Genomic DNA, 144179 nt, shown 5'->3' with positions numbered 1-144179 from the left:
TGTGTGTTCGGGTTTAACGTCTTTTTCAACAATTTTTCAGTCATACAAACGACGGTGTCTACGTGTAGCAGTGAGCACAATGCCCAACTTTATAGTGCTGCCTCACTGGAATATCACGCCGTAGACACGTGGCATTATACCCCACCAAGTCACACTATACTGACACCGGGCTGACCAGTCCTAGCACTATCCCCTTAATGCTGAGCGCCAAGCGTGGAAGCTGCTAGTACCATTTTTTTACGTCTTTGGTATGACGCGGCCGGGGATCGAACCCACGACCTTCCGCACTAGAAGCGGACGCTCTACCACTAGGCTGCCGAGGCGGTTACATCTTAGAAGATAGTTAAGGTACTGGAGAAACAAATAAGCCCTCAAATGCTATTGCCCGCTAGGATCAATTAAAAGTGATACTAATCAATGTTGCTTTCGTTTAAACCCTAATTCTTGCCCAAAGAATGTATCTTTTAAACTGAATAATTCGGAATTGATATACATGTTCTTATTTTTCACATTCAAGTCGTTACGTTATTGTTTTGTCAATGGATACTTGAAATGTCTTTGCACATTTCCACGCATTCTAATTACTTTGCAAATGAAACAGTTCCCAAGTCATAGAAGGAACTTCAAACTTCACCAATTAAACAGATATAATGACTAACAAAAGACAAACCAAACGCAAAGAATGAAAGTCTGAAAAATTATTACCGGTTTAAACATGACCCTCATAGACAGGAATTAATCAGAACTTCAGGAGTTATTTTTATATTCAGTTTAGTTGGATATCGAAGATTGCTTTTAAGTTTTCACTAAACAATATTTTCCGGATATTCTGTTTATTACTTTGACCTATAAGCAGTAAAAATTCAAAACAAAGATGTTTGTAACTTTTTATGTAACAGAAATGTTAAAAAAATCTTTGTGGTGCATCTGGGAAGTACTAATATAGGACACTGATTTTTATAAGTAAAAAATATCTCAGATGTTGACTGCATTTCTGCAGTACATCTGATAAGTACCAATTTAGGACACAACATGTATGCGAATATAAGAATTCCATAATTCATACGGCAATAATTACCACCCATTAATGCAAACCGGGATTGTGTACGCATACATTTGCCTTGTCATTTCACAATCTTCCGAATGACAGTTACCCTTTACAGAAAAACAAAAATAAAGTTCTACAACTTTAAGACCTCTATGGGAAATATGATTTACGCTTTTGGTGTGAAAGATTAATGTATTGCAGATTTGACATTCACAAGAGACGACTTCCAGTATGTCATTGTCGTATATATTAAAAAATGCAACCTCCAATGTTAATTGCCAATTATCATACAGTTGCCATTTATATCTGTACCTAACACAGTGTAATAATAACAGATATATTGCAAAGTTTATGTACGTAGTTTCAGCTTCACCTTTAGTTAGCAATATTTCATCATTTGCTTCATATATTAAAACTTAGTCTAATGCCCAATTTGAGATACATTCTTTAATTTTAGCCTCATATAAAGATACAACCAAGACGTTTGTATTTGAAAAACTTATTAAGCGGCTAGGTAATAATAGTTTCGAGACTTGAAATGAAATCTAAAACGGACATAGAACGCATCCAATCACAGGAATTAAAGGATCGAGCTGACTGAGTGTGTTCATGAGGAGTAATAGTGTGCAACTGTTTGTTGTTTAATCCCATAGCTCCGATTTAAGCGGAATTCTATTATGCAGATATATCAAATGGATTCCAAAAACAACTATATAGATTACCTAGCAGATGCCTTTCACTTCCTATAAATAAGAGGGCCATGATGACCCTGGATCGCTTAATATGAGCCACATGTTTCAAATGTCAAACTGATGCTACTATAGAACATATGTCAGTAGGTCACATTCATGGTCACTGAAACTAAGATTTAAGATAGATGTGTAAAACTGTATATGTCAAATTTCAAGGCTGCATCTAAAAGAAACAAGAAAGTAGGTCAAGGTCACAGCACAGTCAAGTGATCTCTAATTACTTAGGGTCATCAGGTAATTACAATTAAACAGACTAAGAAATATGATCGAATAATTTTTGAAGTATTATTCCCTCTATAACTCATATAAAAACTTAGTTACCCTAGGTCGGGGCTTTAAACGGATCCTTGGTCATGACTTGAACAATCTTAGAAAAGGACCACAATGCCACATGTAAAATATCTAAGCTCTGTGCCTCTCGGTTTCAGAGAAGAACATTTTTTTTATGTTATCCTTTAAATTCAAGGGACCACGGAGCGGGACCAGTATTGAACATAACTTGACCAATATTGGTAAAAGTCCATTAAACAATGCCACATACCAAATATCTAAGCTGTATGTCTTCAGGCTTCAGAGAACGAAATTTTTGAAATTTACAGCATACCCGTATAGGAAAAATAAGCCCCGCCCCTGGCGGCCATGTTTTTTGACGAAATGAATGGCTTAATTAAGGGTATATACCATTAAAAGAAATTGTTCTTTAGTTCATATAAATTTCAGCTACTTCAGAACAATTTTGTTACAGTTTCTAGATATTCACTCCGTCGTAGACCTATTTTCCACAAGATATCCATACATTTGCTTCAAGAAAACGAAATAAAAAGGGGTGTTGAATAGTATGCAGGTAATGCAAGTCAACTGAAGTCAGGTACCCTCATATTGCCGTATTTCAGAAAGCGGTACGCAGAATAAACACCCTACTTCCGTTTTAAAGTAAACAACTCGAAAACATGCGAATATTAGCATGAAAAGTGTCTTATTTTATGTTTAAATTCATTCCATGAGTGAAATAATGCCCACTTGGTCCCCGATGTACGCGCAAATGCGCGAAAAATGTAAAAAATAGGATCTATTTATTAGGGACTTCTTTCGACCACACCTCGGAAGCTCATTTTTGACCGAATTACTACAATATAACCTTTAGCAGTTTTGGTAGAAAGTCACCTAAAGATCTTTTTTTTTGCAAAATACTTTTGAAATCCGGCTAACAGTTTCTAAGAAGATTTTTAAAAATTTTCCTTTCGGTTGCCATGACAACCACAGTTCTGGATGAATTTTATTTCTTTGGGCAATTTTGAAAGGAAGTAAACCAAGGATTATTTCTGTGAAGTTTGGTGTAAATCTACCCTGTGGTTTTGAAGAAGATTTTTTAAATTTACAATATAGCCATATAGAGAAAATAAGCCCCGCCCCTTGGCAGCCACATTTTTTACCGAAATAGAATGGTTTAAGCAAATTTTGTAGAAGGTCACCTAGAGATCATTTCTTCAGATAAACAATTGAAATCAGACTAACAGTTTCTGAGGAGAAGATTTTTAAAGATTTTCCTTTTGGTTGCCATGGCAACCACAGTTCTGAATGGATTTAATTCTTTGGACAATTTTGAAAGGAGGCTACTCAATGATTATTCTTGTATAGTTTGGTGCAAATCCGCGTAGTCGTTTTGAAGAAGAGGGTCTTTTTACAAATTGTTGGCGGACGCACGACGGCCGACAGACATCAAGCGGTCACAAAAGGCTCAGGTGAGCTAAAAAGTAATACTCATACTGTGTGTCATACAAAGGCTTATTATATTTGATGTTACAGAAATGTAAATCAATTTCGATACAAAATGCTAGTATGACTTTGTTTCCTTTTTGCGCATGTATTCGCCTGATAATCTAGTGACAGCAGGTTCGAGTTGAATGTTTAATTTTTTTCTCATGTTTATCGTTTTAGTTTTGCTTTTAGTTCTAGACACCGTTCTTTGAGATACTCGATATATTACAGCAGTTATCCTTTTTTACCATGATTCCGTAATAGCCGACTATTTCTCTGACTCCTCACCTAGACAGACTTCATGCATATAGGAACTGATATTTCTTTCTGGCTGAGTAAGTAATTATTTAATTGTTAAGGAGTGAGAAGAATTGCTTGGCTATAAGAGTTATTATTTTATTGGTCGGGACATCACTCAACATCAGTTAAAATAATTTTATGTACATTCTTTTTAGAACAACAAAAAAACAAAAACAAAAAACAACCAGCATTTTAATCAATAAAATGCAAAACACAGGAAATAACCAATTTATCTGTAGGTAATAAAATTTATGATTCTGTGACAATAATTAGGCTACATATCAAGTCTACAGGGGTTTTATGGACCCTTATCAGACTGAACCAGACAAGATTTTGTATATTGGGGATTAAAAAGTCTGGTATTTTTTTTTTTTGGGGGGGGGGGGGGGGGGGGGGGGGCGAGGTCACTTATATAGGAGATTTTCTTTGCCTTTAAGAAATGTTTACAAAGCGCTATTATGATCTGTGTGCTAACTAAGGAGTGGTGCATAATACAACGTTTTGTCTTAGGATCATGGCCTTATCATATTACTGATATATGTTTGACGGCATTTTATTATAATGTAGGCCATGAAGTTTTATGACTATATACTTAATATGTTCTTATGTTTTCGGAATCAATCCAATAAACGCCGTTGTCTAGAACTAATTGAGTTATCTCTACTTGCAATTTGCTTTTACGGAAAGGAACACTAATAAGTAACTTAGTCAATTACTGTTTTATTTCTATATAATAGTAAAAGATGTAATGAGTATCACAGACAGTCCTGTTATTATTCTAAAGGCGCAGTATACTGTTAATGATTGTCTTCCAGATATTGACAGACATAAACCTTTATGTTAGAAGAACCTTAAAGAACACAGCTACCAGATATTCCTCAGATGTATCTTTTGATGGATTTGTCACACTGGCAGACATCGTGAAATACTTGCATACGGGATGACTGCAACAGTATGAAGCTCAAAAGTCCAGATTATTTTCATATTTTTTAATGAAAATGAAAATCAGTATCATTTATAATTAATGGTATTAATGTTTTAGATAGTCTGGATGCAGACAAAACACATACACTATCATAGACTTGCGTTGTCTAATTGTACATGTTTTTGACATAATAAAAAAAGACCAGTCCGCATGCCAAATCCATTGACACTACCTATAACAGACGGTAACTGTTCCAAAATAAGAGGCCTTGCTACCGACTCCATATTTCTTTTATTTTCTTTAAAGGCAGTTTTCGTATTTAATTGTATTTGTTTGCTTTTATTTTCTCAGGAAGTTTCCTCTTAGGGACACGAATATGCAATTATTGAATATCCGTAGGAGTTATATTTCCTAAGAACAAAATATAGGCCTAAAACAGACTACTTTTTTCATAAGAATGTTATAGAATTTGCAAATACTTCTTAAGATACAAGAAATAAGTCAACGAAATGGCTTACTGTCCGGACATACCACTTTATACATAACTGTATATCACAGACTATTTCATTTATAACGTAAATCGTGAATAATTATATCCTTTGGTCACTCCGGGATCAGGTTTATGCTCCGCTAAATAGCTGTTTGTTACAAAGGTCGACAAGCACTTTCTCTATGTTCAGACATTAAGTAAATTAAATGACTTCTTGTCCAGACATATTTGTTTTATACACTGAGATAGAGTAACAAAACCTGTACACACTATAATAAAGAAACCTATTTGTGCGTTGAACTTTGTCAAATACAATACATTTGACAAAACAGCAGTTTAATTATACTGTTATTGATAAAACTAGTAACCCTATCAAATGAATATTTCTTATTTATGTGAGAGCATAGGATAAAAAAAAGTAAAAAAGTAAAAGTGAGTGTTCCTCTTGTCATTGTCATGGACAGGGACAGGACGGGTTTTTTTCACAAAAAATGAAATGCGTGGTGAATTGTATCGTTCTCTCAGCTTATCAAGAGATAGTGGAAGATTTTTACTGAGAAATTGGTGAAAAAACTTCGGCATATCAAGTTCATGTTCATTTATCATTGCCCGTATGAATGTGGGGCGATCAATTAACTGTTTATGAAAAATTGTGCGTGTCAGTTTCATTTTTTTTTCCTTTCTTTTTCAGGCGATTAGAAATAATGTAGCAAATTTATATGAAATTCTGAGGGGCTGCTTAATGCTGTTGTTGTTTAAATTACCTTGTGTTAGACTTTCGTCTGAAATGTCAAGAAAAACAATTTCAGTATCCATATAAATGTAATATTACTGTCTAATTTATTAACAGTAGAGTCATAGAACTTGACAACAAACAAGTTATTATATCTTTAAGTATTGGAATGAACGTTTGCGCTTTAATCCTACTGGCTTCTTCAAGTTAACCAGAAATTATTACGAGACACTTTTGTAAATGTACAAATACCTGCATTATCAAATTCAGAAAAAGCAGCAACTATTTTGGCTATGAAAACTAAACCCAATTTCACTGAAATGTAAGGCAAACAACCACCCAGGACGACATTACTGTAACGTTTGTAACGCTCTTCAGTTGTTCTCTTATGTTCTAAAAATAATCAAACATAATCAAATTGATAAACGTTTTGGAACAAAACATTGTACAGCTTTACAAACCAATAGAGGGAAAAGCTGAAGAAGGAATGATGTTTTGTTTATCTTATTCGTTGGAAAGTTTCCCCTATCACACAAATTAAAGTAATTATTAATCCGTTCTCGTACTTATCACCGAACATTGGAAAAATGCTTTGTTAAGTTTTGTGGATTAACGCAATTTCGTTTAATTAGAATTAGACAAATCTCACAATAATAGTTTGAAAAATTTAGACATTTTTATAGGTAACACAATTACAAATTGAATGCAGACGAGAACATTTAATTGTGTCACAGAATTGTCTTATATGGTTTTAGACACTTTCCTTCGGACCTGTGTCCTTCACAAGAATTTTCAATTCGAATGAACGATATTAAAACGATTAAAGATGACGATTCTTGTAATTGTGATAATAACCATTCAAATAAAACCATAGGATATCTATAACTGTTTTATCAAGAATATTGTTATCTATCTGATATATATTATTGTTATAAACTTGCAGAATATATCAAATTGTATCTTCAAAAACGATATTTGTGTCATGACATTATGTTGAAATTAGACATAGGATAGTCGTTAAGAAGTTTTATACCCTATTTACTTTCATTCCTATGCAAAATAATCCTGCACGAAGTATCATTAGAAAATTCCTGGCAACCATTTTTTATAAATCTAGACGAAAATATGATCCCTTGATTATATCGAACTGGATGCTCATATATACACTTAAATGTTGGACACAATTCATTTTAGTTTCATTAAACACACACAAATCACAAATAAATATTGTACTTAGCATGACAAGACGTTTTCGTTATTTCTATATTTGAATAGAACATATAATAATTACAGCTATCAATCATCTTAAATACCAACCAGACGAAGTGTGCCTTCCTTTCATATGTCATTAGTGTTTTCAAACATATTCTTTACAGTATTCATATATTTGCAAAAAACAATTTCATAATTGCATACCTCAGTGGTAATGAACTTAGTGAAGTATACTGAAGTAGTGGGTTCTTTATAATGTAAATGTCATAGGAAAGTTTACGATCATATTGATATGATTCTGATACATTGTATTCTCAACTGCCATAATATATACTCCTACATATACTACAAAAAGATAAGTGTATGTGTGTGTATATGTATGTGTGTGTGTATGTGCGTGTTCGTGTGCATGTGTGCGTGTGTGTGTGTTTGGATTTAACGTCTTTTTCAACAATTTTTCAGTCATATAAACGACAGTACAAAAAGATGAAACAGGCTCATTGTTGAATTATAATACATTTTTGTTAACATTTGATCTAGTTGAACTCGATGTCATAATAATGCAAGTATTTGGTGAAACGTAAACGTTCGGTAAAGCATGAGCTTATAAATACACAGAGTATTGTGGGTTCAGAAACCAATAAACACATTGGGATATTTTTAACCAATGGCTGTTACCAGTTATATAATGGCATTTAATTGTGACTGCAGCTCATATAAACGCAATTATAAATGTAATCAGGTTTAACATATCTGATGATTTAAATTGATATCTAATGATATATTTGTGTGGCTGATCAAAATACAACTTTAAGAAAATAATTCTACGTGTTTCAGTGTTTAAAGTTTAGCATCGCATTACATGTATCTTTTGATGAAAATGATCGACAGAAATTGTGCTCAGATCTATTTGTGTGCACCTACCCTTCTTTTTTCATTTTCTTTCTTTCGACACTTTTCTTGATTGTGGTGTGTGTTGGTGGCTGGGGCTGTTGGTATCTGTAGGACGTATTAAGATTAATCCTTGTCTGTCCGGCCGTCTGCATTGTTGGATATCCTTTCAACCGTCCATCCAAATTTGTATTGAGCAAATCTAAAAACTATTTGACCTCGAGTCATGAAACATTAAAGGACTATTAGCACAAAGAGGTCTGTTATTTTTAAATATGGGCTGATTGAGCTTTATTACTTACCTTTGAGACAAAAGTATATAGTATATATAAAAACACACATACTACTATGACTACTCCTGGAAAACGGTTTGTACGTCACATATTCTATGTTTACAAACACACTGTTTATTTGTTTAGGAAAACATATCATCAACAATTTTCTCATTCAAACATGAACACTTGAACTGTTTTTATATGACGGCAACTTTACCATTATGAAAATACATTCCTCAGTGGCAGTGTTCATAATTAAAGTTTGAAATAACTTAAAAAATTATTTTAAAAATACCCTGATTATAGGTTACTCTGAAATAGTAACACATTTATATAATAGTAAAATAATGGATCGTGGATGGGCTCAATATAATAATCTTTTAGAAAATAATTTACAGCATCTGTAAAAATTGATAAAGAGAACTTGGCATTAGGTAGAATAATTAATTGCTTTACAATTGTTACGGTTCTCAGTATTAAACTGTTTATTAGAATATAACCATATTGAACTTCTATCAGAAATGTATGTATTATTGGCTTTTATGAATTTTGTAATTAGCCCGACCCATTTCTTTAGATTAATATGATTTTAGGTTTGTATTTGATAGATATTGCGATATTTCAACCATCTAAACGTAAAGGAGGAAATGTCAAAAACTGTGTAAAGCTTCTGAAGTTTTTAATTTCAATCCATCATCATTGCATAATGGAGACAAGCAAAAGAGGTAATAATCTGTTTTCAAACTTTTATTTCCAAAAAGTGTCAGCTAAATATATAGTAGTTATGAAAATATTCATTTAATACAATTGGTCTTGAATTTACACAATTCCTTTGGCAAAGTATGTTTACCAACTTTATACTCCTGCTAAAATAACTATGTTTTGATTAGGTGACCACGATAAGAAACTCAAATCATAAAAATACCACAGGACAGAATGGCAGTAATGTGTAAGGCGTATATTAAGCGTTTATGTCCATTTCGAACATTTTCGGACAATCAATGTATTTACTAGATTGTTGGATAATGTGGTAAATTTGTTTCACATATTAAGATTTCAAAACTGTGTAAGTTTATTAATTTCAGCGTAATTCATATTATCAAGCGCGAATTCCTTCTTTTAACATATTTTATGTGGTATATAAACTGTTACAGTGCTTCTTCATTTTATATGTCTGTCTACAAATTACGGACATATCACAATTTCAGCAATAAAAGCATTTTCAATTTTTCATTTTGATTGTGAGCTTCCATTAACATGATGATTATCTCAATAAGTCGAGCAAATATCTTCGGACCGTTGCGTTGTGTGTCTGATTCCCAACCTACGTAATATGTATGACCTACGTGATGATTTTATAAAATACATCCCGATTCATAAGGAAAATTTGACAAATAGTTGCGGAGAACATGTTAAAACTGGTAAAGAATCGAAGAACGCTGGTTAATTTGACAGCCTTCCATTACAGAACTGAAACGGCGCTTAACACACAATGAAAAACAACACATTAATCAAAACCAATCGCAACTGATCAAACTGTCATGAATTTATATCAAACCAGACAGATCAACCGCAGTGAATCTATTTAGGATGAAAATTTCAGACATTTTACCTTTGTTACTTGAGTTCTGTTTGATACTACCAATCTTGACTGACACATCACCCACTCATTACTTTAAAAGCTCGTGAATACCTCGCATCAACTCAAAAGGAAATTTTACTGCTTAGTAAAATGCTTTATAGGTCAATATTCTTTGTCCGTTTACGGTATGTCTTGTTTTTTTAGCATGCTGAATTATTGTTCGATTTTAGTTTTTAATATTTAATTTATTTGTTTATACGATAATACTGAATGTGTTTACATAAGATTCATTGTAAAATTAACTGCGCATAAGTATTTCATTTCTTTCTTATTTTATTCACACCGTGTTTGATGGCAAAGGGGAAGCAACATCTACTTTCGATTTGATCTTCCCTAATGGATTTATTATCCTTTATTATTATTTTTCAAAAGGCACGTTTACAAATAAAATAAAAGTGAATACAGCTTTTAACTCAGTATTTTCAACTAACTCTTTGGTCCATCTCATCAGTAAATATGAGTTTTTTTTTTGTGAATGCTCCAGATGTTAAATAAACATCATTCGAAAGGTCTTCTATGGTGGAAGGATCATTTGAATTTTTTAAATATCTCAAATAATATAAAATTTATGATTCAGTTGTAACAATTTTCAAAATCACAGTTTTGTAATTAAAATCTTACAAACAAAATGCATGGACATGTTACTTTCATGCTAAATACGATATCCAGACAATTGTATTTCAATCAATGCACAAATAAGGAAAAAGTGTATTTCTTTTTTGTGTGTTAAATTTTATGTCAAAACTGGCTGATTTTAGCAAGAGCAAAAAGTGAAATCAGGAGAACCTTGTTACAAAAAAATGTCTATTTACCCTTACCCAGCTAAATTTCTATAATGAACTTGTCGATTTTTCAATTTAGACAGTAGAATTAACTGTTACCATGATTAAAAGGGGTGCATACCAAAAAGATACTGACTGAATGGCGAACAGTGCAGTTCATGATCAGACTGAAAGGATGTGCAGGCTGATCATGATCTGCTGTTCGCAAAGGCATAATCAGTCGTGCCCAGCATGATAAAGGTTAAACGGTAAATGTCAACCCCAAGGTATTTTAGAAATGCATTTAGATATACGCATGTGTGAGTTAGAGTCACGTTGTGTGTATATCTTCTTCCTTACAGAAGCCATTTCGGGAAAGTACTTTCTTCAGATAAATGTTTGTTTCTATATTATATATTCCTTAAAAGACAGAGTTTAAGCCATATTACATAAACTTAAGAACTTAATTCATTTTGGGATGAACAGCACTGTATTTGTTTAAAATCTATAAGAAGATCCTCTGGAAGCACAGAATGCATTCAAGCAAAATAATAGCAGACTCGGTTTGATTGAATCTGTTCATGAGAGGTAATGGAAAGTGCAACACCCCTCACACCCCCTAGCACTGGCTTAAGCGGAACTGTATTACAAAGATATTGAATGGACTCCGTGATCCCAAAGGACCAGAAAATATGACAACACACAAGTTCGTTTGCATGTTTCATTTTTGCAAAGTTGTCCAAATAAACCATAATAAACAAATATTCATCCTACAAGCTTATACTTGATCTTGATTATTTTATATAACTCATCTTGTCTTTAATGTCACTTGTAAATTGTTAATTCAAAATTACATGTATTTACGAATTTACAATTATGAAAGAGTTAAAAAACTTGTCTAATAATTGTTTTTGACGTATTTCCCTGGAATTATGATTATAACTTTTGTTAAACGCTGATTATCTCTGGAAATCCCTATCAAAACAAATGTATTCGTAATCAAACAATACATTTATCAAACTTTCCAATTCTTCAGGGAATAATAATGTTCACCAAATAGTCACTAGTCGGGAATCTCAAATCACTTACTTAATACAAGGTCTACCCGTCTTCTGCCTAACAATTAAGCTTTTGAGTTGACCAAGAGCAATGTCTCTTAGGGACAAATTTGAGCTATATTTAGAATGAACGTTAGAGAGAACATGTTCAATTCCTATCACAAACATGAATATCCGGGAAATGATATTTTAATGCAATTATTATACGTTATTTTCTAAATGATATACAAATGTAGTAAACCCGTCTCAAAATTCTTAAAATGCACAAGCGTTCGAGTCTTAATAATCTATTTAAACGTTTTGAAATAGCAAGATGATGAGTTACCCTCAGGCTGTCAATTCGTTACTAGCGATATGCAAATATACAATCATTTTGTTAGAATAATCATCGTCATAAAAACACATGTCAGTTAAACAAGCGCTTGGACCTCAATGTTTGAAAGCAACAAAGAATACGCTGTAAGTCATTAGGTGATAACTTTTTGCTGATTTGATCTGTACGTCAGAGTACTAATCATAACTAACTTTTTGTCATTTTAATTTGTAGTGCCTAGCCTTAAAAGAAAACAGTTTTGCGAATAGGCACTGCTTCTTAACAATAGTTTCATAAATGTTCTCGGAAAAGGTTAAATCATAAGCTAGCTTATTCAGAGTTAAGTTCTTGTAATTCTTGCAAGTTAAGATTGTTTCAATACATGATATGTATACATTCGACATACTTGATTTGGTAAGCTACGATGGGTTATGTGTTAGTTGATAGACTTATCATTTGTGTCAACTGTCATCTCTTTCATATAAGCTATCAAAGTGGGCATTTGAATACTTTTTAAGTAAAATGTGCCAGTTAGATTATTGTATCGTGTTCTACCTGTATCTCCCATTAGAACTAACGGATTTGGGTCAAATCCTGTTCTTGCTGGAGTAACTAGCATGTTAAATACATCTTTAGTCTGTTTGTCTCTAAATTTCATTCAGCAGTGGGGGTATGTGTAGGAAGAAAAATTGTAAAAAAATGGATCGGTTAAGCCTAGTACATATTTTGTTTCGGTGCCTGACATATCATTTTATTAAAAGAATGACATTTTAAATTTGCATGGCCATCTCTTAATATTTAGCTATGTGTAAATTCTTACAATGCAAGCCTATGGAGAAAGCAATAACAGTGTCCAACCTAAGTAATGATTACACAGTAAGAGGGATAGTAAAAGAAATATGTCTGCTTTATAATGTTAATAGCAAAGATTTATTTTTGATATGTACAATAAATTCGATCCCTTTAGCGCACTGTGTTTAATCCCGTTGACACACTTCAGATTATCTGAAAGGACAGAAACTTTAAACCCAGACACAAATTCACAGAATGAATTTATCTGACTTTTTCATTAAAACCAGGTACATGTAAACCACACAGAAGTGAAAATATAGAAATAAGAAGAGAGAGTTTAGAAATAAGAAGTGAAAATTAAAGAAACATCGTCCTACCTATACCTGCATGTATGTACTTTGTCGACGTCAAATAATAAAATGAACTATTGACATTTGCCTGTAGTAAAATGTGTGAACTTAGGTAAAACTATAAAATATCAAATAGACTTTTCGTCTGCTGCAATTGTAAATTTACACGTTTGAAGACAAATTCTTCATGTAGGCGAGGCAAACTCACACATTCAAGCTCGGTTTAATCTGTGAGTTGTGATTGTCTGGGCTTCAGGTGCCAACTGATTTATCATGAAAAATAAACGTTATTCGCAATCAACATTTTATGGCATTTTCCACTTTCCATATATTCTGTTGAAGTCTTATATAAAGAGACCTACTTCAAATACATGATTTTTTTCTGATTTTTACAAAAGTTTGAAATTAACCTTTTAAAATGAAATACTTTAAAAAGCTGAGTATTTCCTTTGATATTTCATTCTATTTTCATTTTTGCATTTTATAGATTTAGGGATACTTAAACAGTCTGAGTGACAATTGTGTCCAGCTTCAGAATTCTGTAATCGTTTTATCTGACCGGACTCTAAATATTGTCAACCTAAGCTGATCCTGTAGGATGCACTTAAATAGCAACCCTCAAGTTCACTTAAGTTTCATGCAGCATGAACCTTTCCAGTCATGCTATAGCTAAAAGAGACAGTTATTTCCCTAGGGTACGTACACTGGGTATATCAAGTACACAGTGTATAGACTCTCTGTACGCCCAAACGGAAGTCGCCAAAAACTAGGCGTTCAAAAATCAAGACACAAATTTTTGCTGTCGCGAATGGCTTGGATTGTCTTTGTTTATTTCGTTAATATCGCATAAATTTAGTGTATTTTTTAATTTACGTATTGTCTATGAGCTATTGTTTACGTAGATACCAAACATGCCTGATAAAACTCATTATATACTTAATTTCAAGTCATATCACGTGTTGATATTTGTTCGATTTTGTAATGAAATTACCAATTCGTTGAAATACATGTATCTTGAGCTTTTTTAAAGAATTGAAACCTTTGCTACGTCGTAGATAAATATCTTACGCATCGATAAATACTAGCATGGCACTATGGTAACGAATACGTTTTCAGGAAAATGTGTTTTTCTCAGACATGTATGCCGATAACACTGTCCCATTATTCGATTCATTACTGGCCCACTAATCGCAATTTTTAAAATCCAGACTGTACGCGTAGTCGAAAAACTGTATGCCTATTCAAAACTTCTTTCCATTCTTATATTTCAATGATTTAACTTTGTTTTATGATAACCAACAGTTAAATATAATAGTTATAATTTCTTTAGTTTTCAGAACGAACAGTCGTGGACAAGTTTAGATGCCATTACTGCAGTTTCGATTCCACTTGTCGTATAGGTTTATTAGTAAGCATTTATCAAATTGAATTGAGCCGCGCGACCAACTGAATTTGATACATGCGTACTACTAAACTCTAACTTTCATAGTGTTTGAAATTATTTTTTATAATAATGACTTGATTCTTTTACACAGTTAGGAACATTAATCACTAACGCATCATTCATGTAATCGTTACGTGGCACAACTCTATGTTTGATCCATTTCCGGCATCTCAGAGACTTGTTCGGACTTTACGACGGGGACTTTATCACCATTCACAGAAGAAACCGTTGCCGTCGGCGTGGTAACTGGTAATTTCAGTTTATTTTAATATCCAGCTCTAGAGCACCGCTGATATCATTCAAAATCAAGCAGCTCGAAGCTAACAGGTCTTTCTCGTTTTCATTCATAATTATTGCAGTATTCGCTACAAAACAAACAAAAAATGACCTGCAGCAGATGTTCTACATGAATAACTAATTTGAATAAAGCTACCATCGCCTTTGAAGATATGCGGGTCTCGTTGTAATCGCACATTGACTCGTAGACAGCACGTGTGTCTGTAGGCGGAGCTTAAAGGCACTGATTCTGGTATGAGAGGTATGTGTCCTATGGTCTGCGTATTGGCGGTAAGGGCCAATATACAAGACTGGACCATTGATAGACAAGCTTCTGTTTATCATAATTAAACAAAAATAATTTCAAGTACTAAGTAGAACACCTTTGGGTGACCTTGACCTTGGGTATAATGGACACAGCCAATGCATAAAAAGGTTTGCCTGTATGCTGCTCAATGTTTATGTGAAGTTATAGTAATATATTCAAAAGTAATGAAAGATGTAACAGAAAAAAAACAAAGGTTGCGGAAAAACTTTTAACCAAGAAAGCCAACGCTGAAGCCGGTGCGAGTAGAATAGCACCCCTATTCTCTAAATCGTGGAGCTAGAAATACGAAGAAAAAAAAGAAAAGAAAAACAGTGTCTTGTCAAACTGGGCGGAATAAATATATATATATTCTCGTATGTTAGCGGAAACACGCATACAGATTCTATTTCTTGTCCAAGACAAAGACATCGTTGGTGAAATAGACCAATAAATCTAAATACTCTTTGACTGTCGCAAATAAAATACAATACAAAACTGATAATTATTAATTCAAGTGTATGGCGCTTATAAGCCCAAACACTTCATCATTTCTTTATTGAATAGTCGTACAATGTATTGGCGAACAGTGGAACAGTTTTATATATCAGTTTTGCGACTAGGCGGCCAGTGCGTAATTCATAAGCACGTTGGATTAAACAATATTTCAACTATTCAGGATTGTTATTATTATTATTATTATTATACCAAATTTATATAGCGCCCTTTTCATGATAAACATGTTCAATGGCGCTTTACAGCAACTGCAGCCACAGAGGGCGCGAAATCATCCTCTACTAGTACAGACACAGAGCGATCTGACCAGAGGGACAGAGTGAGATAAAACCCCTAGAACAGACAGAGAGAACTTTTCAGATAAAGACGTGTCCGGCTAACTTAGCCTAGCTCTTTTCGAATAGACAGACTGGTTCTTTAACGTGCCCGGTGTATAGCACCGATACACGCGAAGCCGTCTTTCCTGGGAAGAACCAGTACAGGCCTCTGGTTAAGTTGGAGACACTCAAGAGCATCTCAAACATTTCTAGTGCCAGGACCGGGATTCGAACCCCGGGCCTCTGGGTTGACAATCAAACGTGTTACCACTAGACCACCGGCCCACCTATAATGTAATGCATACTTGTAGCTATAAACTCCTGTACCTGGATTGATAATGAAACATTCAGTAGCGGTTCTGACACAAACGTTCTTCGCAATTCCAAAATAATAGGCATTTAACGACTGTGTGTTGCAGAGACATTTATCATACACTGAAAAATATATACAACAAGAATATTTATTTCAAATAGCCAGAGAAAAACATAAAAAAAACTATTGCCGACAGCTTCGAAAAATTTGAAAAACGAAAGTGAACGCCTAGTATTTGGCGACCTCCGCTTGAGCGTACAGAGAGTCTATACACTGTGAAGTAAAGACCAAGCCGAATAACGGTTTTCAAATTTATTTATCTATATACAAAGCCCTTAACAATAATAATCAGCCAATCTATAATAGGAGAATATCATCATAAAATAAAAATGTGACAACAAGTAAAAACCATGAATACTGTAGTCAGTTAAATAAATCTAAAGATTGGTGTCCACTAGGGAACGCACGAGTTGTGACGGAAGAGGGCCGTCTGTAACCATATTTGTGTCAGATCCTGATTTAGGGTTATGACAGAACGTAGCTGTCTGTACCCTTATAGAGATAGTAAACTAAGTACAAAATGTGTCTAATCACAGGGATCCACTTGGGAACCTCCTTTAGGGTTATGACAGAAAATGGCTGCCACAAAAACCCCGATTTGTGACAAACAAATATACTAGACGTAGGGTCAGACTTGCTGACCCAGTCTAGTCTAAATAATTTCCAAAGTATTTAAGTAAACTTTCAATAACAGCATATTAACAGATGTATAGACAATAAATGTTTCTCTAATATCAAAAATACTAATCTCTTTTATCTTAAAGATACATTAAATTGCTTTCTTAATTAATGTATAATTTCAACAAATTTTAGATTTGCTGTGAAAAAAAATGTAATTTAAATGTTCAGAATAAAAGCGAATTAATTCATGCAATTACCTAATTAATCTAGAGTTACTGTGCTTCCAATAAGTATATATGAAAGTCAAAACCGTTTCATTCCTTTCCTCTATGTACAAAAACAGTCATGACAAAGGAATGTTTTTTTAAGATAAAATTATGAATGATGAATAATACATGCAGCAAGGTAATGAACATGGTACCTATGTTTCATAAAAATGCTAACATGGCCAATAATGTGGTTACAACATGAATTTTCAATAATAAAAATTGATTGTAACTAGTAACTATTTGATAAGTATTGCATCAAAAATTAAACCTAGATATAAAGAAATATAAAACAGAAACAAATTCAACAAGGATTTACTCCCATAACCCAAGATAAGTTGGTGTATACTTCACACCTATACATCAACATTCCAAGATAACTTTAGCAAACGCTTACACTCTCCGGGCAAAGTATCTTTCGTCAGGTTTCATTACCGAAACCCCAGAAAACTTGCTCAAAACTTCACACGCACAACCAAAAGATAAACTGAAAAATAAAAGCTGCATTCAATTTGATGTTTAAAATGTTTAACGCACGCAGCCCCAGATATTTTAGTAAATACTTCACACCAGCAACACTAAGATAACTGGACAAAAGGTCTAAGTCTTAGTTTCTTCCATATGAATATATAAACAAGTTTAGCATAACATTGCGTTTGAGCCATAATCGCCCCGAGGCAGCATTATTCTGCAAACATCGTACCGACATAGCTGTGTTAACTCTTGTTACTAAAGTAAGACCGTCTTAAGCCCACGTGCGTACATGCAAATGTTTAAAAAGAATGCTGTTTCATGACTAGTATATATTGATAAAGTTCACGAAATAAAATAGTATTGTATGTATATATAAATTGCTTATATACGATGTCTACGTTTCAGGTACAAAAAGCCATAACTGTCCCGAGTATTTTTTTTATTGAATTCTGAATGTCAAATTACCTCTAATTCATATTATTCGGTATTAATGTGCAGTTCTGTACTAGTGAACTGCTAAGCATTTTCAAATAGTGAATTTATCGGGAAGTAGTAGCCTAAAGATAGTTCTGCAAATAAGTTTCATTTGAAAAACTGATATCGATACATCTGAAACTCAACATAAATAAGCTTGAAAACTTGCTTTTTGTGATATTAAGTAACTGAATAGGTTTTGAAAAAATACACTGATTTTGATGACTTACATATGCAAGGGGTCAAACAAGTCCGTCCCTCAGGGGAGTTCTTTTTTTTCAATGAGACAGTTAACGATTTCAATGAAACAGTTAATGCTCTACAGTCTCATTATGAAGTATGAGGTAAAAGCAAATAGACATTTAAACCAAACGTCTAGAGAATAACAGATTTCATACGAATAAGTTGAAACAGATCCAGACCTTGCTTTTTGTGCAAGAAAGTAGGTTTCCACACAAACTTCTTTAAACTCAACATTTGTATCTTTTGCTTGCAATAAAATTTCTTGGGAGTTTTCCGAGACGTTATGAATGCCTAATATATAAGCCTCATCTTTTGTCAACTTTATTCTAGGGCAATACTGAAGAATAGATTCATCTATAATGTTGATACCAGAGCAATATGAATAAAACTTGTCGACCATAAATTCCAATATGCCGCTTTTCCAAATATCACTGAATATCAGTCTCATTTCTAGAAGGAACTGCTGACCTTGATACTGATATTTCATGTCCAGTTTTTGTCTGGAAGCTATCTTTTGTATCCCCTTTAGCAAGGTATCATCAGTGCAGTCTTTCGTCGAAAATACATCCATCCGGAAAAAAAGTGCTGATGAATTGTTGGCATCAAATAAGGCTGACTCGCATTTACCGCACGCCATGTCATTTCCCAATTGCCGAAAGATACGATTTTCAAGAATTTGTAGAAGTGCACCGTTTGCAGCCATATTTCCATTGAGAAATATTACTTCAAAATTTATAGCAACTGCGTATCCTTCTACGTAACTAAACGTTCCTTTGCAACTTCCGTATACAGGTTGTTTGCCAGTTGGGCATATGAGAGGTCTGCACACTTCCTGAAAAATGTTTTAAAATATACTTAAATGAAAAAAGTAAATCCGGATGGTATTTTAAACTATGTGGATGAGGTCACTGATATATTTTCATTTAAATTACAGTACCTCTGAAAGTTCGGTTCGTACGAGGGAATGAATGTGCTCTCGGAAGCTTGGGAGTTTTACTTTAGCCAAACTGATTGGTTTGGCCCCATTTTGTTTGTTTTTATACATTTTTAAGCTATCTTGTAAATGCAAATGTTCAGCCGGAACAGCTCTGTATTTATAGACTCTACAGTCAAAATTTCTATTTTTGTGACCAAATTTAACGAAAAACCATCATTATGTATTTCACAAATTATAGATAATTTTATTTACTATCATAACAAGTACAAGAATAGTTTGGCTGTTAACTTTTGACGAAACATCTGTCTCATTTGCCTCTCTCAATTTTAAAGCGTTTCAGTCAGGAAGCGTGGCATTTTTGAATCCTCTTTTGTTTACATTTGTTATTCGTATCACTGACCATAATGTTTCTACAACCTTCAATAAGGATTAACTGCAGACAAAAGATGACTAAAGAGTTGAACAAGACGCATAAATTAATTGGTACTGTTTTGAATTTACAGTAATATTTTATGTCAAACAAGGTATTGACTAATTATGATCTCTCAATATTTATGTAATTTACAAAATGTACCATGTAATGGTATAAAATATAAAGTTCATGTCATTAAAAAGGATTTATCAACTGATTTTAAGCATGTTATGATAACTTAGTTTCGCTGTTTCTTTGAGATTGCTACATTTAATCATTTTGCCATGCAATAAAGTTCTTTTAACACTTCTAAAGTATATCTTTACCTTTACGGTTTCGACAACGGTCTGTTGTCTTCCTCCGAAGTTTTTGCCATGCACATGAAAAAGAAAGGTTTCCCTAATGCTTTGGCGATTAGTTTCCTAAGTGAGTTTGAGGAGTTATTGTCTATCAATTCTTTGTTGAGAAAATTAAAATAAAACCAATGTTTATCAGTTGTAAAAAGTCTACACTAGCTGACATTCATATACCTATATAAACTTGTATTAACCTTTTGCCTGCTGGTGGCAAGAGATTCTGCCTTTGCGACCAGTGCAGTTAATTTTCAGTGATCATCCCTTTGAATAATAAATGATATTGCCCTAATTGAATAATAGACCAATCTATTTTAGAAATTTAGCAGGGTAAGGCTGAAGGAAACCATCAGTTTTTGTCATACAGACGGAGTACAGAATATATCGTAACCAATGAATTAACTTACCTGGTATGGATCCCATATATCTGTTAATTTGCAACGGGATTCTTGAATCGCTGTATCAGCTTCCAACATTTTGGCGTCAAGAATGGCAAAAAAAGAAACTGAGTTAACAGCCCTTCTTGTTGACTCTCCTTTCCTTGGACAGACAGCATCTTCCCCCGAATTCTTTGCGACGTTGCAGAGATAGCAGTTTACACTAGCAAAGATCATATACTTATCTATGTTCTCTATCTTCTTAGTGAATAATGCATTTTGGTCCTCTCGGTTTTCCATACAAGCTTCTTCTATTCTCTTGTCATAAATGTCCCAGTTTCCTGACATATTACATGTTTTTATAACATCTGAATCTCGGACACAAAGTGACATATCAGCCATGCGTTCCTCTGGGGGAAGTGGAAATAAAGAACAGTTCTGAAGAAGAAACATTTCTCTCTCTTCGAAAGTTTCAAGGTAAATTGAAGGTGATTTATATTGGCAATCCACATGTAGCCTCCCGGATATGTAGTTCGTGACGTCATTACATTCTGCGCAATGCTTATTCCTATATACCTTACCATTTTCTGGATCAGACACAATAACAAAATCTTGAACCGCACTCGGTTGATAGCATTTTGGGTATTCCAATGCCCTTGCAGTGTCGGAGCAATCAGTTATAACATGATATCTGAAGTTCAATTTTGTGAGCAAAGATATATCAATGTTTAACTTGTTGTTTCCTAAATCCGTCAAATGTATGCAAGGGTATTTTGGTTTTTCAGTACCAGCTAAAGGCATATCTGGACAGCAACTTCCAGTCTCATGGCAGTCATAATTGCAAGAACATTTCTCGCAACAAGGCTCAAGATCAGCTCTTGGAATATTCTGAAATTGAATGTTTGTCATTAGAAGATAGATAAATTAACTTGTTCAGAGATATCATATACGCTTGAATATCTTCAAAAGAAGTAAGGCCATGAAGAATTGAAGTTTGCAAAAAAAGCAGCTAAATTTTAAGATTTTCCAAAAATATCCACATTTACTACTATATATACTTAAATCTGTGTATCAGTATATCTGTTTTTGTGTGAAAAGTACGAAGAATAGTTTTGTACTGAAACGTTATATATATATGTATTCACCGTTTGCTCCACATTTCACCCCCACCAATTTGACCACAAAATTTCAAATATCTTTGAAATATCGATTATTTTTCTTCCGTACTGATAATTTGCGGTCGAGGCTTGTGAAATTCTTCCGTCACCTGGTGTGTCGCAAGAACAGTGCCTTTATTCAAGAGTTACTTCCAATTTTAAGGTGAATTTGAGAAGTTAAAGAAATAACTTGGTGGAGTTGTATTAAATTTGACAGAAAAAGCTAAAACTTAAGTTATCGCTGACATTTTGTTTATCTACAGATAAGCTCACGCGGAAAACCCACTTTCCGTATTTCTTCGAAGGAAAAGTATCACAAAGCGAGGGATTCCTTTGAGTACTGCAAAATTATTACTTAGAATCCAGACTATTGTAGTTTTATTACTAAAACGGAATTTCACCATGCCACTTCGAGCTATTGCTTGACAGAACTCTGAGTTTAAATTTTAGAGGTAACATTATGAAATAAACCTGTATTTTATGGCTACTCCGCGCATTCAAGAGTCTGTAATAGACAATTTTAAAACAGGTCTTTTTGAGTGCCGCGAGATGATTTCACGAAACTTTTAGACAAGATTTCCTTACCTGCCTGGAAGTTATAATTATATAATTTGCTTGTTATTTTTTCTTTCTTTTTTTGAAATAGTTTCTTACTGTCTGAATTAAAAATAGAAAGAAAATATATATAAAAGTTAACTAAACTTTAAAATAACGACCGTTAAAGCATGGTGCTTTTTATATGAAATCATAGGAAAAATGTATTGATTTGATGTTATTGGTTTACAGATGACCATTTACTAAGAAGAAAAAAGGGCACGCAGTTTGTTAAGCGTTTAATTTGTTAGTAAAAATATTAAATCTAAATGGTCTTTTTGCGTCTGAAATCTATTTTTACGTTTTTGAAGTTAATTTGCTTAATAACACAAGACTTGGAATCAATACCTTAAAAATGCACTTTTGCACTTTTCTAACTACGAAATTTTAAAATACTGTTCATATATTAATCTTGATAATACTTATAAAACAGGACATTGAACTGTGATGCACCGATCCGCGTCAAGGAGACATTTTGATATTTAAAACGTACCTGGACGTTACTGTCCTCTGACATCTTAAAGGGGCTATTCTAAACATTTTAGGCGAAAGTAATTTCCCTAAAAATCCATTAAAAGTGAGTATTCTGACATTGACTAATTGTACAAACTTATTGACATATTAAGATATTTGCAAGATATTCTTATAAATAACCAAAGATATTGGTCAGAAGGTACATTCTTCTTGCATTTGTACCAACATGTAAGATCAATTTTCAGCCATTTTATCATTTTTCAGTGTCATGTATACATTCTATGCCAACCCTTGTGGAAAGAAACATGTCAAAAAAATTCTCTGAAACTATAAGCGGGTAACTAGAATTGCCAGTCGTAAATACTACTCTTCATGACACTTGTAAACCCGAGATAAAATGTTGTTTCTTTAGGGCTTTGTCTCTTCTGCCTTATGTAGCATAACAGTTGTCTTTACATTGTAATGATGTCACAATAATGATTTGACGTTATTGACCTAAGCTTACATGTAACTATTCACCAGATTAAGGGAAATGCAACTAGAAAAAATAATTTAAATGGTAGGTAAACAGGAAAAAAAAGAGAACAAATTGGAAGGCTAATATCACAGAACGTTACCATGGAGACTAGCATTTGTTAAATTATTTTTAATTTTGACATATCAACTCGAAATTTCCTTAAAATTTACGTTTTTGTAGTTAATTTATTGATTCTGATCATATGTGAAAAAATGAGAGCACTTTTGCGGTAATGTTTTGAACACCCCTCTAATTTACATAAAATGCAACTGTGTCATTAACAACATCGTAAAACCACAAACCTTTATTGGAGACGATCTGCAAAATCTGTTGTATGGACAAAGAGATGCTAGGTCTGGTAGACTCCGAAGGCTTCCCGTACCGTTGCCGCTTGGTTGTCTGAGTTGGTTTTCATGGCTTGCCGCTAAGCAATTTATGTAATTATGACTCAACAAATAAATGATTAACTGAACCAGTTGGATAGCCATTTCTCCTCTTCAGTTCATAGTTAATAGACTTTCAACCTCAAAATGAAAGTATGAATTGTAAGTATGCCCAGAGCGTTCCGAAATCATTTCTTATGTATGAGATATCGCCTCATTTTGTCTACATTATGTCTAGCAGGAACGGTGAGTGTGGCATGAAATATCACCGTTTATAACACGTTAGATACGCATCATTTAAGAATTGTGACATAAATATGATATGCTGATATTATATGTAGTCATAAAAATATGAGAATAGTCTAGGGTGTGGAAGGGGGTGGGGGGGGGGGGGGGCACGAGTTCTTGTTTCTCCTTATAAGAACTAAATTTTGTGGAAGGGTGTCAATAATCGAGCAAGCTCTTGCTCTGTATATTATGCAAGTATATTGTATATCCAGTCGTTGTAAGTCCATAACATATGATTTCTTTACACTATTCCATAAATTATTTAGATTGTCTGTGGGAATTATCTTTATCATTACTTTGGTTCAACTACAGTACAACTTGCATTAAAAGACCACCTAAGGAAAGGACAAAAATTGGTTTCTTAACACAACCGGTCTCTTAATACAACAAATTTTGTTTTTATAATACAAAATGGGAACTGAAAAAGGTGGTCTCTTAATGCAAGTGGCCTCTTAATAGACGTGGACTCTCGAGCAGGTTTGACTGTAAATTATTAGGACTGTCAAATACCAAAGCTTAAAGCTCACAAAATGTGTTTATAAATATCAAATAAGGGTATACTTAATCATCGACGTCGAATAAAATACTTAGCAAAACATCTCGCACGCCACTGAGTATATTACGAAATGTATCTTAAACTATTATAAGTTCTTAAAATAACAATGCACTTAGAATAATATGTTTTTAATACCATGTCAAAACTGTAACAAAATCGAACAATGCCATCATATTTTTTTTGTTTTACGCCACAAAAATATACAAAATACATAGAATTTACAAACAAAATGTAGAAAAATGACATAAGAAATAGAATCAAGTATTTGTCGTACAATTCGAAAACTGTCATTTGAAAAATGTATAATATTTAACCATCTTATGGTACAAAATCAAAATCCTAATCTCAGTATTCTTATAAATGCAATTATCTCGCATTTTAAAAACACAACTAAGTCTTACTTTATGTATATTTTAGTGAGTTTTCAAAATGAGATATAGTAGCAAATTGAATAAAAACATTTATTTCGTTTATTATGTAATTACCAATTACTATATCTATATGAATGTAAAGTATGAAAAACATATACATGTATTTAAGTATTTGAAGATATTTACACGAAAGCAAATGGCGGGTTTGCCGGAAAAACCCATATGTATAAGAATTTTAAGATATTTACAAAATCGCAAATGGCGGGTTTGCCGGAAAAACATATGTATAAGAATTTTTAGATATTTACAAAGTAGCAAATGGTGGATTAGGCGGAAAAACATATATTTAAGAATTATAAGATATTTACAAAATAAGAAATGGCGGGTTTGCGAGAAAAAAAAACATGTATAAGACTTTTAAGATATTTACAAAATAGCAAATGGCGGGTTTACCGGAAAAACATATGTATAAGACTTTTAAGATATTTACAAAATAGCAAATGGGAGGTTAGCTGCCTTGATGATTGTAGTTAACTTTACCGTTTTACAACATCGGGTAGGTCCCGCAAATTGTTAAATTGCTTAATTTTGACCAGCAGACATAAAGCTTTGTTCTTTTCCTTTTTGTTAGTTTAAACTGCTGCAAAAATATGTTAAAAGTGTTTCATATGTATGATGACGTAACATTAATTTTGATAACCAGGCAGGCGACTTTACAAATTCAAACCCGTTGCAGGTTACACTTCCCCAAAACAGCTTAGACTGGAAGGCCAGTTGTCTCTATGGTGTTATACAAATTAGAATTTTTCGAATTGAAGTATATGAATTTACAAGATTTTGTAATGATAGAAACAGTCAATGCACAAATTTCGATTTTTCCTGGCTTGCCTCTCAGGAGGTAAAATTTAAGTTGAATAATAAGCGGAAAACCTGTTACAAATCTACGTCATTTTGTTGGATTAGAGTTTACAGATTTCTCTGAATTGATTGGAAAAGATCTATAAAGAAAGAAGGAATCATTATAACATTTATAAAGATCACCTTTTAAACATATGTCCAAACTGTGGATGCCGCATTTTACAAAAAATTTGAATTATCATGTTAAATCCAATCTTTGATATAATGTTTTCCCATATATTCGTCATTGCTTGTATATCTTATTAATATAGTAGAAATAATTATAAAATTTATTGTTTTGATTGCTTCCTATTGTGTTTGTGATTTTAAACGCTAATGTGCAATATTGAAAGTATCTTTTTTTCTAATCAATATATTTTTGAAGGTGCTCTATTTGGACATCTGGGGCCGTATTCATAAAGCATATTAAGTATAGGTTTTGACTTAAGTTTAAGATTTTACTTAAGTTTGTGGTGATTTCAACTTAAGTCTAAGTAAAAACTTAAGTTCTAGTCATAAAACAGCTAAAACTTAAGATACGTAAGAAATGACTTAAGTCAGGAAATAAAATAGCGTCGTGAGTGTGATTAAAGTGTTGTTTTCAGATAAAAGCACTTTAAACATAATTGTGCATGTTGTATCTGTCAGAAATTAATGTTGTTTTTTTAATGTTTTCGTCCACAATAACAAACAAGAATTACTTATTAAATTGTTTTATGAATAACAAATATACTTCAGTAAAATAAATTTCTAACCTAAGTAATACTTAAGTAAATAATCAATTTCTTATACTTATACTTAAGATGCTTTATGAATACGGCCCCAGATTTATAGCTTTGTCTGTTTTAGCGTAAAACTAAAAGCCATATTGAACTTTAAAGTGCTGGACCCGTATTGAAATTCGGCAATTTCCATGTGAACTAATCTGTATTTCTGAGCTCTCATCTTCTGGCAACGAACGAGGAAAAATATGCAATAATTGCTTAGATATATTTCTAAAATCAATTTGTCGATATATGGCAACTTCTAAAATGGAACGCGTTTGGAAAGAAATTCACCAACATTATGCCGGAAAATCAATCTTTCCATGAGAATTGAAGGTACCGCAAGATGGCACTCTTCAAAAGAATAAGATATTTTGTTATAATTATAGAAGAGACATAACTCCTCGACAGAAATTGTCAAAAACGTATATTTGTGATTTCCCATTAACGATATATGCCTACATATCAATGTAAGAAAGTCCGTAGCTAACCGTTAATCAAGTTAATATACTGAGGTAACAGAGACTATTACGAGAATGACAGCCTAAACAAGTTTGAGTATCCGTAGAAGTATCAAATGTAACATATATAATCTCAAACTTCAAATAACAAATCAAGTAAACGTTCGGTAGCATGTGAATAGGCTAAAATTTGTCAGCCTAATAATCTATAAGCTGATCAAAAAAACCGTCTGTTAGTTCTATTATGTTATGCGTGTAGTGCCCATCCTTTTAAGCTAGCTAATGGATCCTTATACAGTTATTTTCACATTTAATTATAGTCTCATGGTAAATCTCTTCGTTTCTTTATCTATAACTGGTAGTACAAATGCAAGTACCAATTATGTTAAGTAAGACGGATACAACCCAAGTCTGAGGCTCATTATTGGCGGTCAATATCCTGATGTGATATCTAGAAATGTTCTGATGTTTGTCTGTAGCATGCTCATCTCCACCATAAAGTTTTGATATGATGCAACATGTCTTATAAGGAGACAAGTCCATATCCAACTATTTGATCCATCGTTATTATCACTGTACGAATCGTTTGGGGAAAGTTGAGGAAATAAAACAAATGAGTTGTGTCAATCAATCTGTTAGCTCGATGGAAACTTAAATCCATATAATTTGACAACAAGTTATAGTGTTTTGTACAGTTGTTTTTTTTAGACAAAAACTGACGGATGTTAATCATGTTAATTCAAATGCTACTCATTTAAAAAGAGATCGATGACATGATATGAAAAATGAAGACAGCACGAGTTAGGTTGAAATATTTTATGTTTCGTTACATCATCAAGGGCATTACATTGTATTACTTGCATCTAACAGAAATACCCGTGAAAATAAATACAAATCAGTTGGGCGCTGACATGCTCTGGTATTGTGGTACCCAGGTTCTGGTGTACAGGTTCATATGTCGAAAGTAAAGCAGAAAAGGCCCAGACACAAAGATGAGTTTCGCGCGTCAAACGTTTCGTTTACTCTAAATAACCTTAAATTACGTAATGTAAATGTCGAAGAATATAAATTATGTCTAAAGTGAAATTTTCTTTCTATTTCTTTGTCACATTAAAATACTTTGGTTTTTTTTTTGCTATATTATGACCATGTGTAGTTTAGTTTACAAAAAATACCAGACTTACCTTGCATGCATTGATATTTACTACAGAACAGAACATTCTTCGTGCGCTCATACTGTTCGTCAAAATTAATGGTAATGAACAAATTACTTTATTTAAATCTTGCATCTAACGGTACTATGACTTGATTATACGGGTAATACACCACTCAGATATGCTGCTCTTAATGTATAAGCGTAGCATTTTAACCCAGTGTTTTTTGATTACTTTCCAGAATTTCACTCATTTGTAGAACTTTATTGTGCAAGATCTAAATACCTTTTCAGAAAAACGAAACTGACGGTGAATCAATTTACCATGCAGAGAAACGCAAGACAAACATTATTCAGTGAACCATATAATATTTTCCGGTTGAAACGGCGATCTGCATAGTGTTTGTCGCTCTACTTCGTGTGTTTTAAGCTTGTTAATTACAATAAGAGATGTATCGCTTTGGAATCGGTGCAGTGGTAAGGACAGGATGATGTTCTCAATTTAGACAGAAATTAAAATTTGACATTGCAAAAGTTAATACACATAACCTATTAAATACAGTTGGTGCTGGCTGAATTGTTTCTTTGCGTCACAAAACTCATCCTTATACAGCTGATCGCAAGAATGAACTGGTTATGGAACTACAAACCTTAGTAATTTTAGTATTTGTTTCTATATTGCAATGAAAATATATGTGTGTATTAAGATTATTATTTTCACTCGGAAAACAAAAAACACAATTCCCACAGGGGTCCGTAACGGATATACAATGTATAGAGGTTTTGGTACATTCGTAGGGTCATTTTTGACGTTGTATAAAAATGTCAGTTTATGCCTCGGATGTCAGATTATAAATATTGATTCAGTTCTACGGAAGCGTGAAAGGGCGATCAGAGGCTAATGCGATTTAGTACGTTACGGCTATGGAAAGGATATGCAATGAAAATGTGAATGGGGAAATGGAGGAGCTTACGTTCGTTCACAATGTTCAGCTTAGACATGTATTTTGCAAGTTACTTGCTTAGATATTCAAGCATCTTTCAATATGACAGAGGATCCAACTGAACTGACATTTGTTTCTTTTTAATCACATTTTGTTGCCGTCTTAATATCACTTATCTGTATTCAAATGTCAAATGTAATATACTGGTGGAAAGGTCGTCACTTTAGGTTTACAAAGACACCCTGATCATGAAACTGGTTTGTTTGTAGAAGTCGTAGGAGCTTGTTATCATGACACTGTTCAGGAGCCAAGTTAACAGATTTTTTTCGACTTACCTTGCATACACTGATATTTACTATAGAACAGAACATTTCACGTGCGCTCATACGGTTAGTAAACATTATTGGTAATGAACAAATTACTAAATCTTGTATCTAATGATACTTTGACTTAATTGTACGGTAAATATACCACTAAGATATGCTGCTCTTTATGTATAAGTGTAGCATTTTTACACAGGGTTTTTCTTTGGTTTACTTTTTGAGAATTTTACTCATTTGTATTGCGCAAGATCTATATACCCATTTCAGATAAAGGAAACTGACGCTGAATCAATTTACCATGCAGAGAAACGAAAGAAAAACTTTATTCAGTGATCCATATAACATTATTGCGGTTGAAACGGCGATCTGCATAGTGTTTGTCGCTCTACTTCGTGTGTTTTCAGCTTGTGAATTACAATAAGAGATGTATCGCTTGTGAATCGGCACAGAAGAAAGGACAGGATGATGTTCTTAATTTAGACAGAAATTAAAATTTGACATTGCAAAAGTTAATACATATGACCTATTAAATACGTTTGGTGCTGGCTGAATTGTTTCTTTGCGTCCCAAAACTCATCCTTATACGGCTCATCGCAAGAGAGAACTGGTTACAGTATTACAAGCCTTAGTAATTTTAGTATTTGTTTCTATATTGCAATGAAAATATATGTGTGTATTAAGATTATTATTTGCACTCGGAAAACAAACACAATTCCCACAGGGGTCTGTAACGAATATACAATGTATAGAGATTTTTGGAACTTCGTCAAATCGTTCATAGGGTCCTTTTTGAGATTGTTTAAAACTGTCAGTTTATGCCTAGGATGTAAGATATTTTCGTATTGGAGAACTGCAGACCTAGTAATTTCAGAAATATTTTCAAAATTAATTTCGTGTTATAAATGTTGATTCTACGGAAGCATGAAAGGGAGACCAGAGGCTAATACGTTTTAGTACGTTACGGCTTTGGAAATGATATGCTATGAAAATGTGAATGTAAAACATGTTGTCAATAGTAATGGTGGAGCTTATGTTGAGTCAAAATGTTCAGCTTAGACATGTATTTTGCAAGTTACTTGCTTAGATAGACAAGCATCTTTCAATATGACAAAAGATTCTTGCACATCTGTCCTACTGACATTTGATTAGTTTTTTATCAAATTTTGTTGCCGTTTTACTATTGCTTATCTGTATTCAAATGCCAAGTGTAATATACTGGTGGAAAGATCGTCAAATTAGGTTTACAATGACACCCTGATCATCAAACTGGTTTGTTTGTAGAATTCGTAGGGGCTTGTTGTCATGACACTGTCCAGGAGCCCAGTTAATAGATTTTTTTAACTTACCTTGCATACATTGTGTACCCATTACTATAGAACAGAACATTCTTCGTGCGCTCATACTGTTAGTCAACATTATTGGTAACGAACAAATTACTAAATCTTTCATCTAACGATACTATGACTAGATTATACGTGTAATATACCATTAAGATATGCTACTCTTAATGCATAAGCGTAGCATTTAAATACAGAGTTTTTAGGTTTACTTTCAAGAATTTCACTCATTTGTAAAACTTTGTTGCGCAAGATCTATATACCCCTTCCTTTCAGAAAAACGAAACTGACGGTGAATCTATTTACAATGCAGAGAAACGCAAGACAAACATGTCAGTGAATCATATAATGTTTTCCGGTTGAAACGGCGATCTGCATAGTATTTGGCATTCCACTTCGTGTGTTTTAGGCTTGTGAATTACAGTAAAAGATGTATCGCTTTGGAATCGTGCAGTGGTAAGGACAGGATGATGTTCTCAATTTAGACAGGAATTAAAATTTGACATTGCAAAAGTTAATACACATGATCTATTAAATAAAGTTGGTTCTGGCTGAATTGTTTTTTTGCGTCACAAAGCTCATCCTTATACGGCTCATCGCAAGAGAGAACTGGTTACGGTATTACAAGCCTATATAATTCATTTGATTCGTTTTTTATCAAACTATGTTGCCGTTTTACTATCATTTATCTGTATTTAAATGCCAACTGTTATATACTGGTGGAAAGGTCGTCAAGTTAGGTTTACAATGACACTCTGATCACGAAACTGGGTTGTTTGTATAAGTCGTAGGGGTTTGTTGTCATGACACTGTTTAGGAGCCGAATTATCAGACCTTTCGACTTACCTTGCATACATTAATATTTGCGATAGAACAGAACATTTCACGTGCGCTCATACTGTTACTCAACATTATTGGTAATGAACAAATTACTAAATCGTGCATCTAACGGTACTTTGACTTGTTTATACGGGTAATATACCGCTAAGATATGCGGCTCTTAATGTATAAGCGTAGCATTTTAACACATGCTTTTTGTTTACTTTCCAGAATTTCACCCATTTATAGAACTTTATTGCGCAAGAGCTATATACCCCTTTCAGAAAAACGAAACTGACGATGAATCAATTTACCATGATGAGAAACGCAAGACAAACTTTATTCAGAGAACCCTATAATATTTTTGCGGTTGAAACGGCGATCTGCATAGTGTTTGTCGCTCTATTTCGTGTGATTCAAGCTTGTGAAAGTATCACTTTTGAATCGGTGCAGCGATAAGGATAGGATGATGTTCTTAATTTAGACAGAAATTAAAATTTGACATTGCAAAAGTTTATACGTATGCGTATGATATCAGAAAATGTTGAAAATATGGATCTGATATATAATACTAATCTAGAGTCATATCTCTTGATGAAACTACAGATGCAACGTCCACGTTAATTTGTCATCTCACACCCCACTACCACCCCCTTTCCTCCTTCTGTCCCTCTTTCTTGTTCTAATTAGCCTTTCAAATAAATAATCCCATTACATGACAAAGAATCCCGACTTTAATTTCCTTCTATCTCATCCTTTAGAATATTGTCACGTATGTATTTCTATCTCGTTATCAGTACATCCTGTCTCGTGTTTGTTTTATCTCGTTATCAGTACATCCTGCCTCGTGTTTGTTTTTGCTCTGTTGTTCCCACGATATAGCGTCTCAATGTTTCACTTTCGTTTCTATATATGAGACCCTCGCAAGGGATATATTAACTTAACTTATTCCACGAGGTACCGACCTACGTAGAACAAATGCAGTACGCCATTTACAATGTACAAACAGAATTCAGTGCTAAAAAATCATTACAAAATTTCTCAATATATTCGAAGTCATCAGACTGAAAGTAACTGGCAAAAACTAAGTTAACGAGAAGACTATGCAAATTTGTAAAAGAAAACATATTAGAAACAAAAACAGTACTGTATTTCCAGGGAATGTGGAGTACTATTAACAGAACTAGTTAATATTTCATACGTATTGATAGGTCTCTTCCGTCGGATCTTGGGAAATAGTTCTTACTATTGACCGGTAAGCCATTTAATATGTGTTTTACAACATGTAATTGGAGGCTAACTTTCTCAGATTATTTTTGTTTAATTTATGATTTTAGTTCAGTAAACTTGTGTAGAATATAGACCAGTCATACAATACCAGCGATTTAAATAAGGTGTCAGGTAATTAATTCTCTAAAAACAAATGTTGAGAAATTCCATTACTTTTTTTAGAAAAATCCATTCATTACTTCTATAGAAAATTCAGTATTTAGAAATATATAATCAATAGATCCAAGTTAGGTAAAATTTTGTGAACATCCTACATCTGAGTATTTGCTGGATGCGTTTTGTTCTGTATAACGTCAAAAATCAGATTTGAAATATCATTTTACAGTAAGTTGCTGTTTAAAAACTTCTTTGGAAAAAGTACTTATATGTCACAACACGTATAGAGATTCGTTTATAGAATTCAACTTGAAATTCTGTTCATTCATAAGTCTCATTCGGCGACACGACTTCCAGTATTCCAGTCATAGCAATTTACGCTGATAAAAGGGAGAGTCACAATTCCATTACTTAATTCACCTTAAGGCTAATTATCCAACTGATCTCGAAAATCCCGTTCAAGTAGTGTATGTTTATCCTAACAAGCGGAAACAAATGAGCCGCGCCATGAGAAAACCATCATAGTGGTTTTGCGACCAGCATGGATCTAGAACAGCCTGTGCATCCGCGCAGTCTGGTCAGTATCCATGCTGTTCGCTTTCATAGCCTATTGCAATTAGAGAAACCGTTAGCGAACAGCATTGATCTTGACCAGACTGCGCGGATGCGCATTCTGGTCTGGGTCCATGCTGGTCGCAAAGCCACTATGTTGGTTTTCTCATTGTGCGGCTCAATTATATCAAAGTGTCTATTTAAGTGATTACGGACTGGTAGTTTTCGTCTAGACATTTTCATTTCAAAGTTATGCTATCAGAAGAATTGATAGTTGTTCGCATTTTTGGCTGTTAAATTATGAGGTGTCTGTTTATTTCAGACAGAACAATGAACGCAATGACAGCGACCACTGGCTGGATGGTTATATATGCTCGCTGTGCAGAGCATTTTTAGATTCATCTTTTATCGTAGTATGATGACACTTCATCTTCTATACAATACCATACCTTGAACAGTTATATCTATGCTCGCAATCAACGTTATACTTGTACATGATAAGATAAGGAAGTAGCCGATTGGGTAACACTGACTTCGGAGGGAAACACGGTATTCGGCTGTCCTGACATCTTACAAGACGTCTTCAATACGAATCTATTGCACGGTTATTTCGGTAGTGATTAGAACAGTATTGAGGATACAGAATGTTCAAGTTATATTCATGAATACGTTTTTTTTTTAATGTTGTAGGAAGGAATTCATAGAATTGTCAAAATTGCTAAACACTATGCCGAGTACACGATTCAGGTCCAAGATAAAGTTCGTACTGAATGGTAAAAGATCAAATAGCTTAACTTTGTGTCTGCTTCATTTCTTCTTAACCGCTGAAGGATTTTCATCCTACGCTAACATAAATTGCTTATTGTATCAAGATCACTTGCCGAGTATACTACCCAGGCCACTTCCTCCAATGTCAAGGTCGCACTTCGACGTTGTCACAACATTTTATCAGTATCGAAGCGGATTCTGAAGCTTTTAATCATTTTTAGTGATATCTCTAGTTTGGACTACTTTAGAAGATAGAAGGTTATCACCTTTTTATTGTCAACGACAGAATTCGAATTTTTCATTTATTTGCTAATATCTTCATCAAACATTTCATTGTCAAACATACAGTATCATTGGTTCCGTAAAAGATATGCAATTTTATTGGTCACAGTGGTTTATTATAAAACTCGCCAAAGTTTTCACGCCACTATCTCGTGCAAAATTATTTCACACCGCCCTTCAATTTAGCTAATACTTTAGAAAAAGAAACACACAAAAAACTTGCTAATACAGTCTTTCTTTCAGAAAGCTCTAACTGTTGGACATATATACAATATATTTGAGCTATTAAATCAAACTGGCATTTTAGGACACTTTTTAAAATAAATCTATGAGCAAGTTCCTTTATATATTATTGCCATGTTTCTCTTTAAATTTGTTGACGTACCGGCTATATACTATGTTACGCAATTTCGCTGGATAAAGTGTTAGTTTTTCATTATCATTTGTTTTTTCTGACAACATTTATTCTACTTCTTCTGACATTACTTTGTCATTTATATTGTGATATGCTGATTGTTGAAAAGAATTCATTATACAGCGAAATGAAAGTACCTTAAAATATGTTTGCTGATTTTTTTCATGTTTCTTTTGATTCATTGACTTGACTGATAGGATAAATGTAACGTAACTGAATCGGGCTCAAAAATAAGCAAGACAATCATAGATATATTAAGTTTCTATATTAATGAATATTTAATTCGTTATAACATGAGGCGAAATATTGGAATGTGTTTAAATATGACGATGATATTACTGAAGCGTTGAAATAGTGTTTGATATTATAGCGAAAGTTGTTAACGTGAAATATTTAAGGAATAAATTCTTAAACACATTGTGTAGATATGCAAGCGTTTCGATGTTCATGTGGTCCTAGATATAGATATAATTATTTAACGTATAAATTAATTGTGACACGCTATCCGCTTGTTAAATTTCATCATTATATTTGACGCCTGCTTTCGTTAACAAGAGTTAATTGGACTTGTTGTTTTTTAACCAGTATGTCAGTATCAGTATTTGGTCCTTGAGTGACGAGTATTGGATCTGCCATCTCAATTCAGCCCTAGTTTCGATTGAATAAAAATTATGCCCAAAAAAATCATCCACTATGTTCTTTATCCGGGCTACTTCTCCTTCCGGACTACTCCTCATTTGTTATAAAAAGACCGACGTCAGAAGAGATGGGTTGAATTTAACCATTCGTTTCTCTTTAATAATTGCGCATTTTTGTGCACTGCCAGGTAATCATATACCTTTCACAAAACTTGTCGATTGTCCATGTACAAATATAAAAGAGGCTCATAATATATCCAGTAAATGGGACAAAAAGTCCGTATCTAAACTGGTATGCGTAAAAAGGCATTTTGACGCGACCGTGCGCATAGTTTCATTATTCCCAAAAGTAAAACAATCAAATGACGTAAAGATGATCAGACATTTTCTTAAAATAACTCTAATATTTCCGATATAATCTTTACTGATATATTCCGCTACTTTTTGTTCTGCCAATTTGATAAAAATGACACCCTGAAAATTTTTTAAAAACATATATCTATCAATATGCAAGGTACATGTACATTAATCCATCTGAAAGATTATGTTAAAACACAACATTTGTTTTGTGTCAAAAGGACAAATTGAATATGTTTTCAATAATCTAACAATCTGAATATGTTTCAATAATCTTACATTTGTTTTTAGAAGAATTCTGAATAACATGTTATACATGTAAGTATCATTATGGCTACTAAGTATTATATTAACAAGGAAGATTTAAAAATATAGACATTATGTTACGTACTACTTTGACTTATAAACTTTGAAGGTGAGATGCATGAATGCTCAAGACGATAGATTTAACATCTTCCTCCATTTCATCTGATTCAGTAGAGTGAATACATACCAAAGTACAGCTTGTCAAGATGAACTTCAAAACATGCTTATATTTCTGGATAGGTTTAATTCAGACGTCCTCAGGTTATTCATTTTATCTTTTTTCTTGTACGGTCAAGAGAGAAATTACAACGGTTACATATTAATTCTTTATATCGCGTATGTTACTGGACGATAGGTATCAATTTTGAATTTCATTTCATTTTACATATTTTGATATCTATTTTATTCTTGTCTGTGAAATACTGATTCTCATCTGTGAAATAAAATTGATATTTTCACTGCTTCAAACAGAGAAAATATTATTTTATTTTTCACTGCTACGGAACTACCTTTGAATGCGAATGAATATGAATTATAAATAATCGTAAATTCCTTGTAGAACATACTTCAGTAAATATATATATATGTGTAATAAATAGATCTACTAAGAGGATCATAAAGATATACGTCCCATCGTAATACAGTCTAAAACAAATCTGGAAACGTCATAGAACTATTTTACAGATTTTCTTCATTGATATCATGATGTCATAAAATTATGATATTATGATGCGATGCACCTGACGCCGCGCGGGAAAATTGGATATAATTTAAAACCATAGAAAATACATAAAATAAAAAGAAAATGTGTATTTCAATGTAAGATCGAGATAGAATCTATATTTCAATAGTGAACACAATTTACATACTCACTCGTGGCTGCTCCACACGTGAAAATATTTTATTATAGTGTTCACTCGTTGAAGTATATTTCGATATTACATTGAAACAAACAAATATCCTCCAGTAGGCCTATACATTGTATATTTATGGTATACTAATGCACGCGGAAAACGAAATTTACGCAGCTTACAGGAGTAGAAAAGAAAGTTCCAGTATTACTACTGTAACAGTGGATTTTAATTACAGTCTTATTTTACTAAATTGATATAAGCCTTAAAAATGAATCTTGTTAACAATATTATGCTTTCAGGTGAAGTCAGTATCTTATTACATGGAGTAGATATTGATACTCTACAAAATGACAACACTGTTAAAATCATTGAAGGGCAACATCTACTGTTTGATTGCATACATGACATTGAAAATGTAACCGTTACCTGGAGCAGAAATAATACTGTTATTACAAGAAATACTAGACTCGAACTTGGACGCATTAGAATCGAAGACGAGGGGTATTATACTTGCACAATATCATCTGATGAAAATACTATATTAGAATATTCTACTGTTTTCTTAAAAATTCTGTACCCTCCATCATACCCTATTTTAAATGCTCCAAAGTCTTTTCTGTTTAATGAGGAAGTATCCCTAACTTACCTGTTTGAGGCCGAACCTGAGCCTACATACCAGTGGAGGCGACTGGCTTGGGATGGACTTCTGTTATCAAGAAACAGAACCTACCGTATGACAGTACCTTCGACAGGCCTAAGGATATACTGCAATTTTCAAAGTTTAATGACGCCAACTTTTGGAGAACCTAGAAGTGCATTTATTAGCGAATATGTGTTCATCAATGTACACAGAAAAGCTAGTATAACATCTATATTTCCAGGTCGATATGTTGAAAGGAACGAAGGTGATTATATTGTTCTTAGATGTCATGTAGATGGCAATCCTGCCCCCAACATATGGTGGTCTAAAACTGGTGACGAAAGTTTTTACTGGCATGGGGGGAAGTATTCGAAGTATAATATTGATACAAATAGTGCAGGTGATTACGTTTGTCATGTGGAAAATACCGTGATTCCAGCGAATAGAACACAACAGATTATACATAAAACAGAAGTATTTCATGTATTTGTTAATAGAAAGGCTTTGAACGATCAAAAACCAACTTTGAAATGTACAGACTGCTTTGAACAATGTACAACTGTTACAGATGCTGATCCTCGTTTTCAGTCATCAACATCAACGAGTACACCTAGTGTTGTCTCAAGTCCAAATACTACAACCGATTCTACATCATTCAAATCAACGAATTGTTCCACAGAACAACATCTAAATAATAATATAGAAACAGGCATGGAACAACACACGGCTTCCTTGGCCCTTATTGTAGCCACTACATTGGGGTGGCTTGTTTCCTTTATTATGATTGGGTTTAATCTTTATATTTGTAAGTATAAGAACAAAATGAAGGACGATGGTGAAATGTCTGATTCGAGCCATTCAGCAGAGAATCAAATTTCAAATCAAATCAGTGATGTAAGATCATCTTATGTGACCAGTGTAAGATTTGCTGACAACACCTACACGGACCTGACGACGTATGACCAGATTAACCCCAGCATTCGATCAAGAGATGGTAGTCTGATTCACTGGAATGACTCTGAATCAGTGTCTACTCAATCTTCCGTTGTTACGTATATAGAACCAATCAGTACTCTATCTCATCAGTAGATTCATAATTGATCAGAGTCCCACCTTAGTGTAAGGGCGAGATATTTATATAATGTAGCAGTCAAAAGAAAAGTAATAGACTGTGTTAATTTACGTAACCAGTGTTCGTAGAGTCCTCTGCAAGTAATTGCCAACTTCTCCACATATGTCGGAGATGGAGGAATTATTTCATTATTTATTGTCACTGAGAAAATCTGCCTCAAGTATGGATCAAACTCATGACCCTTTATCTATAGATTAATACGCTTTCCGAATGGAGATAAGCTGGTGTGCCATATTTAAGTTTGAAATTGTATCTAACTGGGCAAGATCTGTTTGCTGATAAAGATTCACCCTTACCATGCTAAATTTCTATAATGAACCAGTACCAGTAACTGCTAAAATGGATGCTTACCAAAATATACTGGCTGAATGGCGAACAGAGCAGATCTTGGTCTGCGCTGATCGCAAAGGCAGAATCACTTGCCACCAGCAGACTAAAGGTTAATTTCAGAGTAAGCATTTGCAAACACTGGACGAAATTATTACCCTAACTTATTACAAAAAGTGACTATTGTGTTTTATTGTATTTCAACTTGTCATCATGAAATAATAATAATTATGTGTAGTATGTCATTTACAAATTATCGTTTTTTATTTCGAACGCTTAGCCCGCCCTCTTAGCTCACTATTCAGTATTCTAGAAACACGTGTTATAATTAATAGTTCAACAGAAGTTCATGATTTTGCCATACAGGTTAAACGTTCACTAAATATTCAGCTAAACAGCGAAATTAGTCTTTTTTCTAAATCTTTTTGTAATCGTTCCTGTATAATTTGAAATATCACAATATAGCTTTTGATAATGCTATAAAAAGACGAAATGACGAATAGAAAAAAGAGAAAGTGACAAATACAAATATTTGGTATTTCATAAGAAAATACCCGTACAATACCTTGACCCGGTGTCACTTGAGAACGTGACAACTACTGTTGTAAGGTATTTCGTAAAAATACCCTTTTATTACCCTGATATGGTTTCGCTTCGGTTCATATATAGTTCGATTTTTACTTTCCCTTTATACTACTACCAGGCCAAGCGTGATACATATATCACTACATTAGACCCAAAGTTGTTATTTCAGTGATACATTTTCACAAATTTAGTAACTGAACCAGTTATTAGACATTTAAGTCAAAACGTGTATGATAAAATTAATGCATTTTCATGTAAACTTATAATTGTATTTGATATAACTAGTAAGATAATTATAATGAGAAAACCTTAAAATGTCTTAAAATGTCCCGTATTATACGGGTATCTAAGGACAAAAAATGTGAAATCAATTTCTAAGGTTTACCGAAGGATACACACTCACACATGTACACACATACACACACACACACAAACAAAATGAGTTGAGTAAAATGAATGCTTTGCCTTATAATCTTCAACAACTTTAATTTTAAACTTTAATTTAATTAACAACTAGAATGTTAGAAAATTAATACAGTCTGTTGTCTATCTCTGAAATACTAGTATCACATTTTGTATAATTGTACTAAGAAACGCTTAAGGTAGAACACGACACTTTGCGAACTTTATTTCAAACAAGATGCAGTTTAAATTATACTAATAGAGCCAACCAGGTTTTGTACAAGAGACGTCAAAGTTGACCACCAAAGCCCGTTTTCGAAACTAACGTTGCCGCGTATACTTGGCAACTCTTACAGGTACTGCAACGGCACCAGCCAACAAATTTTCCTAAATTATACACTATTCGACGAGAACTCTGTTTCCCTTTGTGGTGATGTAAAAATCATTATTTTACACCGACAAATATTTGAAAAATGGAAAGAAAATCGCCGTTTTTGACTAAAAATTGACGTTCAGATTCGCAGCATTTTTCGGCTTTAAATCAGCATATTGAAAAATCCCTGATTTAAATTTTTGAATGGTGTTTAAAATGTATACCGAGTCCAAATGACAAATAAATCGAGGGGGTCACCGACTTAGTTTTTTCGGTACATGTGATTTTATTTCCGATTTTAAAAAATCCGAAGCGTTTGGTATCTTTAAATGCGTCAAGTGGACACAACTTGCTATAATTAAGGTTGAATGCGCCTAAATTAAGAAGTTATTGGGTTCCGTTTCGACATTTTGTTTAATTTAAAATCCATCATATTCCTCATATAATGCGTATTTTACATTTTTGATATTCCTGTAACTTTTTTTCTCCGCAAACCTTAGACGTCCATTTTTGATGAACCGTGATTTCACGTCCGTCGGACTGTTTTCGTAAATCGTTCTGTTCAGTCAACAAGTATTTGCATTTAAAATGGTATATAATTTGTGGTGATCACTTAACCTTAGACTCGATATTTACGTTAAAGTTACGTTAGAGCGACAAATATGACGTTTAGTTTTGAATAAAAAAATATGCTTCAAATATCTTGTCTAATGTAAAACCCAAACAATACTATTTGACTAAAAAGTAATATGATGATGAAAACTTTATTTAATCACAATGAGTATTTGTTTCTGTAAATCTTCATTTTAAGATAAACTCTACTTTTAGATCAAAGCAGCCTTTAAACTCTGTTACCGTTGGCGAGATTATTACGCTGAATTACATTACTCTACCCCTACCCCATATAAAAATACGTAATTAAACGGGTTATCGTATGTCTTGTGATCAATTTTTAACCTACTTTAAGAAGAACTTAGTCAAAAGAGTCCTTTACAACTTCGCAAGGATTTCTTGAATTACCTCTTAAGTTCATGATTATACATGATTGATACACACGGCATTGTAAACATTTACAAAAATAATAAGATTGTTTCGAGAGTAGTTGGACACCCCGATTCCAAATAAAGTGCAGCCACGGGGAAACAGAATTTATACTCATTGTGCGGAGGCTGTTGCTCTGAAAAGGTTAATCTATTAACAACGCTAGATAGAAACACAATCCTTTACAAAGAGGTTTTAGCTCTCCAGAGATGTGTTTTAAAAAAGGTTATCCTTGTATTCATAGACACATAATAGAAACATATTCCATATATAATATTTCATCCTAATATTAGAGACCTATAAAAAATAACAAGTACGAGTAAATACTCTGCTAAAAATGATAAATATTCCATAAAATAAAAAAGAAAGAAAACTGTATGTTTTAGCTTCAGAGCTGTTTTCTGTTACGAATGGCGGTTAACGTAACCAGTGTTCCTCAACAAGTAACTTTCAACTTCACCACATAAAGTCGGAGGTGGAGGACGAATGATTTCGTACAGACACCTTCTACCAAATTGTCACGCCCTACCCAGGGATTGAAAAAGCGATCCATAGAACTGAGCTAAGCGGATGGGGTAAAGTAAAGAAACACAGAAAACATTGGTTGTGATGGAAACTTGCTGTTACTCATCAGCGGTTAAACATGTATAATTTTATTTTTGTAATTATCTATATGAGCGACTCAAGAATCGATTTTCAAAATGGCTAAATTATGATGTCTCAAACGTATCTGCAGACGTCGAATTATAGTACAGAATTTACGCATGGGGGTGGGGGAAATACAATCACATGTACCGAAAAAACTAAGTCGTTGACCCCTCAGTCTTTTTGTCATTTGGACTTGGTATACAGTAAACCTCACTTATAAGGAACTCAGATATAAGGAACACTCGGTTATAAGGAACAGTTTTCAATTCCCCGATCTTATTCCTTCTTTATTTAATGTAAAAATCCTCGGTTATAGGGAACTCGGTTATAAGGAACACTCGGTTATAAGGAACACTTTTTCTTGTCCCAAAGTACGAACTTAAATGAAAAACACCTCGGTTATAGCGAACAGACAAAAATAATTTTTAAAAACCGGAAAATGTTAATTCACGGACACGATAAACAGAAAAAAATTATAATCTCATCTTTAAAATTTACCAAATACTAGACGATCGTGATTTATACTTCAGTCTATATTCCTAAATAACAAACTGTTTAATTTATATCCCTACATTTGTACAGACTCACAAAAAGTATAATGATAAACATACCCAAATCTTATAACACGCTTAATTCTGCATATTTGGACGCATACGCTTTGAAAAAGCACGCCAGAAAATCTCAGCCGCGATTTCCCGGGACGTATATATTTTATGTTGATTAAAAGCCGAAAACTGCTGCGAAACGGAACGTCAATTTTTAGTCAAAAACGGCGATTTTCTTTCCATTTTCAAATATTTGTAGGTGACTAACAATCATTGTTACATCACCATAATGGAAAAAATAATTCTCGTCGAATAATGTGTAATTTAAGAAAATTTGTTGGCTGGTGCCGTAACAGTACCCGTATTAGTTGCCAAGGATACGCGGCAACGTCAGTTTCAAAAACGGGCTTTGGTGGTCAACTTTGACGTCTCGTGTACAAAAACTGGTTGGCTCTATTAGTATAAAATCAACTGCACCTTGTTTGAAATGAGGTCAACTTTACACTTGCAAAATTTCAAGACGCTACTCGAAAGTTCGCAAAGTGTCATGTTCTACCTTAATTATCGATTACAGAATTAAACTATACGCATGTATAAACCACGCCGAATAACGTATATTTTAAGTTTTTGAAGAAATAGTTTTGAAGTTAAAAAACTTTGAATACCATATATCTCTCAAAAATACACATTTTATAATACAAATAACCAAAAATGCATATTTATGAGCATTTAATTTTTTCATTAAAATATTGGATCAAAAAAATGTAACTCTTCTAGGACAAAAAGAACGGAAACGCCAAAGGGACATAATTGGGTGTATTTCATTTTACATCCAAGAGTGATCTTGATAGCTAATCAATGGCGCTAAAAGTATACAACATATAGAACAGTCCGATAACCGTTAAAAGTATAGAGACCGTACCATAGCTCTTCGCATTCTTCGATTATTCCAAAAAAGTGCTTTTTACAAGAGCACCGGTTACGATTAAAAATGTAAACAACGGACTCTGTCTATAAATTATTTGAATGAATGAATAATCGTCGATCTTAGTCATAATACTGATTGACAGTGAATGCTAGTCACTCCATGTGCTGCAGAAAGGTATTTAGTTTGTAACTGTAATATCCTATCAATTGATATCCTCTCGAAACTGGTAAAGTAATTGTTTATATTTGGACAAAGCCCGCTGTCTTTGCCATTCGCCAGCTGCTAAAAAGGTAAATATATAAGATTTAGTGTAAGTTATATTTCACTGGTACGACCAGTTAGTAAGTTCATACTCTAAAAACACGTCAGAGAAATTCGGGCAGTTTTTACCGATTAAAACGTTTGCAGCATTAGATTATATTTTTTCTTTTTCGAAAATTGCCGTTAGGCAACAAAGCGAATACGCCAATAAACCGGAGTAGGCCGATTATGTGTTATTGTCACAAGTTCACGTAATGTAATCAGTGCACTTAAACTGCCTAGTTATAGATACTGCCGTTATAGAGAAGTGATAGAGTGTCTGCCTTAGGTGTGAGAGGTCCTGGGTTCAAGTCCCAGTTAGAGCGCAACGATTTTCATATTGCTACAGAATCTTTTTGCTGTTAAAGGACTTCTCCAATTGCTCTATATTTTTAGCACACAGTATCATTGATCATTATTTAGAAATGCAGATCACAGTTGAATGTTAAATCAAATGCACCCAAGTAGAACATATTCGCTATATTATGTCCCTTTGATGTTTCTGCTCTCCAGGTCCAAGAAGAGTTACATTTCCTTGATCACAAAATTTTCTTTTACATGAAAATATTAAATGCTCATAACTCTATGCTTCTGCTTAAAATATTGTTAATATATCTATTTTTGAGAAATATATGTACATTTGTTTTCATTTCAAAGCTTTTTAACTTCATACCTATGATTTGAAAAACTTAGGTACTATCTCTAAAATGTATGCTGTAACAGAACATAAATATTAAATCTCTAATCGGGACTTGAACCCAGTACCTCTCACACCTAAGGCAGACTCTCTACCACTTCTCTATAGCAATACAAGTAGGCAGTGTAAGTGACAATGTGTACCCTCATTCTCCTTCCGACTACATTTATTACGCGAACTGGAAAAAATTGCCATGTTCGGAATATTCCGGATTATCGGTGTAATGACTTTATTAGCTAACAGCAAAAAATATAATTATGTCTCCCCCAAGTGTGATCTTGACCTTTCAGTTATAGATCGGAATGTTGTGCATGAAATTGCATCTGTTTACTTACCTTTGACCTACCTTGACCACTGCAAACATCTAAACAAGTAGTATTAAAATCTCTTTCAGCTCTTTCTTTAATTTGATATATGTTGGTATTTGAATAGGTTTTTATCATATTTATTAAACTTACATATCATTTTGAGATATATCAATATTCTTGCTAAATATACTTAGCCAAAGTTAGCTTTAAAACTGTGAACAGCGTCGTTTAGGATAAACGCTTTGTCTACATTTCACTCAGCGTAGCACAATCAACAGAGTGAAAGAAATTGACACTCTCGTCCAATCAGACAGAGTGTTGCATAAATCTTCCATTTTGATAAATTATCTATAATGCGTTATCAAGTAGTTTGATTTGCAAACAGAAGTCACGTGGCATAGGTAACGTAAACGAATTTAGACGGCGTCGCCGAAAAAGACCCTGAAACTGTTTTCAAGCAAGGAAAAATAAATAATTACTGTAAATTAGGTAATGTAAGTCATTAATAAAAATAAAAATAATTCAACAATTCGGCAATGATGCAACGCTGAAATACATGTATGGATAGAAACATAATTACAAGAGGCTGATTAAAGTATGAGTGTCTTGACCAAACTAATCAATTTTATAAATATTAGGATCAGCTATATTCAAATTAAAACTAATAAAAAGAGCGTCATACATAAACGGAGTGGTCCATTTTTCAATAGTTCGATTTCTATTTGTTTTCATATACTTTCTAACAGCACTTAAAAGAATAAAGGAAACTTGTTGTGATAAATTTCAGATAAGTTAGAAATAGCATATTGATCCTATATAAAGCCTTAAATGTAAAGTTATAAATGTAAATGCTTAGTTAAGTTATTCAGTATGTTTGTTTTATCTTAGAAAATAAATGTTTCAAACATACTGAAAATCATATTCATTTTAATGTGGCATAGCGCGACAGCAACCATAGAGGAGGCGTGGCTCTCATATATAAATTTTTATTTACTCTTTTTATCACAATAAGCCGTGACCAAAAATAAAACAATTTGAATATATGGATTGAAAATCAAATATTTTCTGCACGAGTGACAGAGGTATATAGACTACTACAAAACGGTCTAAATTAATGAGTTTATAGATTGAGTCAGAATGGTCTACTTTTCTGGTCAGATATGCAGGAGTTGATAAAGACATCAACATTGTAGAAGACTCTGATATTCCATTAGATCTGGATGATACCAGATTATCACTGTTCTTCAGTCATTTGGTATGCACACACATAATAACAGACCATTTCCGTGGTCACGTCATACATAAGATGTTGTTATAGCCATGGACGACAGTAGTATTTTATTAGATGTCGAGGTCCTAGATCTAGGTTTCAAATTGGCAATATGTCACATGATTATAAGGCTATATGCTTAGCTCCGATGCGGAAGATGGGTTTACTTTAGGAAATCATGTTCAGTTAATCTATTGACGTAAATTCGTTCAAACAGGACGTAACCGCGTACCGTACACTGAATATACATGTATTTCAAAAGGCACTAGCGGAAACAAGTTATTGAGGTGTGCGCATATACAAATGGACTATGCTTACTGATAAATAAACATTTTCCCTCCGCACAAAGATATCGTTCTTCGGCAAGACTGTCCCTGTTTTGCAGACAAAGTTCATACGGCAAATCCCATAAAACGTAAGCAGAAATGGCGTAAATTTAAACTAACAATCGACCATCTACATTACAGAGACCAGTGTTATAACTTTAATAAGCTTCTCGCTTGATTAATTATTTATCTTAATTTGAATCGTCTATTGACGTAGGCTTTCAAGCTTGACTGGAACAGCAAAATGTTTCCGCGTAACTTAACTTGCTATTATGATTATGTATAAAAGAAATGTTGTTTTTTTCTTCGTCTTGCACAATCGAGTTCTTTGATTACTAAAATGGAAATTGTTCTTATCCATTTTCATAGAGTATATTAGATGGTATAAGAATGTACACTCTTCAAGAAAATCGTCTGTTTAGCGCATATTCATTTGAAATATGAAAGCAATCATTTCTCCTACTGTATTATGTAACGCTCAAATTTGATATGGAGAGGCTAATAGCTATATTTCATTTCGTTTTTATTTCATCAAATTATATACTGTCAGAAAAAATCCATTTTTCAAAACGGATTAAAACTTGCAATAATGACATTGTGACAGTTTACAGTTTCGAGAGTATATTGACTAAAGGAATTGAAAAATGTGTCGAAACATGCAAAACAAAAAAAGAATGTGAGTATATGAATTACAGCGTAAGGTCGAAATTGTGCTCTCTTATCGGTACGACTAATAACAACATGATTCAGACCTTAAAGGAAGAATGTAGTGTTGAACCTATGACAGGATACATGTTTGGGAACAAATCAGAATGGAATATGGTAATGTATATATAATACAGATACTTATATAATATAGATTTACAATTTTAAGGGATTTTGCTGAAGCGCAGTTGCAGTTGCATATTATCATATTATTACATGTTTTTAGTAAATTATCGAAATGTTGGAGTGAACTTTATCCGGTATTTTCATAGTGAAGGGGGCCTCCGTGGCCGAGTGGTTAAGGTCGCTGACTTTAAATCACTTGCCCCTCACCGATGTTGGTTCGAGCCTCACTCGGGGCGTTGAATTCTTCATGTTAGGTAGCTATCCAGCTGGCCTACGGGAGATTGGTGGTTCTACCCATGTGCTCGATATTGATGAAATAATGCACGGAGGGCACCTGTGGTCTTCCTGCACCATCAAAGCTAGAAAGTCGCCATATGACCTATAATTGTGTTTGTGCGACGTGAAAACAAAAACAATGAATAAATTTCATTGTGAAAAAGTCAAAAATATTTTTTACTGGTAATATTTTTAGTTTGTTCGTTTATTCTGTTGGGTTTAACGTCGCACCGACACAAATACAGGTCATATGGCGACGTTCAAGCTTTGATGGTGGAGGAAGACCTCAGGTGCCCCTCCTAGCGTTATTTCATCATGAGCTGGCACCTGGGTAGAACCACCGTCCATCAGCCAGCTGGACGGCTTCCTCACATGAAGAATTCAACGCCCTGAGTGAGGCTTGCACCCACATCGATAAGGGGCAAGTGATTTGAAGTCAGCGACCTTAACCACCCGGCCACGAAGTCCCCAAAATATTTTAATGTAAACATAAAATAAAAAGAAAAAGTTTTTTTTTCTTACACGTAAGATTAAAATATCTTTTACTCATGAACATCATATTTTACATTTTTACTTGTAGCTATGCCACTCGTGAAAATATTGCATATGGTGTTCGCCGATGAGAGATATTTCAAACTTACACTGTAATAAACAAATATCCTTTATATCTTAGTTAAGTGAACGATAAACCTAAGACAGCATCATTATCTATTTCTTACAACAACGCTGTCCATCAGCCTCTATTAATAACACCTTCAACTTGTTGTTTCTTCAGCTCTGTGGAAGACCCTGTCACTGTCAATCAACGATCATGTAAGCTACTTCTATCAAGAACGCTACCATTGCACATAAAGTATCCAATCACTATCTATCAACAGCTTCATCTCTATCCACAGCTACTTTTAGTCAATAAATACAACGATGCTGGATGATATCTAATTGTATCTTGGACAAAAAATAACAGAAACGTTGCGACAAAGGTTACACGAAAAACAACCAAACTAAACAGTACCAGACTAGATTTGATCAGTCTGTTCTTGATAGGCAATGAAATGTGCGGCTCCTCTCAAGCATCCTAGCAACTGCTTAAGTAAATTCTGCATGTTTATAACAAATATTGTCCTACAATATGTGAAATTGTATTAAACCATATGTTTTCATACCGTTAGTGAATCGAAAGGGAATTCGGCCAATAAAAAGAACGTAGGTAATTGTGTTTGATTTTTTGTTAGACCAATTTAAATATATGTGTCCTCCACTTCTAAGGGAAAATCGCAGTTTTTATGATATTTTCGCTTGTAGAAAATCTTCAACAATGTAGATTTTAATGTAACCATTAGCAGTTGTAGATTAACCTATTTTCCGTCATGTGGTCATACAAAATATATAGATCCTTGTGCCAAATTTTCACAATTCACCAAATATTAATTGGTGTCCTTAAATCGCTGCATACCTTTCGCTATTACTTTCTGGATAATTTTAAACAAATATCTATCGTCAAAATTAACCGTAAGAAAGACAGTAGCGCTTACGGTTAAAACTTGATAGCGGGAAAATTCCTCTTAGCTTTGATTATCTGTGTTTTGAGAAGAAAATGGGAAAACTATACAAAATTTGAAAAGCCTCAGGAATTAACTCCTTCGAACAATACATATGGTATGAATACAGACTAAAAGCTTTTGTTTGCAGACGTATATCATTATTACTATTATACCAGATTTATTTAACGCCCTTTTAATGACAAGCACGTTCAGAGGCGCTTTACATAGCGCAAACGAAGCCACACAGGGCGCGAAATTCATCCTCTACTAGTACAGACACAAAGCGGACTGACCAGAGGGACAGAGTGAGGTATAGCCCCTAGAACAGATAGAGAGAAATCATTTTTAGATACAGGCCTGTCCGGCTAACTTAGACTAGCTCTTTGCGAATAGACATTTTGGTTCTTTAACGTGTCAGTTGTATAACACGCGAAGGCGTCTTTCCTGGGAAGAACCAGTACAGGCTTCTTAGTTAGGTGGGAGACACTCATAAGCATCTCAGAAATTTCCAGTGCCTGGACCGGGATTTGAACCCAGGACCTCTAGATCGACAGTCAGGCGTGTTACCATTTGACCACCGGCCCATCATATGTTTATGGTTAAGTTATTCGTTTTTACAATGATTATGCTGCCACACATTCAAATTCGCATGTTCGTGTAAAAAATAATACAATACTAGCAAACAGCTATTGATAAATAATAATCATTATGCAGAAGAAGGAACATGAGTGTAGACATTGATAATAGAAAAGATGAACATTCAAATAAGAACTAACATTTCAGAATAAATGTGTTAGGTATGAGACAAGAATAAGATGTTTACAATATAACAATGTTTGACTTGCAATGGATGACCTCAGAGAGACTTAATGACCAAAAGCAAATAGTTTGGGCACTGCTCAAATTGCCGTACCCATTTCATTCATCATTAGATTTTCATACAGTCTAATTTTCTTAAAAAAAATATATTTTAACAAACTTTATCTGAATAATTAATGTGTTTTTTTTTGTAAAATTGTAACTGCTCCAGTAAAGCATTTGCTCGCAATTTTAAATGGTTAAATATAAGTTTACTTCATGTACAAAATTAATATGCACATAATGTAAGCGACCAGTTTCATTATTTAAATGCAGAACAGGGCGATTCATGCAAATGTTCGCAATAAGTAACAGATTTTTTTCCAGACAGACAATCAATTTGTATAATATGATTTAAATATCCTAATTGCTTTCGGATTTCACATTCAATAAGCTTTAATGGAAATCATGAATATTCTAAGAGAACTAAAAACGTAAAATGCCGACAAGTCTCACGGTGTTATACATTTAACGGAACATGTTTACAAACATTGATTAACCACGTAGACTAACCATTGGCAATTTATTATTAATAAAGTCATTATATAAATAACCTGTGATTCCTGTAACCAAGCCTCTATTTGTTTACAATAGTAATACGTAAAAAGAAAATTCGATAAGAATGCAGAAATCGAATGGATGGATAAATTAATATACACAATAGGGATGACATGCATTGAGACTATCACCAAAAATACTAAAACGCACTTATGTTTTACCTTAGTATTTTCTTACCACACATATGCGAATGGAGATGCTGTGTGAACTGACTTTACGACTGGTATTTCAAGGCAGTCATCTCGACATTATGATACATTGAACAAAACAGATTACCTTTCTTCACTACATTTAATTGTAATACATTAAGCATACATTTCGACCAACATGTTGTTATTAACATGTTAAATTGTCAAAAATAACGAATTACTCATTTTACTACCACATTCCAGTTTTTAAAAGTCCCGAAAATACACAGAAACGAGTAAATACTATATATAAACAGCAGAAGTTAAGAATATTGTTTGAAATTAGAAAATAATTTTAAATATCATACAAATATCAATTAATTTTTTTTCGATAGGATACAACACCGTGATATTGTTTTGTTGCCATTTTCTTCCCTCATAACATTTATCTCAAGTTTATAGATTTTTGACATTTTTGATTTTGTAACTTTTCAAAAATGGATTGAAGTCGTAAATTTAGTAAACGAACATGGTGTCATGCTAAATTTTGTTTTAATTCTAATATCATCAACAACATAATTTTCTAAGAGTACGCTTGTTTAAAAAAAACAGCAACTATTTTCTGTAATTCAAAAATACTGACAAACGAACAAATGACGGGTATGCTGTTCAGTTCGGTATACAATGTATTATGTGCTGTAGGAAAAACGAGACTATAACTGTAATAAGGTTCGGCTTATTATGTGCCCACTTTGTTGTGTGGGTAATATAAATTTGCCTTTGTTTGTTTGCCTGTCCTTTAGAGAAAATTTGTTTAACACACCTCCAAATGAATATAACCGACCGTCATTAGACTTGACTGGATTTTTTCATCGTTAAAAGTTAATGCATCTGAGACAAAGTGCTCAAGGTGAGCTAGTGTGTTTCACTTTTAGTACTAGAGGTCACAATTTTGACCCAGTCGTATTCCGACTTGGTCTAAATGTTTGTCTTAACAAAATTTCGAAAACGTTTGAAACTGGATTTAAAACTAGGTCACTAGATCATGTCACATAATACCCTTGTTAACACAATAGAGCCCATATTTCTACCTAATGTGTATAAATTCTGGAAAAAAAAACATGCTTGTCTTTATGAATGCAAACAAAGTTTAAAACTGGATCATCTAGGGTCAAAAGTAATGTCAGTAGGTTAAATCATAAATGTCATATTTCTCATTTGTTATAACTATGTAAAACATGACAAGAACGTTGAGTTAAAAAAGTTAGGTCAAGTTTGAAACTGGATTATTTTAGGTTAAAAACTGGGTTAATACTCTTGATGCCATATTTTCTTACAGACCTATAGTAAACCTGGACTGTGTATCAAATCTTGAACTGGGCACCAAGTCAAGTAATAGAAATGCCTTGTTAAAGCTCTTGTGGCAATATTGTCTATCTGATCTACCTGAAACATGGTCAGAATGTTTATCCATATGAATTGTATGTCAACTACGAAACCGGGTCATCTGAGAACAGAATCCAGGACACTGTCAAATAATAGAGAAACAACTGCTAATGATCTAGAAGCCATCTTTTCTACCAGATCTGTATGCAAAATGGCAAGCTGTTAATTTTAATAAAATATGGGTCAACTTTGAAACTGGGTTTTTAAGGTTTAAGAGCAAATGTCACTAGGTCAAATACAGTACATACTACTAAGCAACTAGAAACGCATTTTGCATATCTGCCATTCATTTAATATTTGTAAGGCATATTCATGCCTTTATTTAGGCACAACACTTAACTTCGGCTTATTGAGACTTATTGCGTTGGAACTGGATGTGTAGACATCATTTTGTACCTAGATAATCCAATATCAAACTTTAAGTTAAACTACATTTTATAAAGACAAACATTCTGACCAGGTACCATGTAGATCTAGTAGAAAACAATGGCGTCTACATCTTTGAAAATGGTGGACTAATATAAACGGCAGACAAGAGCAGTGATTAAACATGTTTACATCAGTAAGGCAGGTGCTTTTCCAACTCTCGGGACAGCATTGATAAGAACCCTCGTTAGCACTTGGTCTTTTAATTTCAGGACGACCCTCGGTTCGGGAAAACACTGTGTTACACAGACAGTCATATAATATCCTTATAAAATAATAAGAAATAAAGTTATTATCCTTACTATCAGATAATAGCTAGTCTAGACTGACGAATTCACTGTCATGCGATAGACTTGACTAATTATTAAACAATTTATACAGGTGTTCAAAAGACATAAAGCATACACTGCCTGCATTTGTCTAACTTCAGGATAAATATGAGATTTGCAAGGATTGTGAAAAACATGGTGTTTGCAATCAGGATGATCAAGCAACTAGTATGAGCTCAGTATGCCAAGCGTCAGGTAAGCGTATTATATATAGCTATGACAAATCGTAACATTAAAAGGTAAATCTTATGTTATTTACATTTTTGTCTTAAACATAAATCAAGAAAGTCAGAATTACTGATTTTCTTTATTTGGTTATAGGAATGAGTGACCGGTTCCGGTGGCGGTGTTTTTGCAGCTAAGTGCTCCGAGGCGGGTCCCAATAGCGTTCATTTAATATGTAGCTATTTTGTCTTTTTTGGCAATGTGTTTGATTTTATCTAAGTATTTTGTGTAGAAACTTATCGTCTACACATACATATATACACAGCTGCAAGGTTTTGTTTGTGGGTTAATGCTTAGCTATTCCTATTACATCTTAGTCCTTGTGCCTTAAGAATAGTAAAGTATTCACTGTATACAGAATCGACATTATTTTGACGAAGTTCTTCTGTCATTTGAAATTTATTCAGTTTTGATATAAAAAAAGGAGATTAATTCTTTTTCTAATAAAACTTCATCTATTTATAATATCATATCGGAATTTATTTGTAATCTGTCACTGTTTTTATACCGGTAACATGGTTTATTTTATGATCAACAAAGGCCGACCGACAACGAGAGATAACCATGATGTTTTCTTTTGTGTGCTCCGAATTTTACAAACAAAAAATCCCATCGCAAGTATTTCCTGGTCGCAAGATTTACCGTTTTTACGATACATTTTCTTGAGATCGGCTCGCTTTGCGCACTCACCTGATTTATGTAACAATACGATTTTCTGCCTTTCAATTCCATTTTCTTCAACGGAAACGGAACACTTGTTTAATATAATAATGTGGACATGGAATTATAATGGGTCCCTGTAAACTTAATTTAACTTCGTTTTGAAATCATACTCATATTAATATTCAAGCAATATTTTTTTTGCTGATTAGGTTGTGGACCACCAGACAAGAAGAATTATACTGTCGTTAACGGCAACATGTTTGGTATTGGAGATAAAGTAGAGTATGAATGCAAAGAAGGCTTCCATATGAAGGTAATACTTGATTTTTAAACAGTTTTACTGTCTGTTAGGATACTTTTACATCATAAAATGTTTGCAAAAGTCCCAAAGAAAGGACGTTTTGCGTGCGGATATATTTCCAGAAATGCTTTAATATTAGGTGCTGGAATCATGTTTTCATCCTGACTTTTCAAGAGGAAAATTCTCGGACAGGCAGTGATATCGATCTCAGATCCACAGTAATTAAACCAATACATATAATGAGCCTGATCAAAGCCTGCAACAAACTGTCAGGGAAATACGCAATGGTCAGTATTTCAGAAATGTGCCATTTACACAAAGGTTTATGTATACAAATTGTGTATTAGCGAAATGGACATTTCTTTTAGTTCTTCAAAGTGTCAGATTTACACGATAAACCCAATTTTCTTATTCTGTTGCTGTGTTTCTACTAAAACAGATATGCATATTTTGTTTCAGTATGAAAACAGATTGTATCTTTTACATCAATATTTCATAACGTGATGTAGTTTTTTGCCATCGTTTTTATACCGGTGTCATGTTTCATTTTATGGTCAGCGACAGCCGGCCAAAAGCAATTTTAGATTTTAGAATATAAAAATGGTATTCACTCTAGCGTGCTTCGAATTTTGATCGCAAATATGTCAACGTCGAAACATAAACAATTTAATACAGTACTATCATGCATGAACATTTGTTGATACATGTACGTTCCTAGTCAAAATAATAAAACATTCTCGTAAGTTCCAAGACATGTATTTAGTGTTTTTATTATTGTTTTCGTTTTGATCATAGATTATATTCAGTGTACTTTAATAATATTCACCTAAGCCTTGACTGGCGTTGTATTTTTATAACTTTTCATTTAAACACTATACGCTTCCATCGTGGATCTTCTTATAGTGCTAAAGTTCTACTCATTTTCGCATTAATCGGATAGCGTAGATAGTCAATAGCCAGTGTCCTTCCGCAGTGTTTTAATTATGCCTTACTAATTTTTTAAAAAAGTTAATGAATAGAATTATTAAAATAAAATTACAGGGGTCAAATTCCTCCGGAGAAGATGATCACCACGAAAGAGACCACATGACAGCCGTGTGCCAGGACAATGGTACTTGGACGTATACGGATTTTAAATGCATATGTACACAGCGTAAGCATACACAATTCAAACGTGACTTCTTAATTTATGTCTTAGAATTGTATGACTGAAAGTATTTTCGTATGTGTACAACATGAAAATCGTGCGAAATGTCTCACATATAAATATGATAAAAGTGTTCATTTGTTTACAGTCAAAAAATTTATATTATCTCGTGCTTGGTTTAAACAGTATTTTATTAATCACAATTCATTTACAACAAGTACATATATCAAAAAGGCATATAGGATTGAGTAGGAAGCTGAAAGCTTATTTGAAACTCTTTCCTATCTCGTGCTTGCATCTATATCATAGTTACGAGAAGAAACAATTAATAAAATAGTGAGGATAATTGAGCAAAACACCGCTGTCTGGTGACATTGACTGGTTTGATTATCCTGGCACAATCGTTGTTTATATTTTCAATATTCAAACATTTCCAGTATATATTTGTTTATGTGCCTCATTTCTGACAGATTGTTATATCATATTTGCAAATGTAATGACAAGTAAATTTTGAAAGTGTCATTGTGTGCAAGGTGTGTACTAATAAAGCCAATGTTTCACGTTTTTTGTATTACAGCTTTTAATGTTGCCAAAGGAAAATCTGTCACATTTAGTTCCCAATATGACGATAACAGCCCTGGGGAACTTATGGTAAGAATAACTTTGATCCCTGATTTTAGTACAAGTGTCAATCCAGGGGTACTTATAGTACTAGCTGCATAATCCTCCTGATCATAACAGTTTGATAAATTCCCCTAACTTTGGTATGAGTTACATAAACCTCAGTATTTACTGAAAGTTTGAAAGCGTGTAGTTTATTTATTATATCGCTGGACGTTTTTGAAACGTGTAGAATTCATAAAATAAATAATTGATACCAAAACAGTAATTTTGCACAGTTTAGAGAATGGTATTTTCTAGAATTGGTAAATAATCGAGCCGTGCCATGAGAAAACCAACATAGTGGGTTTGCGACCAGCATGGATCCAGACCAGCCTGCGCATCCGCGCAGTCTGGTCAGGATCCATGCTGTTCGCTTTTAAAGCCTGTTACCATTAGAGAAACTGTAAGCGAACAGCATGGATCCTGACCGGACTGCGCGGATGCGCACGCTGGTCTGGATCCATGCTGGTCGCAAAGCCACTATGTTGGTTTTCCCACGGCGCGGCTCAATAAAAGTCTTTGGTTTGTGTACAAAGGAGAGCCATTATTGATTGTTTTTGCATGTCATTTGCTTTGTTACGCAGTTTGTTGCATTCGATTCTAATATATTTTAATTCGAGTCTAATATGGCTCTTATATCAACAAATGGATGGAATAGGGAAGCACTATTTTATGACGCATATAGAAAGTAAACAAGGCGTCACAGAAACCTCGTGTATTAATGGATAATATTTAAATACGGGAAGTAACACTTCTTTTTCATATCATTTTGATTGTCAAATGTTTCATATAAAACAGTAAATGAAATATGATAGTAACCACGGCGTTTGTATGGCAAGCACCAAATAATATGTCAGTATTGTTATGTTTAAATGAAAATGTGCACGAGTTGTCCTATCAGAACAAATACACCTAAAATTCCTCTCTTACACTGTTTTGGAAAAACGATACAATCTCTTAATTTTATGTAATTAATTTTGTTTCGCAAACTTTGCTTTGAAACGATTGACATAGAACTATCCATGCAAAATTCGAAACTATTATTTTGAATGGAGGTACAAATGTAGGTGTCGGAGACATTAAAAAAAAGAAGAATCAAAACATTGTCTAACTGACCTATAACAATGGTTGAAGGTGGATGGTGACAGAGGACAAATGTGGCCGTGTGCATGTAGTAAAATTGAAAATTACCCTTCGGCTGTGACAGACCTAGGGCAGAGTTATACCATCACCAAGATACACGTATTTAACCGTCTAGACTGTTGTCGTAAGTATTCGTCTGCAAAAGCAATTATGACTAAAAATAGCTTTGACAGTTGCAGTGTCATTTCTTGACTTAAGCAACTTTACAACATAAAATCTTGACTTACTTTCATAGTAAATAAAACGTTTATATAGATAACAAAAAAAAATATAATATATGAACGCCAACGTCGTCTGCAGTTGTCTTATGCAACTAACATCTTTATATTTCAGCTGGAAGGCTGCACGATCTGGTAGTTTATATAGGGGATGATATAAACAGTCTTGCCCTTGTAGCACGTCGCACGGAACCTGTAGGTGCAACTTACACATTTGATTTCGATGAAGGCGTGAGAGGACGCTACGTTAAACTGCAAATTGAAGCGAATGAATTTCTCACGATTTGTGAACTTGAAGTTTTCGGATGTAACCAGAAAGTTTCAAATAAATAATGATATTGCAATTCATAAATGAGCCGCACCATAGGAAAACCAACATAGTGGCTTTGCGACCAGCATGGATCCAGACCAGACTGCGCATGCATCCGCGCAGTCTGGTCAGGATCCATGCTGTTCGCTAATGGTTTCTCTCATTGCAATAGGCTTTAAAAGCGAACAGCATGGATCCTAACCAGATTGCGCGGATGCGCAGGTTTGTCTGGATCAATGCTGGTCGCAAACCCACTATGTTGGTTTTCTCATGGCGCGGCTCAAATATATAAATAATATGATTCTCTAATGAAACTGTTCATTATGACAGATGAGTAATAAAGTATGCATGCTGCACATCGTAGAGGAGTGGCAATAGCTGACTATAGAATAACAATTTATTATACTAAAAGTCTTTGAGCTGATCAGTTAAATTTATTTAAGCGGAATGAACAATGAACTAGCCTATATTTTGGTGACTTTAGGTACTTTTGTGCATTGGTATATGTATATGGTTAAAAATTAACAAAATAATGCAGGTTTTTCAGTATAACTTTTCGAGCATCAATTTGCTGTTTTCGCCTTTCAAATAAATTAAATACCTAGCAATGAATTAAACGCTACTTGACACACACTTGACAAACCGCCTGTATGTAATCGTAAGTACATGATCGCAGTTGAGTGAAACTGTTAGAGTTTAGAATTGTCGACTCCACTTTCAGAAAAATTGATGGTGAATGAATGTTGTTACTTTACATAATTTTTTAATAAAACACTTGAAAATGATTTCTTTCCCGGAATGTAAGTTTGTGTATATGTAAGTTTCCGTATGTTTGGTTATTATTCACATTTACACACCTTTAAACTAAATTTTGAATAAATCACAATTCTCGTTACGTAGATTGTTTTGTGTGTATTAGATTAGGTTTGGCAACCATTTGTAATAAACTGTCGAAAATGGACGTAAACATATGTTGGCGTAAGTAAAGTAAAAAGAAGGGACTCTAAATACAGCCACGTTTTGAAACGCTATTTTAGGTGGCTATTATTCCCTAAATCTTCTTCTTCTTGTCGTTCTTCTACACTGTCAGACCAGTATCTTCGATGAAACTTGTGGTTTGCCGCAGATCCTCAATGCCTCCATACAGTTTCTGGTGGATTGAGGTATCTATCGGCCAAGTCGCAGCTCGCTCCTGGTCATGCCTTTTACATCTCTAAAGTATATGCTCCGCAGTCTGATCTTCTTCACCATATGGACAAGTTGGCGATGATGCCACTCTGTATTGCTTGTTCATGTGAGCATTGAGCTTGTTGTGTTATTCACTAAATGCTATGTTATAAAATATCGATGGCTCACATTTTCAATATATGTTTTTTTTTTAAACTTTTTTAAACTTACATAACAACAACTGCAAGCATAACATAAAACATTATTAAAATAACTATAAGTAATATATTGCAAATGACCACATCACCTCTAAAATCCATGTTCACATATATGTTGGTCACTCTTATTAGTTTCTATAGCATGTTCACATATTTTCACTTGTTCACTTTAAATTTAAACAGTGATTTATGTTGTCACGGGGAAAAGAGACTCTGACGGCATTTTCATTTCAATGCCAATGCTTAATGACACGCTAAAAGAACATTCAAATGTATATAATCACCTACTGCAATGGCAGCAATGCGTCGTTGGAATAACCCAACTTCCCAACTTACCCAGGTGCCCGCTCGTGATGAAATAATGCACGGAGGGGCACCTGGGGTCTTCCTCCGCCATTAAAGCTGGAAAGTCGCCATATGACCTATCATGTGTCGGTGCGACGTTAAATCCAGCCAAAACAAAAACAAACAAAAAACTTCCAAACTTGCGCAATAGGCGGCAGTTTTTCCGCCCCAACATTTGGTTTCATTAAAAGTTTGCTTAGTTTAGCAATTTTAAAATGCTCGTATTATGTAATTAGCACTATTTTTTGCAGTCACATAAAGATTTTGTCATTTAATGCACTTATTCATTAACATCTGTGTTGTTACTTTCTTTTAAATCATACGTAGAAAAACTTCCAATGAGCCAAGTGTCAGACATAAATGCGTTTTTGTGTAAATCGTATATGTTAATATAGGAGAACTTGCTATCTCAATTTGCTTTTATCTTATATAACTGATTCTAGTTTAAAATAATTACTTTAAGGCTGCGTGGGTTTCCTCTCATTGTATTTCGCATTTTCAGTCACTATATCCTTTTTCTAAATTACTTATGAAACTAGGAAATGTCACCAAAGTGTTTATTGAATTCAAACATTATTTGAACCACACCATGTGAAAACCAACACAGTACATCCGCGCAGTCTGGTCAGGATCCATGCTGTTTGCTAATGGTTTCTCTAATTGCAATAGGCTTTGAAAGCGAACATCATGGGTCCCGACCAGACTGCGCGGATGTACAGGCTTGTCAGGATCCATGCTGGTCGCAAACGCACTATGTTGGTTTTCTCATGATGTGGCTCATTTGTATTGCAAATGTAGCATTCCACTTTTGACTCGTGTGTTTTATGCATTTCGGCACATGTTACAGTTGCATGATCTAATTACCCATGAATACTACCCTGCATATGTTGCAATGTCACAGAAAGGACAACAGTACGTGCAGATTTTTCACGACGTGTGGCAAAAAAGTTTTTCAAAAGTATCTTTCCATGTAGTGAAAAAACTGTGCCATCTACATGTAGCAGATGTTACTCTTGATATTTTGTTCTATATTTTCATGTTTTGTTTCGTAGATTCTGCAGTGTGATGACGACAACGATAACAACCCTCAGCTAAGAGAGAAAACATTTTGTTATTTTGTAATTAATTCAAATGTCCGTGTATATACTGATCAAACCAGCCGACACGTTAAAAATCCAAATGTGACAAAATATTCGTTTTTGAAAATAAGCAAACATTTGTAGCAACATGCTGTTAGTAAGATCCCACAGTTAGACAAATGAGCCGCGCCATGTGAAAACCAACATAGTGCGTTTGCGACCAGCATGGATCCAGACAAGCTTGCGCATCCGCGCAGTCTGGTCAAGATCCATGATGTTCGCTTTCAAAGCCTATTGCAATTAGAGAAACCGTTAGCGAACAGCATGGATCCTCACCAGACTGCGCGGATGTGCAGGCTGGTCTGGATGCATGCTGGTTGCAAAGCCACTATGTTGGTTTTCTCAAGGCGCAGCTCAAATACCGAATCGCGAAAGGATATAATTTATTTTCTAATATGTACTACTACAATCCATATCTGAAAAGTAAAAAATACACATTGTAGTACACATTATATACATAGGTTTTATTGAAAACGGAAAAATACCATTTATAAGAGCACAGAGGTGAACCGTTTTATTAGTTTTACCACAAAAAAATGATTATATTTCATACGAAAATTGTATGACAGCGACATTGTTTTATTTATATTTTCTTCTCATGCAACGTTGATAGCGTGTTTGTAAATTCTAGAAAGTTCTAGATGAACCAATTATAAATTTATTGTGCCATCGTGCTGAGTTCATACATGTGTAGTTGACTACAGTTGTCATTACAGTAATTGCATCATTGAAATATTGAGTATATAAGTAAATGATATGTTTTTTAGAGAATTGACTGTGATGTTTCCAACAATATTTGATGAATATCACCCGCCGGCAAATATACACAGCAGTAAATGTGGTAAAAGCCAACCTTTAGTTGTAATATTTAAATTCTTCAGTAAAATACTGTCGGTGCCAATTACCGATAATTAATATAATTGAAGATTGATTCCGACGGCGCCGTTTGAGCACAAGCAAATAATCTTAACAATTCAAATGCCATGCAAATCTGACAAACCGTTAAAACTATGACCCCGAATGAACAAACGTACAGGTGTTAACGTATTTTGAAAAGTATTTCCTTCGCTGTGAAACAAATTAAAAGTTGTGCGATTTTATCTACATTCTATGACTAGTATGGATAGCGAATTAGCCTTATGAACTCAATCAGCTGTCTAAGAACCAGCGAAGGCCTAAACCAAAATTATGAAAAGGCAGTTGCCAATTGTTATATAAGATAAACTACATTGACATCGAACATTTTTAGTGTTTTTACTTTTTAGTATGTTCATATGTTACGGTCGTCAGTTTTTGCGACATCGAACCAGGTCACGATTGATAAACTTCAATGTTGTGATCGTATTGTCTCCAAACTTACATACACTGAACAAAATAGCTTAATTACCGGTCATTTGTTTTGAAAAAAAAAGAAATTCTATGTTTATGTTTGTGTCTTTATCTTAAAATCATTGAAACAACTTATAAATTGTAGTACTTATATTTTAATTTTTCAGCAAGGCGAAACTATACCTTCATATAACTTTTTTTTTATTTCATTGAGTGATATAATTCTTTTCTTTTTACTTTAATTCATTTGAGTCTTTGAAAATTTTAGTACTATTTAGTAATATCTACATAATTAAAATCTATTCTGAAATAATTTATATCCACCTCCCTAGAACTTGGAATGAAAATGTTTAAATGTTAATAGCAGCTTGTAATTATCATTTGAAACTGTTGTGCTCCTCAACCATCAGCTTCCAAAAGGATCTTAGTTTTTGGGTAACTTTTCCTCTGACTAACACAACAAAATACGAGCATTTTTCAGTTCTACTGATGTTCTTATAGCACGACAATGCATGGTGTTCGTACCACGCTACGTCCCTGCCAATGTTTATGTTTGTGTATTGCATTTCTGGCACATTAGCAGGCACCATTCCATATGCAAATACGTCATCAATCCAAAAGAAAGGAGTAATAGACGCCGACTTATACAGTGCAGGTATAACATCAATTGATATCGCAACCATAAACCCTTGACAGTAATCCGGGTAATAATAATAATTTCCTTGAAACAAACTCCTATCTACAGCCCATTTTCCACCTCGTTTCACAGTTATTTTAGACAAACGAACACATGACATATGTTTAGTCTTCATCAAAAAGGAACGAGCAAATTGTGATAGGAAGTAAAACATATTAATAACAACATCATCATCAATTTTAAGCACTATTTTCGCATTTCTACATCTTTCTGACAACCACTTAAAACCCATAACATTTTTGTGAGTCATGTTCTTATACGCATCAATAAAATCTCCTTGCAGTATATCACCATGTCGTTTAAATTCGTTATCAATTAGAAGCTGATGTTTAAGATCATTGTCTTTTCCTAATAAGAAAAGAATTTTTATATTTCCAAGATGAGGATAATATGAATTGTTTGTCCAAGTTTCGCGTATGACTGTTCTGTGTCCAAAATGTTGTATTGCAGAATGCACAATAACTATAACCGTAAGGTTTTCAACTTTGGAACATAGATTTGGATTTTCTAGCCAATACGGCCGACCTATGGTTAAGGCAAAATTAATGTTTGAACTACTTTTAGCATTCAACTGGGCGGCCGTTTCTGGCTTCAAAGTTATAAACGCAAATTCGTCGCTTTCCATTATTTCTGTATTATATGTTTCAGGCGTCTGTCTTAAATCATGATGTGTTTCACTTGCATATTTTATTTCTAAATCGGGAAGTTGTATCTCCTTATTGTCACAATATAATCGACCCGAAATATTTTTGCAGACTGTCTTATAATAAAGACTAAAATCATCTGTATCGTTTGGTGAATTAGTAATAGTATTCATTATATATACGAAAAATAGTGATAATAAATATAACACAATAATACTCAAGAAATGTTTTCGTAATTTACTTGATCGTCGCATTTTCAATTATTATAAGTTGATTATGCTAACCCATTCGTCAAACACAATTACGTGGTTAAGTCCAAAGTTTATGTAGCTTAGACTTCAAAACAGTAATTATTCCAAAGAATACATTGCCTTCATATATAATACATGTGTAATTTTTCGAAGGTATATAGCATATTTGTAATGACAACAACGATTTCAATATTTTACGTTTTATGATACTGTATAAATAATGAAGTAGATACCTGATAGAGTACTGTAATCAATGTTCAATTTCAAATAAATACAACATGTTTCCCTTTAGAGGACATAAATGGTATATATTATTGATTAAAACAGGAAATTATAACTACAGGCTATTAAATATACATATCTCTTCATGTTCATGTACATATTGGTTAAATGTGTACTATGAATTAAGCAGTGTAATAAAAAAGTAACTTTTTATGTTAATTCACAGTTCTTGCAGTACATTTCTAATTCTGTAAATAGATTTATAGTACAATTATTAAAAGCAGCACTTTGTATCTCTTCTTTTAGAATTTTTAGTACAGTTCATGTACATAAAAATATACATTTTCCCTTAGGCTTGAAGTATCTGCAATAGCGCAAAGATTCAACAGCAATAAGTATTTCAATAAGCATAAATACAATACACCTGAGGAACCATTCATATCACTGATAATTTGTTTCAATCATTGCCTTCAATATTTGTCGAAAAGAAGAGTTTCACCAGGTTCAAAAGTGGGCGAAAGTATCAATTGACTCTCTAGGTTAATGCAGAGTGTAAAGTGCAGAAAGCAGATGTAATTTGACCATTTTTTCTAGACACGTCTTTGTACATACGTGGAAGCCAAGTCCATTGTGCATGTGCCAGGAGTTTTGACAATTCCCTTCTCTAGACTCCAGTGTTAGTCAGATTAATAGCGTAAATATTGATCTTCCTAAGGTTAATATTATAGTTTTAACACTTAATACCTTATTGTAGTAAGAATACACATCAATTTGATCAATTCATCAGTACCTTGTTTTAGTAACGGTCAATCTACTGAAATGATCGGACACAGTGATACAATTATATTTTGTACACGAATAAATAATTAGTTTTAAATAAGTGTATCTTTGGGTTATAGTTTTTTTTTTTTCAAAATAGCATATATTATAATAGTAATTCTTTATTGTAAGACCAGTAATGATCAATGTAAGACAGGGTAGCTTCTAAAGAAAATTTCAAGCATTCATTGTTTACCCGAGTCCACACTTCAATGCAAAAGTTTACATCATGATAAAACCCATGTACATGTTCCTATACCAATACGTTCCCAATATATTAACACTCCCGCTGACTTACACAAACATGTTCAATTTACTGATCTGTTATGAAAGAAATGTGATGTATTATCATTTAACAAGCAACACTTATATCTGGTTCATTATCAGGAATCTACCCGCGAAAATGTCATCAATCAAGACATAAATCTGACATTAATTAATATTAAAGAAGCAGAATGAAGTCGAGAAGAAGAAAAAAAAATGTATGGATCATATACTGGGGTTGCTTAAAATAGTTCAATACCAATCTTCAGTGGTAGATAAATATATGGTATGTGTTAAGTCTTTCACTAACGGAACTACGTAAGTAGTCACAGTATATAAAACACGTTTAGTATGGCATCACGACTTCTTATAACTAAAAAATTTAGTAAATCATGGCGTTTGGAAACCTTGAATTTAAGTCATCGGGTTCTCCTGGCATGAAATATTCATATGAATAATACTGACCAAAATTCGCTTACGGCCTTTTACAATCCTCTTAAGTTCCAGGTACTGTAACAGTTGCACATAGTTGGTTTTTCTGTGTGATATCGACCGGCTTTTTGAAACATTATATTTGAGGTTATATTACTTGAAGTATTTATATAAGCATTATAAAGGTGGTTCGCGGATATCACTTTGTTGGCTTGTTATTACCAGCTTACTATTAGCCCTTCTCGTATATAGTTTGCCTAAAATAGAAAAAAAGTACAGTATGTTTAATGTATTTCCGAGACCTTACAATATGCCACATAGAACAGCAAACAATATTTTGTTGCCTATTAAAATAAATAATGTTAAATCTTTGTGAGTCTTTGTGGCTTCCCACGTTGAATATTCATCCTTGCTTTTTAACTTTCCCCAACACACCAGCCCTTTTATCAAAATCTTGCCCATTTTTGTATTTTGCATACAATTAAAATGTACATGTTTTTCTTTTTCTTTTGCTCTCTGCTTTACGGATATCTCCCCTTACCTTTTATTTTTCTTAAATGTTAATGCTGATATCTTTGCCAAATGGTGTTGTGTAAGGTTCAATATGCTCATGTTTAGTGATAATTTAACACTTAACTCTAAATATTTGTTTTCCTTTTCTGACCATATAAATGTCAATTTGCTTATTAATAAATAAATATTGTTTCTGAAGCCACTATATGCGTTTGTTTGTTTGGTGTCATACAAACATAATTCCGATCATAAGATTACGGAAACATTTCCATAGCAGATTTGTTCTCATGACATTTTGACTATACTGAACTTGTAAATTTAATTTTTCTTAATATATGGAATGTCCTTGGAAGGACACAAGTACATAAATAGTGATACGCTTATTTAATTGACATATTCATGCATATGGAAAGAAAGAGCATTTAAGAATAACATTTCATCTAGAATGCTACATTCTGTAGAAGTGCTTTATCTTTCATTTATGTAATGCATATTTACTTGTTGGTAACCGCTACAAAAGAACAATTTCGTGCAAAAATTGTGACTTTCTATCTTTAGCAAATCTTGTACACTTCTACATAATCGTAAAATCATGCTTGTTTGTTTACTAATAACATTCATCTGACTTTAATGTCTAAACTCATTAGTTTTTCTTTCAATGCTTATATCTCCTTTTAATGGTTAGAACAAATGTCTTCTCGACTAATTGTTCCATTCCGGTCAACTATAAGTTTGAATAATTATGATAATTGTTAACGTTTTTTCAGTTTTAACTTGTCTCACATATTTGATTATTTATAAGCCTTTCAGAGCAATGACCTTTTATCCTTTAGAAGAAGCCACTTAAAGAAAAGATGTGAACGGAATGTGAGAAGCAGATGACATATCTTAGTGTCCGCATAATGGTCCTTGATCATTTTAATGGATCGTAATGGCTGTGTATCAATCCGCTTTTGTTAGAATTAATGACAAGGAAACAAACATCAAAAGATCGTTTATATATGAAATACCTGAAGGAACGTCTCACTTCAGTACTTCCGGCGTGTAATTTCCATACCTACTTTTTACATTCAAACAGTCTAATAGACACACACATCAAAATGTCTGCTAAACTATGTCAGTCCCTTTGATTTAAAAACTATAATTCTGGTGGTGAAGAAAAGGTCTTATTTTGATCGCAACGGACCATAAGCAAGATTGAATAACTCATGCTGCTAATAATAATCATGTAGTCGGAAGTCAGAAGTAATAAAATTGGAAGTTAGAAGTAATAAAGTAAAAAGTAATAAAGTTTGAAGTAAGAGGTTAGAAAGTCTGAAGTAAAAACATATAGTTTGAAAGTTAAAAGTAATGAAGCTGGAGTTCAAAAGTTACAAGTAAGAAACATCTCCATAGTGACCTGATGTGGCATGAAGTGCGTGTATGATTACATGCCTAAACAAATGTAGACCGTTAATATGTGACTATAACAGATGTCATATCGTGGACGAGTGCGTGCTTGAAATATTCGAGATATTTTGTCATTTTAATGTCCTATAAAATTTATATGTGACAAAATGCATTAACAAATATCAGCTATGGTCGGCAAATATAATAATTTTGATATGTTTTAAGACAGTTTTTGTAAGATATGCTGTGTGTTGTTGCCATAAAACTATTATTTGATTTTGTATTTGCATTAATAACGGATCGTTTCAGTAAATATACGTGTCCCAAAGAGGTTAGTGCATTTCTTCATAACGATCCCACTCGTTTATGATAATCAATTCTGTTTCATTATTACCGGTTTTTACAAAGAATAATTTTATATTGATATTAACTTGTATCATTTGTATTTTTCTACAATATTTGCTCTGATTTATCTCTTTATCCATAAGATTCAATTGTCCCTCAACTTATGTCATTACCAAAACAGTTCGCTATTTTATTTGACTAGTTAAAACTAGTTGTAACACCGGATAATATGTTGACGTCATCCGCTTTGTTTACTTGCACGAAAGCTTTAAGCGGGGAGGAATGGATAAAGACGAAATTAGTTTTACAGGTATTTGATATTTTTGTAATTCGTACATTTTATTTCCGTCATTACCGAGCAGCCTGTGGAATCCTTGAATGTGTTCTGTCCTAAATTCTTCACTCAAACGTTCATTCCTTATGTGTTTATATGGACAATTAGCTAAGACCTCAGCGTATGTTATGTAAACCAATATGGCTACCGCTGTAAATAGTTTTAAATATCATTACCGCAACGATCACTACCGAAACGGTCACATTATGTTGCGGTAATGACTGCAACGTTGCGGCAATGACAAAACATTACAAAACTATATTCATATCAATGAAGATAAGAATATTGAACCTGGATTTTGAAATTGTTGTAAAAAGATTAATTTTCAATGTTCCGTTTTGTAGATCTTACTAGTACGATTTTCATTTTTCTTCAGAAATTAGATTAAAGCTGAACAACTTGGAAAGACAGATTGGGAAAACAGAAAGAGATTTTATACACTACTGAGAGAAGAGCGAAACGTCAGAATATACGCCAAAGAAATTTGTGATCTGCGTAACAGCATAGTCTCAAATAAGGAAAAGTGCAAGGCAAGCTTGCAGCGCTTTGGAGAAAGCGTCAGAAAGAAGATCTCGATAAACACAAAGCTTATCTGCAGAAGGAACACAGGCAATTTGGGCACATTCGTCGCCAGTATAACAATATCTAAGAAGTCAATCAAATGCTTGTTCAATACATTTGTGAGTGATGAACCTGCCTCACAGTATAGGTCCAAATAATATTTTATTTCTTGTCAAATAAAATATATAAATTTGTAAAAGATGTAATGGCAATTAGTTTTCTACAATGTCTTCCTTCCGTGCGATAAATCCCCCGGTCAAAAAAGCACTTCACTTTTATCGGTTTGGTAATTGTCTGAACTGGTTGCCCATATTTGTAAGGAAGCAATGATAAGAAAAACGAATAGGTTTAAAGATATCTTAGTTACATTAAAACAACGTTAAAAAGAAATATTCCATTTTTCACAGTAAATAACCAATTTTTCTGCATTTACAATAGTCTGTTATAAATTAACTCAAATAACATAAGCACGGAAGTAGCTTCATAACCTTACAAACTCCTGGTAATTTTACAAATAAATAGATTTCAATGGAAATGTAAGCATTCATAAAAGAATTTCACAAACGATTTCTAATCACTTCTGACGATTTCTAATCACTTGAAGAACTTTGTCGTAAAGCTTTTGTCAACACAGAGCCATTTATGTATTTTGATTCAAGCTCAAGTTCTGCAATTGGCGACTTTCTATCCCTGCATTTCGACATGATCACGTGATTGTTACATGATGTCACGACACTTTGTCTGAAACTTTTTGACATGACTCCATATACAACTGGATTCAGGCAAGATTGTATAAATGGTAGGCAATACAGAGCGATCTGTAAAATACAAAGTAAGCAATATAATATAAGTGATATGTTTATCACACTTGCACACAGGCAAATACGTCAACTCCCGTGGACAACAGGTGATGGAAGCCTGGTTACTTCATATTCTACTAGACTGATAACTTGAGCATATTTTAAATTTGGTCAAACCTATAAACATGACCGTTAAAAAACATGTCTGTGAAAAAGTAAGATTAATGGTCAGTTTTACATAGAAATATAAGTATACTGTCCAGAAGTGTGGTTTCCTTATGTGGTCCCTTTTCCAGAATTAAAGCATTTGTCAGTAATTTGGCAATCGTTTCTAACAACTATATACATGTATTATATGCTGTTCAATTTTCATTAAAAATATTTCTTTCAATGATTTGATGATGTTCAAATTTCAAAAAAGTTCAATATCCATCGAATTCTTGAGGATTCGATTGATATTTGAAATTTTGAAACTTGATCATCAAAAAATGATTGAAAGAACGAGTTGTTTTGTATGAAAATTAAACAGCATAAAGACTAAATAAATAACTAGACAAATAAAGTCCAGCATGGTGTTTATCAAAATATTTCAATGAGCATATTATAAATATTATAATAAAAACAATCAATACCTTCTTGTAGTTTATTATCTAATTTACTACGGTTCATCGTTTAGATGCTTAGATATTTAACCACTCGGGCTAACGCCTTCGTGGTTAAGTTCCTGCGCATATGAATACCGAACCGTGATAACTCAGGCGATAAAAAAAACTAAGGGCTTTGATTATGTGATAAATAGAACAATTGTGCATTTCCATTTAAATGGTGAATATACATTGTTAGATTTTGAAAGAGTAAATATGCTTTTGCGCATCCATGTAAAACATCTCAACATGCTTTGACGTGCGACTGTGTAAAACATTTTAACTGATACTTTGACCGTGATATCCTTCACTGAACATATGCAAGTATTGTATTATTCTAAAAGAATATATGCAAACAAGTAAATATCCAGTTAAACTAATACAGTTCAAAGGATCCAGAAATGTTTAAAATGTATGTTTCAGTCTGGCGCCAATCATACAACGTTAAATGCAAAATGAAAATCGAAAACATGAAAGCGAAACAAACAAACTGTATTAACTGTTAAGGTATTCTTATCTATAAATTTCGAACAATAGAGAATTCACTAACAATTGCTTTGCAGCTTCGTTGAGTCATTGTGTTTTCAACATAAAAATATACACATACCTGTAGTTTGAAATGAGCGTCCGTATATATATTCACTCCAAAATCTGAATACTTTAAAATGCGGAATATCAGGTGGGGACCCCAACATATCAAAAACACCAGTATCACTGTTATGAGCATTTTGATTACCTGAAGTATAAATTAATGTATTACTACTTGTTCATTAAAATCACATTGTTCCAGCGGACTATTTTGCATTTCTAGGAGATCATACGCTTCGCCCATGGACTGAACTCACGGCCCGCTCTCTCTATTTAGCTAAGCGCCCAGGATTCCAAGAAATATTGTAATGTTGAATTCTTTATTAACGGATAACCTTTTAACATGTCTCACATGTATCAATCTATAAAACAAATGCAAAAGTACGGTTTGCCTCTGTTTGGCACGAACAAGATTTCATGGTTTGGATAAAATTTCGTCGTTTCATGATAATACACAGATATATGTATGCGAAAATCTGGCAATAGTTAGTTATTGATCACAGCCCAAGAGAAAAAAAAAACAAGGATAAATATCCAACTGAGAATGCCACCTTACAAAAAACGCAGCCTCCCTAAATCGCAACTCACAGCACGCAGACATACACACAACTAAAACACACGCACATACAAAGCAATCCCACATTGGGGCACCGCCTTGGAACGGTCAGTGGCAAAAACACCATTGGGGAGCTTAAACAGGTTTTATGTTTGATATTTGTCTTTGTTGTTTTACGGTGCGCACCTGACCTCTCTCTTTCCCCATCATGTTCAAAAGTCACGGGGCAGTATAAATAAAGGTTATCCCCGCCAGGTGAATCCCTAACACACACAATGGTAACAGAAAGACAGATATTTCTTAATTATGTATATGTATTACAGGAAATGGCATTTATAGAGTTGGAATCGTTGCATAATATTATGATTTCGTCAGTAACATTTTCAACTGACATAATCCTATTTTCGGAAACACAAACACGCACGCACGCACGCAATCACGCACACACACACGCGCGCGCGCGCACGCCGGCACGCGCACTTAACGAATAAGTTTTTTCTTTGTTTTCGATGTGTTCAGGGTCGCAACACAATGTTGATCATTTAAATCACTTTTAAGCTCTTGATGATGCTCAAACTAGAAATATATTCTGTATGCCCACGGGCAGAATGTCGAGCCCGCCAGCACCTTTGGCCTCTAAGTGTGACCTTGACCTTAGTCAAAATGTTAAAAAATATATTCTCCAAGACCATAAAAACATTTAGAGTAGGTCGAGATACCGAAAACAAACAATTTTTTACGCCTAGAGCGAGCGCTTACGTAAGACCACCGACTTTCTGTAGCCAGATGGATGCCTTCCTTACTTGATGAATACAATGGTACTACATTTGAAACGTGGTATCAAATCGACACCGGTTAAAGAGAATTCCGATAATTTTTTTTCTTTCATAGAATTTTTTTAAATTCATATATATGATAGGAAAATGTGTGCTGAAAACAATGAACAAATAAAAATAATAGGTCACCAGGCTTGTTTTTGTGAAAAATTGCTTTAAACACACCCACTGTTGCTGAAACTGCCAGCGATTTTTGAACATTTTCATAATTTTCTGCTTTTTTATAAATACCAACCAAAATATACATCCAGACAGCACAATACGTTTTTTTTCTTATTACAGATTTTATCATATACTTACTTGATATCATAGTCATGTTTGTAATACTCTATCCTTACAATGATGGGTACAAATGAAAAAAAAATATTGTTTCATATTTACTTTTGTGAACTTTTTTCAATGAAAAATACCCATAGTGAAGAATATTTTTTTAAATTTTGAAAAAACTCTTTCATAGAATTCTTTTCTTTTTTTCTTGTGTATAGATAATTGTATTGTGAGCATAAAAATGGCTAAAAATGTATGGGTCACCAGGTTAAATTTTATGTTAAGACCGCTAGAATACAAAAACCTGTTCGGACGGAAATGGCGCAAACCTGCCCAAATTGATTACATGTATGTCTGCTAAAAGTTTAAAAAAAGTTTTTAAAATTCTTAATTCTTTCTATAATTGCATACTAAATAATCTGAAAGGTGATATTGTCTTATCAGTACTAAGTCAATTATCTTACATTATATGAACAACACTGTCTTTATACTAAAATGCGATGTGAAAACACAACCACAAAAATAGCAAGATACCTGTCAGGCATGATACTTGTCAATACAACACAACCCAGTATCAACATTTGATTACTGATATAACTTATCAAAAATGTTATTTCATTCAAGATTCCTCATATTTAAGATTGTCTGTAACATGTTTCAACAAATGTTGACTTCAGTTCAGTTTTCCATAGAAAGTGTCGGCTGCGCAGAAAGATGCGCATTAAAAACTATAGGAATTCCCTTTAAGGGCTATTGATTAGAAATCAGGTATGGTTTTTAATGTGATTGAAGCTAGACCGAATGTTCAAATAAATACCTGTTTTCTGCCTTTGATTATGGACTCTCTTACATTTACGTTGGTCGAGATGTATTGTCGTCGCATAACAAACTTTCTACATCTCGATCGTACTGGTATATTGTCAGATGACGAACCGCTTGAACCTTGTTCAGTTTCTCGGAAAGGAATGCTCCGACACCTAGGTTCAAATAAAATATTTCTACATTCAAAAAGACAGAATCTCATAGTTTCCATTCATTATCAACATAGCTACATTTTGATTAAATAATCCAGTTGAAATTGAATCCACGCACAATGTTTATCGGGATGCAATCAATTTAAATATGTATATGTATTTGCGTTACTTTAAGAATAACCACCTTCCTACAAAACTTATGCTTTGATTTCAAAAGTCTTACTAAGTTTTCAGAATACAGTTTTACATGAGTCAGACAATTAGAACATTTTGTTAGTTAAAAAAGGTAAAATGTCATTCTATTAAACGTCTGAATTTTGTCCTTTGTGTTTTAACTAGGGACAACAAGTTTATGGAATATGAATATGAATTTTCAGAAAAATTGAGCATCTATCACGATCAATTATCACGGGGACCATCTCCACATAATTTGATTATATTATGGGTACATAATACAATATAATCGTATAACGGTGATTAAGCATTATTTAATATGCAACCACTATGCGGTAAAGCTACAGATGTTTGTCCGTCTGTCCGTCCGTCAGAAAAATATGTGTTACATATATCGCAAAGGAAAACGTTTAACGACCGTTATGAAGTTGTACAGGAAAGTTATTCATCATTAGGAGTAGTTCACCAGAGTTTTTGAGCACAAAGTGCTCGAAGTGACCTACTGTGGTAGCAATGGCCCTTTTCGTTCACAGTTTCAGTGCTAACACTCTATAGGATACAGTTTTAGCCGAATTGTAATCTTAGTCAGAATGTCATACTGAGATTCGTCTAGGCTAAAACACTATGCGACAAGGTAAAATCATAATAAAAACTTGGTCAGACCTGGTCAGAATATTTGTCTTCGTGAAAGCTACATAAAACTTGAAAGTGGATTGCTTTGGGTCAACATTATTGTATTTAATAGACTGTGAAGTTATAGAAAACATTGCTAACACACTACAGGCCATGATTTATTTTCGATCTTAAAAAAACATGGAAAAGGTGGAAACTCCTCAGGTTGCTCAACACGACAAAAATGAAAATGTTGCAGGCTCGGTTTGATTGAGCCTGTACATTGACGGTTAACCTGATTAGAATGTTTGACTTTCTAAAATCTAAATCTAGTGTAAAACTACATTATCTATAAATTAAAATGGTCTACAATGTTGTGTTATAGCAAAAACATTGTTAACACTCAAGAGGCAATATATTCTATGGGATCTTATCCAACAGGGTCAGAATACTTGCATTTATCAAATGTAGGGTTAACTTTGAAACTGGGTCAAAACAAGGGCCCTAAGCTAAACAATAGAAAATCCTTTTTAACACTCTAAAGACTTAATTGTTTACCTGTTCTATATGAAGCACAGTCATGGCGTTTGTCATAATCAAGGTAAAATTTGAAATTTGGTCATCCAACGTTAACAGGTGGTTCCGTAATTAAATCATAGAAAAACAGTCTTGACACTCTTGATGCCATATTTTCCACATGGACTTCAGTCAGAACATTTCTCTTTATACATTATAGAAAAAAATGTAAAGTATGATAAGATGGGATATAAAATTTGGTTACTAGGTCATATCATAGAAAAATATTCTTAACAATCTTAATGCCTATTAACTACCTGATTTAAATAAAACTGACCAGAAAGTTTCATTAAATCTAGTTCAAATTTAAAACTCGGCAATGTTGTGTCAATTATTAGGTCGCTAGGTTATATCACAGAAAACAAAACGTCTCAGCTCTATAGAGACTCTATTATCTGTTTGATCTACATAAAATTTGGTCGTCAGAATATCTGTCAACATGACAGATCTAGTAGCCAATTTTTGAACTAGTTTCAAAATCGTCTGACATTTTGTTTAGACAAACATTCTGACCAAGTTGCAATACGATTGGGACATTATTGTGTGTGTTTTTTGGTGTATTCAAAGCGAAATTATTCACGTCGGACAACTTTGTCTCAGATGTATAATTTCTAATGTTGAAAAAAAAACATTTCAGTTAAGTGTAATGAAGGTAGGTAAAAACTTTTGGCGATGTGTATAACAAAACCGTTCTCTGACGGACAGAACGGATGCACAAAGTCAAAACCATACCGCAGAATGTTGGCATAATAAACCAGATCGTATCATCATTATGGGCATTTATTTCCTACCGCACAAAATACAGCTAAATTATTATGAGATGGTCCCCCAGAAATATCGATCGTCCTAATTGTTCAACAGTCCACTTTTTTCTTAATTTGCAGATATCTAATAAAGCATAGTAAAAATGTATTTCCTTCTTTTTAGACTCCAGAATTGCACTCTTACGCTAGTCTCGTCTTTAAGGCCTCTCTAAACAATTTAGATGCATCATCAAGATGCGTATGCTTTATAAGGTGTTATGTTCGAGTTATAACATGTTATACAGAGGGATAATTTTCTCAATAGAGTGTACTGTATACTTATAATAACGATTTACGAGCAATATATGCAGGTTACTTTAAAGGGATATAAAGTTCAAGTCAGGAGTTTTGACAATAATTTATCGGCAGTCGGCGTCAATTTCTATAACAGCAACTTCGAAAAAAATCGTACAAATGCAACAAAATTGTCCGTCTAAAGATTTAAGTAAATCAGTTCTGAAGAGCGGATGAATTGTTTTCCAGAACAAATAAAAAACAACTGATGAGCCCATGGCTGTAACTATTACGAACAAACAAGATATACGTACGAGTGAGAAGTAGAGGTTAAATTCACTAAAGTCCTTCCACTGATCCATAGGACATAAATAACAACGGTGTAGCAGAAAAGCATTGATCCAGTGGGAACCACGAACATTATCATCAGCTGGTAGATGGCGAAGTACAATCTCTGGTGATCTCTGAGGCCATGATCGGAACAAAATACTAGCGTCACCGAAGTGTCATTATTGTGGTAGGTTGTTTGTTGCGTGTCCTGTTTGGGTAAAGACATTTATCAGCTGTAAATTTTTACAAGACATATGTATGTATCAGAATGAACTACCTTGTGGTTGATATCAACTTTTAGTTCTTTAAGTTCTTATATAGTAACTGCAGTTCACCGAAATAAAATCTTGGCACAATTATGCTACACATTTAGGGGCAACCATAATTTATGAATTTTAGATTATGTAATGACCAATTTTTGGCAAATGCAAATCAGTCTATTTCAGTCCGACACTTGCTTATTTTGTGGTTATGTGCTAAATCACACCATTTGTTTGTTGCTATGACAAATATTTGTTTTATAACTGATTAAGTCCGACAACCATATTTATTGTTGCGTGATGACAGAAGATAGTCCGCCTTAGCTACAGATCACCATGCAATATTTTAAGGGATTTTAATTGTGAAATGGCGCGCTCAGTCAAAGTGCATAAAGTTGGATCTAAAAACCAAACGTACGTATTTTGATTTGATTATAAAGCTACGAGTAAAAGTTGATTTAATATAAAACCATCTTTTGACCTTGGTGAAAATATTACATGGATCTGTGTTGTATAACACAGCCGACTCAGATAGCTTAGGAATAGATTATTTAATTTAGTAATACACTTACTTTATACTGATGTCTTAACAGCTGATATTTATAAAGAAATAATGTAAAACCTAGATCGATTGTTGTACAAACGGTAAAATATAAAGACATAGTATATAATAGCATAATGATTTATTGAACTAAATAGCATAAAACTTGTTAGCATTTAGATTGATAGGGAAAAACTCGTTATAATCTGGCCCAGTCAAGTTCATTTATGCTGACCCTAAATGACAACATAGAAGTTCACAATCAATTAATCACAATGAGCTGCCGTTATTGACCATGTAACAACTCATAACAACCATCTGGATCAGTAAATACCCTAGAGACTAAACGGTTATAAAGTTCAACAGTTCACGCGTCATATTTTGATAAAAAATAAGAAACTTTGAAAGATTGTTCTAGCATAAAATCCTATCCAATTGGTCCCTTGAGTATTTCCTGTTCCAAATGATTTAGTTCCAGTGGTCACGCGTCATATTTTGATAAAATAAGAAACTTTGAAAGATTGTTCTAGCATAAAATCCTATCCAATTGGTCCCTTGAGTATTTCCTGTTCCAAATGATTTAGTTCCAGTGGTCACAAGGGAAGGCTATTTATCCCTATATAAATGATTAAAGGTCCATTACTAAGGGAAAGTGAGTTGGCAATTTTTTTCATAGCCAGTGCATAGACTTCTGCAAGACACTAAATAATGAAGATTGGCAGGTCAAAATTTACAGAAATGTATGTGTATTATGTTGAAATTTCAATAAATCGACAGAATGACCCCCCAGGTCTTTTTAACTTTCTTCATAAATTGTACATATACTGCGATTTATTTCGAATTTCTACATACCAACTTTCATTTTCCAATAAAATGAAATAGTTTCTGTGCTTTTTAAAAGAAATTAAAATGTTCACTTTTTTAGTATTGGACCTTTAAAGTGTAAATCATGTTAAGAGATTCTCATAAATGCCGAATACTCACCAGCTTATTATACGGGTTAATTACAAACGACCTTCTGAAACTAAGACAGATTTATACACAAAAGTCTTTCCAATACCAATTGTCTAGCCTCAATACTACGTTAATTATTTTAAGGTAGTTTTGCACCTTTGAAACAAGTACCGTTTTACAATGTAGAATTTTATTAAACCATATATTTTCCAAGTATTATTGTACCCTGAGAAAAATAATACAGCTGTTGAAAAGGACAGGACCATGTGTTTGACTTTATGTTAGACTGATTTGAAAAGAATATTCCTCATATTAATTTTCGCACTTGCGCTGTATGATCAGACTCACTTTTGATGAAATCATCGAGTGCAGAAATAGTTTCACAGAAAAAAAAAACGATTTTAATAAAACTGTACATAATTGTTAATTTACGTATTTTCATTCATGCGACTAAATAAAAAGTACAGGTCCATGTGCTAAATTTTTCATAGTTCACCAAATATCAATTTAGTCCTAACATTGCCGCGTTTTTATGCTATTTCTGACCATTTTATATGAAACCTCTCTTTTGTCAAAATTAAGTAAGACAGCAGCGCTGACTGTTTAATACATTTAAAAGGCTGCCGGCAACATTTATGCAATCTGCATAACGACTAAGATTTATTATTCTACATTCTAACACGACCAGCAAATAACCTATATACACGTAGGAGAAATCAGTCAAAGGCTATTTTGCGATAACCCATTCGCATGCAAAGAAGTGACGTCATCGTCTATATATAGAATGATTCAGGTGCGTAGAACGAAGTGTAGTTCATGTCTTAAAATAGTTACCATTTTTACTAACACTGTTGATACTAGCATGTCGTGTTAGAATCGAAATAACAAGTTCCCAAGTGTGATTTATCATAGAATAATCAGAGTTTTTCGTTCTTATTCGAAACAATATATCACTCAGACCTACGGCATTCGTGATATATTCTTACGCATAAGAACTCAAAAAACGGGTTATTCTACGATAAACCACGCTTGGGAACTTATTATTTCTTAATTTTCCGAATAAATGACACTACGCCGACACTTCCGATTCATCAAACGCGCAGAACTACCTAAAGCTTCGGTCCTCCGCTCTAATTCTGAAAGTTTTGCTGCTCACACAAATTGATCTTACCCGTACATACAGCGCTGGTGCAGACAAAAATGTTGACAAAATCCACACCGTTACCAAGAGCTTTCTTGTTTTCCCGATCGTACATCTCCGCCTGCTCTGCATTGGCATTACAATGACGAAATACCTGAAATAGTAAATAGGTTAATTGTAATTGCTGGACTATATTATACGAAATCAGGGACCTGTTTCGCTTTGTAGGATAGTGTTTTATGGTAGACATTCTTACGCATATCATCATATAAAGGTGTTTTACGAAAGTTCTTAAATTCATAAAGTTGCGAATTTAAGCAAATATTTGCGAAGTTAAAATATCTGTCACACGGACTTTGTATATGTAACGGAACATCAATAAAATGCAGAATATGTTTGTTTAATTTTCACATTATTGCCAAACTTTTTTAATTGAAAATATACGTTATCAGACTACAAGTATTAACCTCCTAGCAAGAACCTATCAGAAACCCCTTACATATCCCGTATACTTATGCTAAAACTTTAGTTAATATCAGAATTTCAAATCAGTCTGGCAATCTACATTATACCGTTTTTGTTTTCGAAACTTAGTTAATAAGTACTGCAATCATACATGTACATTAATCAATTGTTAAAAATGGCAAAAGTATTATTCTAGAAATTCTGTATTAAGTCACTTAATATGAACAAAAGGAAGAAATATATCTCCAATAAAATGTCAATATATTGATTTATGATTACGCTTTACTTAAAAAAAAATATATATATATATGTACATGTGCGGAAGCACGCCAAATTTTATGCTAAAGAAAATGATTTTCTGAAACGGAAAAAAACCCTCCCGTAGGGTACATTATCTAAAGGAAACCATAACATCAAGACCCAGTCTACTGATCTTATTCTTCGATTTCGAATATTGGTGTATGTGTTGAATCGTAGTTGCTAGTTTCATTGAGGTTGATAAAACTTCTTCATTTCAATTTTTCTCTTAGACGAATAACTATCCTTTTTCAATATACATTACGCTGCGGTGGCCTAATGAATAAGGTTCGAATCCTGTTGGAGACAGGTCGTATTACTGATAGAGACCGGTTGTTGAGCCGCCAGCCAGGTACAAAGGAATCATGAAATAAGTAAACAACGAAATACTGACAGAATAAACAATAAACTAAGTATGTTCAACGTGTACATATATCAAAACAAACATTTGATAGATTCCTGTACGTCACAAGTATTACGTCATAGCGTCAAACTTCTTAGTGGCGCAGTGGAAAGGAAAAACACACAAAACTGGCAATCATTTCGTGAATATTTCCAAAGATGTAGGTTACAAAACTTGACAATCAAATGATATATCTCAGACAGTAATTTGCTCTTGATAAAAATCAGAGGTTGGACTAAAGATGCAAAGGAATCGTATCACGAGAGTACAGCCAACGATAAATCACTGTTTGGAATAAAATGTTAAAGAAATTTCGAGGTGTATAAAAACAATATCCTACAACGATATCATCCAGGTTTATATTTCTATCAAATTGAATATTGCTTTTGCGTGATTTACGTAATACAAAATTTTCTATAAGGCTTAGTATGTATGTTTATTTTATACCTATGTAAATTCCTATGTAAATTCTGTTAAATAGATCTATCGGCTTTTATTATAAACTTATTTAAATTCTGCCAAAAATACAGTTTGCATTTCACAAGGAAATACGAACAGGTTGAAAAAGTCCCGTATTGTACCTTCCAAAAATCCCATGTTTAACCAGCGTACTGCCAGACTACTTTCATTGAATATGCATGAGCTGACACAGTTATAAATATAAAAAACGCACACAAAAACATCATTCATTTCATTTAAACATCAACAAATATCTAAGATTTCGTTCTATTACAAATAAACAAAGAAAAAGGTGGACGTATATAATAAAAGGGTTATTACAACAGTAGCAAAATCTGGGATTTTATATTCGGCTATCGTGGATTTTACAAGGACGGATCACACTCGGCACAAGCGCGCCTCGTGAGATCCGATCTGGCAAAATCCACTCGAGCCGATACAGCATCCCAGATGTTTTAATAACCCTATTGTATTTAACATTTAAATATAAACAGGCAGAAAGAAATCCGTATTGTACCTTTTAAATTCCGTATTATATGCTGCCGGAATGCATAACCTGACACAGTTCTATAAATAGCGCACATAAAAACTTCACTTAGTTCCATTTTAATATCGATGAACATTGAATATTTCGTTAAATAACAAAACAACAAACAAAAATATAGAGGTATATAATAAACGGTTCATTATTACAGTAGCTAGATCTGGGATTTTCTATTCGGCTCTCGTGGATTTTGCAAGGTCGATCACACTCGGCGCTTGCGCGACTCGTGGGATCCGATCTTGGAAAAATCCACTCGAGCCGAATACAGCATCCCAGGTCGAGCTACTATTTTTATAATATTAACCCTATTGTATTGTACCTAATAATCACCAAGAGTCGATCGAATTTCACTTTCTGAAAAAAAAAAAGGAATCCGATCGTATGATGTGCCCTCTTCTAACATGCACATTACGCCTATACTTTTTAAGAGGTTCATGTGTGCCTCCTTGTCGCATACACTCTCAACCGTATCGTCATGTTGGAACTACTGTTATAACATGTAGATATAGCTGATTGTAAAAGGTCATAATGGCTTTTTTATTTGTCTAAAAATAAAATTTATCGCATTTTATCTTATTGTGGCGCACGGTATTCAGGCTTCATCCTTGTTGTACTTTCCCCTTCAACCCCCTCCCCATCCATCTTTCTACCCTTACCCCTTCTTCCCCCCTCTATCTATATTTTGCATAAAACTGAAATGTACTTGTTGGAATTTTTAAACAACCCGTCTGTAATATGTCCGTTACAGCTTCTTTTTTTGTGGGCCTACTTTGCAAATGCGTGGCTCTGAGGCTGTGTTTTCGGCGCTGTGTGCTTCCGAGAAATCTACCCTTACCTATTATTTTTTTTTAAAAATTAACACAGTGAAGCTGTTTCCATTACGTTTTATTTTCTTCTTAAAAGAGACGCCAGTTTATTTAATAGATCCTCCTTTTATCTCGCCTGACTTTGAAAATAAATCTACGAGGTACAATTTGTAATCTTCACTTGATAGAGCAAGATGTTTGTTTTTATTTTTCTCTTAAATTATACAATATCGAGAATGATTAGCTTTTACTCTGAAACAGGAACTTCGATTACATTTGTCATCGGTAGTCATTAAGGGCTGTCACGAAAGGACATCGAACTTCCAGTCTCTCTCATTTATTCTACATCTGCTGTGAATTATGTCCGCTGTTTTATGATTACTTATTTCATCTTGAACACGGGAAATTATTTTACACGTTGGCAGAAACAGACTTTCTGTGAAAAAAAAAGTTCGCTCGAAATAATTTTACAAACTTTCGCAGTGAGTTTGTACGACAGTTTTGTGAAAAAAATACGTACGACCTTCTTAAATATTCCGTACGTTTTGGGTACCAAAAATCTTGCGAACTTCGTACGAAAATGTTTTGTGAAACATGCCCCAGTATTAAAACAGCAACGTTCAGTCTGAATATTTGTGACATTTCTAAAGTGTTACCAAGGGTAACCCTGGGGGGTTCGTTTTGAAGAGGCTGCGCTTTTGGTGCGTGGCATTCCCTGTTTGATATTTTTCTTTGTTTTTTTTTTTTTTTTTTGGTAATAATGTACCTTCCGATGGTCATTCTATAATTCAAGTACATCCTGGTAGACATACAGTAATGTTAAAATTGTCATAAAAGGAAAACGAATTGAATCGTGAATTTTGTTTACATTTAAACAGAACTGCAGACTAATGTAGTCGATTTTTGGTTTTGTTTTCCTAATTTGGAATTTAGATTAACTATTGTAGATATTTTTAGCGTGGCTATTGAAAACTGACTTTACTTCATTGCAGTTCAGAGCACACGTCTGCATCCAGATACGTAATTGAATCTGATTATAAGTGAAATATTTTTTTCTATTCTGTTTTTTATTCCTTTCCCCAGATATTCCCTCTGAGTCAAAGAACCACTAGACTGCCATGGCCATTTTTACTTCTATCTTTACTTGTCTTGCCACACACTTAAAACATATTTGCGTTACGTTTATGATTCCCAGATTCAAAATTCCCAAAAGGGAGCACTACTATCAATATACATTCGATGAATTACATCACAGCTTTCAATTACAAAATACCTAACGTACTACAGTTATATTTTTTTTGCCCTTAAGGCCAAATTCATGTTTTGCTACACCGTGTTTATCAGCACAGACATAGTTTCAGGGCATTATTGTTTTTGTAAACAAGAATTATAGTGATTACATTATGTTTTGATGAGATGTTGTTCAACGATTGACAAGATACGATTGTGTTATCTGTAACATCAAACTATCTATATTCTGGTGTTCTGCATAATTATGTAGTACTGTAGTAAATGTTAATTTCTATGTTCAAAGTTTACAAAGCAGGTATATCATTTACATGTATTTCATCTAATTTAATTTCAATATCCTTTCTGTTACTTCTAATGTAACATTGCATTTATGTTAAGTCAAACTGCTTCTATAAATGTATATAAAAAGGTTATTATCCGCCTATTTTGAAACAAATCGCGTGTTTGGCGTTTTACCAAGAGTAGACTTACGTCCTCTGTGTGTTTTGTTTTCTGACGTACCCGGTACAAAACTCCGGGACTGACCCGTTTTGATACCTGCCCTTTACCTGTTCTGGCGGGCCCGTATTTGTGTTTCTCTTGTTGCTCTCTGTAATGACATTGTGTACACCTCCATATAGATCGCTAGTCTAGTCTTGCTTGTTTTATAAATTAACACATTTTTTTTTGTAGTAGGCACACAATTCTGTTACCATTTCTTGTTTTAGGGATCCACCTAATAAGTATCTAGAATAGTTTTACTTCAGAATCTTGCGGGAGTAATGTACTACTTATTGAATTAATCTCACTAGTGGTGTTTGTGCAGCTATAACAGCTTCAAATCACTCCCCATCAGTGTTCTAACTTTTCCTTAATCGTTTTTCCTCTGCGTGTTTTGTTTTCTTTGTCTATGTAATTTTGTGTATATATTAACACATCATTTAAATATATAATTATATTTACGCTTTCGCGGTTTCAGGAAGCTGTGGTTCTGCTGAGTATTGAACTCTGTATATAAGATATTAAATGTGTTTTATGTAGGAACGCTATTAAATTAAAATGACAAATAAACGGAATAGTTATTTTGGTAATTTATTCTGTAAGCGCTAAATTATACATTAAGCATATTTCAAAAGGTTGTTATTGCATAACTTTGTGAGATATACATTTGACCGCGAGTGTATATTAGAAGTGATTTAGTTTTACCCCATTTAAAGATGCACCACAGAATAACTGTATTCGTTTGTACTTCCATGATGGTAATTATACATGCTTTGCAAGAAGAAAATGAGAAATAGCAGATATCTAGTTACAAATTGACAGTGAAATATATAAGGCCAAGACAGTGTGTTTAATGTCTAAAAATATTATTGAATTAATGTAATAGTATGCACAGTACTTGATGTATTAAGGTGAGTTTAGACCACACGTTGTTTCTACAGTCACAGTGTAAGATAGTTTTACTAGTATTCTATGTTTAAAGAACTATGCTGAGAAAAGAATGATTGGATAAGTTTGCAGAAGAAGTGGTGAAACACATTATTCTTGGAGGGCCTAAATTGTCCGCCTGTCATCTTGTCGAATAGCTGTATTATACCAGTTTTATCAGTCTGAGAATGATGTGCACCAAGTTCTAGTGGGAGGAAAAATAGGTCACTAGGTCGTGGTGGGTCTTTAAAAGACGTCGATTTTGTGTCAGTACTGTACTATACGCATATTTTAAAAGGTTACTCTCGTTTTACTAAGATAGATTTAAACTTGAACTTAAGTCTTTATGTAAACTATTATTTAGTTTTACACTTTGTAAAGTACATCGATCTTATGTCTTTATTATACTAAATGTTTATTTAAAAAAAAAAACAAGCTAAAGTCATTTTACTTTGTAATATATGCATCCGGCCTTGTAATATATACATTTGACCTAGAGTGTATATGTGAGGTGATTTACTTTATAACCCATATAAAATACATTGCGTTTTGTTTATACATGTCCATTCAATGTCAAGTATTTTCTATAAATGTAATGTTCGAGGGTAGAGGACAGCTAACGATAGCTCTTTATTATAACGGTTTGGTAAGTTTTAAGCCTTAAAATGACTCGACATGCTGCCTACATTTGCAGTAATATGACCCGGCATATCAGCTCGACATTTAAACGTCGTAATTTCCCCTTTTTTCAAAGATGAAATTTAACAGAACATATAAGGCTAAGTAATTGCCCTCCTATTTTTATTCATACGAAGAAGAGAAGAACACGCTTGCTGTATTGATGCAGAATCCAGGTACACTTACATTTAAGTGAAAATATGACATAGCATTTCCTTGATTTCAAGTGATATGTTGGCATCAGTCCTAAGAAAAGTAATCAATCTGATGTAAATCATTCTTTTGATAGCACTTACTGAAATATTATGTAATATCTGTTATCTTCAAGGCATAGTAAACAGGAAGCCTCAGAAAAAGAGGAATTTTAATGGGTCTATTGATTTTTTATGGAATATGAATTTTCTGAAATGGATTTGGAAATGTTTAGTCTCAACTTACCCTTTAAGTCTTTATAAAGAAAATTCGTGTAGCGTGTCAAGCAAGCAGTTGATCATTACTTAAGTTGTATTGACTGTAATAACTAACATTGACTGAGAAAGCTATGCTGCGTTTTACCAGCACGGAATATGTTCTGAAGAATAAGTTTCCCAAAATATAGCACTAAATGATGAAGATAATCAATGTAGAGTTATTGTCTTACAAACAATAAAGCGGTAAATCTTATTCTGTGATGTTTTTTTGTTCAACTATTCTATTTTTTTAAAAAATATCGAATTATTTACAATTAGTCTGCTAGTACATGTTATTTTAGAATTTCAATCAATTTTAGGTTTCTTGAAAATTGTTATTAAAAAGAAATTTAATCTGAATTCTCAACAAAAAATATTTCACAAGTTGTGCTATAGCAGAATAAAAAAAATGATTTTGTGTTTTGATAACATTTATAACTTTTAGCAACTTCAATGAATCTTGGAAATTCTCATTTACTCGTCGATATTCCAGTATACGTCGCCACTGAAATTGTCTCCTCATGCCTTTACATTTTATGCTTGTGAATATTCAATGACATTTTGATGATACTGTAATGTGTTAGGGTAATATGTGTTTTAATTAAGTTTATATAAGAAGCTTAGAAATGAAACAAATATGGAAACATATGTTGGACTTGGTTTGTTTATCAAAGTTAAAGAATGTAAGAAACTGTACGAACGGGGCATGTTTATGTCATTTACATTATGCTCAAATATATAAAAAGATTTTTCAAAGCATATAATGCATCCGAACAACAAATTAGCAGCCTCATTTCCATGCATATTTGTTTATATTACTCTTAATAGAAGAAAAAAGTGTTATAAGAAAGACATTCTTTTGATATAATTATTTTCAGTAATCATTTTGTCAAATATGACCTGCAACAAAATATAAGGATTTTTATTATTATTATTATTTTTATTTATTTTTTTTTTTTTTTTTTTGTTGAAATCGACAAAAAGTAACGCGGGTTGGAGGAGGGTAATGTTGAGATCGTACTAATCAATATAAATCAGGTAACAACGTATTTGCAAGGTTAGGGAAAATTGGGTTTTCACAATTCAATGGAGTATTAACGATTTTTTAATAACTTGAAGTTTGAATAATAAACGCTTTAATTTGAATATCAATTAGGAGTACTCACTAATTCTATAAGTCATAACTGTTGTTTTTTTTCAATATGAAAAATATCTTTAAAAATAATGTTAGATGTGACCATCTTTGTATATTACATAATTAAGCGAAAATCACTCTGATATTAAAGTTCACTAATTCAGATCCTTTGTTTCACTTCATATCATTATAGAACATCGCTGTTTGAAAAGACGAATGTTTGCGCTTGTCCTCACGTTAAACCTCTACATGTACATTCGCTTTGGATCCACTATAGTTGTCATTGTTGGAGTATAAACATGAAAATTGTCTTATTTTATGCAATTGAAAATGCATTCAAGCTGTGAATAAGTATGCTTATGGCACCAGTTTTAAAAGAAATACTTGGGGAAAAAAAGTTATATAAAACTACTGTACACATTTTGAACGAATTACTGACCTTATGTCGTTGAGTTTTCCTGCCAGTATCAGGTGGCAGGTCTTAAGATAATTGGAACAATGTGTATAATTTCGATCTAAATTAAGTATGAAAAGAAAATTTCAGGTACAATGATTTATATAACGAACATATTTAGTTTTACATGGCCATGAAATATCGAAAACAATCATAGTAACTCAAATGAACCAGAAACTGATTTGAAACATAACAAGTTTGATACAAACAAGACATTTCTCTTTCCGTATGTACAGTCTGCAGCAACAACATTTATTCACACTTCATCCACACGTGACATTGCATTGGCAATAAATGTTGAACAATGACAGTCACGCAAAACACCGTAGGAAACCTATTATGGAAGCCGGAAAAACTTTCAGATTCTGTCACCCTCCTAATGCCTTGTCCAACAAATGAACTCCTGGTGATGACTTAATTCAGATATAATGCATTTATTTGTTCCAATAAATGTCTCTTCTGTGTAAACATTGGTTTCTATTCGAGTGAATACATAAGATATATGGCAGTTTTTTGCCAGTCGTATAATTCTTGGCGTTAGTTACAGATATGGTATGGCAGCAATTCCAAAATATTTATATTCACCCATTGTGTACTACTTATAGATGTGCATGCAGTACATATATTATTTTTATGTCTAATAATTTATGACATCTATAATGATAAAAATCTATATAACTTTATCATAATAGGATTTGTACGTGTAGATAAGATAAACATTGTTACTAAATTAAAAACAGTTTGTACAGTAAACGACTATCATCGAAACTTAAACAATGTTGAGTTTTCATATCTTCGCTTACATATTTAGCCAAAGCAAGGCTTCGTAAGGGATGTTGCACTTTCGTCTCAAATTACCAGACTTTTGGTTGTATCTAGTAATAGACTGTGCTTTTTCACATAGGGTCATATTTACAAATCCGATTAGTTTCGAGCTCAAGGCCCGTAAGCGAACATGCTTTCTTTTCATTTTCGTGTTCTGTTATTCTATTGATCTTCACCTATCCTAGCTGTATTTTAAGTTTGCACTTAAATGTCATACAATTACTGTTGGTTGCTAAAACATCAGCCAGCTGTTTTAGTGGTAGTCAAATTTATACCGTGTTTATGCATGTATATAGTATAGTGTGCACTATTTTAAACGTAATGCATAATACTGTTAATACAATAAAAGCTGAAATATATGTTTACATATTAAAAAAGTATATGAATTAAATGTGACATTTGGAAACTAATATACCTTCAAAGCAATCTGTTGTATGTACGCGAGGTATTTCATTCCTATATTGCCAGAGGTGTGAAGCTTAGAGCATTATAATTTCACAGGGAATTCGAACACGTTCAATATTTGATTTGCTTGTAAATCCTATTTCTAAATCCGATTAAATGATTCAGACTTTTACAGACGCTTAAGTTCCATCTTAATTAGCAAATATTATACAAAAGTCGATGAACAGTATTATAATGTAAAGGAATAAGATAGTTTTATCTCAAGGGGGGTATTCGATCTACTCCTTACCACCAAAACAAAATGGCGGCAAAAACTGAAAATGTGAGTTTTTCTTACTTTTATCTTTTTTAAGGATTTCTAGACCATGACACATGGCTATCAACCTGCTCCACTGTTTATTCTATCTATCGGTACCTTTAACATTGGAAACAGTGCTGTAGTTTGTCTGGAATGCTGGTCATGGGATTTGGATCGATGGAAAATCCTCCGGTTAACACGGGATAAGGAATAGTGCGATTAGCAAAAATGGTCTTTTTTCCTTATAATTCAAATAATTGTGAGCTATTTTACTGATTAGAAGTAAAGAATCAATATATATTTCCATCATGGTTAGTCTGGAGCCGATTAAAAATCGTAATTTTAAATTACACCGTTTTTTGTCTGATAGTAAGGAACAGTGTACGAAAATAAAAGGATAAGGTGCAGTTCACTTCTTCAAGCAACGTTTTACTTCGCTCTTTTTCAGAGACAATCAAGTAAAATTCTATTACAATAATATTTTGGTGATCATTTATAATTATCTCTTGCTAAATGTAGTAAGATTTAAAAGGTATCCGCCTGTCTATCAGAAACGTGATGTACTGAAAACCAAAAGTTCAGCAAGTATTTAATATACATGTAGTATCCCTCGCCAACATTTAAGTATTTATAACTTTCTATCTGGTATAGCGCCCAAAGTCATTAATAACAAGCAATTGCCTTACAAAAATGTTGAAGTATTATTTTTTTTTTTGTCTTAAAAACCATTAAAAGTTAAACCTACTTAAAATACAATGTGTTTTACTAAAGATAGTGAAAACGCAGCAACACCACTTAACTTGTTTAGGTGTTATGCATTCTTTGTAATTTTGCGTTAAAATACATACGTTATGCGAAATTTAGGCGCACTAATTCACGATTTTATGGATACAAAGACCGGAAATTATTCGTGGTTGAAGCTATAACTATGTATACAACTTTTCATAATTATGGTTAACTCTTACATTATAAGTTAACGTTGGCTTAGAGTTATTAAGGAATATTACCTCGCGAGTTCGCTAGTAGATTATTGAACGAACATTCAACTGTAACAAAACATATTTAAAAACATTGACAAAAGGCAAATCGCAAACATAATAAGCTCATAAAATCATAGATATACTCTTACGATGCCATTAACATATATATATGGAACAGCAATTTGAATATTTTATGTGTCCTGCTTGTATCTTAAGCTGCATTACAAAAGTAACGTAAGTATCATTGCACATAGGTATGAGAAAAAAATACATTCAAGTAAGGCTTAATATGTGGCAAATATGATTGTTATTTACCAACAATATGTATCTTATACCACGAATTTAAGAACATTTAATTATCAAGCTTTTCTTGGAAACATTTATGTCAATCAACAATAACACATATTAAACTTGTCAAAACTGAACAGAAATATGCTGATGGTAACGTATGTATCCCAAATTAACGAATAAATTCATTTTCGGGCATCAAAATTCGTGTTCAAGATTGCCATCAAATTGAAGTCGACCATTGTAAATCAAAAGCACAAATACTTATTTATTCAAATTAATTATTTCTTACGATTGTCAAATTAATTATTCGTATTTTCAAAGGCGGCTTTGATAATCTCGTTCTCTTGTATATTTGTAAGTAGCAGCTCTTATAACAAGTGCTTTTGACACTGAATCCATGAATCACACCACTTTAAGCTGTATATAATGAAATGCACAAAGAAAAAGTACTTATTCTAATATTAAAAATTAAATATAACCACAAGTCACCGTGTCAGAACTTTTCTAAATAATGAAGAAAAGATAATTTTATTTGAGTACAACCACATTCATGAACCAAGCACCAACAAAAACAAACAATTCTACATATAAAAGTTAACAGTTCAATTAAGTCTGTCTTTACTGTAAAGACTTTCAAATATATTAACAGTCTTGTAAAAAATATTTCAAGATATATCACGGTTGGAACAAAACTTTATGCCCTTTTACTTGCAGATTTTTACCTTAACAGTAATTAAAGCTAGCTCTTTTACCTTTTAGCTACCAGTTCTACGGCAGCTATTCGTTTTAAGGTATCGATTTTAATAGAAACGAAAATAATGTAATATAAGGTCGCATACGTTCTTAGTAAAAACTACAAACACTATCTTTTCGGTTAAGCCTGCGCCCGAACAACCAAAGCCTATTCAACAAACTAAGAAACAGACTCTCGATACTCCGAAAGAAACACGGTACATTTTCACAGGGAATGTATAATGTCATATTATACATTTCTTGTGAAAAAGTACTGTTTTTTTTTTCGAAGTCTCGAAGTCCGTTTCTCGTTTTGTTTTTCTTATTTTCTCTCCTCCCTTTTCTGTTTGCCAAAGGATTTAATTAGCAGGGAGGTAATAGTTTCACTGTCTGATTCTCTCTTTTTAAAGTAGCGCACTGTCTTTAGCCTTCTCACATTCTCGATACACCTTTCAGATTTTAGCCCTTGATGTTACAATAATGTTAACCTGATGTGTACCACGGGTATGTTGTTTCCATTCATTTTGTATTAAAAAAAATGTTAAACATGTATCTTTATGATAAAAACACTATGACATACGACCAATTCTGTAAACAAAACCTTTTTAACAAGAAATTAATATTAAAGCATATATTATCAGATTTTAAAAATAGAATTTGCATGACGTGTTTTAAACAAAAATAGTGATAAAAACAAAACTTTTTAGCAAATTAAAACGCCTGAGCGTATTATCTTGGAACCTTGACTTCAAAAAATAAATAAGCCTCATGTTGTATAAAAAGGACTGTCAGTCATATATCAGGCATGAAAGGATACATACGTTACTATACGTAACGTATGTATCAATAATTTTTACTGTGTTTATGGCGTACTCAATATGTACAACAACATAAATTTAATTGAAACAAAAAAAATATTTGTCATATAATCACAAATAGGTTTTACTTTAAGCTTCCTATTTAAACCGAACATTTCCAGCTGAGCCCATTGAACATTTTCAGAAAAAGAAAACACGTCTTCAAGGACAAATGTGCGACTTAACCTGTGTGAAATCTGCATCTTACGACGTAGACGATACAAACTGATGACACTGTCAATTAATACTGAGTGACACTTTCTTGTTTATGTTATTTTAAATAAGACTGGTAACGTTTGTATCGATCACGTATCATTTTGCCATTTCTTATGCCTTTTAAATTAAGAAGGACCTCTGCTTCATAATAGACAAATGATAGATGTATTGAAAATGCATACACTGTTTTGGCATGAAAAAACTACTCTTAGTTCAACATGAACTGCTGTGATTTTCAGTGTCTTAGAATAAACGTAACGTTTGTATCATAGAAAGTGGAATCTTTACATAAGGAAAGTTTAAGTGAAAAATATATCACTACTAAGTATATCTTGTATCAAATGTTATAACATGTAGTTGAAACAAAACTAGAAATAACCTTTAAAGACATAAAAACGCTATTCTTTATATGTCAAGGTCATATATTCATAGTAGGATAGATCCATAACCAAAGTATTCCTTCATCGGCGTCATATCTGTTTTATTGTTTAGGAATCGTAATAACACAAACATACGTATTATGATGCAGTTATTAGTAATTAGGGAACATGTATTCTTTGCATTTACTAAAAAGTCCGTCATTAACTATAAATTTAAAGCGGTCAAGCGTTGTGAATTTTTTGTATAAAACTTGCGCATGACACCAGTAACGTATGTATCATTTTAAATTGTCTTTTGTACATTTTTTGGATTATGGATATGATAAATCCAATTGACATTAGGTAACAAGTATAAACACATATTCATTGGAATTATAGTATGTTTAATTTGCTTCCGGAGCCTATTTTTAAACAACCACGATAAGGAACACTCGATTGTTCGTCATTTACGACTTTTAACGATAGGAGGGTTTACACTATGGTTCATCTACAATATTAGTGTAGTTTAACAGGGTCACGATTCAGACCTCTTAAATTATAACATGGTAGAGAAATGTCAATTGGTTATCTCAGAAACGATGAGAGAAAACTGTAAAATCCGTTTGAAAAAATTGCACTGCACCTTATCCTCTAATTTTCGCACACTGTTCCTTACCATCGGACAAAAATTGTTTTTTTTTTTTTTTGAAAATACGAACTGTGATCTGCTCAAAACCAACAGTATTAGATAAGTATATGGAAATATTCCTTCAAAGCAGAAAAATAGCTTACAACCTGCGGTATATTAGGTAAAAAGACCATTTTTGCAAGTCGCACTATTCCTTATCCCGTGTTTACCGGAGAATTTTCCATCGATTCGAATTTCATGACCAGCATTCCAGACAAATTAAAGTGCTGTTTCCAAAGTGAAAGGTACCGGTAGATGGAGAAAACAGTGGAGCAGGTTGATAGACGTGTGTTATTGTCTAGATATCATTGAAAAAGCAAAAAAGTAAGAAAAACTCACATTTTCAGTTTTGGCCGCCATTTTTTTTCCATGGTAAGGAGTAGATCGAATAACCCCCTTGTATCTAATTCTTAAGATTTTTTAAATTATTTTGACAATTCAAAGATATTGATGATGCCTGAAGTGAGCTGACATTATTTATAGGAATGCATGTCCTTGTATGTCAAACGATACCGTGACACTAAATACTCGAAAGCTTAATTATGATAACCGCAAGATAAGTTGCTACAATGCAGAATGAAAACAAATTCCCAAGTTCTTCCTGAAATCATTTTGCTTATGAATACGTCACAGGATCTTCCGAAATTATTTCTTCATGTGACCGACAACCCTGGGCGTGATTAAGAAAAAAAAACACAAGTAAATTCACGAAGGCCAATTATCATTATATACCTCTGTTGCAGGCGCACAGCGTGAAAAAGTAATGAATACTATTGCTCCGAAATTGACCTCTGGCTTGGAGATTGAATATTTGGTTTAGCTTGACACTTGTTCTATGAAATAAATGGGCGGAAAATGACGAATAAATGAGAGACGCTTATCTTCAATTCAAGACCCGAACAACTAAATTACTTGTCGAAAACTTGTCGTAAATTATTTGTTTCACAAGGAATACATTTTTTCTTACTAAACGGTTTCTGTCGGAGAAAACGTACAGTTGTATGAAGACATAACAGTGCGGAAAGGTTACTTTTTTAGCCCTGTAATATAATTTGTATAAGCCCGCCCACTTAGCCCAGTAGGGAGAGAGTTGTTCTACGAATCGCCGGGTCGCGAGTTCGATCCCCGGGCGGGGCGTGTGTTCTCCGTGACGATTTGATAAAAGACATTGTGTCTTAAATCATTCGTCGTCCACCTCTGATAATTCATGTGGGGAAGTTTTTGGCAGTTACTTGCGGAGAACAGGTTTGTACTGGTACAGAATCCAGGAACACTGGATAGGTTAACTGCCCGCCGTTACATGACTGAAATACTGTTAAAACGGCGTTAAATCCAAAACAAACAAACAAATCGTACGTGACCAAATTTTAAAGGTAATTTACTTAGTTACTGCATGAGTCTTTATCACGTGCACTTAAAGATAACGCAAGGTTTCTATACGCAGATATACAGTAGCATAGCAACACACGAAAATGATAGATAATGTTTCTAAAGTGACCATGGCTTTGTGTAACATTTTAGCATTAAGTAGTAAACTCTAGATTTCAACCTGTGAGTGACAGTGCCAGTCTCTAACACACTTCCTTGTATTGGGACTTGTCTTTTTCTGTCAACGCTATACTATATTGTAGAGACTCACCCTAAACTATTTTACCCAATGGAAATACTCCGATTTTAGAGTGACATTCTGGAGTGAACACCGTTTGTCAATCGCGATTCTGTCAATGGTTTTTAATGCAATGGAATAGTAATATTTTATGTTACCTGCTCATTAACATATTTCATCTTGTGAAATCCCGTTGGGGTAATTCTTCCAAAATACTATTTGTTCGTTTATAATTTTCAGTTCAGAAAATGTCATAATTTCCCCAGGGCATTTCTTTATTTGGTATTTACATAAATCACTGACCATGGATTAATTAAAGCCTTTTTTCAAATGTGTCCGTAGTAATTAATTATGCATATGCTTGCATGACTAGAGGTTAAAGGCCATTGTTTTTAGATGAAAAAGTGCCTGTTCACCATGGCAGAGTTGTCTCAGTGTTTTATGTTTACACAAATTTTAACCAGAATAATTTTGTTCGGCTCAAACAATTCTTTGCAGAAAATGATGCAGTCGTCTACACATACATCTAGATAAGTAGTACCTACATCAAGTCTGTATCTTTCGTTCCATTAGCAACATAATGACACGTTAACACCCCCTCCCCCCACCAACCCGACAGAATTTCTTCGCATCTTAACTCAAAGAAAACGGGACTATTTTTAAATTACATGTAATTGAAAAAATAAGAGAAAATGTAAAAATATGTTCTTTATCTAAATCATAAAAAAAAAAACAACAACAACAACAGAAAACACAACCGATTCTAAAATGAAACAACACTTACGTCAAACTCCGTTAACAGACATTGTTTATAATAGTATGCATTTATTTTGGCAAGGGACACATACATTTATTTTAGAGTTTTGAAAAAGGCATTATAATGTAAAAAAACAACATAATTATATAATTTAAAGTAAAAAGTTTTGTTTCTATGATACAGTACAGATGGTACTTGTCATGTAATAGTCATAATTATATTTCTGAATAATTGTACTGTTTATGTGTATTGTTTCTTTTAAGGAGGTAGGTTACCTTGTTACAAGGGTAAATTCAAGTTAGTTTAACCGCGGCATTTGTTTGTATTTCGTGTAATATGAAGTTTTACCTGCTACAATCTCAATTTCGTTGTCTCTGTCCCTTCAAATTCAATTTTTATCTAAGTTTGAAGAACATGACCCTCTAAAGGTATTTCATATTAAAAGAAGAAGGAAAATACGGATATTTAACACTTTTCCGTGTATTTTAGTTTCACTGATATCCGTAGAAGTCTGCATAATTGATAATTTTACTAGTATGCACGTTAGCTTTCTAATATAAGCTTTAAATGCATATGTCGCGGGGCTCGTGTTTCCATGGTAACGCATTTTCTCTCATTTTTAAACAACTATGTACAAAAATAGGGGTTTTCGACGGCTTAAGTGGCATTCTGTTAATGACTAACATGGAATATTTGGGAAATATTATAAGCAAAATACCATGCACTTTACATGGTACCCTATTTTTCTTAAAGTTTACAGTAACCAAGGCAACAGAGATGTTTAAAATAGCTTATATCTTGCTTTTTGTCGTAATGTCTTATAAAAAAATATTGAATAAGATTATCTTTCTAGTTAATGTAGCTTTAAAACATATTATTTCTAACGTAAGTTATATTTTCTTGTTATCTGCATTGATTCAAACAAATTTCACAGCTTAGAATACATACGGCAGTACCCCTCGCCTGGCATTTTTCATGGAAAAATCGTTCAGCATGCTGATATTATTCTAATGGATATTGTTGAAATGAAAATAAAAAGCCGAAGTTGTGTTTCTTAAATAGACCAGTGTCAACGCTTTTGAATTTTACATTTAGATACATAGGTCACGGGCTTCGTTTCCATGGTAACTTCAATTAGATTTAATGAACCACATTTTTCTACTGAAATTTGAACCGTTTTAGATCTTATTTTTAGTATATAAGTAACAAATTATCAACGGAACCTGAAAAATAGGTATTACAAATCAAACTGCTAGATTTTTTATTTGAAAATGGCCGTTATAAGTAACCTTTCATCCAACTATATTCCAAATAACATTGGTTACCATCATCCATTTTCTTACAATCCGCATAACGTTTCAATATAACTACATAAAAGAAGCAAAATATTGATGATTATTCAGAGCAAAAGATTCATAACAAATATTTTAGCAAATATTTGTTATTTGAAAATAGTTAAAATAAAGAAAATGCACAGAATTACGTGCTTTCAAGATAAAAGCTATTAATTTTGCGCGGTAACTGACACGTAACGTCATGACGTCAATGACGTCATTTTAAGGCAACATTGTTTTGAAGCGTTTCTGCGGCAATTGATTCATTATTTCTGCATTATTAAACCATAAAGTATCAGATCGGAGGCAGGTTCATGATTTGTTTCCAGGAGAATTAATATACAAACACATTTAATTTGTCGTAAACGTCGTCGTAAATCGTCATGTTAGCTTCCGGTTGGACATGCGCACATACAAATATGAAGGTAACCTACCTCCTTAAACGATTCTTAAATGTAATGACGCTAGTTTAAAACCGTCAGTGACACATACGTGACGTCAAAATGATCATTATCTTTTTTTTAATGGGAAGTCAAGTCCGAAGTATATCTACTCATAAAAACATCTTGAATTATTTCAGGTGTTTTATATTATCTTTAAGTGTATCTACGATATCCTATTAGTTAATATTGACAAATATTGTCAAACAGTAATGTCAATTTGTAGCATATAGAATCGTTCTACGGTATAGAGAGACCATCGTATGGCTCATCCAAGAATGTAAATCTAGGAAAAATGGTAACATTTTAAAGTATTCTCTACAGTATATAAGCCCTTTAAAATGATAATATTAATTGAGTACGTCCGTTCTGATAATACAAATCATAATTTGCAGCATAATTATTGATAAACAAGCTAGCTTCAAATAGAATGCTGAGGGTTTTGCTTTACATCCGTCCTATTTTTTTTTGTTGTATGAAATCGTTTGCAGCTAATGTATACCTGTGTGCATGCATATTTTCCGTCTGTAACAATGAGTGTCTGTGATAACAAACATCAGAACACTGCAGGTTATTTGCATATCTTATAGCCGTACACGTTCAAAAGTACCTGTAAATACATTAGTTTCAAGATAAAATGAAAGATGTAGATTATATCTTTGAGCGATAATTTGTGTTTGTATTTTTTACTGCTGCAGTTTTTCCCTGCCAATAAATATGTATTATGATCGTTAATAACCGAGCTGACCTATTTTTACATTCTGAAAAAATAATGTATCCCTTTCGGATGTGGCATCGGATTTCAATCTGTAAATTGCATTTAGCACGCTTCTTTTAGACGTATTCTATCTGCCATATCATGTCTGCCAGCTCATCGATACCATTTCATTTCATACGTAAATATCAGCTATTTTTGGAAATTGGATGGCTCTTATAACAAATTGATTTATTTGATTGTTTTGATATAACTGAATAAGATGTAAAACGGATTCCCATTTCCCTTTTTTACAGATCTTAAGATATACATGACAGAAATGCCATTAAGCTTTGGAAAGGAAAGGCTTGGTGTGTTTTAAATACCTGTATTAGCAGTCAGTCAAAATTCCTGTGATGACAATTAAAAACAATCTAGAAAGTTCTTGTTTGTTTTATCTCCGTCCATGACATAAGTGACATTGTAGATAGATATATGTTTACACTTTCCTACAATACTTTGAAAATACATATTTTTCATGTATCATTAACACACAGCAAAACAATGGAAAAATAAACTACAACATATTTATGAAGATGATTGATAAATTCATCCGCTATTCTAAACGAATCTCAGCTGCATAGCCTTTCGTAAAAATCTTTCTGTACATATATCTCACCTGGACACTGGGGGCTCCGCGGCCGAGTGATAAAGACCGCTGAATTTAATTCGCTTGCCCCTAACTAACGAGGGTTCGAAACCTCGCTTGGGTGTATAATTCGTCGCCATTTGACGTAAATTGTGTCAGTGTGCCTCGAAACCCTACAACACAATCTTTGAAATTCATTCAAGTTTATGCCAATGTGCCATTTTTACTACTGTAATGTTGTTTCGGTGTCACTCAAGTCCAAACAAAATACAAACCAATGTCATATCTGTTGTTGAAAGGATAAAAATGTTTTCAGCAGTTTCTGAATAACAACGGCTGATTATTTCGTAAATAATTAAAAAGGTCGTTGGAATTGCATCACTTAAATGGTAAACAAGAGCGTCTGTTTGATAGTGTATTTGCTTTTTTCTGGATCAAACTTTGCACGGACAGTTATGAGGAATCCGTCAAACAGGCTCGATGTGGGTCGGTGTTCCGATTTCAAATGTTAAATCAAGCCATTCATCCTGATACAACAGGGTTATTATAATAGTATCTTGATCTAGAATGCCTAAAATAATTATTTACTATCAAAGTCTACACCGGGAGAAATGATACCCATAACTCTGATTTGAATTTTGACAAGAGTTTTGTCCCTTCTTAACTTAGAATTTTTTGGTTAATTGGTTAATGTGTTATAAAGATTTTACTGGCAAATCTCTAATTCAGAGTCAAGCACTGAGAAATGTCTTACGGACAGCTCTTGTTAATATACATGCACCTTCTTTTTGTTTTGTTATCGAACGAAACGTTCAATGTTTATCGATATTAAAATAGAACCGAGTGAAGTATTTATGTGTGTTATTTATAGAACTGTGTCAGGTCATGCGTAATGAATGAAAGTAGTCCGGCAACATACAATACAAATATGGATTCTTTGCCTGTTCGTATTTACTTATGGAATGCAAACCGTATTTTTGACAGATTATATATGTATACAATAAAAGTGGATATTCAAAAGACAGAATGTATTATTTCCAAACTTGTTTTAAAAGTGTCTCCTATATGTATATTGTGAAACTGGCAAAATTTTCGAGGTTTCACATCCAACGGATAATTTTGCGAAATCATGTATTTGCAAGCAGATGACTGTAAAATTTCCAGTGATTTCGGTAAATTTACGGCAATGAAAATTATTGCATTTTGCAAAATTAAACTAAACTAACGGTAATATTTCCCAATTTATAATGACTTTCAACATTTCTAGGGTTTCATTTCACAGCATTCAATTCAATGAGGTAGTCCGTTCCCTGAAATGTATTAATACACAGAGGTAGCATTTTGTACCAATCTGATAAACATCTCCTACATTTTTGTATTAACGCTACGCATAGAATCTGGAGCCTTTTGAGAGTCTTGTTCAGACGACCTTTCCGCTAGCCAATCAGAACCTTGCTGTCAACATTTTGAAAGTGGAAGTAGAAGTTAAAAAAATCTTAATTTAGCCTGGAATTCCAATTTTCGATATGTGTTTATCACGGGTTTATATTTCTTACGACGACCATATCCGTGAATCGATACTTACGTTGCGTGTAGACTTTTGTAAATAACCTTCCAAGTATATAAAATGTTCTTGATTTATATGAAGATAGACAAAAATACTTTGTGTAGATAAAATCGGGATTGCACTTTCTATCCTTTTGGATGACCTAGTTATCTATTCCATTTCGCGTAATTCTTCTAAAGCCATTTCGTTTAATCTCGTACCATTTCTGTTAACGAAATGTCTACAAACTATCTGACAACAAGATTCTTAAGATTTCTCTATAAATGTCAAAAGACAATTTGTCAATTGCTATTCAAAACATGTATAGTATTTGTAAATCTAATTCATCTTCGATAGAATGTTTTCCACACTCGAAATACCATATACGCAGAAAAATAGATATGAAATGTGATAAAGGAGGTTAAGTACGTGAATCGACATCTCTCAAAAAGATCGAGTCCATTAGTTTTATAATAATAAATCAATTTCTTAAGGAGAAACGTTGTATACCAAACCCTTCGTTTCTCTTGGCAATTTTTCTTGGCACTAGCTAGAGATAGTACCTAAGTTTTTCAAATCATAGGTTTGAAGTTAAAAAGCTTTGAAATGAAGAGAAATGTCCATATATTTCTCAAAAACAGAAATATAGACAATATTTTAACCAGAAGTGCGGAGTTATGAGCATTTAATATTTTCATGATAACGAAAATTTTGTGATCAAGGAAATGTAACTCTTCTTGAACATGGAGAGCATAAACATCAAAGGGACATAATATAGTCAATATTTTCTAATTGGGTGCATTTGATTTAACATTCAACTTTGATCTGGATTGCTAAATACTGATCCATGATACTGTGTGCTAAAAATTTAGAACATCTGGAACAGTCTATTAACAGCAAAACTATGCTTTAGCAGAATCTAAATAGAGTTAAGCTCTAACTGGGACTCGAACCCAGGACCTCTCACCCCTAAGGCAGACACTCTACCACTTCCCTATAACAGCAGTAGCTAATAGCTATGCAGTTTAATTGCTGGATTACATTGCGTGAACTGGAACAATAATCGGTGAACTCCGGATTATCGGCGTATTCGCTTTGTTACCTAACGGCAATTTTTGTGAAAAGAAAAAATATAATCTAATGCTGCCAACGTCATAATTGGTCAAATCTGCCCAAATTTCTCTGACGTGTTGTTCAGAGTATGAACTTACTAACTGGCAGTGCCAGTGAAATATTACTTACACTGAATCTTTTATATTTGCCGTTTTTGCAGCTGCCGAACGGCAAAGACGATGAGATTTGTCCAAATATAAGTAATTATTTTACCAGTTTTGAGAGGATTTCAATTGATGGGAAATTACAGTTACAAACTAAATACCTTTCTGCAACACATGGAGTCATTAGCATTCACTGTCAATCAGTATTATGACTGAGATCGACTGTCATTCATTCATTTCAAAGTTTCATAGACAGAGTCCGTTGTTTACATTTTTATCGTAACCGGTGCACTTGTAAAAATCACTTTAGTTTGAAAAATCAAAGTATGCGAAGAGCTATGGTACGGTCTCTACACTAGCTTAAGTGGAAGTTTATAGGACAAGGTCTATCTGCGATTTTGCAAACTTCCTTAACAAGTCCGTCCGCTTAGCTCAATACGAAGAGCGAGCGAAAATCTACGGATTGCGGAGTCGTGAGTTCCACCATGGGCCGAGGCGTTTGCTTTCCGTGACGATTTGATAAAAGACATTGTGTCTGAAACCTCCACCTCTGTTTCATGTTGGAAAGTTGGCATTTACTTGCGGAGAACAGAATTGTACTGGTACAGAATCCAGGAATCATGGTTAGGTATACTGTCCGGTGTTACGTTACTGAAATACTGTTGAAAATCAGCTTTAACCCCTAAACGAACAAACAACCGTATTAACAACAAAAAAAAACATAACACTAAAGTAACTATTTCCTAAATATTTATATTTTCAATTTTGTCTGAATATTGTCGTGCTATGGTTACTATACCTACATAATACCTAAGAGGTTTTCATGTCGTAAATGAAACTGAAAGAAAACGTATACCGGTTGGCAATAAAATTAACAGTATTCATTTCAATCCAAGGTTTATTTGTGCTTCGTAAGCGCGCATTTCAAACAGAACAAATTAGCAAAGTCAAGTTATGAGAGCAAAATATCTACATTATACATAACAAATAATTTTGTTTTGTGGCCGATGCGGCTACTAATTATTCCCTGTAGTCTATGGATAATGTAAAACAGATTAATTACTTTTCGACACTTTAACATTTATCCAAAAAACGTAACACCTAATTTTACGATATTTATGTCAGCTCTCACAGGAGTAACTAATCATGTACAATATCTTAATCATTGAAGATTCGATACAAAGCTGATTTATATCATTAATTATATCTCATGTAAACGTTCCGTGCAACGTCCCCATTGGTTTAGCTTGAATATTAATTCATATTCCTCAGTTATTCAATTTCTCATGCGCAGAAAAGCTATTTTCAAAATTGGTTTTCTGCTCATGTAATAGACCTTTCTAACGTAAACGTAGATCGGAAACGGAATACTGAATTCGTAAATATTATTTTCAAATAATGGTCTAAGGGAGATACTATTGCATTACTATTGGACGAAATTGTCTCCCCTAGACCACAAATTAGCCTAAAATTTTACGAATTCAGTATTCCGTTTCGCAATTACGTTTACATTAGAAAGGTCTAATATGATCATAAATTAAATACATCATGCGCCAAAGCACTATTTTTGTGCATGTGTAATTATTTTTCATATCTTCCGATGGGCGATATAATACTGCATGGATAACAGCTGACTGGGCGATGACAGAAAAAAACAACAGATTATTATGCAGATTTATCAACAAATTCGCAACAATTTCGGATCGAGGACGACCTCAAGTATTTACCAGAAAGAAAAGACAACGTGTGATATTATTTTGTTTTGGGCTGGTGATTTTATTCTATTTATAGAATTTCAATATACTTATCAAACCAACTACATTGAGTTTTCCAGTAAATGTTTAGACCCTTTATGTTTTCGGTATAGCAAAATATCACTTCATTCCTGACTTGGCTGAAGCATCGACTGATATTCATATTTCTCGAGGTGAACATTTTTATAATACCCTTTCAGGAATGCAATGTTTATTTAATATCCTATCTAGAAAAGTTCCCTCAGTGTAAAATATTACACATACCACTTCTAAATTTCTACAGTAAAGCCTTAACTAGATGAATATGCTTGTTAATTCATGAAGTTACTGTCAATGTATAAAACCAAAATGTTGACGTTATTCGATTGAAAAGGACGGAGCAGATGCGCATCACAGTATCATTCTCAAAGAATATGTCCACATTGAAAGAAAAAAGCTGCACAGACCACAGTTATGTTCTCTATTATTTATGTGCTTATTAAACAGCTGCTTTTTACTATTGAAAACCTTGTAAATATAGCTTATATCATATATAACGCAATAAAAGCATCAAATAAATAGAATAAAAATATCATATTGACGTCACATACTGCACACATACTTCTGAATATGTCACTCATATTGAAACACATCAAAATAAGAATGAGCTCTATTAATTTAAGCGATACCGGTCTTAACAAAATGATAATGAAATGTACAGAAAATTGTGTTGTTTAAGCTTATATACAATTAAGATGACTCGGATATTAAAAAGCGGGACTGTAAATCTTGGAGTTGTGCTCAACGCAATACTAAATAGAAAATATTTTCGATGGTTGTGAGCCAAATACGATTATTGTTAATTTCGTCACAGAAAGGTCAATTATTTATAGACAATTTTAAGAGATGATTTTATTATCGGATAAATATTTTTCTCCTAATCGTGAGCCTGAAAGTCTGTAGTCTCGTTAAAGGCAAAGGTTCACTTTAGCCCAGAAGTGGCCTGAATACGGAAAGAATCTACATGAAGTAAATTTCCAGTTTCCTCCGATCTAGACCAATTATTTTATCAGACAATACGGTATAGTTTGTAATCTATTTATTATTGAAGACCAAATCTGACATAAATGAAATCACTTTTAATATCAGATGAAGACTTTCTATTTCTGAACAAATCTGAAATTTTAATATAAGCGCAACCAAGAAATGACAATATATTCTGTTAAAGGAGCTGGGCCTTTTGTAAAAAAAATTTGAGGTCCTTGTCCGTGCATGCTATCAAAACCATTCCCATATGACCTAAATATGGCAATTATGTTCCCAAAAACCTGTGATTTCGACAATGTTCAGTATCCTAATTATAATTATGTTTCAAAAACGTGTATTAATTACATATGTAAATGCCACATATTCTTGTAGCAAATAATGTACTTTTTCAGTGTTCACTAATTTGAGTCTTTTTTCAAAATGTATAGGCTATATAAGGTTAAAGTGAAGCTTGCCTTTTTCTTCAGTTTTTGTTTCTTTTGACATTGTTTGGATGATCATTATAAGATCAAATAACCCCACCCAACACTGAATGGCGATCTTGTTCTGATTTGAAAATGCATGTAGTATCAGATATTTACCAAATATTGTCTGAATATTTTGACTTACAAAAATTGTACTGAGTCTTGGAGGACATAAAGTATTTTAATTATACCTCAGCAGGCAGTGCTGTCAAATTGTGTTTTGATTGATAAGAATAATAAATAAAAAGTATCAAATCTAGCTTTATAGAACAGAACAGAACAGAACATACATTTATTTCCGATTTGTACAATAAGTACATCATCACAAATTACATAAATAATACAAATATATACAAAGTCACAATGGCAATATTAAGATATTCCTACAGATACTATTGAGAGGATGAACTGTAATTAATTATAAGTAATTGCAGTTCTATGAGATAATGCAAATTTATATAACATGCTAAGTTTTTTAATGTATTCTTATTCATAGTATTCAACAGATCTACAAATTTACTAACGCTTGGTCTTACATAATAGAATCGTTTAATGTATTTTTTCTAATATCATTATAACAAGGACATATAAGTATGAAATGATATTAGTCTTCCAAATCATGTGTATTACAGTAAGTACAATAACGTTCATTCCTAACAACACTATTTATACCATATCTACCAGTATGAATACGTAGAGAGTGAGAAGACATTCTCAGTTTACTGACAAAGACTCTTAAGTTACTAGGTAGTATATCTAGATATGCTTCATATGCAAAAGAGGCTTTAAGGCTTGTATACAAGGTTAAAACCCCGTTATTCTCCTTGTCAACGTGCCAAGTTGAATGAATGTATCTACAATTCTCTGTTTAAGAAGAAGTAAAAATGATTTACTATTTACAACAGCTGGATCATTCCAAACATAGTTAAAACCGTACTGACATAACAAATTCTTAACCTTAGTTAACCAGTTATTTTTACCATTATTACAATCATTTAGGCACATATTATACACTTCTTTGAGAATTATGTTATCTGTTTCTAGTAGACGAAACCAGTACTTAATTATCTTAACATATCTTGCAATATACAATTGATAACGCCCTAGTTCGCCGTAAACGGCTGCATTTGAAGTTCTTATATTTACATTTAACATCTTTTTACAAAATTTCAAATGCACCCTTTCAATTTCTTTAGATTTACTGTGGCCCCAAATCTCGGCTGCATAACTTAAAATAGACCCTACAAAGGAATCGAACAGCTGGCAAAGTAATTTTGGTTTCAATTTATATTTGTTACAATTGATCAATAAAACATTTAAAGTTTTCAAGGCTTTACCAACTAGTTGTTCTTGGTTTAACGCAAAATTACCCGTATAATTAAAAACAGTCCCTAAATAGTTAAAGTCATTAACAACTTCTATTTTCTTACCGTTATACAAAAACTCCTCAGAGCGCAATAAACCGCCTCTTTTTCTAAAAACAACTACTTTAGTTTTATCTATATTAACATCAAGACTCCATTTGTTGCAATAACTATATAATAAATCTAAACTTCTGTTTATTTCATCAGGTGAATTTCCTAGTATAACCATATCATCTGCAAAAAGCAGTAGTATCAATATAATGTCATTTAATTCTAAACCACAAGTAGTATCCTGTTGTAAAAACAGCTCAAGGTCATTTTAAAACAGAGAAAATAATATCGGCGAGATTACCTCCCCTTGTCGTAAGCCTACTGCATATTCGAAGAAATCCGAATATTTATTACATAATTTAATACAAGACTTGACTTTATTATACATATCCCTAACTATACGTAATAGTTTACCTCTGATACTAGTTTTATATAATTTCAGCCAAAGGGCATTTCTATATACACAATCAAAGGCCTTTTTAAAGTCAACAAATACACAATATAAACGCTTATTATCATTAATGTAATTCTGCACAATTAACGAAAGAATAAATAAAGCATCAATAGTAGATCTCCCTTTTCTAAATCCAAATTGAGCATCAGATAAAATACAATTTTATTCACAATAATTACTTATTCTCTTATTCACAATAGAAGTAAAAATCTTTGATAGACAACTTACTAAAGTTATTCCCCGATAGTTATTTACATTGTTTTTATCTCCCTTTTTGTGAAGAGGAACGATTACTCCTTCACACCAATTTTCTGGAAAATAACCCTTATCAAGTATTTTATCAAATATATCACATAAATGAGACGACAAAATGTCTACTGACTCGATAAAATATTCATTTAATAAAAAGTCATTTCCAAATACCTTACTTCTTTTCAGTAATTTCACAGCATCTACAATTCATTAACAGATATTGGCTGATCTAAAATTTCATCAGCATCATCAGTACAATCAAAATCATGAGTAGAAGAAAAATCTTCAGACTCCATATTCACATTCTGAAAAATATCATTTCCTAGCTCGGAAAAATATTTGAAAAAAGATTCAATAGAAAGGCTATTTTTGATAGTACTTTTCCTCTTAAAGTATTTCCAGAACTCCTTTGGCTTAGAAAGTCTCAAGTTTTCAATTTCTTTTACTTGCTTAAAGTTATAACATCTACGCTTTTTCTTAGCCATAGTTTTGTATCTAGACTTTAACAAGCATAGTATCTCCCTATGCGTTGTAGATTTGTAAGTGTTATAATTAGACAAAGCCTCAATATACAGCTGCCTAGAGCGTTCACATTCATGATCAAACCATGGTTTATGTTTTAAAACATTTGTATCACTAAATGAAACATTTTTATTTACTGTAATATTCTTCCGAAACAAAGGATCCGCAACATCATGCAAAACTGACGTAAAGTCGGTCAACATATTATCAATTGATATTCTACTATTTAAATCAACATTTCTTGTCAAGTTATTTAAATCAGGTAGCTTTACTATAAGCCTAGATCTGAAATCGTTTTTAAGCTCTGGCGACCATTTATAATTAACATACGTTTCATTTTCATATGAATTACATTCAATAAACGTGTTGCAATACAAATTAAAAGAAATAGGACAGTGGTCACTCCATTCATTAAAATCATGAACCATAAAATCACTCAGCTTAGAAAAATTACAAGATTTTGTCAACAAATAGTCAATAACAGACGACCCTAGCCTCGAGAAAAACGTATAATTGCCGATCATATGATCATGATATAACCGACCGTTAGCTATGCGAACTCCCGTGCTTTTACATAAATCATACTGTCGGTGTGTTCAAAGAGACTTGCACCTCTAACGGACTCTAAGATGTTCTTTTATTTTATTAATCATCTTTTATTAGTTTTATACTAAAACGTATAGGAAATGTTTCTATGGAGTAATAAAAGATTTATATTGTAAAATTAATGCAGCAATATCAAAGGTCTAAGTTCCACTCAGAACCAAAATGCACAAATTTACTTAATTTTTATTAACTCCATTTATCAATGAAAGACCTTAATTTGAAATTGACACTCAATCCAAATAATTGTTGAAATCGTTTGCAAAGATGGAAGGTATCAAAACCAATCCAGGATTAAACAGTTACTCACTATATTATCATCAAGGAAAAGCAAATCAGTGTTAATACATGCTGTTTTTTCTATCAATCACACATTAATTTATTAATAAGTAATTCTGTACGTTCGTATAAACTTTTTTTACAATATAGAATTTGATTTATCCCTAACTTTTAGAAAAATAAAAATAGGGTCGTATGCTTTCACAACAGACGTCCATTTGAGAATAGAAATTTTAAGAACATTTTCGCTAATAAACATTTGTAAACAAATTAATGTAGATTTTCATAAACGTTCTTACATTCGTAATTAAACTTGATGGTTTATAATACTGTGCAATAAAATGTATATAAAATGTTCTTGTTTTTGTATTATGACATCGGTCGTTAGAGTCCTTTAAAATAAATATCTCTGCCATAAACCCTCTCAAATAGCACTTTCTGAAAAAAGGAAATTATAAATTCATCTCTTATCTCAGACTATGAGCCTAGAGAAAAACGAGTTTTCTTACAGATTACATGATCTCAACAGACTTTGTAAGTCTATTGTTTAGGTATTTGCCCATCCGCATATTACATTCTGTTTTTGATATACTATTTGAAATAATTCAACGTGTCAAACGTTTTAATTTTATAAAGATAGTAAAGTTCCCGTTTTGATAAATGTTCTCATGGATTGCAATTATTTCATAACATGGTTTTAATTTCCGTATAACTAGTTCAGGATTTAATTTACGTTATCCGGATGAACAACTTTACGTCAATTTTTTTCCGATTTATCAAACTTGCAGAACTACCTTAAGCAAACTATCCATTGATCAATACGGAAATTTTACGACATTCCTTTACAAGTACTGAAACACAAGAACATGCTATATCATTTTTATTGCATGGACAACAGGTTTTTTCCCATTTCTTAGTTACATCAGAGTATTAGTAATGTCAGAATATTGACATACTTGACGTATGATTACTGTCTTCGGTTGTAGAAACATAGCCACAGGCCTGGGAGAGGTGAATAATTTTCCTAGAAAATTGGAAATTAATGTCACCCGGTCGTAGCATATAGCCTACTTACAGAAGGTTGATTCTCTTTCAAATGTCAACCTAGGCTTGATCATTTTGTACTTTAGTATATTTTCTTCTGTTTGCATCGCTGTGTTTTTATTATTTAAATAATTCCTTTTTGTGTATGTGTGTACAAAATTTGTGTACGCGTGCATACATTCAAAAAGTTTATGCGGAGTGTTGTATGTTTTTTCTTTGAATTTGGCTTTAATTTTCTGTTATACTATTATCATCACTTCTGATACAACTGTAGGTTTAAGCAGTATCTCATAAGAAATCCAGTGTGTGCGTTGCCTTGAACTATTGAATTGTCAAATGATTTACATACTGGTATTATAATGCAGAGAAAAGATAACAAATTTACTTTAGCCAGCTTTAACGAATGATCTTCACATATTAGATTGAGTTGTTGTTGCTATGTCAGATATAAAACATTTGTTAACAATCTATCTTCAACCAAAACGGTCGTAGCTGTTCTAAAGTAGGCATTTAACAGTCACGCGGTTGTTTTGCTACCAATCTTGAGCGGTATTACATTATCATTGTCGATCATTGGACAACACATTTGCACGAATATTCCACAATTTTTCTTGCAAAAACTATGTGTGAATAGTCGTAAAAATCTTACGAAGATCTTGCAATTTGAGGTATATAAATAAAACTGGGTATGCTAAGAGTTCAGGGGAGTATGTGAACAGATTACTGACTCTGCCTAGCGGGCTGCTCGATCGGTAGCCCAAGGCCAAACGTCCGACTGTCCTAGACAATCACAGTTAGTTTCTGTGATCGTTTAGCGAAAAATATATGGTCTTGCAATCTGTCGAGCTATCATTTTGCTTGATGTCGGAGAAAAGTTGGTGACAGGCCTTGCGGTATGACTGTTCGGTTGTCATTGCAAAGAAAAGAAGTTCGCAAGGTTGATATGGTTGCATGTAACTCCACCATAAGTGCGAAAATGTACTTCTTGTTTGAGTCGCGAAGTGTTCAGTTACCTGCAGAGAACATACTATACATGGGGCATGCATATAGGAAACAGCTTAAGCAACCATAATGTATCAAATGTTGCTACAGGATACCTTTTTAACTTAGTACAAAATAAGAAGTAAACTACACGAAAAGAACCTTAAAACCGTAATGTTTGAATAAAGTGGCGTCAAACTGGCCAAGACAACTTGATAATATCCAAATGAAAAATTAACCACGTCTTTGTGCAACAAGTGAGCTATATATAGCTACATGTATTGAGTTTGAAAACATATCTAAAACCGTAATCATAGCTGTTGATAAAAACATGGATTTTGAAAATAACCAAACACAGTAATGCTGATTTTGTATTTGCATTTGCAATTTCTACCAGCTGTAGCATAAACATTTCCTTTATTAATATAAGATTTCCTATTTAGAATATACTGCTCTTCACAATATAATATAAATGCACACTTTAGAGTTTATCACAAATTCTCATCGACAGAAATAGAACAGACCGGTAACTAGAGAAAATTATATTTATTTAATAAGCTAAAATAGAATTTTGTTTGACGTAAACTGTAAAACTGGAGGTAATGAAATTAAAAATTGAAGCTATATACAGCGATTATAATTTCAACATATTTAGAAATCCTGCATTAAGCCTTACGTCATTGCGAGTCATCTGATACCATTCTTACCGTACTACTATCGGGTATTATAGAATGTTCTCCAAAGCGAGACTGACCATTAAGGTAAAAATAACCGCCCAAATGACCTTCAACCTAATACTAAATATTCCGACCTGTAAATAGAAATAGTAATCTTTATATATCCAAGGTTATGTTTAACGTTAACACGATCGCTTAAAGATACAAACCGTTGGACATGTCGAAGATGTTTTCATCTTGCTTAACATTTTTAAAGCTACCAGTCAGATGATAAATACACAAACTGATATTTTTTATAGACCGATGTAAGTATTTCAGTAGTATATTTAAAAAATACAAGAAAAATCCAGTTCTTGATTCATGGACTTACGCAATTAGTAACTATCAGGTCTTACCTTAGTGACTTGCGTCACTCTATTTTCCATTACCTCAAGAAGATACGATTCACTATTGTGGGAAGAGGAGAGAAATTTGTATCTGATACAGAAACTGAAGTGCTCCTTGTTGAGAGAACCTATGAACAGCATGATGAATACTCTTAATGCGAACTTGTTTTCTAAACACAGAAAAATTATTAATCAAATAAAAACAAAAAGCGGCTTTGTTCAATAAATTTCTCAAAATGGCTGTAAGGTACTATTTTATTTCTAAAAAAAAGTTGCTTTGATGTACCAAATGCCCTGATGTATTACATTGAAATAATAAAACTGTAGGTGTTTCTCTTTTCAAAAGGAATAAATTTTTTTAGTAGAAAATGCATCATTCAGTGTTATTAATCACGAGATCGCATAAGCATTGGTTTACAGTTGTTTCAACGACAACAAGTAGCCGAATATGACAAAAATGAATATGTTGAATGCACAGACGGATAGAGCCTTTTGGACCGGCGCCGGGGTGAGCAGAACTTAACATCTATACATGCTACAAGTACCCAATAAAAATTTAGAGGTCCAGGCTTTACTCTGTGTAATCCGGATGAATGACGTTACACCATGACCTCCAATTTGCCAATCATACTTCCACAAATCAACGGCAAATGACCAGGCTGAACTAAATGTTTGGGGTTTTTTTAAAAAAAAAAACAACGCATAAAAAGAACAGCTTTGTTTTTAAAGAAAGAGTAGGATTGTCAGAGATACAATAACATAAATTTTATAACGATTTTCTTGTGTAACAGTTATTTATCAGCCGATGAGGAGTCACCTTGGTAAATGTCTTTAATATTTCCATTGCAGCAGTCTTGAAATATGTACCATAATTAATTATATTTGATGTATTCATATTCAAATCAGATGTGTTAGATGTTCTTTTTATTCAAATATTACATAGATAGCGAGCATAATGCCTATTCTGTATTTATATATGCTTACAACACAATAATACTGTAAAATGTTTACATCTGAAATTAATCTAATTTAAACAAAATTTTCTCACCTATATGTATGACTAGTAAACACAATATGACAAGGAAGAGGAGTAATTGTTAACATAGCACTGAGGCACTAGTTTTTTTTTTTAAATTAAAGATATATAAGAAGTGTACTGTGATACCTCATAATATAATATTGATGTTTTAGATAAAGAGCATTATATTTAGAAAATAACTTTCAACTTCGAATTTGTGTGACAATATCAAGAGTTAAAACTTAACAAGTCACTTTAAAGCAAAACTGTAGTCGCAGCTGTACGATTAGCTAAATGCATTTTACAGTAAAGTGAAATACAAAGTTTTTCTTCAAACTCGATTTTGAATAGCAAAATTAATAGCTTAATATTAGAAACGTCAATTAAATAAATGAAGAAATAATAATATTTAATGTACACCATTTTCAAATAGTAGGCAAATATCCCAGTATTAAGATATGCGTTTTATATCATAATCGACTTATACCATGTATAGATACAGTTTATGAGTTGCCGGGACTTAGTTTGCTTTCATAATTTGACCCAGCACTGAACACTAGTGGGATATCAGCCGGGAGTCGAACCCGGACCGCTGGCGTTGTAGTCCAACGCCACTATTGTGTCGTACTCTGTACGCTTCTGTTTCATTAAGCAACTTTGATGTCATCTTCATAGATGAGTTCAAATAAACACACATTGAATAAAATTCCCAAGTACGTTCATCCAACTGTTCGTGCACTAAACTCATATAATGCCACAACGTGTAGTTATCAGCGGCATTATTTTAATCTCATTTCTTCTTTCTTCTGCTATGCTTGCTTCAAATATGACTTTATATGTTCTTAGGTCTACTATTTCAGGAAACTACTCCAAAAGTATAGAAAATATTCTAGAACCTAAATGGAATGTATAGAAAATGTTGTTTTATAAGCAGTTACCATTATGTCACTGATTAATTCAACACACTATTCTCCATAAAAGTACCCACTTGTCTATATTATAACAGAAAGAGTGATTGTTAACATTGTGATCTAGTTTGAAAATAATTTTTATCATTTTAGCTATTCACTGTTGTATAACAAAAAATGTATTTTTACTGTATAATAAAACGTAACAATACATACAAGACAATTAATGTCTGAACAGATGCTGCGATCTCAAACATACATGCGTGCGAGAAAATGTATACATTTTATTCAAAAAGCGGTTAAATTGTCAAATGTCAGAACGTCAATGGTTCTAAAAAGATCATCCACGCACGTTCAGAATATAATAATAACTGCAGAACATAAAATATAAATCTGAGATCCGAAACGTCTAGATTTGTGTGTAGGGAGCAATTTAATTGAATCAATCGGACTGAAAAGCAGGCAGTTATTTATTAATAAATTATGTAATGAAAATGTGACCAATAAACTCAGCAAGCAAGTTAGTTTGTTTTCTTCACAAACGAACGAAACGTCACTTACTCTATACAAAGTGATTCTTTACATAAGAAAGAACAGTATTAGAACAGCATGTTAATTGCTGTGCGTTAAACTCAAAATGTCAAGATGAACGCAAAGTTATTTCTGAAAAAAAAGTATATTTTACAACATTCGACTACATATGTTTTCTACGTGCATCCGTGTTTATGTAAGACAGGCAGATGCTGAAGTTGAAACGAATGATTTGCAGTAATTTAATGTAGCCAGTGTTGTTGTCGGAATTATGTTGCAAAAGGAATTCAGAAAAGTTTAAGACTGTCCATAGAAACACCTGTATTTAGCATATTACTCACACCACAGTCCCTCAAAATATTAGTTCACATATCCGTGTGACCTGAAAGCCATTTTAAAAGACTGACGGCAAGGAACATTATTTGCATGAATACATACAATTTTGGGCCTTAACCCTTACCCTGCTAAATTTCTGTAACGAGTTTGTCCAACTTTAAATTTGGGCAGTACCATTAACAGTTTAAAGGGGTGCTTACCAAAACGATACTGACTGAATAGCGAACAGTGCAGACCATGATCAGTCTGCACGGATGTGCAGGATGATCTTGGTCTGCACTGGTCGCAAAGGCAGAATCATTTGCCGCCAACAGGCTAAGGGTTAATCAATGGGTTCATGTTTTGGCCAGAGTTTATAAATATCCATGAAAAACAGAAAATATGCCAATTGTTTTAAACAATAAACTGCCATCCAAAGAAAATATGACCTTTGTCCTTATAAACATTTTTAAATGAATGTCAAGTGATTTTACCTTTCTCAATTTCGTCAATACATGTGAAAAAGGGATGTTTTTAAAACGCATATCTCATTAAATTCATGGAAGCATTCATTAAACTAACAATTCCAAAAAGAACTATGTAAGATTTTATTTTGAATATACTAACCTGTCACAAAGGTTACTACTTTTTTAACAGTAAATATACGTTGATATACATTTATAATTCCCAAGACTAGGAAATACTATGTCAACTGCTGATAGAAGCAAATGGATGCAGGAGCTCTTTGATAACTTGAACTTAAGGATATTAACCTTTAATATGCCGTTCAAATGTACTTTCTCATGCGATCAAGATTACTTATATTAGCTAGCAACAGTGCTCAAGTTATTTTAGATCAAACAAAAAGTATTGATGCATCAGCCGCCGTCAACGCAATTGTAAACAGGGTTTATTCATTGCTTTTATTTGTAGGGAATTCAGAAAAATGTTGACACTGTCCATACAATCCCTCCCTCAAAATATTCACCTTTAACAGAAAAGCTAATTTCAGTCAAGGATATCAATGACCTGAAAGCTACAGAGTTGTCTACCCTCGGTATACTATGCAGACACTAATACGCTACCAAGGGCGCGCCCTGACAGTATTTGTTTTTCTGCAGCAAAGAAATGAGAAATGGCAGAGATATAGGTCGGGGGAAGATGAAGGATGCGGTATGGCTAGAGCTGTTGGTCCTGTAAATACTGCTGTACAATGTCGCGTTTGTGTGCATATGCATTGACACAAATAAGGCAGATTTAAAGTAAATCAGTATGAGGCGACGTTTAACAAAATATTTCTTTAATTGATTTTATAAACTTGTCCCTGTAAAACCTTTTAGTTATAGATCTACCGGGTGCACAAGGTATTTGTACATCAGCGCCTTTGAAATTGGAGAAATTGTGTAAAGAATGCATTTGCAATTTGAGTTCTTTTTGTAATAGCTGATCGTCTTTGCCCTTTCCCAGGCCACTGTTTGTTGTTAGTCCGCCTTTGAGGTCATGTCTCATCCCATATGAGAATTTCATTAAAGCTCCTTTCATCTGAATTTGTATCATGTTATAGAAGTTTGTTTTTTCAACATAGCACCCTTTGAGCTTTTTGCTCTTCGTTCAAAAGATGGGGTAACCACCTCGCATACTCCTTCGATAATTCAAGTGTTTTATCAAATTTCATGAAAAAGTCTTTATGAAATGCCCACTTCTGCAGCTATACAGGAAACTGTATACTGTATATCTCAAGTCTTCTGCTACAATTGCTACCACAGTAACATATTATGAAAGGATGCTGACGTTTTTGGTGCACTACACGAGGTAGAACTTTCATCCATATGAAATACCCTTGCCAGCCTATAGACAGTGGCGTTGGTTGGGAAAGAATCACCATAAACAGTTCATATAGAGCGGAATATTTTACAGTGTCTGCACACTGCGTATTCAATTTATAGAAATAATTATGATTTATCTCTCTCAGTCTGTATCAACATAACCCAAAATCACTTATTAATCACAATAAAAGAAAACAATGAAAATGTACAAGTCAAATTCCACTTGAACTTAAATAACTAAAATTTGTTATAATTTTCATTACTTATTAGCATTTATTACTGCAAATAAACATAAAAAACGCGGCCAAAGGGGCTGTGAACTGATTTATTCATTAACTTAATTGAATTGTCAAATTTCTTGATTAAAATTTCACTTTTATTAATTTGTATTTGAGCTAGATAAGGTGTAACACTTATAAACGGAATATAAAATGTGATAAACAGAAGTGTATTCGAGTCGTACTAAATATGCTGATCACACCTAAAGCTTGTTTTTATATGCACCTTCAATGTTGAGTGATTATCGGCGTTATTTCGTTGTCTCATAATGGATTTTACATTCTTCTTATTTAGGCGAAAGTGCTTGTGGATGTTGTTGCACACTACAGTTTTGTACATTAAACACAGAAGGGACGAAAGTAAAAGTTGTTCGCTGAAAATGTATAATGAAGCACTAAGAAAATGGATATTTTTTCATGATAAACCAGCATAACAAATACTTATGTGAATGAATTTAAGTTGTGCAATTCTACATGCACATACCATGCGCAGCTCCTAATGCAGGTTTTGGTAAAAGAAATATTTTGTGTTTGCCTAAAGTATCAAATGTCGACTGCATATTAAAGATAATTATGTTGTAAAACGGTGAACAACAAATGAATGGCTCTATCCAAAGGACAGTTTGGTTATATTGGACATTAAGGGAGATGCCTCTAAAAGAAACGTGTATGATATATATACAATTAAATTTCTTCTCTCTTGTAACAAATTTAAGTAGAGTATGAGTTAGTAATTTATATATTTCATTAACTAAAAGGTAAACGGAGTTATCACTAAATACTGCTAGCAGTTTATATGTAACAAACAGTTGAATATATGTAAATACAACACAGTATTTACCCTAAGGGGTACCAAACGTTTAAAGACTCTGTAGTTCTCACTCAGTTTTATCAACGTTTCGGCCATAAGGCCTTTGTCTGCAAACCATTGATCATTAAACTCGCGTAATTGACTTCGTTCTTTAAGAGAAATCGTACCAAATTATGTTATCAATACATCCAAAAATAACTTTACCATGCCATGATGTAGAGTAATTCTCGGAATTTGTCATTTTGATAAAGGCCTTATGGCCGAAACGTTAATAAAACTGAGTGAGAACTACAGAGTTTTTATATGTAAGTATTCACAAACTATCTTAATTGTAGACTGTTAAATCTTAATTCCGTTAATTTTTTTTTTGTGATCGAATGTTAAACGATTTAAAAACTACCAATTCAAACGCTTCGCTTAGACAAATGCATAACTTTTTTTATTATTTTATTTCAGATTCGATATATTATTAATCTTTTATTTATGATCAGATATATTAATAGTATGTAAGTGGTATTTTAGATCGAATATATTATACATGTTTTGTTAAAGATCAGATATAAAATGTATGTTTTATTTTAGATCAGATATATTATGCGATATTAAATGGCTTTAGAAGAAACACCTAGTACAGAAATTGGCTAATTTATCATAAATATAATTTCACCAACATTTGTAAAGAATGAATCTCATACTGATAGAACTAATATTGTATTACACCAAAGTTAAAAGAATTCAGTAGAGTACAATCATCCTATTAATCAGACAGTGTTATTTGATCGGTTTCCCCCGAAGCGTCTGCAAACCATTGATCATTAAACACGCGTAATTGACTTCGTTCTTTGAGAGAAATCGTACCAAATTATGTTATGAATACATCCAAGAGCATATGTCTCAACTATAGGCGAAATATAAGTATCAATATAATGAAATGTTGTTAATATCCCAGTATATTTGTGAAGATAACGTCCTTGGGAAGTAAAATATTTTCTCTGTCATATTTAATAGGCACAACTTACAGTGTTTCTTATAGCATTCGGGATCTGCTGCAACTCCCATAGAATCAATCTTATAAGGTATTATATGCCAGGACACCGTTAATCATATTTCTCTAAGATATACATCGCCAATTACTTTGGACGTCTGTGTAAAGTACTGCGTAGTTTCTTAACTTCCGAACTGGATCCTATGATTTATTTTCCCACATTTCTATTTACTGTTGTAATTAGAAATATACCCTATATGATACATTGCAGAGCACCATGAAGTAAAGCATTTGTAGTGTATTTAAGTGAACATCGAGTTTTAAAAAGCACGTCTGTCAAATAAAATATTTATTTACTATCTAAGCCGATTCGAGTTACTATTTCTTGTTTTCGTATCCAAACCTTCCATTTCAGGGAAAATATGTCTGACATTTATTTGGTCTCTCATGGAACATCACTTTTCCATTAAAATCTTAATTTTCATAATTCCCTCATCAAATACTTTTTGCCATCTATATTTTAACAGAAAATCATTTCTATAGGAATATGTTCTTAATATCAGTCGGAGAAAGCTATGCCTATCTATTTTCAATATCTTTAGACTGGAATAGCACAATAAAATTTACTTACAATCATGACATCAATTTCATTGAATTATGAAAAACCTAGAATAAAAGGGAACAATGTCGAGCCCATTATTTGTTGAAAAACAACCTAGATGATTAAAATATTTTAGGCAGTTAAAACAGGTTTCATTTCAATATCTTGACCCAAACTAAATTTATTTTACAGAAACAATAATCCAAACAAACAATAATTCTAAGTCCACAAAAATGACTTTGAGGTACCATTCATGTTGTACCACAGAAAAGTGGTCTCGGTTTTCCTTACGGCCAATAATAAAAAAAGTTACATAATAAGCCATTTATAGAAACAACACAGGCAAGAAATACTAGAAAAAAACTCGTAAGTTCACAAAACAGGGATCTACAAAATAAAACAAAGATTGATCAATGCATATCAAAGTTATGGCCTAAGATTTTATATGACCTTTGACCCCTATGTGTGACTTTGATCTTTGAAATATGGGCCTATGTTTTGAGCGTGACACTCCGTCTTAATGAGGCAAATATTTATGCCAAATTAAAATAAGATTGTTCAATGCAGCTCTAAAATGGCTTTTGACCCCGTAGTGTAACCTTGACCTTTGAGATTGGCGGTCTGGGCGTTGCACGCAACACTCCGTCTCATTGAGGCAAATCATTTCTAAAATGACCTTTGACCCGTAAGTGTGAAATTGACCTTTGAGATAAAGACCTGAGGTTAGCACACAACACTACTTCTCATGAAAAAAGATTGCTCCATACCTATCAAAGCTATGGCCCGGACAAACTCGAAAATGGCCTTTGACTCCTTATTGTGACCTTGACCTTTTGAGATAGAAACCTGAGGTTTGCACATAACACTCAGTCTCATTGAGGTAAAGATTCATGCCAAATACATACGATATTCCTTTAAACAGTTATTCAAAGCTATGGCCCAGACAATATCTGACATGACCTCTGATCTCCCAGCGTGACTTTTATCTTTGAGACATGAAGCTGGCGTTTGCGTATGGCACTCCATCCCACTGAGGTTAACATTCATGCCAAATATAAACATTATTGTTCCATGCATGTCAAAGTTATTGTCCGGAAAAGCAAATCCACAAAGTTATTGTCCGGAAAAGCAAATCCAGACAGATGCACGCACTAACGCAATGACGCACATTTTCCGAACAACAATTCGGACAACTATGTTTTCGCTTCCAAAAGCGGTTTTGACAGAAATACGTCCTTTATCATTGTATAAGTCTGGAAAAGAGTGGGTGATGTTTCACAACTTCATCTTGTTTAACCTCTATTTCCACAATGGACGAGTTTTCGTTTTATCACTATTTTATCTAATGGAGAGTTAATTAATTGGTTGTCTTAGCAGGACTTCAATTAAGGATGAAACATATATAAATTGACATATCTGGTACATATAAAACATGCCATGACTGAGAAAAAGAGGCATTTCGCCTGAGAGAATCTGAAATAGAAAAGATTTGCGCATCTGAGATAATTAATGCAATGATAGTTAAAAGGAATGGATACGAAATCCAGGAGCATTTTCCCTCACATAATTAGCAGAGCCGGCACATTTTTATACAAACTCGCCAGGCATACGTATGTTTTTGATTACACAGAAAATGACGTCAGACGACCTTCAGCTTTTCCCGGAAGTAAAGAAAATAAAAGTACACAGACTCAGCTTGAAAACGATAGTCGCATTTGCGTTGATCTATAGTCAGGGTTCACGCACAGGGATCACCTCGTCTGGTTTGCTACTGGGGACTCAGTTTTCAGCACATTCTTGCAATTTGAAAATACCTGGGCTTTAGCACGACATGTCAGCTTTTCATCTACGAAAAAATATTTGCACTCAGAAAAAACACAAATCCCACAGGGGTCCGTAACGGAGCAAGCGTATATGGAGATTTTTTCAAATCGTTCAAAGGGTGTTTTTTATGTTGTTTAAAAGTGTCAGTATATGCCTTGGATATAAGATATATTCCGTTTTTGAGAGCTGCAGACCTAGACATTTCAGAAATATTTTCTAAATGAATTTCGTGTAATAAATCTTGATTCTACGGAATCGTGAAAGGGCAATCAGAAGCTAAAATGTTTTAAAACGCTACGGTTACGGAAAGGACAGAATGCATTTTTATAGCTACTTTGTCTCAAACGTCTGTTTTCGTACAAAAAAAAATGATTTTCCTAATATCCTTAGGAGAGCCGGCCGGCACATTTTTATACGATCTTGCCAGGCATACGTATATTTTTCACGTCAGATGACTTTCAGCTTTTCCCGGAAGTAAGGAAAATGAAAATACACGGGCAAAACTTTCAAACGAAAGTCGCATTTGCATTGGTCTATAGTCAGGGTTCAGGCACAGGGGTTACGCCGTCTAAATGTTTGCGCGTGGACTTCTTTTTTTTTCTTTTTGCTAATGGGGAGTAAATTTTCTGCACTGTCTTATAATTGGAAAATACCTGAGCTTTAGCGTGACTGTCAGCTTTTCATATACGAAAAAATATTTGCGCTCGTAAAAAACACAAATACGACAGGGGTCCGTAAATGATAATTTTAGAGCAAGGATATAATATTATGGAGATTTTTCGAACTTCGTCAAATCGTTCAAAAGGTCCTGTTTGGTGTTATCTAAAAGTGTCAGTATATATATGCCTTGGATGTTAGATATTTTTACATTTGAGAGCTGCAGACCTTATTATGTCGCCATTATTGACAATGCTGCATGTCTGTCCGAATAAAGTATGAATTCCCATTGGAAAATGCAATGGCAAATATAAAGTTTTCAAGGACCAAACGTGCGTATCTGTGTATTTTCTGTTAGAATGATGATCAAGCTACAAAAAAGATATTGAAAACTCTTAATCTTTTCATTGATTTGTGCAGTTGTTTCACCAGTTTGTATCGTAAACCGTGTTTAATGCAAGTATTTGAATGGCAATTATCAGTGATGAAGCAAGTATGCCATCGACCTCGTAGATTTTTAGGATGTCTTATAATGCTCTACGTTCACAGTTATCATTTTAAAATACAGTTTCTAGTGTAGCCACTAGATTTCTTTAACCAGTCAATTCATGCTTCTCTTATTATTTTCGCCATCTGAATAAATATCAATACATGTATTACTTTAAAACCGTTAAAAGGTGTTTTCATTTGTTTATATTTAGAACTTGAACAATTAACTTTATGTTATTTGATGTAAGCACAAAACTAAAGTATGTGTAATTACAAAAGGCTTAACGATCCAAAACATTTGGAATATATGATGTTATAAAAATGACAAATCATACAATATGTACACTGTAATCAAGTAATATAATATATAAATTTTAAAGAAACATAAATGGCTTGATGTGTTCTTCTATTTATACCCTTCTGCGTAAAACTTACTATATATAAAACAGCTATCAGAACGTGAACGTTTTCCATGCAGGTACTTCCTAGATGCGAAAATGTATACCATTAAATGTTTTCATCAAAACTTTTTTTTCAATATTTTTATAGTACTAACAGCACATTTTTGAAATGTCTCACATTTAAATACACAAGTGAAAAATTTAACAAAATCGAAAATAATGCTATGATATCATTTCATTTATTCTACGCCCCTGTCCAATTTTTAAGCAATAAAAAGCATAATGAAGACAATTTACAAAAGAGCGAATTCTGTTGAAAGGCAAAAAAAAAAATGTTTGTCAAACCAGTTTAATTTTATCTAACTTTGTTCTGCTATTTGGCCAATATCAGTAAAAAATTAATTTCCGCACCTCAGTTTTGCACGTTTTGTAAAAACACTACTGTTATGTGTATTTTTTGTGATCGTAAACTGAATGAAATTATGAATTAGCACTATTTTTAAAAGCATTATTTCTAAATGAGTGAGAAATTTTATAATTGTGCAATTTGAATTATGAAAAATAAATACTAAAAATATCGTAGAGGCGTTTGAATTTTCTATTAGTATATAAATATTGATGACGTACAGTTTTATAGCGGCAACGTTACCAGAGGAGAAATATTGTCACTTTTTCAGTAGTCTTTCTATCTGTCCGTCGGCCTGTTTGTGTTCTTACAGCTTTCCTTCGATCGTGGTGAGAATGAACATTCCATTTGAAAGACTTCTTTTACCAGAGTGATTGGATACACCTTCATCAAGCGCAGTTCTTGTTGGAAAATAATAGTAAATTTAATGTTTTGTTGTACATATGGTCTAAAAGACTCTAAGAGATGTTCTAAAGCTTATTGTTGTATTCATTGCCAAACAATTTTCCCCAACATGTTCATTTATTATCTTGACAAGAAGAGTAAATTTGAAGTTTAACCGTTGTTATTATCGAAATGTTCTGGTCAGCTAGATATGAGCTGAGTACAAACAAATACAGAGCTGCAGGTACCTAAACACTACTTGAGAGGCTACACCTGTTAATGGTGCACCAAATCTTACTTTTGATAACCACTGTTTTTCAAATTTATTGAGCAGTGTTAAGGAAGTGTATCAGTACGTGAAATAGTGATAGCAAATTTAATTTAAAAGTAGACTCGACATGTGAACAGCGAAATGTACATTGACGCTAACAAGACGGACAACACTTACATTGAAGGTTTCGTGTGCACCACCGTATGAATACATCTGCAGATGTCTCTAAATTGTGTTTTGGAACTTATGTGTAAATGTTGAGGGGCACAGGGCGTGGACGATAGCTTGCATTTCCACTACTGTCCATGAACAGGCTCCATCAGACCAAGCCTGCAACGTTTTCGTTAATGTCGTTTTTGGCCGACCTGTGGTTTTACACTTTTTTATTTTGCATGTACTAAATGACTTCAGCCAGTATCACTTTTAGATCACTCTATATTGAGGAGCGATAACCTAACATTGTACATTATTGTAGTTTAAGGCAAGTATATACGAAGCTTAAATCATCCTAAAGTCAAAAGGTATACCAAAAGGCACTCAAAAAGGTAAATATTCTTGTTTAACATGGGTAGTCGACGAAAGTCCCTATCAGGAATGGATGGAACATCTTATTTCCAGCCGAGACCACGGTAAGCGGAATACGTACCTCTCCAGCATCCAGACTAGTTCGACAATACTGGAATTAGTACCAATTTAAGTAAATCACCCAGCAGTAGACACTAGTCTGAATATTAGCCGCGACCGGGTATCGAACCCGGACCGCTGCCGTTGTAATCCAGCCTGCTAATCACTGCGCCACAGACTCCCTCTTACTCGATGTAAATACTAGGATTTATAAATAGCAACATATTTCGTAAAACATAATGATTATTAGGTGATGTTCCTATACTTCTTAAAACTTTTAAGAGACGTTGTATATTCTTAAAAATCAAGGGATGCCGGTTGTACTGCTATTATTTTTTGTTTACTATGTAGTGCTTATTGTCTGATACATAATTCTACGGCTGACAGTAAATGTTTAAATATATAGTTACAAAACTTCTATTTTAAGTATCAGCATGATAGTAATAATGTAACGGCATTTAAAAACATGAAATGAGGAATGAAACAGGCAGACAGAACCGGTTTTCTATTTCTAGCACATGCCATTTACACTACGCTTAATATGCATACCACCATTTGTGTACTAGAGGTTAGATCTTTTAAATATGTGATAATTATGCTTGGGTGTTTAATCGATGATTTCTTCCCACAGGGAAAAACATTTTCAAGAAAAATTCAAGTCGTAAGCTTATCGAATGATTCAAGTTAGATACTGTTGGGCCAGTTGTTCTAACGAAACGTCCAGAAGATTAGATATAAATTAATCAAGTAGACTATAAAAATTGCTTTCTCAACAAACCAGACACCCTCTCTGTGACTATTTAATTAACTGGGAGACTTTCATCTGTCTGCTAGGTACTAATGCAAAAGCTTGTAGGCACGAGATGGAAATCAGCCAATTATAAGCTGAACCCTAAATATCATTGTAAATGACTAAATACACTGAAAGAAACTTCTAACCCCTTTCTTCCTTGATATTTTTTTTCAAATGTTTTCATATTTCACATGGAACATTATATTAAATTGCTCACACATAAATGTCTACAATTTACAAACGAATAAGTTTCGGTATACGGAAAGAACATTTTGAATGAAAGTTCTTTGTCTTGTCATATTTAACGAATAGTAAAATCTGTGAAAAGATTTTGAAGCATAGAAAGTTTCTAAGCAAAATGATAGCAGACTCGATTTGATTTAGTCTGTTCGTGAGAGTTAAAGAACTTGCCACACCCCTCAACCTCCTAGCTCTGGCTTAGGCTGTATCTATTAGAAGTTGAATGGATATTCTCCATGATTCCAAAGGACAAGAAAATGTAACAACACTTAGTCCGAGAACGAGGAGACATACACTGTTTTCCTGCATATAATTGTATTTCAGTACTGTCTGTACATTCTTCTAACAATTTCTTTCATTCTTTCTAACAATCGTACTATGTAAAGGAGAAAACTGTCCATTATGTGAAAGAACTCGCCGAGATTGTCCATTCTTTCACATAATGGGTAGTTTGAGGCTTTTCAGACTTAAAACATGGTTCTCGCGAAAAAGCCAAGATTATCGTGATGCTATATGATTTCTCTAATATTGTTCCCTGCAAGGCAAAGACAATTAATTGATTTGTGTCTCTTAACTAAACTAAAAACAAGTTAAACGGAGAAAAGATTAAATTGCATATAAAAGATTTATTGCAATTAAAAGTTTTTTTTAAGCATAAAAGATATTAGTCTTAGAAAAGTTAAAAATAGATCGCATTATGTTATATTTGAATGTTTTGAAGTACATGTACAAAACTAAAATTTTACTTGGCCTTATGATATGTTCATCAATAGTTGTCCGTGCTTTGTTCGTGCTGAGTTTGCACAAGGACGTGTCCATGTGAAGACATCCTAAAATGTATTTATATATATATATTTTAAATATAACTCGCCATGTTTAATCATAAGTTAGGGAGGAAAAGTTTACTGCTTGATTTAAAAATTCTACAACAGCGTTTTTGCATGTTTCTTCTTCCTTCTTTAAGAACCAAATAAAAATATGCACCATTCTAAAGGTTTCCCTGGATAAAACAAGGAAGTTCCTGAAATGTGAAGACATCTTTAATCATACTATAATTATAATATTAAGCAAAATTAATGTACTTTTAAAAAACAAAATCTCACGAGAATTGCAAAATTATGTTTTACAAAACCATTACTAACGTTTTACTTGACATGCATTTCACTTTTATGGCTGGTATGATAAACTCCCAACATCAAACAACAAAAACAGCAATTTTAAATGCGTCTGCTGTTTTCAAAACAGAAAATGGAATTTTGACAACAATCTCCAAACTACAAAAATCGAAGAAAATCATTCTGAAAAAATGGTTCTGTTATCCCGTGATCACGAGATATTCTATCATTATTACAAGAAAATTACCCGTACCGCATAACATCGAGATCTTTACTCGTAATGACGACTTCATATATCGTTATAACGATTAAATAATTTATTATTACAATGAATAATATCGTTATTACAAATAATCGTTCTATCTCGTAATAACGAGAATTTCTATAATTATTACAATATTACAAGGAAGTTACCCGTATCACGTAACTACGAGATCTTTACTCATTATGACGACCTCGTATCTCGTTTTTACGAGAATTTTGTTTTCGTTTTTACAATAGATAATATCGTCATTATATGAAATTCGTATCGTATAAGATCATCACGGCCAAATGTTCTGGTAGTACCGAAACGTGTAGTAAAACTTTTGGAATTTGACTTTTTTGTCTTTGTTGTAGGAAGATGAAATTTCACATTTCAGAGAAAAACTGCAATAAATGTCTGTTATGGCAAAAAAAATCAAATTTACATGAACATTGCATGAGAAAGATAGGTCTGCAGCATTTGAAAAAAGGACAATTATGTTTTTGTACATTACGTTGCCTATTTTCAGCTATTTTCGACTGAAATTGCCATACCGGGAGTATTTCAGTGATACTTTTCTATTTTCTATTATATACAAAGAGGTCTTTTCTAACGGCTGAAGATTGGTATTTCATTTTACTGATAATTTGGGGGCTGATATTGGCCAAAGTCATACGTTCCCCTTCAGAATAGTATTGCAGCTACAATTTCCGTAAAAAGTTGCAGTTTATATTTCGAAACTTTTGAATTTCATACGTTGATGTGCACACGCCTCTCAACGCTCAAGGTTGTTACTATACATGTCCATTGCCTGCTAACTGTCCATTCTTAAAGTATCCATTATTTTAAGAATGAACGCTTACAGGTTAATAATGAGCCTACATTTAGCCTAAATGCCAAAATACAGCCAGTCAATTCTTTATGAATGTACAGTCAATTAAACAAAAACCTGGAAAGATTTACAATTGTGACACAATTACATAATTTCACTTTCGTTTGTAGTAACTTATCTACATAGGTATCGCCATTCAAGTCAAGTGTCTCTGCAAAATAACTGGCAAATCAGACAATACCCTTATCAATTTTATGTAACAAAGGTATTTATCATTTAATGCCGCTGAAATCTGTACTGAATATAATTATAATAATTTCAATCTTTACATCTCCTTTTCCAATCCTTCGTTGGACTGAAGCTTTGAACAAATACGAATATCTGTTGCATCTCGTTTCGAAACGATTACGCAGAAAAGAAGAAGAACAAATTTTAAGATATTAAATAAACAACTTATATAGCTGTGCAATGCGATGCCTAATGATAAAATAATATTCTAGGTGAATGGAGTAAGACGAAACATTGCATATTTGAAAAGTGCACGGATTTCTCCAATTAAAACCTACTGAAGATAGAAGTCATACGGTTCACTTAATTCTGAAAGTTGGTAAATAACTTGCACCATACTTTCCCAGTTAGCATTTTACGGATTTGAATTAAAATATCTTATTGTTCATAAAACGTGACCGTATAAATGTGAAATTCGCATTTGAACTGATTAATGGCTGCCTTTAAAGCGATTATCTTCATTACAATAAGCATACAAGGTGTCAAATTAAAGACCATTACTTTTTCAAAACAGTATACATTTAGTATTGTAAAATTGTAGTCTTAAAGTTCCTTGAGACTTTACATTTTATACTAAAACGTATGAAATACTTGCCTTAAAGGTATACTAGACGCAGACCCAAATTTCATATTTGAAAACATGAAAAAAATACTAACAGTAGTTTATGTAAACATAGAATAAACAATTATGTGTATTAACACTGCTATGAATTTTGTTAAAAATAGTACACACTGTATACATGTACAGCTGAAAACAGTATAAATGTGTACTACCATAAAAAACTGGAAGTTTTTTTACACAGTCAGCTGTTACTGCATGACATTTGGTTATGAATTTAGCTAAATATAGACAATTTATCTATATATTTGGTGACGGTGTCAAATAAAGACTATAGCATTTAAAGTAAATATATTTAAAATTATAAAACTACTGTCAATGAATAAAACAGTATAAATCTTTAATATATGCTATGAATAAAAGCATTGTTAAAACACTACTTTTTAATACTGCATAGTCATGAACTTTTACAGTTAAAGGTCCATAAGGCTTTAAATTTTTATCTTAAAAACAGATGAAACAGCTTTCCATAATGAAGTTATGCACACTTACATCGTTAGAAAAGCACTACATTTAATAATACATATGAACTGTTATAGTTAGAGCCATAAAGGGAGGTAATAAAAACAATAGAGTCAATAAAACATTCTAGTATATTCAGCAATATTCGAACTTTTGAGAAATGTTAAAGAATGTAATTATCAGAAATAGAAACAAGAAATTAATGTATTTTATTTTCATAACGGGAAATGTTGCAGCCGCATTTTAAACAAAGGCATTATTAGCCTTTATAGCCATGAAGGGAGATACAGAATAATTGATTCAGTACAAATTTCCACAGCGTTAATCAATAGTTACAACTTCGACAGGTATTAAAGAAAACAATTATCGGAAATAGGATTTAACAAGAAATTATTTACAAAGAACATGCTAGTGCGAAGTCACAGCTCTCCACAATACAAACGGACTCTTGCTACCTTACTGCAATAGAGAAAAGTGGAAGCTTCACAGATCGCCCAACACGACAAAAACGAAAATGTTGCAGGCTCGGTTTGATTGAGCCTGTAAGTCATGTTTTTAAAGTTATTTTATGTTATCAGTTTGTGAAAAACATTTCTCAGATTTTGTTTCTATTTCTACGTTGATTTATCGAGAAACAGCAGTGCATGCCATTTATTTTGAATGATGATAAATGTTTACGAAATCATAAATGTTCTCTCAAATATGAGGAAATAAACTGTTCTTATACAGTAATATCAAAATTGAAATAATCATTCTGCCTATTCAGACGCGAAGTACTAAATGTATCTCAGTGTGAAGAAACCTGGAAGCTTTAGAAAAATCATAGTTCATTGGCGAGAAACAAATGATTATTATAAATAAATACATTTTAAAGTTATAACTCTGGCCAGATAAGATTATATAGCGAATGTAATAGGAAGGTCATTTTTCTACAGCAACGCATAAAACGTCCGTTCACGAAGACATTGGCTGGATAAATTTACTTGTAAATTGTTAGATTCCACCGATGGAGACGGATATAAAAAAATGTTACTTTCGGTTTCAGTGACACAACCGCCATCATTCGGATACGCCCGTAACTACGCTAAAGGAAGTGGCTAATCGTACGGTCCCGTATGAATAGTGAAATAAACCCGCTGGTGGCTATTCGTACGGCAGTTTTGTATTACATCGTACTGAAGTCATTCAACTGATATATTTTCAACCGATTTCTTTACTTTTCATTTTCAGTCGCACATAAACCGGAAGTGATTTCGAATAAAGAAAAATGCTAATTGTATATCTGCGTGCAATATTGTTTTCATCGTATGACATATATGGAATAAGTATGAATAATAAAAATGTCATCTATGGAAGTTTACATCATGGTTTGAATATCATTTAAAATGCTTACTTTTTCTTTCATATTTTGGTTGATAAGACTGAAACTAATTATTGACAATATTAAGAGACTCTATCTCTCCCTCTTTCTCTCTCTCTCTCTCTAAAAACTAGAGACGCTGCTAAATACCTGAGCATCACACTAAGTAAATATCTCATTTGGTCAGAACATATTGATAACATCACATCAAAAGCAAATAATTCACTTAGGTTCATCAGACGGAATGTAAACAAAAACAAAAACCAACAAAAAAAAACAGGAAAGTAAAAGAAACAGCTAACAACACAATGTCCGCCCACAGCTTAAATACTGCTCCTCTATAAAAATGGGACTAAAATTTACATGTCTTCACTTGGGACCGGCAGTGTTCTACAAGACTGGAGGACGGTTATCGTTGTCCCTGTATACAAAAAGGCCCACGAAGCAAAGCCAGCAATCACAAAGCTATTCTCTTACTTACAATTGCTTCAAACTGATGGAACATGTTTTAGTATCAAATTATATTAATCATCTAGATATTTGCTTGATTCCTTCCAAAATGGCTTCCACTCAAAGCACAGTTGTGAATCTCAGTTATTAAATTTTAGTCAATAATTTTTTATTACCTTGAAGCTAGTAAATAGACAGACCTAATAGTTGTGGACTTTAGCAAAAATTTGACAAAGTCGATCACAATCGTTTGGTCTAAAAGCTATTTCAATCAGGTAGAAAAACATCCATGTGAATTAAATCTTTCCTTTAAATATGAACACAAAAGGTCTTCAATTAGATATACCACCTGTGGTATCAGGGGTACCCCAAGGGTATGTCCTTAGGCCTTGCCTTTTCTTAACATATCAGTCACCTGCCAGATATACTTAAAAGCACCGTAAGACTCGTTGCTTCAAACTGATGGAACATGTTTTAGTATCAAATTATATTAATCATCTAGATAATAAAATTTGCTTGATTCCTTCCAAAATGGCTTCCACTCAAAGCACAGTTGTGAATCTCAGTTATTAAATTTTAGTCAAGAATTTTTTATTACCTTGAAGCTAGTAAATAGACAGACCTAATAGTTGTGGACTTTAGCAAAGCGTTTGACAAAGTCGATCACAATCGTTTGGTCTACAAGCTATTTCAATTAGGTAGAAAAACATCCATGTGAATTAAATCTTTCCTTTAAATATGAACACAAAAGGTCTTCAATTAGATATACCACCTGTGGTATCAGGGGTACCCCAAGGGTATGTCCTTAGGCCTTGCCTTTTCTTAACATATCAGTCACCTGCCAGATATACTTAAAAGCACCGTAAGACTCGTTGTTGATGATAAAATACAGTCATGTAGTTTATCTCAATATAAATATCATGCATGATTGTGAGACTCTCTAAGCAGTACCTCCATAAATTAGAGCTTTGGAAAAGGATCCGGTCAATGGAGTTTAATTCTGATAATGCGACCTGATTAAGGTATATAAAAAAAGAAATAATAAAACATTGCTTTTCGCTATAAGCTACCTATCCATGAATTTAAGCTATAAAAATGCTTAATATTTAGGCGAACCAGTAGTATGAGATCACAAACAAAAGATAATAGGTAATGGTAGATTTCTCGGAAGCACAGAGCACCAAAAACACAGCCACATAGTCACGCATTTACATAGTAGGTCCACAACAAAAAGAAGCTGTAATGGAAAAATATTTCAGACGGGTTGCTTCAAACATCCAACAAGGGCAAACAAGACCCTAAAATACATGAAAAGAAATTACCAAACAAGTACAAATTTAAAAACTCCGTCTAAAATATATGTTCACCCATAATTGGAATATTGCTCAACTGTTTGGCATTCATGGCAACAGTCTCTCACAGATGAAATTGAAAGAGTACGAAAGGCTGACGCCAGATATCTTCAAATCAACTATGACTGTAGAAGAAGCATCACATAAATGTTAATTGTACTTAAATGGCAAACGTTAAAAACAAGGAGAAATTTCACACTCCTTATCTTTTATATAAAATCCATCATTCCATTGTTTTTTGTAGATCACCAGTACCGGCTAGACTCTAAGGACCTTCACTTTTATACGAGGATGGGATCAAAAGTAATGCCACTGGCTATTGATAAAATTCACGCCTTGCACGTGTTCCCCGTTGTAATAGCTTTCAATCGACAAATAAACTATACATGTAGACACAATATCTCGCTCACAATTCACATTTGCACAAACCCTACTCGTAGGCGGTTAAGCAAAATGGTTGGTAAAAGTGTAAAATATGCGAACGAAATTAGGTCTTACATTAAGACTTGCGCTTCACGCGGAAGAGGTTCAAAGGACATTTATGCTGACATATGTGCTGTTTATGGTAGTAATGAAATGTCCTTTTCCAAAGTTTGCAGATGGGTTAGGAATTTTTGTGCTGGCGTGGAGTCTGTCAAAAATGCGCCTTAAACTGGTTGACCTAAGTCTGCAAGTAGTCCAAGGATTGTTGAAAAAAATCAAACGAATAGTACTTTCTGACGCAAGATATACTTCTCAGCAGATTGCGGACAAGGTTGGCATTTCAAAAGCATCTGTGTTGCGCATTCTGCGAAATATTTTGAAATTGAAAAAGAAAAGTGCTAGGTGGGTCCCGCATTTGCTCACTGATGAGCAAAAACGCACGCGCGTTAAGATGGCGCGCAAGCTTTTGAAAAGGTTTCCAAGATACGATCAAAAACATTTATGAATGTAGTAATAGGTGATGCGTCTTGGATACATTTCTTAGAACCGCATCGAAAAATTAGTAACCGAGTATGGCTCACCAAAAATGCCAGAAGGCCTTGCATTGCCAAAAGGATTGCTGAAGTGTGAAAAAGGTTATGTATGCCATATTTTTCACTACTAAAGGTCTCGCCATCCAGGTTCCTGTGCCTAGAGGCAAGTCAATGAATGCCAAGTTTTATAAGAAACAAGAGCTGTCACTAATGATAACAAATGCCTCCGCAGCGCCTTGACCTTTGACCTGGTGACCTTGACCTTTAACCTGGTGACCCCAAAGTCAATAGGGGTCGTGTACCAAATAAATATTATTAGCATGTGAAGTTTGAAGGTCCTGGGTGCAGTGGTTCGCAAGTAAAGTGCCTTCATGCAAGAAGTTAACATTGGCTCCTGTGACCTTGACCTTTAAAGTGGTGACCCCAAAGTCAGTAGGGGTCGTGTACTTAATAAGTACTATCAGCATGTGAAGTTTAAAGGTCCTGGGTGGAGTGGTTCGCCAGTAAAGTGCCTTCATGCAAAAAGTTAACATTGGCCCCTGTGACCTTGACATATGACGTGGTGACCCCAAAGCCAGTAGGGGTCGTGTACTCAGTAAGTACTATCAGCTTGTGAAGTTTGAAGGTCCTGGGTGCAGTGGTTCGCAAGTTAAGTGCCTTCATGCAAAAAGTTAACAATGCCCCTGTGACCTTGACCTATGACGTGGTGACCCAAAAGTCAGTAGGGGTCGTGTACTCAATAAGTGCTATCAGCATGTGAAGTTTGAAGGTCCTGGTGCAGTGGTTTGCGAGTAAAGTGCCTTCATGCAAAAAGTTAACGTTGTGACGAACGAACTAACGAACGAACGAACTAACGAACGGACGGACAGTTGAAAACAAATTTGCCTCCCTTCGGGGGCATAAAAAGTTCTTGAAAAGCTTCTCAAGTATTTCCAGAAACATCGACCAAAGACGGGTATCCGAGGCATCTATTAGTTACATGACAACGCCTAGAGTCACAAGGCTGGGATTGTGACGTCGTTTTTGAATGAACAGGGAGTATATGATCTAGAACACCCACCCTATTCTCCGGATCTAGCCCCCTGTGACTTTTTCCTTTTCCCTCGTCTCAAGAAAAAGCTTGCAGGCAGAAAATAAACATCACGCCAGAAGTTGGGGCCGCCGTATTTAACCTCCTTAGTGATATACCTGAAAAAGACTATCAGAAAGCTTTTAAGGATTGGATTAAAAGATTGAGACGTTGTATATCTGTCAAAGGAGATTACTTTGAAGGTTTGAAATAAAGATTTTCTTAATCCAACCTTTAGTTGTCATTTAACACCATTGGTTGCATTACTTTTGATCCCACCCTCGTATTCCCTCCTTTCGCACCCTTTATAACTCATTGTTTTCTAACTCTGGAACAACCTACCACATCATGTTGAATTTTAAATGCTACTCTTAATAAGTTCCGGAGTGGCCTAGAATACTGATGTTAAAACCTGAAATATATTTTTTATCATCTTTTAACCTGTAACTTGTAATTTAAGAGTACTGACTTTAATATTGCACACTAATTTGTGTTTTCAATAAAGGCTTAATCATCAAAGTGTCGACCAGATAGCCGCCTCCCAGTCCCAGTCAGTCATTGACTGTGGGGACTATCTAGTTCTGGCTACCATAGCTTAACCTACGCTGTTTTTATTTTCTGATGGTCGCATCCATTAAGTTATGACGAAACCCTATTTGTATAACTAACCAGTATCAGACCGCAACATCTCGTACAGTCTCTCGTGAGAAACTCATGATGTCATGCAACAGTTCAGAGCGCGTGGTTATTTTTGAAAATCAGTGTAAAAATTTTACCTATTTATGAATTTAATTTAATCATAAACAAAACCATTTTCGATAAAATCCATAAAACAACATACAAGTTCTCAGAAAATGTCAATAAATAACGATTCTATACCACCTATTGGTTTTTATACGCCCGTTTGAAAAACGGGACGTATTATGGGAACACCCCTGGCGGGCGGGCGGATGGGCGGGCGGGCGGCGTCCACAGACTTTGTCCGGAGCATATCTTCTACATGCATGGAGGGATTTTGATGAAACTTGGCACAGTTGTTCACCATCATGAGACGGAGTGTCATGCGCAAGAACCAGGACTCTAGGTCTAAGGTCAAGGTCACACTTAGAGGTCAAAGGTCAAATTCAAGAATGACTTTGTCCGGAGCATATATTCTTCATGCATGGAGGGATTTTGACGAAAGTTAGCACAATTGTTCATTATCATGAGACGGAGTGTCATGCGCTAGAACCAGGTCCCTAGGTTAAAGGCCAAGGTCACACTTAGAGGTCAAAGGATACAAGAACGAAAACTTTATCCGGAGCATTTCTTCTTCATGCATAGAGGGCTTTTGATATAACTTGTCATAAATGTTCACCACCATGAGACGGAGTGTCAAGCGCAAGAACCAGGTCCCTAGGTCTAAGGTCAAGGTCATACTTAGAGGTCAAAGGATACAAGAATGAAAACCTTGTCCGGAGCATTTCTTCTTCATGCATACAGGGATTTTGATATAACTTGACACTAATGTTCACCATCATGAAACGGAGTATCATGCGCAAGAACCAGGTCCCTTGGTCTAAGGTCAAGGTCACACTTAGAGGCCAAAGGTCAGATACAAGATGACTTTGTCCGAAGCATTTCTTCTTCATGCATGGAGAATTTTGATGTAACTTGGCAAAATTATTCACCATCATGAGAGGAAGTGTCATGCGCAGTTCCTTTCTTTATAATTACTTCCCTTTGTTGTAACTATAAATAGCTTATATTGTAACTTCTTCATTACTAAACGTAGGGAAAAATCGAGACCACTTCTCTGTAGTACAACATGCATGCTACATCCAATTTTGAGGTGTATTTTGACAAATCTCTACCTGTTAAAGATTTTTGTGTGGACTTACAATTATTTGGGGGATTTGGTTTTTTTTTTTTGTTTTTTTTTTAAAGATTAACTTCCCTTAGTTGTTACTATAAATAATTTATATTGTAATTTTTTTTATAATTGACCGTAGGGAAAACCCAAGACCACTTTTCTGTAGTACAACATAGATGTTACTTTCAAATTTTAGGTGTATTTTAAGGTCTCTCTACGTGGTAAGTATTTTTTGTGGACTTAGAAAAAACAAACAAAAGACTTACAATGATTACTAAACAACCACAAAATTAAAATTCATTTGTTATACAGCAGCTAGAGTAAAGAAATTTGCTGTGACGGGCGTATATTGTGACATTCTGGCACTCTTGTTCGATCTGAAGAGTACCCTGATCAGGTGACAACTGCCATGACGGACAAAATATTGCAGACAGGGGTACAAATTATTGTTAAAATTATGTTGCATGGATTATTTATGCCAGATCAAAAGGAAAATGGATTAGAAATATTGTAAAGTAAAAGATAAGTCCATTGCATTTGACGAAATTATAGCGTGACAGACTTCTGGCACAATTCCTGGTTAGGTTTCAGTACGTACGGGATTCGTTTGAGCTCATAGATCCATAACAGCATATAAACATCTCTGAGTTGATATTTTTAGCTAGGGACTATTGTGCAGATGTAGACAAATTAATTGTTCATAATGGACCGTAAAACGAGCCTTGCTAAATGATTGTTCGTACGGGACCGTACAAAGAGCCACGCTAAATCTATTTTAAGAAACACAACAACAACATGTCTAGCATATTTGCATTGCATTTTCTGGTAAACTGCTTTTCCTTTTATTGAACAAAAGGCTTAATTTGATAACATTAATGTATTATTTGTAGAAATGGTATAGAAAAGCAAACTATTTGTAAATTTCTGCATTTATCCGCCGTCTTTACACAAAATCCTATCACGGCCAATCAGCCATTGTTGTTTTCGACGTATTTAAATTTTTGTCACGTGACAATGTCTTCGTTGTTTTTACGGAATTCGGCGAAGCCTGGCGAGTTAATAAGTGACCAGCTGGTCTTTAAATATTTTATGGTTATATATCAATTCGTATCTCAACAATATTTGGCCATCCAAGTCTAACTAACGGGTGAATTTGTTCATTAGACTGTTTTCTACAATTCTACAAAGTTATTTGCTTTATTTTAACGGTGATTTTAAACAGGATTATAACTTTAAAGGAAATAATATTTGAAAATTATACCCAAAAAAAAATCATGGTACCTTGTTAATGCAACCAGAGTAGCTGTCAGTTATTATTTCCTTGCAATAATATAATTATATACGCCATAAATATATTAAGGCTAAAAGGAGGAAACTCTTCAGACATAATTTGAAAGTTATTGTCAATGATTGTAATCGGTGTGGTAGACTATTACTTTAGCACCACGTCAAAAACGGAAGACGGCTTCTGCGCATAATCTGACCCGATTGGTCGGTTATTTGCTATTAGATTCCTGAACATTTGGAACGGTCGTAATTCACTGTGTAAACATTCTTCTCATCTTGTATGTTTATAATGTGCTCTCGATTTGGTTGAATAAAGAAATAATCATCAAATCATGATGTATTTCATTTGTCTTTTGAATAATTTTAGTTTAACAGATGCCCGCTTTGTATAAAAAAAACTGTACAGTGGAACCTGCCTAAGGGGCAGTTACTTGCATTAATCAGCCAGTCGGCTTACTTCTCAAGTTGACATTTTGTTACTATATCAATTCGCCCTAAGCAATCACCTGCCTAAAAGTGGCAACATTGTGTCGGTCCATAGATTGCCTGCTTAATACAGGTTTGACTGTAAATAAATACTGGATGCTATTCAAGTATTTGTTACTCTCCTAAAATTAGGTTTACACATTTTAACGCGTAAATTATCATTGAATGTCATTAATAATCCAATGAAACACGGGAAGACTCAATATATACGAGGTTAAGACTATAAATCAAGTATGAGCATTAAACGTTTCCAAGAAAAATAATCTTTGTCATCATGAAACAGAATATTAATTGCACTTGTAAAACCAATTTAACATTGCTGTATTCACTAGCCGGTTTACGGAACTCTTCATGATAGACGAGGTTATAAATGCATAATAAAAGCACACACTGATATAATTGATAAAGGTGCTGCTAATAACACAACAATTATCAATCAACTTCTCATATAGGCCTCAAGAGATACTATTTTAAATGGAAATTAGTAAAGTATTCAAACTGAAAATGATAGCACCATCAAAATTGTTACGCATTTATGCCAGAAACAATATATTCCAAACAACGATTTTTCGCTGAATGAAATCATTGTTTTGAGTTCAGATGCAAAGGAATTGTCGCGAGAGCGCAGCCCAAGTGATCTGAATGACAAGCAATGATTTTATTCAAGAAGAAGTTACTGTTTTAGATATATTATTTCGATTCTAATACGATAGTATTAGGTAATTTAACATTGTTCTGTACAATACGGAGATATATTTGGACGAGCACCCAGCTGAGAAAACCAATATGGTTTTCTCAGCTGGGTACTCGTCCAAATATATCTCGTACTGTACAGTTCAATGTTAAATATTAACCTGTTTATTCTATATCTATTTTATTTTAGCTTAAATCAAATATGATTCACTGAATATTGTATGTCTGCCTTCCTCATTTCAAGACGCATAATCTAACTCTGTACATAGAGCGCCTACTTCACCCGATTTACATTCGGAACATTTTCACGCGTTTCGGGCTTTATCGTATGTTTAACATGGGACTTTCTGAACCGTCCAAATACGGAAAAAATACAGCATTTTTGTATGCACGTGTGTCCAATGAGGTAATATATTGTACGGTCACGTGTTGCAAATAAAAGTTCATGATTGGATAGATAAAATAGAATGATATAGAATAAGTAATAGTTATTGTACGAGGAATAGGTCTGCATTGTCTTTATAGACCTGTGAGGGATTTGTGAACCGAGCGAGCGTAGCGAGCGAGATTTTCAAATCACCTCACAGGTCTATAAACACTATGCAGACCTATTCCGAGAATGATAACTGACTTACTTACATGCTTCATTGTTTTACATAATCCAGATTGGTTTCGGATTTAAAGAACGTTTGTAACGTGTATGTATGATTACAAACAAATAGAAGGAAAAAGACAATATGTGCTTCTATTAATATGACAAAAGGCCCAACTTGCTACGCACCTGTAAATATATTTGTCAGCAACGAGTACATGACATTTTGTTTTGCATGAAAAATCCGTACACATTTGGAAAATATTCGGAAGATTATTATAATAGACTCTTTCTGAGATCATCAGTGTGTGTCTAGTCAATTAGTCAGAATTTGTTGCGAATGGTATTTTATAAGATTTTTATGCCCGCAAGATGGGCATATAAAAATTGCACTGTCCGTCCGTCCGTGCATGCGTCCGTCCGTGTGTGCGTCCGGTAAATTCTTGTCCGGGATGTATGTCTTCCATCAATAAAGGGATTTTGAAATAAGTTGGCATAAATGTTTACAATAACAAGACGACGTGTCATGCGCAAGACCTGGACCCCTAGCTCCAAGGTCAAGGTGACACTTAGAGGTCAAAGGTAAACATGGTCTGTTTCATGTCCGGTCCATAACTCTGCCATCCATGAAGGGATTTTGAAACAACTTAGCATAAATGTTTATCATAATGAGACGATGTGTCATGCTTAAGACCCAGATCCCCAGCTCCCAAGTTCAAGGTCACACTTATAAGTCAAATGTTAACAGGGTATGTTTCGTGTCCGGTTCATAACTCTTCCATTCATCAAGGGATTTTGAAATTACTTGGCATAAATATTCCTCATATTGAGACGACGTGTCATGAGCAAGACCCAAACCCCTAGCTCCAAGGTCAAGGTCACAATTATAGGTCAAAGGTTAACATAATTTGTTTCTTGTCCGGTCGATAACTCTGCCATTAATGAAGGGATTTTGAAATTACTTGGCATAAATGTTCCATATAATGAGATGAGGTGTCACCCGTGGGACCCAGACCCCTAGCTCCAAGGTCAAGGTCACACTTAGAAGTCAAATGTGTTTCTTATCTGGTCCATAACTCTGCCATTTATCAAGCGATTTGAAAATAATTTGACACAAATGTTAACCATATTGAGGAGATGTGTCATGTTTATGACCGAACCTCTGAGGGCAAGGTTAAGCTCACAAAGTGATATGTGATTTTTTGCGCATACAACTGTGGCATTCTGGTGCCTACTTCGGGGGCATTAGTCACCAATAGTGACAGCTCTTGTTTTTCATAATTATTATTAGAAACTTTAAGTTTATTTAGTTCTTTAATTTGCTACCTAAATATACATTACCATATAAAAAAGTATTGATATAGATTTATCATTACATTATATATATATATATATATAAACCCTGAATAACCTGGTTTGTTGGAACGTTCTTTTGTTGATGATCTAAGATCGTTCCCAGATCCCAACAAAAGAATGTTCCAAGATCCCAGGTACATATAACGGCACATTACGGAATGAATAGAATTACGTTCCAACATACCAGGTATTTTAAGGATATATATTATCACAAGAAATGCTATCATAATATACCGTGATCAGGCACACGCCAAGAAGACACAACGAAATGTGCTAAAAAAAAACTGCGCGCACACCATCGAGAAGATATTAAAACCTTCAGTCTGCTTGACAATGAAAGTAATGAGTACATCTAATTAAGAGGCTTGTAGTTCGATGCCTCTGTTTTAATTGACATGGCAACGATTTGAATAAATATTAAATAGTTTAAAGTCGTTCTGGTCCTCCACATCTGATTCAAGTGAAGAAGTTGTCAGATACTTGTGGATGTAAATACAAGTATAGAATCCAGGAAACTGGCAAAATATCTTATGATATTTAAAGGCATAAAATGTCAACTGTTAATTTCATGTGAATTAACGACAAACAGCAAAATAAGAACATTTTTCAGAAAACAAGAAATGTACTTTGACCAGCTACCTACCAATTACCACTACCTAAATACTGCCTTTAAATATGCTTAAACTGGCAATCTTATTTCAGACACGTTTGGAATGTACTGAGCTATTTTCTAAATTTATGTTCCATGTTGATTGTACAGAAAATTGTCACAATTTACAATAGCAGATTAATGATTAACCTGGAGGAAATTTGTGTTGTTTGTATTTTTGCAATTATATCATTGTCGTTATTTTTCATTGTAAAATAAAATGTCCTGTTTCATGAAGCATTCTCCTCCTACACGGACAAATATCAAGACCTTATAAGAATTGAATGCTAAAATTTTACAATAAAGTCATGTTTAGATCAATTTTCAAGATATGTAAAAAACAAAGACAAATATCAAACAGGGAATGCCACGTACCAAAAACGCAGCCTCCCCAAAACAAAACCCACAGCACGCAGACGCGCACACCACAAACACACACACACATACACGCGCGCACACACAAAGCCAACACATTAGGACAAAACGAACAAACAAAGGAACACAGTGGGGCACCGCCTGGGGAGCTTAAACCGGTTTATGGTGCGCACCCAACCTCACTCTTACCCCCACAATGTTCCAAAGACACGGCACAGTGTAAATAAAAGTATTCCCCTCCAGGTGAATCTCTAACACACGTAATGGAAACAAAAAGGCATGGCATGTAAAACACAAAAATGATCGTGTAAAAATATATAAAAAGCAAACCTTTAAAAAACTGGTCGGAAATTTCTCACTTAAAACGTACTTTTTTTAAAACAAGTGATACTATATTTACGGAGTCAGTCACGCGTTCACCTTAAATGACAGACACGGATTGCTCATGATTCTACTGCATTGTTTCGGTCGCTTACACATAACTTTAAATTTAATCTCTGACAAGTGCGTAAGTGTGTCGACAATTTGGTTCAGTGGTTAGAGCATTGGACTATCATCCGAGCGACTCGGGTTCGATTCCCGCTACAGACACTTGAGATTTTTCGTCATTTTCGTGTAAACAGTAGAGGTAGGACAGGTCTGGAAATTGTTATAGACTTCTTAAGTGGTCTATAAGTTGTATAAGTTGTTTATAGACCTCATCGGAACAAAGAAGCCGGTAGGTAACGAGAGTTATCTACATCCTTGACGATATTTACGAAATATTTGCTTGTTTTGCGTGGTTTTCTTTTACAGCGTGCCACCATGACGTTAAATGCGGTGACGTCATAACTGGTACGTTTCAGAAAATGATTATTTTGTATAACAACACACAGTTTCAGTTTTCTGTGTTTAAAGGGAAAATAAATCGGGTCGTGCTAGAATGAATATCAATATTCACTCAAAATATAGTGATTTCGCGGAATTTTACGATACCAAAAAGGCTGTTGGTTCGTACGTGTGCGTGCCGTATATCCCTACACATAAACAATAAACATTTGACAAAAATGTCCAATCATGTTAACGTTTGTTGACATAATGAAGGAAATCTTGCACTTACCCGTACCCGAAAAACGTATGATACTGCATTCTCTCCATTTTTACTTTACAAGAGTCTATCAACAATTCATCAACTGTTATATTATAATGAAATTGTACAGGAACTGTACACATGAAACAGTAAACTTTTGACTGATTTGTTTAAGGTATTAGATCACTAATAGAGAACCTCCTTTTTGAAGAGTATTTAATTCCTACCATAAACCTACTTTTACTGCAATTCTTAGGGGGGCGTAGGTTCAAACCCTACTGGGACCAACATTTTTTTTTCTTTATTTTCGTTTTTTACTAGTAAGTTTTTACTTCTTTCAAGACTTATTATTGATGTTTTGTACAAAAATGGAAAAAGATGAATCTTATAGGCGATTTTTTGGTGTTCAAAGGGAATTTACTTCTTAAACAGAAGGGGTAGAGTTACACATCTTTAAAAATATTGAGTTACGCACGGTGAAAGTTCTCTGTTTTGCTTTCACTCTTAGATTATATATTGTGGAAGAAATTTAGGTAGGTTTTACATTTTCCCTAAGGTTATTTTTAAATGGAGTAAGCAAAATTCAAAACAGAAACACATCATTCGACCTTATTTTTTCAATGTTGAAGTATGAATTCTGTCTCATTAAATCTGTTTACTCAAGACACCATAGAAAAAAATGATATTAACATTTTTGTTTTGTGTTTCATAATTGGTTACCAATAGTTTGATGTTTCTTCTATCGAAATTAATAGTAAAATGAGTTCTTTGCAAACGTTTTGAATAGTGGCTATCACTTTGAAATCTGTCTCTACCTGAGCTTGAGGAGATACCGTAAGTTACTATTTATAAAAAACGGCGCGGTAAAAGTTGTTTAAAATTTACAAAATAGTGCAAAACACGGTTACCTTTCAGAATATACCAAGCAAAGGCCATTTTGTAAACATTACTATTAGTGACCTAATACCTTAAAGTAAAACAGTTACTTACCTTTCAAAACTCACAGCGGTGAGATTAAGAATTGATGCCACAGCGGTTAGCATTTCAATAAATCCAGAAACTTTGCAGAAAGCCCGACCCCCAGGCCACTCCCCTAGTACCATCCTTAGCGTCTCATGCGGTACAACTACCAGGAGAAATAAAATGTCCGCCAACGCTAGACTGACCATAAAGGTAAATGTTACCGACCGTGACGACCTTGAGCCTAATACCGAAAATATAACCATTCCATTTCCCAAAATCCCGAAAAGGAAAACCGCTCCGTACACAGTGACTAATGGTACAAAATGCGGCTCATGTATCCAAGAATGTTTTAATTTGTCGATGTCTTCGTAGAAATAGTAGTTATCGTCGTCCGAAAAATCTTCAGCGCTAAAAGAAGCGTTTAAAATCACACATGATGGACTTATACAAGATTTGTTCATTTTGTGAAATTCCAGAATTACAATTCAGAAACAAAACAAACAATCTTTTTAAAATCAATGTTTATATTTCAACAGCATTATTCCAGTTTTCACTAGAAGATATGCAATTTCAGTAACATTCACTGATCAGTGTTATGTGTTATAAGTTTTACTAGGTTCACTTGTCTCGTCTATTTTTTTCCTTTAACCACGAAAACTTCTTTTAGCATTTAATATTTGAAGAGACATACAGACATTTCAATTCTTTACCATTATGGCTACACATTTTTAAATGTATAATTAATCCAAATATGCTTACAATCTGAACACATGATACTCCTTAACATCAATAATCAGATTTAATTTTTATTATACAAACTTTATCTGCATTCATACTGATTAGATCAACTTGAATTATCTAAAATCGTTTTATTCATATATCAACTTTCCACATATTTAAATGTTAAAAGCACAGAAAACAGTTGATTGGCCGTCTCATAAAGGCAAATGTATCACTCCGCGAAATCATCTATGATTTTATGAGTATATGTCAAGATATAAAGTACCACACAGAAGATATGAATCGGTTTTATTCTGAAACTCACAGAGTGGAGAGAGAGGGATTGTATTTGTTATTTTAATGCACGCTGTTGCCAGAAGCTCTGAACAGCAGGAAGAAGACGCTGACTTATAAGAATATCAACAAAGCGGCTTTATTTTAAAGATGTTTTCGTAATAGCTTAACTGAATTGTTTAAACAGCTTATTTGAATGTTCTTTGTTGTCCATTTTTCAAGAATAATTGTTATTCTGTAAAATTACACTCGAGTTTTAGTGTAATTTCGTGTGGATTTTCGCAACTAATTTACTATAAATATTAAAACTCACCATATGTCTTGCATATAAAGTCTCTATAAAGTTACTGATAAGCTGCCGCCAAAAGAAGTTTTGTCCTGTTCAGGTGCAATTCGGACCTTTTTTTTTTTTTTGTTTTGTTTAGTTTTGGTTAAGCGCCGTTTTTCAACAGTATTTCAGTTATATAGTTATGTGACGACGGACAGTTAACATAATCAGTGCTTCTGGATTCTGTAACAGTACAAACCTGTTGTCCACTTCTCAACATGAATCAGCGATAGAGGACGAATGATTTCAGGGTGTCACTGAGAACATACGCCTCACTCAGGGATCGTACTCACGATCCAGTGATTCATAATTCTACGCCCTCCGGGAGGGATCTATTGATTGTTGAACCGCACATATTGCGTAATCTAATTCAAGTGGCTGTTTACATAAACCTGATGTTTTATATTTATTTTCTTTTTTTGTTTTCACAAAGATTTTACTGTATTTTCCTGAATCGGTTGTAATATCTTAAAACGTTTT

At 33.5% G+C, this 144179-nt stretch overlaps 4 protein-coding genes across 4 annotated transcripts; 2 read left to right on the top strand and 2 right to left on the bottom strand.

Moving 5' to 3' along the window:
* The first annotated feature begins 36566 nt into the window (after window positions 1–36566).
* On the top strand, window positions 36567–39625 carry LOC123555497 (neural cell adhesion molecule 1-like). Its single transcript, XM_045346105.2, has 2 exons — window positions 36567–36690; window positions 37583–39625. Exons 1-2 carry the CDS (start codon window positions 36636–36638, stop codon window positions 39010–39012), a joined length of 1485 nt encoding a protein of 494 aa, XP_045202040.2. The 5' UTR covers window positions 36567–36635; the 3' UTR covers window positions 39013–39625.
* Window positions 39626–57345: 17720 nt separating this feature from the next.
* On the top strand, window positions 57346–57902 carry LOC123555498 (fucolectin-1-like). Its single transcript, XM_045346106.2, has 2 exons — window positions 57346–57464; window positions 57674–57902. The coding sequence occupies exons 1-2, from the start codon at window positions 57353–57355 to the stop codon at window positions 57889–57891; spliced, it is 330 nt and encodes a 109-aa protein (XP_045202041.2). The 5' UTR covers window positions 57346–57352; the 3' UTR covers window positions 57892–57902.
* A 4541-nt stretch (window positions 57903–62443) lies between these two features.
* On the bottom strand, window positions 62444–63388 carry LOC123555939 (beta-1,3-galactosyltransferase 5-like). The gene has a single exon (XM_045346526.2). The coding sequence runs from the start codon at window positions 63386–63388 to the stop codon at window positions 62444–62446; it is 945 nt and encodes a 314-aa protein (XP_045202461.2).
* A 5511-nt stretch (window positions 63389–68899) lies between these two features.
* On the bottom strand, window positions 68900–143305 carry LOC123555940 (G-protein coupled receptor 54-like). Its single transcript, XM_045346527.2, has 6 exons — window positions 142385–143305; window positions 78858–78981; window positions 75916–76139; window positions 73046–73205; window positions 70589–70717; window positions 68900–69355 (listed from the first exon to the last, which is right to left on the bottom strand). Exons 1-6 carry the CDS (start codon window positions 142816–142818, stop codon window positions 69128–69130), a joined length of 1299 nt encoding a protein of 432 aa, XP_045202462.2. The 5' UTR covers window positions 142819–143305; the 3' UTR covers window positions 68900–69127.
* Window positions 143306–144179: the final 874 nt, after the last annotated feature.

This window comes from Mercenaria mercenaria, chromosome 7 (assembly GCF_021730395.1).
Source record: "Mercenaria mercenaria strain notata chromosome 7, MADL_Memer_1, whole genome shotgun sequence".
Taxonomy (NCBI): Eukaryota; Metazoa; Mollusca; class Bivalvia; order Venerida; family Veneridae; genus Mercenaria; species Mercenaria mercenaria.
This window is presented reverse-complemented; position numbering and strand designations above follow the sequence as displayed.

Bases quoted from the DNA above. Each gene is read 5' to 3' on its own strand.
- LOC123555497 (XM_045346105.2), top strand. From the start codon at position 36,636: ATGAACTTCAAAACATGCTTATATTTCTGGATAGGTTTAATTCAGACG. The intron at 36,691-37,582 runs GTTATTCATTTT...TTATGCTTTCAG, and splicing joins TTTAATTCAGACGTCCTCAG to GTGAAGTCAGTATCTTATTA.
- LOC123555498 (XM_045346106.2), top strand. From the start codon at position 57,353: ATGTGGCCGTGTGCATGTAGTAAAATTGAAAATTACCCTTCGGCTGTG. The intron at 57,465-57,673 runs GTAAGTATTCGT...TTTATATTTCAG, and splicing joins TAACCGTCTAGACTGTTGTC to CTGGAAGGCTGCACGATCTG.
- LOC123555939 (XM_045346526.2), bottom strand. From the start codon at position 63,388: ATGGAAAGCGACGAATTTGCGTTTATAACTTTGAAGCCAGAAACGGCC.
- LOC123555940 (XM_045346527.2), bottom strand. From the start codon at position 142,818: ATGAACAAATCTTGTATAAGTCCATCATGTGTGATTTTAAACGCTTCT. The intron at 78,982-142,384 runs GTAAGTAACTGT...TTACTATTTCAG, and splicing joins ACCGCTGTGAGTTTTGAAAG to GTATTTCGTCATTGTAATGC. The intron at 76,140-78,857 runs GTAAGATCAATT...TTACCCAAACAG, and splicing joins CACCAGCGCTGTATGTACGG to GACACGCAACAAACAACCTA.